The sequence below is a fragment of the Mya arenaria genome, chromosome 4, assembly GCF_026914265.1.
Source record: "Mya arenaria isolate MELC-2E11 chromosome 4, ASM2691426v1".
Lineage (NCBI taxonomy): Eukaryota > Metazoa > Mollusca > Bivalvia > Myida > Myidae > Mya > Mya arenaria.
Window position 1 is genome coordinate 6,911,928 of NC_069125.1, and position 144,179 is coordinate 7,056,106.

The 144,179-nt window shown below is 36.3% G+C and overlaps 9 protein-coding genes and 1 long non-coding RNA gene across 17 annotated transcripts; 2 read left to right on the top strand and 8 right to left on the bottom strand.

The window, feature by feature from the left end:
- Nucleotides 1-733: 733 nt before the first annotated feature.
- LOC128230434 (putative neural-cadherin 2) lies at nt 734-2,606 on the bottom strand. The gene is made up of 5 exons (XM_052942697.1): nt 2,535-2,606; nt 1,984-2,275; nt 1,683-1,871; nt 958-1,087; nt 734-852 (listed from the first exon to the last, which is right to left on the bottom strand). The coding sequence occupies exons 1-4, from the start codon at nt 2,535-2,537 to the stop codon at nt 1,068-1,070; spliced, it is 504 nt and encodes a 167-aa protein (XP_052798657.1). The 5' UTR covers nt 2,538-2,606; the 3' UTR covers nt 734-852; nt 958-1,067.
- Nucleotides 2,607-9,245: 6,639 nt separating this feature from the next.
- LOC128229788 (uncharacterized) lies at nt 9,246-12,005 on the bottom strand. The gene is made up of 3 exons (XR_008260130.1): nt 11,922-12,005; nt 11,511-11,767; nt 9,246-10,549 (listed from the first exon to the last, which is right to left on the bottom strand). It is a non-coding gene; the product is annotated as an uncharacterized LOC128229788 (long non-coding RNA).
- Nucleotides 12,006-12,130: 125 nt separating this feature from the next.
- LOC128229749 (cadherin-7-like) lies at nt 12,131-16,850 on the bottom strand. Its single transcript, XM_052941564.1, has 8 exons — nt 16,759-16,850; nt 16,241-16,558; nt 15,514-15,656; nt 15,148-15,398; nt 14,806-14,945; nt 14,284-14,586; nt 12,279-12,515; nt 12,131-12,138 (listed from the first exon to the last, which is right to left on the bottom strand). Exons 1-8 carry the CDS (start codon nt 16,832-16,834, stop codon nt 12,131-12,133), a joined length of 1,476 nt encoding a protein of 491 aa, XP_052797524.1. The 5' UTR covers nt 16,835-16,850.
- A 100-nt stretch (nt 16,851-16,950) lies between these two features.
- On the bottom strand, nt 16,951-19,238 carry LOC128230309 (protocadherin gamma-B1-like). The gene is made up of 5 exons (XM_052942479.1): nt 19,132-19,238; nt 18,583-18,726; nt 18,126-18,247; nt 17,362-17,527; nt 16,951-17,076 (listed from the first exon to the last, which is right to left on the bottom strand). The coding sequence occupies exons 1-5, from the start codon at nt 19,232-19,234 to the stop codon at nt 17,072-17,074; spliced, it is 540 nt and encodes a 179-aa protein (XP_052798439.1). The 5' UTR covers nt 19,235-19,238; the 3' UTR covers nt 16,951-17,071.
- A 106-nt stretch (nt 19,239-19,344) lies between these two features.
- LOC128229752 (neural-cadherin-like) lies at nt 19,345-23,279 on the bottom strand. The gene is made up of 6 exons (XM_052941566.1): nt 23,165-23,279; nt 22,705-22,895; nt 21,086-21,211; nt 20,217-20,579; nt 19,795-20,004; nt 19,345-19,657 (listed from the first exon to the last, which is right to left on the bottom strand). The coding sequence occupies exons 1-6, from the start codon at nt 23,277-23,279 to the stop codon at nt 19,466-19,468; spliced, it is 1,197 nt and encodes a 398-aa protein (XP_052797526.1). The 3' UTR covers nt 19,345-19,465.
- LOC128229971 (neural-cadherin-like) lies at nt 20,968-29,008 on the bottom strand. The gene is made up of 9 exons (XM_052941911.1): nt 28,608-29,008; nt 27,544-27,729; nt 26,391-26,640; nt 25,935-26,184; nt 25,570-25,681; nt 25,130-25,256; nt 23,135-23,384; nt 22,690-22,966; nt 20,968-21,124 (listed from the first exon to the last, which is right to left on the bottom strand). Exons 1-7 carry the CDS (start codon nt 29,002-29,004, stop codon nt 23,357-23,359), a joined length of 1,350 nt encoding a protein of 449 aa, XP_052797871.1. The 5' UTR covers nt 29,005-29,008; the 3' UTR covers nt 20,968-21,124; nt 22,690-22,966; nt 23,135-23,356.
- Nucleotides 29,009-33,869: 4,861 nt separating this feature from the next.
- LOC128230455 (neural-cadherin-like) lies at nt 33,870-55,175 on the top strand. Of its 5 annotated transcripts, XM_052942724.1 has the most exons (23): nt 33,870-34,311; nt 36,813-36,998; nt 37,180-37,422; nt 37,633-37,882; nt 38,436-38,547; nt 38,684-38,810; nt 41,590-41,840; nt 42,001-42,275; nt 43,211-43,669; nt 44,404-44,766; nt 46,218-46,427; nt 46,584-46,761; nt 47,188-47,331; nt 47,708-47,826; nt 48,429-48,593; nt 48,801-49,119; nt 49,311-49,628; nt 49,809-49,951; nt 50,074-50,324; nt 50,524-50,663; nt 50,886-51,179; nt 51,297-51,396; nt 53,645-53,765. In XM_052942724.1, exons 3-23 carry the CDS (start codon nt 37,370-37,372, stop codon nt 53,649-53,651), a joined length of 4,278 nt encoding a protein of 1,425 aa, XP_052798684.1. In that variant the 5' UTR covers nt 33,870-34,311; nt 36,813-36,998; nt 37,180-37,369; the 3' UTR covers nt 53,652-53,765. The 5 variants fall into 5 exon arrangements, with proteins under 5 accessions (XP_052798684.1, XP_052798682.1, XP_052798683.1 ...); XM_052942722.1 differs by lacking the exon at nt 51,297-51,396 and having other exon boundaries at nt 50,886-51,182; nt 53,645-55,175; XM_052942723.1 differs by lacking the exon at nt 51,297-51,396 and having other exon boundaries at nt 53,645-55,175.
- Nucleotides 55,176-63,757: 8,582 nt separating this feature from the next.
- LOC128232311 (AP-1 complex subunit beta-1-like) lies at nt 63,758-80,015 on the bottom strand. 3 transcript variants are annotated; one of them, XM_052945796.1, is made up of 18 exons: nt 79,930-80,015; nt 78,415-78,472; nt 76,384-76,489; nt 75,583-75,718; nt 75,009-75,254; nt 74,334-74,458; nt 73,671-73,806; nt 73,097-73,251; nt 72,062-72,368; nt 71,201-71,377; nt 70,576-70,689; nt 69,643-69,902; nt 69,132-69,357; nt 68,274-68,512; nt 67,818-67,947; nt 67,096-67,267; nt 66,423-66,577; nt 63,758-64,306 (listed from the first exon to the last, which is right to left on the bottom strand). In XM_052945796.1, exons 2-18 carry the CDS (start codon nt 78,449-78,451, stop codon nt 64,232-64,234), a joined length of 2,796 nt encoding a protein of 931 aa, XP_052801756.1. In that variant the 5' UTR covers nt 78,452-78,472; nt 79,930-80,015; the 3' UTR covers nt 63,758-64,231. The 3 variants fall into 3 exon arrangements, with proteins under 3 accessions (XP_052801756.1, XP_052801757.1, XP_052801758.1); XM_052945797.1 differs by having other exon boundaries at nt 79,893-79,967; XM_052945798.1 differs by lacking the exon at nt 79,930-80,015 and adding an exon at nt 79,833-79,857.
- A 500-nt stretch (nt 80,016-80,515) lies between these two features.
- LOC128229777 (nuclear receptor ROR-beta-like) lies at nt 80,516-93,377 on the top strand. Its single transcript, XM_052941598.1, has 9 exons — nt 80,516-80,572; nt 84,528-84,723; nt 87,750-88,084; nt 88,814-88,955; nt 89,222-89,416; nt 89,561-89,862; nt 90,142-90,376; nt 90,582-90,809; nt 91,701-93,377. The coding sequence occupies exons 1-9, from the start codon at nt 80,516-80,518 to the stop codon at nt 91,955-91,957; spliced, it is 1,947 nt and encodes a 648-aa protein (XP_052797558.1). The 3' UTR covers nt 91,958-93,377.
- Nucleotides 93,378-102,469: 9,092 nt separating this feature from the next.
- LOC128231394 (transcription intermediary factor 1-alpha-like) lies at nt 102,470-132,164 on the bottom strand. 2 transcript variants are annotated; one of them, XM_052944169.1, is made up of 10 exons: nt 131,610-132,164; nt 125,867-127,639; nt 119,031-119,109; nt 117,310-117,457; nt 116,564-116,833; nt 115,757-115,980; nt 110,144-110,276; nt 109,472-109,546; nt 108,397-108,549; nt 102,470-107,699 (listed from the first exon to the last, which is right to left on the bottom strand). In XM_052944169.1, the coding sequence occupies exons 1-10, from the start codon at nt 132,016-132,018 to the stop codon at nt 107,487-107,489; spliced, it is 3,477 nt and encodes a 1,158-aa protein (XP_052800129.1). In that variant the 5' UTR covers nt 132,019-132,164; the 3' UTR covers nt 102,470-107,486. The 2 variants fall into 2 exon arrangements, with proteins under 2 accessions (XP_052800129.1, XP_052800130.1); XM_052944170.1 differs by having other exon boundaries at nt 102,472-107,699; nt 116,564-116,701.
- Nucleotides 132,165-144,179: the final 12,015 nt, after the last annotated feature.

The window sequence follows — 144,179 nt, forward strand, 5'->3', positions numbered from 1 at the left end:
TTCGGGTTTCCGGTCCCTGGCCTTAGGAGTTGTAACAATACCGCCATACCGCTAGGTCTATATCTAAAATAGTGAGATTTTCACTCTATTTCTCACGAAGTTATCCTATAAATGTTGTGTTGACTTAGTATTATTTAAGAATGTCTTCCTAATAACCAACCTTAGTAAATGCTTGATATTTGCATGAGTTAATTGTTATAAAATTTATCGAGTAGTCAAATTGCATTTATTCTGTTTCAAGTACGGTTTTAAATAGTTACCTAATGTAAACAAAGATAACCATGGCGATGGAAGCAAATATGCAGACAATGGAACCGATCACAGCTCCTACTACCGTCCCTATATCGGCAGTTTCTATTTCACCAGCCTTGATGATAGTAAAGTAATTCCATTGTGTTAATTGACATATGTGTAGAATAGCAATTGTAAACTAGCATCTTGCTTGCACACAATAGTACCGACACCTGACGTACAGCCGGGCCCGTTTGTGACGCCCCGACCCACACAAAACGGACAGCGGGTACGTTCAACTTGGCCTTGTTGCAAACTAAAACTGATGTTTTTGTTGTTCATTTTTATTAACACATATTATTGAAAAATAAACATCATTATTATCATATTATAATGCAAAAAATGTATATATAACACTAAACACTTTTGATGTATATTCTTTAACCGCCACTTTACTATTATGTATATATTTTATTATATATACTATACCCCAGTAATTCTTAGCATATCGAAAATGACAACTTCAATAAATACCGATGTTCTACACGTTGCACTGTTCTCGATGTCAAGGTATGGATTGCATTGACAAAGATTTCCATACCATTCACCATAGCAAGCACACTGAAATTAAGATAAGACAACATCAAACAAAGAATTGAAGAATACTATGATATAGCAAATATCAAACTGCTACTTAATAACTGAATTTCAAAGTTTGCTTTTCACCTGAATTATGTCTTCCTCCTTTTCGGCATGCACGTTGGTCGAACATATTCCTCCGAAGCAAAGGCTCCCAGATGAACACTAATCTATTTCTTCACATCCTTGTGCCGTGTTCACATAATGTTCCGGACAGCTATTGAAAGTACACATTAAACCGAGGGAAAAGGAAGCATTTGTGAAAAATAGCGATTTGTTTGGTATACGGGAGCTAGAATTTGAAGAAAAATACAAGATCTAGATAATGTGCACTGGCGTTGAACAACATGAGACAAGAGGGTTGTCCGAACGGAAAGAGGTGTGTCTACTACAACCTGTTCTTGCATCACCTAATGCACAAGTCAATTGTAACCTCCCCCCCTGAAGTCGGGGGGTAAACCGGATATAGCTGGGGAATGGAACGTGTTTCTACCTTTCAGGTGGCCCTAAAGTGCCGAGTGAATGCGGTGGATTTTTTCGCGCCGAAAATAGCGGGGAATGGGCCTTACCTAGAATGAACCCGGGGTTCGGGGGCATTTGGTGGGTATTTTACCAGCAGAGTGTTCCCGCAGGGCGGGGTGTTTACCTGGGATTGGCTGGACCGAAAGTCAAATTAGTTCGGAACCGAAAACATGTACATGTATTACTTTGACTGGACAAATTCTTTCTTTTTTTATCATCTAGGGTACAGATGCGCGTTATAAAAGCGTTATCGCCGTTTAACAATCAACTGGTTTCAGTAGCTTACTCACGAGCATGTGAAGTCTTCCCACTTAGGCACACATATTTTGGTGGTGTACACTGGCCAGGGGGACAGTCATCTCGACTGCACTGTTCCTGTACATTTGCTGAAAACACTAAAACGGCAGCGGGGCTCAATATTGCTTCCTCAAAGGTAAGCGGAAACCAACTGTTGTCAATCCGAACGTCTTTGATACACGCTGAAAAACACAAGGTGTTTGTATTATGAATAAAACACTTATTCTACATCATGCGTTTTATATCATAACACGCTCCCAATCAAGTAAGCTTTTTTTCAAATATAATACATACTGTTCGACAAGTCGTCACCGTAATACACAGGCGATCCAGAGGCATAGCTCACTGACGCTCCAGCGACAATTCTATCTTGGCGTATGCTGAAATCCCTAAGTCCGCTGTCCCGACCTGACGTCTCTGTGTAATAACGCCATTCTCCGCCATCCAATTTTAATATAAACGTGCTGCCGTGACGTTCAAGTGTCACTAAGTGATACTGGCCGTTGTCAACCCTGATTTCCGAAAGGATTAGCGCCACCTCGCCATCACCCATATTGTACACGAGTTGCAAATGTCCACCTGTAAGCTAACGCCAGCAACGGAATCGCATTTGTCAATTTTGATATTTAGGAATAATTTCAACAAAAATAATTATTATACAGTTATCACCGAAACGCCCATGGTAATAAGCCACAGTATGTACTGGTCATTAGTCAGGATTTCGAAATTGTGAAATATATCTAAAAGTTTTTAAAAAAGAATATTTTCAGCTGAGATAGCTTGCCGAATGATTATCTCGTCTAAGACGGGGATATGTGTACTAGAATGCATAGAAGTTATCTCACCATGAATGTTATGAAACTGTTTTCATTTGATTGACCGGAAAGAGACAAAATAAGACCATCTGAATCTCTGGTGCGGACATGAAAACTGACCGTCGTCTAGCGAACGTTTAATGAATTCACAAACGCATCCTTTAAGTGCCATGCTATAAAACTTTCTGCCATTAATGAGCGTTCAGGTACCTCTGGTAAAATAAAGATTCTTCATTTTATAGATCATGCCAATTGTAATTATATCAACTTATTTCACACACATTTAAATTAATTAAATTTGTTACAAGTCAAATTAAGAATATTGCATATTTTACAAATAAGATACCATTTTTGTTTTTCTTTGTGAATAAAGACGAAACAAATGACAAGCACATAACATTGTGTTAAATAATATTTACTCTATCAAAACATACATTTAAAGTATGACAATTTCAATTTTATAAAATATCAAAATATATTTCTGAAAGATGTCAATTTTACAGTTTTTAAATATGTCAATTTCATTTTCTACAATCTAAAAAATGACAACAAACAACCACTTTCTCACTTGTGTCACACTTATCCGAATTTGATTTTCGCCAGCTGTGGTCGCAAACACATGCTGCCTTTAGTTTTCCGGCCACGACATCTGTAACCTGACATTGGCCCCTTCCACAGCTTTCTGAGCCGCAGGCAGCGTTCTCCAGAGGGCAACCGTCCACAGACCCTGGGAACAGACCTCCCGTGCTTAGGTCATAAAGCTGAAAATATAAGCACACACTACTGCAAAACATAATGCAGCATTAAATAATTGCCTGTTTAATTCCGCTACTACAAAAAATCAATATCAGTTTCGGCATAAAAACCATCAGATTACGCTTAAACTTTATCATGGTAACCAACACAAGTGAATTGTTGCGTTTGGGCGGTACATGATCTTGTCTTCGATGCAAATTTCATTTTGAACGTGTGCTGTTTAACTGATTGACAACCACGTATTGGTAAGTAGATGTAACTATATTTTCGTAAGCAGATGATTAGAATAGAAGCAATACATATTAAAATATTAAGATATTTTGGAATATGTTTTCCTTTGCTTACAATCACTGATAAGTTTTCATATCAGAACGGTAATTAGTAGACAGTGCTCTTACCGCACAAGTTAGTTGCTTCACTAATACAACGGTTCTTATTGCACGCTGTTGTTGACACTATGGTCAGTACAAAACAGTTACTACACATTCGGGCTCGTGTATAATTTCAATAACTCAAGTTGTGAGTAAAATAACTATTACCGGTTCCATGTAAACCATGATAAAATAAAACCTAACCTCAGTGTTGTGGATAAGGTTCATCATACAGCCCGAAAACCTTTCTCTAACGACGTTTCCTGGGTACGAAGGCTCACTTATCCGTCCACCGAGCTGAAGCATGGTGGCTACATTCAGATAAATGGCCTCCCCTCGGGTATATCCGGACGCTTCACACCCAGACCTGTCCTCAACTCCGCCGAAAAACACGCTTTCTATACATTGGTCAATTACCATTCGGACATGCTGAATTTAAGACATTGATTACTTTTATTTACAGCCATTCAAACATTAACATGCTTTAGAACGAAATACATTATTGAACTTGTTTTCTTTAAATAGACTGTCTGTCAATTGCAATAAACTAATGGTAATGGTTTACGTTGAAAACTATTTAGGCAAGGTACAAATCATAACCATATGGTCAAATCGAAGGCAAAATCGGTAAATTGGGTTGTTGTGCTGGTGCCATTTCAATACAGCTTAAATATAATATTCATTAAATGTCTCGCAACACATTACTCCTATTGTATAAACGGCGATTTTTAATTTGTGGGGTTATGTTGCTAAATTGTAATAATTGTACTTTTAAATGCATCGTAAATAAGAAAATATGACGGACATGTGTGCATCTTCTTTAATAATTAGATTACAAAGCGGTGCTTGTACGGGTACGAGACGGTTCTTGTACAGATATAAAACGGTGCTTGTACGGGTACCAGACGGTTCTTGTACGAGTACGAGACGTCGCTTGTACAGATATAAAACCGTGCTTGTACGGGTACGAGACGGTTCTTGTACAGATATAAAACGGTGCTTGTACGTGTACGAGACGGTTCTTGTACAAATATAAAACGGTGCTTGTACGGGTACGAAACGGTGCTTGTACGGTTACGAGACGGTGCTTGTACGGGTAAGAGACGGTGCTTGTACGGTTGCGAGACGGTGCTTGCACGGGTACGAGACGGTACTTGTACGGGTACGAGACGGTGCTTGTACGGGTACGAGACGGTGCTTGTACTGGTACGAGACGGTGCTTGTACGGGTACGAGACGGTGCTTGTACGGGTACGAGACGGTGCTTGTACGGGTACGAGACGGTGATTGTACCGATATAAAACGGTGCTTGTACGGGTACGAGACGGTGCTTGTACTGGTACGAGACGGTGCTTTTACGGGTACGAAACGGTGCTTGTACGGGTACGAGACGGTGCTTGTACGGGTACGAGACGGTGATTGTACAGATATAAAACGGTGCTTGTACGGGTACGAGACGGTGCTTGTACGTGTACGAGACGGTGCTTTTACGGGTACGAGACGGTGCTTGTACGGGTACGAGACGGTGCTTGTACGGGTACGAGACGGTGCATGTACTGGTACGAGACGGTGCTTGTACAGATATAAAACGGTGCTTGTACTGGTACGAGACGGTGCTTGTACTGGTACGAGACGGTGCTTGTACTGGTACGAGACGGTGCTTGTACTGGTACGAGACGGTGCTTGTACTGGTACGAGACGGTGCTTGTACGGGTACGAGACGGTGATTGTACAGATATAAAACGGTGCTTGTACGGGTACGAGACGGTGCTTGTACTGGTACGAGACGGTGCTTTTACGGGTACGAAACGGTGCTTGTACGGGTACGAGACGGTGCTTGTACGGGTACGAGACGGTGATTGTACAGATATAAAACGGTGCTTGTACGGGTACGAGACGGTGCTTGTACTGGTACGAGACGGTGCTTTTACGGGTACGAGACGGTGCTTGTACGGGTACGAGACGGTGCTTGTACGGGTACGAGACGGTGCTTGTACTGGTACGAGACGGTGCTTGTACAGATATAAAACGGTGCTTGTACTGGTACGAGACGGTGCTTGTACTGGTACGAGACGGTGCTTGTACTGGTACGAGACGGTGCTTGTACTGGTACGAGACGGTGCTTGTACTGGTACGAGACGGTGCTTGTACGGGTACGAGACGGTGCTTGTACTGGTACGAGACGGTGCTTGTACAGATATAAAACGGTGCTTGTACGGGTACGAGACGGTGCTTGTACGGGTACGAGACGGTGCTTGTACAGATATAAAACGGTGCTTGTACGGGTACGAGACGGTGCTTGATGTACAGATATAAAACGGTGCTTGTACGGGTACGAGACGGTGCTTGTACGGGTACGAGACGGTGCTTGTACAGATATAAAACGGTGCTTGTTTGGATACGAGACGGGGATTATTCGGTGTAATCTAAGTCCTTCAGAAATGAGTCGGCTCATGCAAGGTGATGCCAATGCCGTCCACATACTAGTACCGCGAAATAAACATTTTATACGAGATACTTCGGATTCAAGATGGAAAAAAATGTCGACGAACTTTAAAGCCTAATGCATTTTTTTCTTTTTTCAATTTTAGGAAAAAAAACTTCCCGTTTAAGTACAAGAGATTTTCTTAACTTCTCTAATTATACACACTTTTCTACTTGTGAAAATGTCAATGCTGTGCCACATGCTATCATTTAACTTCCGCCGACCGCTTCCAGTTAATTGGAGAGTAACCTCCCCTGTGCCATGGTTTATACGAAGCTTCGGGTAACCGTCCAAAAGCTCCAACAGAATAAAAGCTATGGAATCAAGGGGTTTCAGTTCATCTATTGGACCATTGTACAATATCAGCTGGGTTGCTTTAGAAGTAAGGATCTCAATGCTGGTTCGTGAGTTATAACATTGTTTGAGTGGAAGATACAGCGCGTATCCAGTTCCGTCAAAACTCTGCCTTAGCTCTTGACATCGTGGTCCTCTATTCCCTTATGGACACGTGCAACTATAATAATATGAGATACCATTCATTTGTGTGTGCAAAAACAGGCTGAAATCGATCAAATATACATGCACGGTAGCTCTAGTTATAACCTAAAATCATATTTTAAGTCAGAACCCGAACGAATAGGCGAGTTCTGGGCCGAATTGAGGAGCATTTGGTATGAAATGAATGAATTAAACCTGAACTATGGACGGAATGATAATTCCGATTGGAACATTGACTGGTATCACATAGATTCCAGACGTAAAACAAAGAGATTTCCGGGCGTAAAATAAATCCAGGCGAATTTTAATATGAAAACATATTCATGAAGCTGATTTTTATTAAGTCTTCTCATTCCATTTATCAAAGACGGAATTTTCAACTTAGAGAAAAGTTCGAACACTTTAAAACTTTAGTGGCATATGCTACAATTGTACAATGGTTCATGTTTGACATTTTGGTCTAAATTTTCCCATTTTAATTGTGAAGACCCGTGTATAAAAGGTGGCAACTCAGGAACAATATAGAGGTGCGGAGCTATCGCTATTTTATATTCGAACATAAATTTATTTATGACAATGTAGATAAACTTATTTAAGTTGACGGTATTTTTTAAGCGTTATGGTTTCATCTAATGGTTACATTATCCATTCATCCAATTATTTAATAGCATTATCACTGCCAATTGTATCGCTCATCAACCATTATGGTAAATTTCAGCGTGGGCCACGCCATTTTATAAACTTTACAAAGTGTTCTGCAATTATTTTCTATTTTATGGTTGCTTGAATGGCATATGTTACTATTGAATATGCTTGACATTTTGGGATGACGACCCAGTTTAATAGTGAAAACTCATAGTGCATAAGAGGTGGCAATTCATGAACTATTTTGAGCTGCGGAGCTATCGCGGGTTTTTATCAGGCCACGAGATACAGTACTGTTAAGACCAAACTTTACACTCTTGTTCACTAGGAGTGCACTAGTAGTGAACAATTTGTGCACTATGGATAAACTAATGTAGTCTGTAGTTTATTAGATAAGCCAGTATTGATTTTCCTGGTGCACTCAGATTGGCCTTACTATGTTGATTTAATATTACTGATAAGATCATTTCCTCTAGAATATCATTGTTTAACTTGTGATAAAACATTTTAGTATACTGCATTTATTGATGACTTTATGATGATCATCATTTAATGGGCCAGTAAGACAAGGGGTTTCTACCCATCATTTACTGGTCATATTTGTCAATTTTTTAATTCTAATGTTGGTGAAATAAGAATAAAACATTTCTTAAATAAATCCAATAAATTTCTTTGAAAGCCAATATTTGAAAATAGGGGTGTTATCAATATAATTTTGCTACTATTGTAACATCCAAACAATTGCTTTGGTAAATCAGACATTCAATTAAAGTCAATTAGTGATTACAAAATAATAATTCTGAATCCTAAGTATATAAGTGAACAGCACTGTTATATATTCAAACAGTAAATGCAAAACCAATGTTTATGATAAAAAAAGGTAATTCTAATTTAAAAGAAGAAAAAAATGCATGCAATGTTGAAAAAAAACAACCTCGCCTTAATTAGATTTAAAAATAGAAGCTCAGGCTATTTCTTCAGAAACAGATTTTTCATATATGCATTACATTATAACTTCATCAAAAAGATTATAAATACTAATCTAGATGATATTGCAATTGTCTGTAACTTTCCTGTATAGATGTTACGTAACTATATTCACGATTAATTTCATTACTTTTCATAAACAAACATCTTAAAAGCCTAGTTTGAGCATTTGATACTGAATGTATCTATTTATCTTTATATATAAAAAGAGCAAAAACGGGAATTATCCTACCAAATGGCCCACTAACCAGGCATTAAATTTTAATTTCAGAAAATGATAAAATGCTTATTCATACTTTTGTAATGAGATTACCCATTGTAACAATGTTAGACCCAATAGGTCGAGGCAATAAACAATACACAGGAAGTATCAGGAACCCTGCTGTGATAACTTAAAAATGGCAAAAAAAGGTAATTATCCTATGCATCCAACCATTAACCAGGCATTACAATAAATATGAGTTATAATAAACTTGCTATTTGATGTTAAAATACATGATATGCATGGTTAATATTAAATATCTCTACTCTTAACAATTTGATTAACAAATGATGAAAAGTGTCCTAAAGAAATAGTATTTTTATTTTATAATGCAGTTGCAAAATATAATTAATATAAACTATTTTCCATCTTTTATAAAAACATTTTTGTTAACATCTCTTCTCTTAAACCAAATTCGTAAAAAATATATTGAGTTGCCTAGTTTTAAGAAGATTGTTATGTTAATTCTCTGCTGTGTATCCCTTGTTTATTGCACTAGTGTCACTGCAGGGGCAATTTCCTGTGTATTTGTTTATTGGCTCGGGGCCATTTGGAGGTGACACCATTTAGAGTAGAAAATAGCATTATCTTATTAATACACAACCAATTCTTGCATAAACAATATATGCATGGCCAATGTATTAATTTGACTGATGAGAAGTAAATAACAAACAAATAAAGTAACATTACATTTATGTTGTATGCTATAAATCATATAATGGGATATTATTAATAATATCTAACATTACTCTTATTCTGACTCTAAAAAGTTATCAAAATGAAACGGTAATATAAACACTGACAGATCTGAGATTAAAGAAGGCTTAGGGTAGCCTTCAATGGATAGTATTTCATTTAATAATGAAGCAGCAGAACCACCTCTTAAATATATGTTTATCTATTATGTGTTTCAAATTAGAAATGCAATTAATAAATCTAGAAACAATTCAGAAAATATACTATAATAATTAATGGTGTACTTATTTGATAATAATTGCTGTTAGGCTATCACCTTAAATTATAATACATTTGTTAATCAAAAATAAACATAAAATTGAAAGTTTTACAATAGATGGAAGAAAATCTTGCAACAATTTCACAGTTTGAGCTTGGAACAATAAGGTGTGAACCTTGATGATTAACTATTTTAAATAACGAACAACTTGTAACTATCACCTTGTGAAACTTATTGTTATAGTTAAAATAAAGGCTTATGAATTCATTTCATCGTTATGTTCAATAAGTGTTTGAAGATGAAACCCTTTAACCCAGAACAAAAGTTATATCATTATACCTATCAATTAATATCAAAATAATGCAATGCATATTAATAAAGAAAACAAAAAAAAAACATTAAATATCTTTGTTTGACAATTTCTTTTTTTATAAAACAACATCAGTTTTTTATTTTAATAAATCTAAATCAGTTACATAAAAGGTCCAAATGGATTATAAGTATTCTCTATCAATTAATTAACATTAAAACATCTGTTTAAACTACACCCATCATTCTAAGTTTCACTGTAAAGATAGCTTTTATTATAGACTGAAGAAGCTTTATCTGGTCAGCCCCTTGTCTGCATTTAGTCTTTCACTGGCCTTCCCCTTGTCTTACCCTAGTGCACTACGAAGTGCACTGATCGTAAACTGATAGTGAACAAGAAGTTCACTTACTGTCAAGTTTGGTCTTAACAGTACTGTCCGGAAGCAAATAAAGATGGCTGCACCCACTACCGTAACAGTTCATCAATTTTAACTGTATATAAGAACATAATCTCGAAACTTGCTTCCACAGAGCTGTTTCCACGCCACGAACCATCATTGTAACAGTCAAATGATGATTTGTTTAATCCAAAATCACACGATGGCTAGGCGGTTATGGTTAGACCTACGTATGATGATCCAGCAGACTGTATCACGGTCGGTGCGTCGGAAACTACAAGTGATGTATAACAGTCTCCCTCACAACCGTCAAACTGGCACATTTCAACAGGAACCATACTTATTTCACCATTTCCAAAATCCGTTAGAATACTCTCAAACTGCAACATATACAAAAGGTGTGTGGTTTGAGAAATAATTGACAACGTACAATAATTAAGAACCGGTCACATTATTGTGTGTGCATTCATGTTGTATAAACGTAGTAGAAACGCGAAAAAATCCTTAGAAGCGCGTTAGCCATCTAAAGATGCGAATTTATATATTTTTAACAGTAATTATTTTGAAGCCAATACATTTTTATTAAAGAATAGCCGATAATTGTAATGTTATATAATAAATAGTAATAAGATATCAGTTAAAATTATTGATTTAGAACACCGGGGCCTACCGAAATCAAGCTGTATATGTTGTTAGACGAGTATAGTCACTGTTGTAGGTCTCGATGTAAGAAAAGCATTTTTTAACCTGAAGTTTCGTTGTTTTTTATCGGAAAGATGTTATTTTGCATATACATGAAGTGAAACCTTTGATTAAATAAGCCATAACTAATGTGCTTATATTTATAAATATGCGTTCATCGGAGGTATTTTAAGGATAATGTTTTTATAAAACATTTGACCTTGATCTTGACCTTGAGCTTCGACATACAAGTTTACCTCAAATGTAACAGAGGTCATCTACTAGTACAGAGCTATTTATTACTGAAGTTTTATGGTCAAAGATAAAACTTTTATCGAGTTATGATATGGAAAACGTTTTCAATTGGCTGTTGACCATGCCGTTACCTTAGACCTTAACTCAAAAACAAAAGGGGTACTCTCCTTTCGGTGAAGGTATAATAAACGATTGTTCAAAAAATGCACACGAATATCAATGATCACATGGACTTTGCCATGTTATTCAACCCGGTCCGTCAAAATAACGCACCATATTTCGTAGGCATTTATAAAGAAAGTCCTTCCAATAAAAATTCAGACGTTCCTCTTGTGTTTAACACTCATAACGCAATACCTAGTTCAAGCAAAAATATACAAAACATGGACAAACATATTGACGTACTTCGTTTTTATGTGCTGTTACAATGCCGTTCATAATACTACTCTGATATTGTGGACGTCCAAGATTTGCTAATCTAATTTCCGTGTAAGAATTGTTTCCGACAACGCTAAACATCTTAATTTTTGGAACAACTGTGGCATTCCTGTGTATTTCCTCTGTTAGCAATTTTTGAAACTGTATGTTCATGGTATCCATGCTTTTTGTCATTTCCTGAGAGGGTATTCGTGGTAAATGTAGAAAGTCAGCCGGACTTATACCTGAAATAATAGAGTTATTAAATTAATTGTCAAAAGGGCGCTTTCTTTCTGGCATCAAACTATGTTACGCACATATCTTTGACTTTAATTACATTATATTCGATTTGATAAATACGTGTACAATATGCGTATCATTTGAAATAAATGAACTCACCAGTGATTCGGACAGATCCTGCGTTAAACACGTCATTTTCTGTTACATAGACTAATGTTATATGGACGTTTGTTACGGTTGCAGCGTTTGTCGACTGGTCTTTAACCAATACCTTGACAGAGAAAGCCATTTCCGGAGTATTTGACCTCAAACATATACACTGTTTCAAACAACTGTTTCAACATTCAGCAATTTAACTTAAACCACAATCATTTGCCTGTACATAACATGGTGCATTGTATTAAAACATGTTGGTCTTTATCTACATGTATACTAGTGTTGTAATACAGTGAAATGTAGAACATTCTTAATCCGAAACTCTAAATAAAATGGTAATTAATTTTGCAGCAAAAATACAAATAAAATGAGCATAAAATGAGTTTACCTTTATAACTGTAACAATAATAAATTGTTCTCCGTCTAGGTTTGTATTGTCATTTGCGTCAGCAATGTCTATTTTTATATATCTGACGCCGCATTGCTGGTCTTGTCTGCTCAACCCGGCAACGTCACATGTCCTTACAGGCAGTATAACGACCTTTTCAAACTCTCGATCGAATGTTCCAGTCACGAGAATGAACCCTACATTAGTTTCTACAAAGTTAAGTGAGCATAAATCACAAGAAGCTACAAGGATATGCCCGTCAGCCGAAAATAAAACGGAATCCGTTAATGGGACATATAGTTCAAAGACAAACAGATCCATCTAAGGTCACACAACATAACAAACCAACAGGCCCATATACCAATATACATTCGTTACATTTTATCACCGTCAAAGTTTGGGTTACCGCCTTAGGAAGATCGGTGAAGCAGGGTTGAAGTGGTTTTAGAGTAATTAATCTCACACTAGCCCCAACATTAATCAAATATAGCAATTATTACCGTGTGTTTTTTATAAACATGATAAAATAAAACTAGGTGATACTAAGAATGCATAGTGGTTTGGGCGATTTCATATTGTTTTATTCGAGCTTACCTTTAGCTTCAAAAGTACCCTAAAAAAATTGGGGGGGGGGGACATTATCCATGCAGTGTTGAATAGTTCCCCCCCACAAGATCTCAAAAATGTTTATCTTTTATCTAATTTCATGTAGTTTATAGTCAAAGTAATTAAATTTTATCAATTCAATATTAATTCAAAACCGAAAAGCCATAAATGGCATACAATTTGAACAGTCACCAAACAATTATCTATTTAAGAAACAAATATTTCGCAAGTCACAGGTCATTTTCCAAGATTACGAGTGTGTTTACAAACAATCGAAACATGTTCAATTAATTTATGTTGATATTAAAGAACATAATGTTGGAAAGTCATAACTGCACCGGCAAAGGTTCAATTCGTTTCTGTTGATATTAAAGAACATAATGTTGGAAAGTCATAACTGCACCGGCAAAGGTTCAATTCGTTTCTGTTGTGAGAGTTATTCAAAACAGAATCAAAATTAAAGTGTCGTTCAATGCTGCACATTTTTAGTATTTGCGAGTTTGGTAAATCTGCATGAATACTTTCTTGCCGAATTTCTTGATCAGTGTCATTATCATGCAGAGTGATGGAACTTTCTGGTCGAGATATTGTTGAGGTTGATTTTGGCAGACTGATTGAGAAGATTCAGCAGCACTGTGTGTGCTTTTCCTCTGACATTTCAGAATAGAAAGGAAGTCCGTTTTCGCGACCGAACTGACTGACCAATGGAATGTAGATAAACATCACGTGGTCAACAATTCTAATAGAGCAAAATTTAAACGGCACCTTGTTATTCGATCGATTTGTATGCAAGTGACAAGATAGTCTGATTTTACGTAAACGCACTTCTAAATCTTGACCCTATGACTTTGAGTTTTAGAACTATGTTACATTTAAGACACTTTTTTTATTTATATCAAATATTGCATAAGTGAAATTTAAAACTGAATATGATAAAATAAAAGTTACAAAGACCTCACATTAAATAGTTTAATTGAAAATAAAAAGGACTATATTTTGTCATATTAAGTAAAAGGACATGGTTGTATTATCCTTTCGGTTTAATTGATAACACCTGACAAAAAGTCCGACAAGTGACCTGAAGGAACTTTGTTATCATTGGCGACATACTAATTGTTCATAAGTTAATAATAATTAGGGTCATTAGGCATCCCAAATTCGCATAATTGTACATTGGATAGCTTCAACATCCATTATTGTTCTAAAATCTATAGAGTCGCGAAACAATAGGACAATGCAAATTTTAGAACATTTTCAAAAGCAATATTGCCTTACGGTTGGGGGAAAGATAAAGGATCGATCAGATAAGCAGCAGAATATCTGTTTTTAGGCCTAACTAGGCCTGAAAAGTGTTCGGTTTATGAAATTTACCTGACAGTGTGTCATATACAAGTTGGAAGAAATTGTTTTTCCCGTCATTTCTGCAGTTTGCTCCAATTCTACAGTCACATTGCGGGGAAGCACCTTTCATATTGCAGTCAAGTTCAACCATGAAAGGAGCTTCATTTCCTGGTCCATCTGCGTCAGTAGCAGAAAACACCATTAGCTGGTCGCCATTATACTTCTTGTTTTCCATCAGAACGGGTGAGAAGGTTTGGGCTAAATCCGGGTAGTTGTCATTGACGTCAATCAATGAGACTGTTAATGTTGTCGTTCCTGTATTCTGAGGGATCGCTGTAAAAGGAAGATTTAAAACACATTTCTATGTGATTAAGCTAAAATTTAGTTTCGTTCAGACAAACAAACCCAAGTACATGTACAGGGAAGTGACCAAGTATAAAGCTACTAATTAGGTATTGAGTCTAACTACGGTAACACTTAAGCGTTGGGACCATGCTACAGACGGGAAAGCAAGATAATGATTATACGTAACAATCAGAAAAATTATCTTACCATTTATATTGTCAATTGCAAGAATGCGCACCATGTGGACTTGTTGTGTTTCAAAGTCCAGTGGACTTCTAATGAAAACATCACCTTCTGTGTTTATCCTGAAACTGTTTGTGCGATCTGATGCAAGGGAAATATAGTACCTAAAGTAAATAAAGCTATATATCAGTACGAAGCGTTTGCATAAAATGCTAAAGAGGATGCAAACCGTTCTTACAATATTTATGAACGACTTCCGCAAAACAACACAATAAAATATCCGCTTTGCAACTTAATTACGTAGTTTTGCTTGTTTAAGAACAATGCATGAACATGGCTGTTTTTATTATTTACAACGCAGCCTACTCAAATTGTGCATAGGCTGGGGTTACATCTCCGTCAAAGGCATGGAACCTAACAAAGGCCGTTCCAATAGCTAAATCCTCCAATATTGTAACAGACGTGTACTGTGGAATAAATGTGGGGACCTCGTCATTGTAGTCGGTCACCTCAATCTCAATTAGAGTTTGTGCCCAGTGGTTTGGATCAGAATCCACAACGTTAGCTGTCAGGTTAAAACTTCGCTGGAGTTTCTGCACGTCATCGTAATCAACAGCCTGTCAAGTGAAAAACATTTTACTTATATAGACTGATTGACATGTACTTTGGTAATGGTATGTATACGTATCAACGTATGTGTACGTTTATTTTAACGTAACGGAGGCAGTCTACCTGGAAGATTGTAAGTACACCCTGGTTTGCCTCTCGGTCCTGCATCATCTTGAAATACTTAAATGAATCCTCATCCAGAGAGTATGTCAACTCTGCATTCACCCCGATATCAGCATCATACTCCTGAATGCGCCCAAATTCTCCTAGAACATATATTTTCAATTCGGTTTCACGGCAGTTACGGCAAGATTTTGGCTTTATATATCCTAGGTACACGTTATTCAACCAAAAATGAACAATATATTTTATTTAAAATTATACAAACGTTCTCTCATCATTGTTTATAGCATTTAGTGTAACGCTGTATACATGTGCATTTGATACTGTACTTGCCAATGAAGGGACACTACTTGTCAATTCTTTAGTGTGCGAGGATGTTTTTTGTACATGTAGAACATGGATTTACTATCACTCCATAAATGTATTAAAGCATCGATATGATTTATCATATTTTATAAGGCGTCAATATTTGTTTATACCTTTAATATTCGATTAATTAGTTAATTCACACGTTTATTATTTAACACATAAACATAATGCATTATGTTCTCAATTCCGAAAAAAAAGAAAATACCATACTTATTGATCTGTGCTTTGGTCTAGATATGATATTATTAATACTAAACAACTATCTTAAACGATTGAAGACATATCTATTATTCATTTTATTTTCTGGATTTGACTTCGAATAGCCAATAAAAACAAAACGAAAAAGAAGCGAACATACCCCGATGATGTTCCGATAACACGAATTTGTATGACTGGTTGAAGTAGGGGGCATTATCGTTGATGTCGGTGACCGTTATTGTCAGTGTTCCAGTTCCCGTCAAGGTGGGGTTTCCCTTATCCACGGCCTGCAGTGAGAGGTAGTACTTGTCCTGTGTCTCCCGGTCCAGCTTCGATATGGCACTCACATCCTGTACCATCAACCCGAAATGAGGGTTTGTGGAGTCCGGGGTCTGACCAAGTAGTGTAAGGTCAAATTTGGAGTTGTTATGGTGAGGGTCATCATAGTCCAGAACTATAATCTTGCCAACCTGAATGACTGAATCAAACATAGCAGTTAACATTTATTAAATGTAACGTGACTGTGTATCATCATGATACATAACAAAAGAAACAGCTAACATATCAGACTTTTCGTTTCAGCTTAATCCCATGTTTAAACAATGTTTAGCTTATTGTCAGTTAGCAACAATACTATGATATTGCAAGACCACATATAAGAACAGTATACTTATTGACCTGGATCATGTTCCTCCTGCACACTAAGCTGCATATACTCGTCCAAGGAAACTGGGGCATTGTCATTCACATCCATGGGTTTCACTGTCACATCTCCATAACCAATTAGTGGCCTCGGAGTTGATGGGGCATCTGATACTTCTACAGTGAACTTGAACTCTGTTAAACCGTCAGGATAGTCCCGATCAATAGCTTTCTTATTTTTAAGTCTTCAGTAACTTGGCCGATTTCAAAGTACTGAGGTCCGATATCATCGGTGAATTTCAGGTTAAAGAAGAAACTATTTACCCCGTTGTTGTCTTTATCAGTAGCATTAACCTGAAAATAGTCAAGAATATATTCACATGTACCTTAGAGAACAATTCCGGTTTGATTTAAAAAAGAATTACATATATTGAATCTGCGCAATCTTACCACATGACGGTTAGTATTAAATGCAAACAATAGTGAATACAATATATTAATTTGAAGGCGTTAATGTGGTCAGCTTAATGATAACTATTGTAATTGTATCTTGCTGAAAACATACGAAAAATTGATAATATGTTTTAAAGTACAACAATCCATTACAAAAAAGAAACTACCAATCTACCATATACCAACCCTGATGAGAGTTTTCCAAAAAAACACTGAGGTCGTTTTCTGTTATGTTGTCAAACGTGTATGACTGAACTACTGGCGGGTTATCATTTATATCCAGGATGTTTACTGTCACATTTGTGCGGCCTGTGAACTTCGAGTCAAACACCTCAATTGCAAAAACAAACGTCTACAAAAGTAAGAAAGGGCATAATCGTCTGAAAGTAAGAAACTACTTCTGAAAGTGAGCGACTTGGGATATTCTAGATCTTGGACAACAATTAAAATAGAAATAAAAATATTAGTAAAACTAGTGGAAGAAATTAAAAATCGGATAAAAATTATAATAGATTATTGCCAATAATCGGAGATTCAATCCGATCAGTCATCGATTACATAACCGAAACTGAATCATGAATAACAAATATAACAGCACATGCAAATATTACAAAGTTGAAACTGACGGATTGAAATGCCTTATGAAAAATGATAGTTCATAAATGACAAATATTACCTTAGTAGGGTCAAGATGCAAAATTTACATGAAAAATGATATATTGACAGTGGTCGTGAGAGAGCTGTTAATTGCAACGTTATTGGATAAAGTGATGAATTTATCTATATATGTATATATTGTAAGCGATAATCGATTTTGAAAACACGAATCAATTATAGCGACTTCAGAGGCAAATAACCAATTTTTTTATAAAATTGATCTTATTTTTATATTACTAGTACTATGTAAAAGTAAACTTTGTAAACACATATCGAATCTTGTTTGGCCTTACCCTTTTTCCTTCGTCGTAATCAAGTTCACCGGCTACAGTTATGTCCCCTGTCTGGGGTATGCCAGAGAACGGTAGCTGCTTGCCAGAGCTCGGGTCCAGGACCCGGTACGTCATCACAGAATCTATAGCATTTGCAATATCTTTAGTAATTTGCATGGAGAATTATGGACATTTATTATGTTGAAGTCTTGGCAATTGTTTGCCACATTTGACAAAGCATTAATAGTTGTTCATTAGCTGAAAGTAACAGTGCGTTTTAAGCCTACTAGTGCAAGAACAGGAATAAGATTCATCTATAGTCTTTTATCACCAGCCTGAGAACATACTGATGCTATGACGATTATTTTCCTTTACTTATGGTTTTGATTTTGACGAAGGTCTAATTTTGAATGGACATGCCAGGCAAATGAAACGCAATGCCAGAACGTTCAATACTTCAAGTGCACTTGCATATTACCTGAGTCTATGTCAATTGCTGATACCCTGGCAACAACTGTTCCAATCTGCAAGTCTTCTTTCACAACAAAGGTGTTCTCTGATTCCTCGAAGTATGGTGCATTGTCGTTTTCATCGCCGATAATCACCTTCACCGTCACCTGACCTACAAATGGAGTTTAAAATTCACTTTGCTCTGCTAATTGGGAGATGTGTTTATAGAGACATGACTTTTACAGTGGTCTAGCCAGCCCTTTGATCCAATTTAGCTAAGTATTTTTTAAATACACAAGCTTCTATTTATATTTGTAGAATTAATTTTGGATATTATATTGTGTTAAATGACAAAACTATCCTTATATATTGACATTTTACACCTCACGTTCCCTTGTTTCTGATTCCTTATTTCAACTACATTTCGTGAATGTATATGAAAATAATTCAGCAAAGACAATTTCATTGAGCAGTTAACTGAAGATTCATTGACAACTGCAGCCCAACAAAAACATTCATGATGAAATAATAACCCCACACACTATTCCAAACAATCAATGGTGCCCCTGATGTTTACCTGTATTGTGTTTTCCGTTTGGCCGGAATGATGAGGGGGCAGCATCAACGGCCTCCACCTGTATTGTGTTTTCCGTTTGGCCGAAATGATGAGGGGGCAGCATCAACAGCCTCCACCTGTATTGTGTTTTCCGTTTGGCCGGAATGATGAGGGGGCAGCATCAACAGCCTCCACCTGTATTGTGTTTTCCGTTTGGCCGGAATGATGAGGGGGCAGCATCAACAGCCTCCACCTGTATTGTGTTTTCCGTTTGGCCGGAATGATGAGGGGGCAGCATCAACGGCCTCCACCTGTATTGTGTTTTCCGTTCGGCCGGAATGATGAGGGGGCAGCATCAACGGCCTCCACCTGTATTGTGTTTTCCGTTTGGCAGGAATGATGAGGGGGCAGCATCAACAGCCTCCACCTGGATCATGTAGAGTTCGGTATGTTCCTTGTCAATGTTTGCTTTAGTAGTCAGTTTCCCCGATGTTGCATCTATCTGGAAGAATCCACTCCCGTCGGAGGTGATGCGATATTCTTGAACCTGGAAATGAAAACTCTAACCGTCACATTTAACAACCTGTTTATTTAAAAGAAATATTTTTAATGATTTGAAGACGATAAAAAAGTCAATGCAGAAGTTTTCTTTAGAGATCTTTTTAATGCTGATATTGTTAAAACCTGATTGTTCGGCGCAGTGCCATCATCATCTACCGCATTTATGGTATCGACCAGTTCCCCATTTTCAAAAGCCTTTGTGTAGTCACCCTCCTGAATACGGAGTTCAAGCAAAGAGTTGTCCGGATTAATTCCAAGGAATCTTGGCTCATTGTCATTTACATCAGTGATGGCCACTGTGCAGATTCTTATGGCCTGCTCGTTTTCCACATCCTTGGGTAAGCAGACAGAAACGGAGTGCATAATTCACGTACATAATTTGTGTTTTTATACTCTGCATCTCAACCACAACAATAATGAAGTGATAATTTTCATATTTTTTATTATTTACGCAATATTTTCACATCATTAAGTATACCTATATAACTATGCACTTGTCATTGTATTGAATACTCAATGAGTATCAGTAAATGTTTTGTACTCACAGTAGCCCTCAGCCTGACAGTATACTGAGTAATTTTCTCGTGATCAAAGTCGTACAGATGACGTAGTGATCCTGCCTGGATGCGGCCGTTTGATGATAGAGCAAATGTGTAGAAGAGATTATCAAAGCTGTCTGTAACTCCAAAACTAAGGGTTGGCATTGCGGAGCTGGAATTTGCAGTAGAATTGACCAGAGCTTTAGCCTTATCATGGTTTTCTGGTACGCTCACTTGGAAGTTGCTCTCGTTCCCAAGCCATTTCGGGGGCTGGTTATCGGCATATGTTATCAGATTGATCACGACTGATGCTGACGAATATAAAGCAGGGTTTCCTTGATCTCGACCGATTACTTTCAATAACAGTTGCTGACAAAGAAAGAAACAGTTATTTTCTGTTTATTTACTTGTAGAAATTGATCCTCAAAGAGACATTATTGGTCTGAAAATAGGATGGGATACTACGATTTCTTCAAGAGACGAAGTCGTAGCTTCAATGACTCTGTTATAGCCTACTGAAACTTTTTGGAAGGCAATACATTGCCATGGGTAACCGATTGTTTTTAAGGACCTTGAATTACCAACATATCAGAACCGACATTCAATTAACCAAGCTTTTATAACCGAATTGAGTTATAGAAATGGATAATGACGAAATATGGACGGAAAAATTTATTTTTGAATTTTTCATACAAATCTCATTCCTGTAGATATATTTGTTTAATCAGTCCACCACCGTCTGTCCCAATAATATTCAGAGCTATTTTAGTACTCCCGAGGGTTTCTCTGTCGATTGCTATTCTCGTGTATAAATCCCCAGATGCGCTGTTAATCCTAAATGGGGAGTCCGTGCCTTCGCGCAAAGAATATGTCACCTCTCCATTAGTGCCGAAGTCTGGATCTCCTGCAGTCACCTTAAGTGTCACCAGGGACATGCATGTAATGAGTGTGCATCCTATTTGCATAGGTTTCTGACCCATTAAAGCAGCTTTTATGGAATACTGGTAATGCAGCAAAATACTATATAATACTGATATACATTAATTGTCTCTGTCGATATTTGGGAAAACCGGTGTCTCGCAAACATAAACAGTTATATAGAGAAGAAAATAGTCCCCACACGAATCAGTCAATCAACCTTTCGTGTGACATCTACATATATGTAAGTTAAACACATCGGATCTATTTGCTTCCAATGGCTTACCATGCATAATTTCTTCTCATTTTCTACATTGGATGTCAAATAATGTTGATGTGTTTTTTAAAGTGAATATTGGTCCTATTGGAACATTTAAGTAAAAAAAACACTATCGCTTTGAAAAGTAACATTCCTGTGTATTGTGGAAGTGTGCATTATGTGTCTTGTGGCCCCTCTCGCTGTGCTATATGTTGTTGTAATTTATGTTAATATTTATGCAAAAAGCTACAGAAACATGCTCAGTAGCAAAAAGTTTAAACATAAACCCGGTTTAGTGGCAATGGGCAAACGCCAAAGACATAGAATTTGAAGTTTGAATTTATGTTGTTCGTCGTCAAATGATAAAACGGGAAAGTCTTTAACATGTAAATTGTTTGTCAAGTAGTTCATACACTACCCAGTTGTTGCAGAACATTGTTTTACCCAAAATGTATGCGTTTAACAAATTAGTTTACGACACAAAGAGTAATGTTCTGACAAAACCCATATAAACAACCGTTTTTTCCAACACAATCAACTTACATAAACTTACTCTTAATGTTCATACCAAACATGGTCTGCTTTTAAAGCAAAAGCATTAGTATTGCCGTAAAAGAACATGCTTAATTAACGGAAGCCATAGTATTACTTATGTGAAAACTACAGAAACAAGCTCAGTAGCAACACAATTAAACATTAAACCGGCTTAATAGCACTGAGTAAACGCCAAAGACATAGAACACCAAAAAATAATCACAAACAAGAAACAATGCTTTATTTTGCCGAGGGTAGATGTCATGCCAGCGGCGTGTGCTTTCCAACTTAGGAAAACTTCTATATAGACCCTTTGCCAACTGAGAATTCCGAGGTACTGAGAGACTGAGTACATGGAACCATGTTTGGAAGTTTATATCCATCGGGAAACCCCCAAAAATATTTATTTTATTTCTTCCACGATGATCTACATATTCGGTATCTTAAGACAAATGGATAGTAAGCCTATGGAAAGCCATTGTATGCCCTTTAATGGAAGGAAAACGAGTATCGCAAGCAGATGTAAGTTTTCGGTTGGTCTAGTGGCATAACTTGACAAATATTTAACGAGTTATGAGGATAACTGCACGTGCGCAAAAGTGCAAAAAGGTTTATGTCAATCGAACATAGTCTTTTAAGCTTTGGCGACATAGGCCATCGATGCCTGACGAGTGACATCGATGAAAGGGACATCGATGCTCTGAGTGACCAAAACACTGTTTAACGTTTTTTTCATTGATCAACAATGTAACTTAGACATATACATACTTTAATTATAAATACATCTGCCTGCTCTTCTTTGACGTGCGGTGTCAAACTCTGACAGTCAGGGAACAGAGGCCGGTTCTCGTTATCGGTGAGGATGTTGACGGTGAGTGTACCGGTGCTGGTCCGTGTGGTGATACCACCGCAACATGAGCCATCGTCTACGGCGATCACCTTGAGCAGGTACTCAAACTGCGTGATTAAACTCTCTGGGTGGAAGCAATTGTCTCATGCAGTGTCACACTTCCAGTGCTTGTATTAAGGTTGAATTTCTGGTAAGCTAAACAAAAAAAATATGTTTAACTATACATAGTAGATTTTTTTATATTGCTCGTTATGTTTTATAGTACTTCCGACGTTAAGTGCAATCTTTTACAATTCTATTAAGCAACATTGGTTTGGAATAAAATGTTATAAAATTAGGTCTGATTCATTTTTGTAGACATACTTTCCAAAAAGAGGTAGGTGATTATATTACCATCAGCATCAGTGGCCTTGGCCAGGTAGACATCGGACCCCACTGCCGCGTCATACCGCAGGCCAGACTGCATGTCATTGGGAAACTCCGGAGACTCATCGTTTACGTTTGTCATAAATATCTGAACGATAGCGCTTCCTGACTTATGAATGTCTCCATCATCAGTGGCAACTAGGTCAAATTCGTACAGCTTCACCGGCAGCCGTCATAATCAAGTGCTCTGTAAAATTGGACCATGTAAGGCTACAATAGATCCGTCTTTCTTAAAATAGTATGATGAAAGCTCGTTTGCGTTTACAATTGTGACATGTACATATGTGACAGTATTGTATGTTTATAAGAAATGGTGTACTACTAGCATGAACTATTTTAAAACAAGATACCCGGAGTAGATGTGTTGTCATAGATACCGGAACTGTAAATGTTACGTTTGATAAAATACATCAACTTCATATCATCAATGAGGATTGCATTGATCTTTATTCGTACCAATTTACAAGCTTGTTCAACTGCATTTGGTGCATTTATGCTAACAATCCACTACCTTTGTCCCAGCAACAACCGTATAATGATGGATAAGTCAAATGCTATTTTCCATATTGTTTACATACATGATATACTTACTCAATAACTATGTTGTTCTAGATATTTGGATTTAAGTGGGTACTGAAATTATACTTGTGTATATCGAGGGGGTTATTTTTAAAATTCAGGTGCTTACCTAACTGATCTTTTTTTTACTTTCCGTAATCAATGAATGGAAACGAATGAAATGCAGTCATAACAACTCGGCCATATCAGACCAGCTTGGAAAAAATCAGTTCTTGTTACGTGGAAAGATCGGATTGTGGGTCACGATTCACATATTATTTACGAACTAATTCCTTTTTTGCTAGTGCTACGCATGGGGAAAGGAGTTTCTTTAGACTATAAATTACTGAAACTACTATTGATAGAAATCATTTCAATCGCTGGAGCTAAAACTTACACCTATTTTATATGTTTTTATTAGTAAGATATGATTTAATGTCCTAAACTGGACAACATTTAGTGTTTATAACTACAAAGTAAATTATGTTATGGTACTACGTAACTAACCCATTTAGTGCCTCCCCACCTAAAATGTTAATTGTAAACCAATGGAATCGTTTTTTCTCCCGCCTCAGATAAGTAGATCCAAATATTTAATCATGCTAGAAATTCTTATCTTGCCTACGGGCAAAGATAAAACTAGTACCCGTATGGAACTCCTTTTTAATGGTCATCACATTGTTATTACCTCCCATGTCGAAGACTGTCGTATGTAGCATCATGGAGACCTTGTCTTGTGGCAATATTTAGAAACCTAATCAACCATTCCTCGCTTCCAATGGCAGCATAAAAAAGTGTTCACGCTCCATTCAAGAAATAATGCTCCAATCTACTAAGAACTATTTAAAGACCGATTTCTCTATAAACATAATCTGAATCGCTGCGCGAATATCCATGACAACCACGAATTATGACATATCCATACGCATTTAATTTCACTATGCACAAAATAGTTCCAGCAAAAATACATTTTTACTGAATTTTGTTTAATTGAAGTGGGAGAAAAAGCATCTAAGATAGGTTAATCCCTACCCTCTCGCAGAGTGTTTTGTGGAAAGTCGGTAATCGTCGTTTCCGCTAAACACCCTATGCTCGGGTCGAAATGAAACCTATCACTCTCGGCCATGGAAGATACTTTTAATCTTGTGTTTATTTAACATCTTATAATATTGAATATAAAATGTTGAAGTGATATGTTGTCTTAAACGAAAAACATATTTTACTAAGATTATACTGTGTTATCATGTTGTTAAAAGTTTCTGTAAGTATATTGGATACTGTGAATGGTATCCTGTTTAACAAAAGCATTAACATTGGTCTAAATGACTTTGGTTTATGTACCAGTTAAACTAATATTGTACAATTGATACCTACTTGTTAACAACAATGTTGGCAATATATGGACTAGTTTTGCTTTCTGGATTGAGCGGTACAACTCTAAAGTGGTCGTTGTTCACAGAGAATGACATCTTGGTGTTGAGATCGGCATCTCTTGCAGTAACTGAAATAATGGCGTTATTGATTATTGATCTTTCTTCATAATCAGATGAAAACGAACAGGACATAACCTGTTGTTACCGATGGAAAAATGTTTTATACAACTCGCAAATTGTACCATTTATTTTAGTCATGTTAGAAACATTGGGTTTCAGAAAAAGCTAAAAACCTTCGAAAAATAACTCTACAAATGACAGTGTACCAGTTAGTAGAATGCTGCCAGTTGGTATATATTCTCTGACACTTTCTTTCTCTAACATTGGGTTTCAGAAAAAGCTAAAAACCTTCGAAAAATAACTCTACAAATGACAGTGTACCAGTTAGTAGAATACTGCCAGTTGGTATATCTTCTCTGACACTTTCATTCTTAAACATTGACGTGGTAAAACTTGGGTCAAACTCATTCTTGTCTGTGACATAAACTTCAAGCTGAAAATAGGATAATTATGTTCTGCATTTAAAAATCAGCTCAATAATTGTATATGTTTCTTATTAAATGCAGTTTTATTTTTTTACATATCGAAAGATAATTATTTAGATTTGTAAAGCAAAAAATTAAAACATCGGAAAACAAAACGTGAATTTTAATTGGTCTCGATCCAATTTGTCCCCTTTCCTTAAATGCAGGAAACTTTTTGGACATCAAAATAATATCTCTTTGAGTAGTTTGTATTCTACTGACTGTGGTGGTGCTGGTGAGGCCAGTTCTGCCTTCAGTTGCCTGGATGGCGAAGCTGTATATCCGCGGGTCCCTCTCATAGTCGACCACACGCTTCACGTACAGGTCTGCATCGTACACTCCCACTACAGACGAGCCCGACACCAGCGTCTCGAAAAGATGGAAGGGCAGGCTTAACTCGTCAAGGACCGCCAGAGATATGCTGTTTGACTGGAAACTCTTCACCCTCATTCTGTTCTGAAGTATGGTTATCCTAAATATACAAAGAGATATTGAAATAAAAGTTGATTCAATACGATTGTAGCCGGATTCATGATTATTATCTATATGCATATTTACACCGTAAATAACTGTACAGAAGACGTAAATAGCCACAATATACTCATATATTTATTGTAATAGTATTTATACCATATCAAATAAAAGTTAATCTTATTCTGGTTTTAGATCGTCACTTACTTCTGGTTTATTTCATTTTCCTCCTGGAACTGTAAGGTGTATCCATTCTGCATGTTGAATTGCGGGCGCCGGGTGCCGGCCTTGACCTCCACGACACCGCTCGTCACCTGGGAGCTGGCCCCGGCGGTATCTGTGGCCTTGATTGTGATGCGCAGGAATTGGTCAGGCGTAAACGGCTGCTGTCCTTTCCGTTTTATTTCCGCCACGGCACTGTTATACGTCACGTCGAAAAACAAACCAGCATTGCCCACTGTAAACAACAACATAACTTGTGAACGCCAACCATATATAGGAATTATTGTTCGCTTGAATTCAAAGTAATGTATTATTATTAAACGTTAACTTCTGTTTACGACTTTCGTAGATATTACACAAAACTGCATTGTTACCATTGTTTTAATTTTAAACGAGTATCTTCTTTGAAGCCCCAGTTTAAGAATTGTCTTTCTTGTTCATCCACCACTTGAACGGCCTCTTTTTTGGCACTTCTGCCACAGCATTTTGCAAAATGTCCATTTCTTTATTTTTAGGCTCATTGCCATACAGGACTTTGTTCAATTAAGTGGATTAACATTGTTTATGCTTTTAATGACCAATATTCGTTGATCTGAAATCTGTTCTCTGTCTTGCTTGTTAATCCTCCACCTGCGCGGCCTCTTTTTTGGCACTGATGCCACAGCACGGTGCAAAATGTCCTGTCCATATTTATAAGCTCTTTGCCTTAGGAATTTGTTCAAAGGAGAGGGGCTAAACATCGTTTATGATTTTTCGTTGATCTCAAATCTGTTCGACGAGAACAGACACTGCAGGGCAATATGGATTAGGATTAATAAACAATCGTTTGTAATACTCCAGATTTAGGAGGGTCAGTTATAGAAGGGGTAAACCATGCCTTTATGGAAGTAACGGATCACTGATTTATTGCAATACAATGTTCCTATATCAAGGGATTAAAGGGAATAGACAACATATATCACAATAACGCTTACGACATATTTATAGTTTAAATCATTTTTACCATTCATGTAAATGTAGTACAGCCACATACAAGCTCAAGTAGACAACTATAGTCTTGTTTTGGAAAAAAAACTATATTTGCCGACTTGGGGACTATCTGGAGTCTAGTCCTTTTGATACACAGTGTCATACGTACCAAACTTATGTGAGAGCGAGATGATAGCGCCTCTGTCGGGGTCTGTAGCGGTGAGGGAGTAGACCTGGCTGTTTGCGGCGGCGCTGAGCAACACGACCGCGTAATACGGGTAAAACTCGTTCGTGAACACTGGGGACTCGTCGTTGACGTCCATCAGTATCACGGGCTGCAGGAGCGTCTTCATAACTGAAATATCGACAAATAACATACAATTTCAGCTTACCCTGTACAAAAGACACAATCAAACTGACTAAACAATGATGAATTAAGAACATCTATCCACGAATAAACTACAATGCAGTTCTCTGATTGATTGAAAGAGAACTATATTCAAATGAATTGTAGAAGTGAAAATACATATAATTATACCTACACTTTTTCCTCAAAACAAGACTTGTAGTGTCCATAGGAGCTTGTATGTGGCCGATAAAACATAAATTTACATGATTTAAATAATTACCGCAGCAATCTTGTCGACCCTAACGAAGTCTCATATTGTATCACAAAATGTGAAGGTGTGCCCGTTCAAGACAATGTTTGTATCATTTGAAAGGTATTTGCTTGCTGATGACTGATATGGGACATAATATATCAAAAGAACATTATACATTGCCTTTGTGTAACGGCACTTAGCCAGTCAAACAAAACGCCTGTATTGAGTATTTATAACTTTGAAAACAAAGAATAAACAATCTAAAATTATGTGCAAAACAAGTAGAATGGTAGTTAAAGGCATAGTTAAAGCCTTCATGATTCCTTTACTTTGTAATGCGGTTATGTACAGTAATAATGTAGTGCATAGTCAAGGTACAATTTAAAAATTGAATGTATAGTTAAAATGTAAATATGAATATTAATACAGTGATTATTTAAAATACATTAATGAAACGACGTACTGCAATGTACAATAACAATGTGAATAATAATAATTGACAATAGTAATATATTGCATGCGTCTACCTTACAAACAGAAAACATTAATATTTTATAATTTTAAGCTTTGCTCAAGGTAAACGATGCGCCTTCAAGAGTTAAAACATAATATCACCTAATAGCAGACGTACCGTTATCACTACTGTGTTCGGTCATTGAATTGTCAGAGACTATGATAGTCAAATTGATCATTTCAGAACCGTTGTTAGCCGGAATAAAGGCTTCATAATCCAACGTAAAGCCTGCCGCGACGGGAACATCACCGCTTACAATGTCTACCCTAAACGCGTTCGCATATGTAGAACTGTTCAAGATGTAACGATAGTTGAGCGAATCCAATGAATCTTTAACACTAAATAAAACGCCGGTTGCCGTTTCTTGGACAGCTTTATCCGGTAAGACAATATCAACGTAACTCTGACGTCGCTTCCTTATACCCAGCACTTGATTATACTGGTAGGCATCCATTTCAATGATATTTGTTAAAATCAAGATTACTATCAAACCCCTAAATCCTTTATGTTTCATTGCAAACAATTTTGAGGGATTAAGATATTTGCGTTTAAACTACGAACTAGCATTTAAATCGTTATTTCACGCACCCACTTCGAGGTTGAGCGCTCAATTCTTCCTGATTGTGCATTTTACAATAGATTATGGTATTAAGGTTATTCGATATGTGTGAGCTATGGTGGCTGATATCTGCCATTTCGTACGTTCGTATAAACGCTGCGTAAATACGAAAGGTGTTTGTTTCAGTTGTTTTTATTTACTTATAGTAGTCATTCGGTTATAATGAATTGTATATTGAATTCTGTACACGATCTATGGAATATTGCATTTGGTCTTAATCGTATACTCACACAGTTGAATTCTCAATACAGGATGTGAACTTCTACATACGGCTTTTGTCTTACATATAGGATTTTGAGCCTTGTATTTCAAATTATACATGCAAAATATGCATTTTTTTGTAAACGACATTATGACAATAGTGACTAGTTTTGCTTATCGTAGATTCTCATTTTGGAGGTTATTTTTATAACTACATAAGCAGAGGAACGAAACAAGGAAAACTATAAAATTGACCTCTTGGTATAAGGATATATATTTCTCTGTTTGAAATTAAGTGTAAGTATAGGTACAATAGAAGTATAATTTATCTCTGGTATTTTGGGGCATAACAGGTTAAAGACTGTGACAGGATATTGCTTTTAATCGATTAAACGCATTTGTTTAAGAAAAGTAAAGTACATGCATTTTACCCTTACACCACTTTTTAATTATTGACATTTTATAAATTTCACACAAATAGCAAGTTTAGTGTACAATTCAAAATCAAACTTTTAAAAACATGATTTTATTTAAGATCAACGAACCGTTGGGAGAAAACTGATAGCACTTGTATTATATCGTGTAAGTTATCGTTTGTTGCCTACCTTTTCTGCATTTGAACCAGATAAATTTTCTCAGATTACACCATTGTTTAACGCCATGGTAGACGAAAGGATATTGCAATTACCATTATGCTAACTGGAAACAAACATTATTCTAACGGAAGCTTGTCATTGATAAGTTTGTTCAAAGAAAAACATTGTTCATGTTGGGGATTCAATTGCTTGCTCATTTGTAAGCAGAGTAAGACAACATTTAGAAATAACTAAGAAACATGAACAAAACTGAGGTTTAAAAAATGATTACATAAATTTAGAATAAATAAATCAGGCCTGCTTCTTCATGCAGTAAAATAAACAACTGTGTCACAATAAAACCAATACCATTGGATCATGTGTATAGATTGACGGTTAAGTATTAAAGGCCTATTTTTAGCCTTCTATAAGCGACCCCCCCCCAAAAAAAAAAAAAAAAACAACAACAACAAAAAACAAACAAAACAAACAACAACAACAACAACAACAACAACAACACAACAACAACAAAAAAAACGTGTATTTATACACAATCTCTGTTAATTGATCTTAATCTCATTGCCTACTTGTCTTATCAGATCTCCTATCTAAGTATCCTGCTGTGCAATTTGGGATGTTTTATTAAAAAAATGGACCCTAAAAGGCCCTGAGCCAATAAACGAATACACAGGAAATTGGCCCCTACTGTGACACCAGTGCAATTAGAAGGAGATGCACAGCAGGGGATTATCATGCCAAACATTCATTAAACTGGGCCTTTAAAGGGGCTGTACTCCGTATGATGAAATAGCGAAAAAAAATTAACGAAAACTGACATAAACTTGGTATCGATGTGTACAATGCATGGAAACTTACTAACTGAAGTTCCACATAGTTTACAATTAATTTACTTTGCGCAGTTTTTTTTTCGTATTTTTCCATTAAAAAGGATTACTAGGTATGTCTACCTAATAGAATTCGTTCCTCGCGTGATTGGCTAGTTGATGTTATCACATGATATTATGGCCAAATTATTTATAACACCAAATAATTGTTTGCGTCTAAGCGCTGACTTTATCCATGGAATCCTGCAATGACTTAAGGGATTATAATTAACATTAAAGTAAGTACGCATATGAGTTTAATTGTATTTACTTATACGGTAGCTTTGAATTAAGATGTAACTGTAAATGTGTTTTCTAACATTTGTATCTTCTGGATTCATGAATATACTGGGAGATTATAACCTTTTAGTAACATTGTGATTTTGATGAAAATGTCAAAACTTTGTTCAAAATAACGGTCATGTATATGGTGGTCAAATGCAAAGACTAATGTTACAATGAAATTTGATTGTTTTGGTATATTTTTAATAGGATATGCTTAAGCTTCGAAAATGCTTGGGATATAGCCAGGCCTCCATACCTATAGAAACCATTTGGTGGCTTTAGACCATAGACCATAGAAATGCTTTTTATCGTATGTGAATCGGAAGCTGATTAGACTTCATATCCTATTTGTATGTGGTTATTGGAAGAATCTGTGGTAACTATGTCTCTTGTATGATCTCCTAAAGTTTATTTACCCTTAAACATCACAACAAATGAATGAATAGAAGTAACTCCTCCTTCCACCAGTTCAAAACATTTACATACATACGAGTTTGTTTGATACTTGTACGAGGTTCTGCCTGGGTTAAAAAGACTTTTCTCCGTGATTTATTTTCATTACGACACACATTCAAAAGAGCATTGTTTAATCATGTTTATTCTAAAGTGTTAGTAGTAGCAGTAGTAGTAGTAGTAGTAGTAGTAGTAGTAGTAGTAGCAGTAGTAGTAGTAGTAGTAGTAGTAGTAGTAGTAGTAGTAGCAGTAGTAGTAGTAGTAGTAGTAGTAGTAGTGGTAGTGGTAGTGGTAGTGGCAGTGGCAGTGGTAGTGGTAGTAGTAGTAGTAGTAGTAGTAGTAGTAGTAGTGGCAGGTCCATTATTATGATGAATGAGGAGTAATGCTTACGGTCGCCAGCAAAAAAAAATGTTTAATTTTGCAACGTAATAATTTAAAATATAGCTGGATATGTTTCCACGAGTATCAGTGTGTTTACGAACATGACCTCGGTAGGGACAAGATAAAGTCTGGTAATTAGAAGAAGGCATTGTTGTTACACTGTTCTGGGGACGAAGTGTTTGATATTTACAAAACTTTAAATATAATTGACAGAGATGTCAAAGGATGAAACAAAAATTCGGATAATCATGAGTTGCATTATAACGAAGGTGCGTTCAAAAATGTCTTGCAGAAGAAAACCTTTTTTTACAATAAGATACAATATATTTACATTTATATCAAACATTGTTGTAGCTCCGAAGTCCAATGATCAGAATAAAATTCGTGTGTGCGTGGACATGCGAAAAGCCATCAAAAAAGAAGAAATGAAACCTTTGAACATGAACGTTACATCATTCCAATAGTGAATGAAATATTACTGGAACTGATTGCATTTACAGTTTTCAGTCTACTGGACTCATCAGTTGTAACCATCACCTGAACTATGAAAAATGACCATATTCGCCAAACATCAGCATCGAAATGATTCTGAACGAAATCAGAGAGCCCTTAAATGCACTTAAAGGTGCAATGAATATTAGTGATGATATAATTAAACATGGAACAACAGAAAAAAGCATAACGAAAATGTGAAAAATGCTCACAAGGCTACATGAAAAGAAGTTCGCATTAAACAGAGACAAATTTTTAGTTGAACAAACAAGAATAACATTCTATGAAAACAAATTTTCAAAAGTTCGGATTGAAGATTTTTAGTTTATCTAGTAACGAGTTTAAAAAAGCGAGTTTCGAGTTAAAAAAAGGTGAGTTTAACTAATGGAAAATGAGATTCAGGTAAGAAAAAAAATGAAATTCGAATAAAAAAAGTTTGTTTCGAGTTAGAAAAGTTGAGTTTTCGGTCACAATGTGTGAGTTAACAAAAACTGAGCTTGCAACCTCCAAAAGATTGTAGGGGCCTGTAGCAATGTGGCCAGAAGGCACGATGATACGGAGACCTATATACGGGTATAAAAATGGTGAATTCGTACGATTCATAAATATGGATACAAATAATAATAATAATATAAATACGAATATGTTACCTAGGAATTAAACACCATTTAGGCACAAACTACTAGTGTGTCACCTGGAGCGCCAAGGAAAGCTATATATATATATATATATATATATATATATATATATATATATATATATATATATATATATATATATATATATATATATATATATATATATATATATATCCCACACAAAATAAGAAGATACAAATATTAAGCCATGCTGGAAATCTTAACTTATCTTGAAAGAAGTAAAATTAAAATACAATATTTTTCATATTTTGTTTAACTGGGGTGGGAGAAGAACAATATACCATGGCCACTCGTGTAAGTTTATAAGTATATTATCAGGCCGAGAGTGTAAGGTATGTTCATCCCAACCCGTCTGTAGGGTGTCTTGCGGAAATGAGGTTTACCGAGTTCCCGCAGAACACCCTGTGCGAGGGATGGGATAAACCTATTGTACACCTACGACCATGGAATATACTTTTTCTCCCACCTCAGTTAAACAAAATATAGTAAAAATGTATTTCAATTTATTTTTTACATACAAATACATTTCATCATTGCCCTTGGGCAAGGAAAGGATTTCCAGCATGGCCATATATTTGAATCTACTTATCTAGGGCGGTAGAAAGGTTGACCTTATAATATTAGTCGTCAAATCGTGAATGATTTCTACCTTATCATCAAATTCATTTACAAAAGTGCGTCAAAATTAGAGGCCAAATTACGTAAATACGCAATGTTGCTGGGCGAATACGAATTGCAGGTTTCAGCCACCATAGATAACATAATATCGAATTGCTGAATTATATATACCAAACCAGGAAGAATTCAGGGTTCTCAACATCGAAGCGAGTCCATGTAATACCGTTTCAGTTGTTCGTTGATATAACATATCTAGCGATGAAATATAGGGGTTTAAGAGGTTGGATAATAACCTTGTTTTTAACAAAACTTCTTGGAATAGATGCCTACATAAATGATCAAGTGTTGGGTATAAGGAAGCGACGTAGAATAACGCTGATATGACCTTACCGGATAAAGCTGTCCAAGAAACGGCAACCGGCGTTCTTTTTAGCGTTAAAGATGCCTTGGATTCTTCCAACTACCGTTACACGTTGAACAGTTCTACATATGCGAACGCGTTTATGGTAGACATCGTTAGTGGTGATGTTTCGGTCGCAGCAGGCTTTACGTTGGATTATGAAGCCTTTGTTCCAGCTAACAACGGTTCTGAAAGGATCGAATTAACTATCATAGTTCATGACAGTTTTATGGCCGAAGACAGCAGTGAGAATGGTATGTTACTTATTTAGTTTACTAATTAACTTGCTTATTATAAGTTTACAGTTAAAGGCGAATCATTTGTATTGAGTAAAGCCTTGAATCAAAGAGGCTTGCATTATATCATTTCTCTACATGACATAATTACTTTTGATTACGATTTAATACATCAAATTAAAGGACAGGCATTTTTGAAGAAAGAAATAGTTACGAATGTGTCGATTATGCCAACTTCAAACACTAGCTTGCATATTGTGAACACCCGGAGATAACCCACTTGTCCGGCATGGTGACCACAAACAAAACTTACCTACACCCAGGCCGGGTGAAGCGAGTTGCTAGCCAATACGTTTACCGGACATATTATAATCATTTGACCTAAATGAAAAACCCACACAATCATCATGTAAAACAATGAATTTACAATACAATGGTATGTGACCACTGTTAGAATCGTGCAAGGCGTTCATCATGATTATCAGGCCATTTTATTTGATTTTAAGGAACGAAATAGAATAAGGTTGGCGTTCAAAAATATTTCATTGCATAAAGGTATATTGAAACAAATATTTAGGCAAGAATCCGTCGTTATGTTCATGCGTATTACAGATTAATTGAAATTGTGTTAAACAACGCTAGCAACCGGGTAAACCCCTCAAATCTTCCTTTTATTGGGTGCAGTTTGTGAATTAATGAAACTGCCATTCTCATTTACATGAATAATAAATAAACAAATAAAACTCAATATGTTAACAGATACGATGAATGGCGAACTGAGTCGATTTTAAATGGCTTGTATCATGAAGTTCTTTGCTGAATTGGAAAGTTTCAATGGGTAAACGAAGATAAATCAGCCAAGCAGGAAGATTTGTTACTCGCCAACTTATTATAAAATTACAATCAAAGCGCTCCTTGCTAATGGCATAACACATTTTGGCCCTGTTTCAAGATATCTTAGTCGTTAGAGAGTGCTCTGATTCATCCGTAAAGCTACGGGCAGAATCTATGCGATAGATACGAAGTTTTAGTCAAAAACAGCTGGTTTACGACCATACACCTTAACGATCTATTTTTATTGAAACGGGGTGACATGTAAACATATTTCTTATAAACTATATTATCGAGTCGCACGAACACATTTTCAATTTGGTTAATCTATGTTGTAATTGTTTATTCTGAAACAGATAGTTTAACAGAACACGTAGTTCACAGAGCTAGGTTGAATGGGGATTTAACACAAAGGAATGCATCAGTAATACTTTGACAGATCAATATTTATTGACTTGATATCTGGTCGATTATTTTTCATTCATTTCATTATTATTAAATATCATTACTAGTATTTTATTTTATTTTTTAATTATTATGTTTCGGGGTTTGTTGTATTGTTTTAGTTGGGGCACATACAAAAGGTTTTTAATTAGGCACTTAACTACTGCTATACATACTTTGCATACTTTTTGCTTGCATTTATATATACTGAGTGAAGTCCTTTTCTTTGTCCGGCTCAAGTGGCAACAACAATACAAAGACGATGTATAATACTTAAAGTTTAGTCCTAAAGTTAGCTCTTTGAATCATTTGTAGCGTTAATCTTTAACTATTTATGTGAAATATTGGGTCATGTTAAATCCAAGAAGATCGAACGCATACATTTGAAGTATAGTAAACGCATTTTAGGTGTTAAATTATCATGTAGCAATGCCGCTAACTATTGAGAACTGCAACGATATCCATTGTATATAAACATATTTTCAAGAATTATAAATTATTGGTTTGAAGTTGTTAAGAGTAAAAAATGTGTTATAAATGCTATATATAACTCTTAAAAGACTATACCAATGGTAAATCAAACAATGATCGACAATTTTATACATGAATTGCATAGGGAATTAGAAAATAACATAGCCTTATCCTTAATATATAAGCATATGAAAACGACCCTTGAAGTACGAACAATATGTGTAATTAGAAGTGCAAAAAAGAGACTCGAGTCGTTCAGATGAGAACTTTTACACATAGGATAATAATGGTGTCCCTACCTCTATGGACAAGGTCACACGTAGTGTTTGTTTACTATGGAATGCTTGCATTTAATGACATAATGTATAGGTGGTCTTGCCTCGGCTGTATCTTTCGCTTGTATAGACATATTTTAAACTAACTTGCCAAATGTGTTCGACAAACCAAGACGAGGCGTAGCGTGCACGACCAATATTCCTACCTCGAGCTCTAAGGTCAAGGTAACTCTTTGTGTTTGTTAAATATGGACTGCTGCATATAAGGACATGGAGTATAGGTGATCCTGTCCGGGCTGTAACTTTCTCTTGTACGGCCAATTTCTAAAACTTTCCACATGTGTTCTATATATCAAGACGATGTGTCGCATTACTTTCTTTATCCACACATTCTTTTGATTTGTTTTCTCTTTCTAAATGACCTTTGAACACACTTAAGTACTACTTTGAGGTCATTCGTCACTTGCAACGCCAGATCTTGTTCTGTCGATATTTCAGTTGTGAAAACGCTCCTGCAGCACGTGATACTGTCGGACGTCAACGACGAGTCCCCGGTGTTCATAAACGAGTTCTACCCGTATTACGCGGTCGTGTCGCTCAACGCCGCCGCTTACAGCCACGTGTACTCCCTCAGCGCTAGCGACCCAGATAGGGACGCCCATGTCTCGCTATCACATGAGTTTGGTACGAATCACATTTACTTTTGATTGATCAGATCGCAGATATATGAAAACTGAGCGTCCAAAGCATAACCTTTGTACAGCACCTATTCTTTCTTATGCGATTAAGTTTAATACTCTTAGAGTTTTATTTGAAATGATTTGTAACGCTTTGATACATTCACAATTTATACTGTTGTGTTAAGAAGGCAATGCCGGTGATTTCTTCGACGTGACCTTTAGCAATGCCGTGGCGCACATCAAACGTAAAGGACAGCAACGGAGGACCAAGTGCTGCGGATCACGATCAAGGCCACGGACACCGCCGGGGCTAGCTCCCAGGTGACAAGCGGGGTTGTGGAAGTCAAGGTCGGCACCCGTCGCCCGCAGTTCAACATGGAGAACGGATACACCTTCAAGTTCCAGGAGGACAATGTCATTAACCAGAAGTAAGTGGTGATTTCAACCCGGAACAAGATAGTAAAGGGAAAAAATACTAAAGTTTATATACTATCACAACGAAACATGAGTATCGTATGGCTGCTTGTGTCTTCAATACGGCCATTGACAACGTATGCTTCACGCAGATACTACAAATGGATCGGGTTACATTCACAATACATCATAATTTATTACAATATCTTTGTTTGTGCTTTAAGGATAACCACATCTCAGAACAGAATGAAGGTGAAGAGTTTCCAGCCAAGCAACATATTTCTAGTGGTTCTAGATGAGTTCAGCCAGCCGTCCGAGCTGTTCGAGGCAAGGGTTTCGGGCTCGTCTGTAGGGTGTGTGTTCGATGCGGACCTGCATGTGAGGCGTGTGGTAGACTTTGAGAGGGACCCGCATATATACAGTCTTACTTTGCGGGCAACAGAGAGCAACACTGTCCTCACCAGCACCACCAGAGTCAGTAATATCACATTATTCAAAGAGATAATGTTCTAATGTCCTAAGTGTGTACAATGTATTGAGCAGATTTCTAAATACAGAACAGTCTTGTCTTTTAGTACAATGATGCTTTTTATTATGAAACTCTATGATCACACAGTTTTTAAACCTTTTATTTTATAAAGCAGACTGTGTGTGATGTTTTTTGGTTTCTAATGATGACTGCATCGTATCTTTGAAAAGTATTTGCATTAGGTGCTCTGAATTGTTTCCCTCCGTCTGCAGATAGAGTTGGGATCTCTAATCATTGAAGTACTTGGGGTTTACCTTTTCGTTTTTTATTATTATTTGTTTTATTTATAAGTTTCCTCAAGTTAATGCATACTTTGATAAGATTTACCTTTTGCGTTTTATCTTTATTAAGAATTGTTGGGATAAGAGTGATTTTTCTTGTTTGTGAATTTGTGTTCTATGACGTGGCGTTTGCCCATTGCCACTAAACCGCGTTTATGTTTAAACTTTTTGCTACTGAGCATGTTTCTGTAGCTTTTTGCATATATATTCTTTACAGCTTGAAGTTTATGTCACAGACAAGAATGAATTTGACCCAGCTTTTTCCGTCTCAGGATACAAGAAAGATAATGTCAGAGAAGATATTTCCACTGGCAGTGTTCTACTTACTGGTACACTTTTAATTTTGAACGTTATTATGGACCCAACTGTTTCTAACATTTCTACAACAATTGCAATTATTGGTGATTTTTATGTTTTCAGCCAGATAGAACATAAAGCCCAATTACTCATAATGCTTTATTTCAGTTACTGCAAGAGATGCCGACCTAAATACAAAGATGTCATTCTCTGTTAACAACGACCACTTCAGAATTGTGCCGCTAAATCCAGTGAGCAATACTAGTCCATATACCGCCAACATTGTTGTTAACAAGTGAGTAATATTTGTACAATTACTTGATTATAAACCATAATGATTTTCCAGATAAATGCAAGTTTTATTTAACAAAAGAGTTCTGAACGCAAAATTAGATATTTTCGGCGTAGCTGCATTAAAATGGTATTTTACCTAGATTTACCTAGATTGAAATTAAAAGCTGAATAAAATTATGAAGATAAATAGGGGATATTATGATAGTACGTTTTTCTAGTGACCTGTATCCAGTCGAGTTCGGTGTGTAAACACGTATCCGCCAAGACCGCAGGTATTATTTACCTGCATATTTAATTATTCCTTTTTATTTTTCGGTTTCAATTTGATTTAAATTTACCGCCATCTGTCAAATGCGCGTATGAATTCGAATGAGTTACGAAGTTTGTATAATGAAGTCAAGGGAGGCTACTACAGCGAAACGAAGTCAGAAGTTACAGAATTAACTTTATTGAGCAAAATAGCTAATACGAAAACAATTATTAAATATCAAAGCACAAAAAAGTTACTTATTTTACGAGTAGACACTAATTGTCATTTCCTGTAGAAGTAACGCGGCCATTTCTAACAAAGTAAATATTCGTGGGATTTTTTGACGATCATAATATGCAGAAGTTCGTGAGTCAATCGCTATTTCTATAGATGACGCGAATTCGCCTCTTGTTTGTATTGGCGAGCTGCAAGTATGAACTTTGAAATGGCAAACAACTAGTTCACTGAAGTAGCTGTCTAGATAGATTGGAAGTGTTCTCTGCTTCGTGCTTATCCTCATGGTTCTTTGAAGAACATGAGAACCATGTTCCTGAATATTTACATGCTACTGGAGCGTGAGTAAAGTTGGATAATTTAATGTATTTGAAAGGTTTTACCAGTTTTTTTGTCACGCTATTTTTAGCAACGCGAAAGTAGTTCTGTGATTACACACGGTACTCGCATGATACGGAATCAGAACACGACACAATCATGATACGGATTTTTCTATACGGCATGCTGTATTTACAGTGTTGGATATGGAAAAGGAATTTGATAAGCATATAATAAATATGGAGACGGTGTTTAAATATACATGGAATGAAAAGTTTCCGTTCGTTTACAATTTAAACGCAGAAGCACCATGTGGGTGACACGGAATGCTCTTTAGAGGAATATATCATATCCAATTAATAGAAACATGAAATAAATAATTTGTAAGTTTTTGCACCAACGATTGAAATGTACTCCGTCAATGTCGTCGTTTTCAGTAAGTTCACGTCAAAAGATACTCCTTACCCCGTTTCGAGCGTTAAGCTATACGGTATCCCGTTCCAATCTGATAAGAGCATAGTGATCAACAATCGGATCGCAGTCGGCTTCTCCCGCGTACTAGAACTTTATTGTTTAAGCTTGTCGGAGATGGCCGAGTTGTCATGATTGCATTTTGTTCGTGTTCATTCATTGATTAAGATATAGATCAATTAGAGCAGCAATTAGATATTGTTCTAAAACTAGCCCTACCAAAATATTCTACAATACACACTATAATCCACATTAGTAGGAAAAATGTACAACAATATTGAAAAATAACAGTATTTAAAATTAAATATCTTTTATATCGAATACAAATTCTGTTTTCATATTATAGTGCATTTTAACTTATTCAAAATAGTTGAAAATTGCACATTTGTTGTTCGGTAAGTTCTTCGGAATTCTATCATAAACACACCAAATTTTGTTGAAAATATTTGAAAACTGATACAAACATTGACCAATGTAGTCCATTTGATAATAGAAAAATGATGTATTTTATCAAACGCAACATTTACAATTCACGTATCTATAGCAACACATGAACGCCGCTTTTTCTCTTCTTGTTTAATAATGTTTGTTAGTAGTATAAACATGTATATATGTTACATTACTATCATATATAAACATTTGTAAACACAAGTAATGTTGTGTTGTGCCGATAGTCGATTATAATCGACAATTGATCGGAAAGGCCTACGTCGGCGACAATCGATAGTGAAATTTGAACAATCAATTATAGAAAAAAGGGCCGTACGCGACCGACTACCAGTAAAATGTTGTCATGAAAATATGTTTTGTTTCTGGTTAATGCTAGTTAATGATGAAATGTTAAGGTGTTATTATGTTATCTAGTCATATTCTTATCAAGTAAGTATGTCACCACAGTACCTTATTATATTTTTTCTTTGTAATTGAACTGCTAATGGATTGGTTCTCAACTTCTCATATTTGTGGTTTAAACGAGATTTTTAAAACATGTTACAGTTTACTTCTTACCTTGTAAGAATTTAGTTTTCTCAGTTTTCTGAAAGAAAATGTTATTGTAAAACATTGAATTTTCAATTGCTTTTTGTGCTTGTTACTGACTGATTATGAAAAAGAAATTGATATATTTCTTTGTGTTTATTTTACACATGTATACAATACTAAATGTAAGACAAAAATTAGAGACTGTGGTCTCATGTTCTGTAATAGTAACCTGTAAACACTAAAGGATAGTTGCGTTCTGAATAGATAATGTAATTTATACAAAAAAAAATGTACAAACAATAGAGTAAGGGAACATTGGTGCTTAAAACTGATGCATGTACTCTATCTGTATGCCTTAAAACTGATGACCAAAGATAATCAAATAATGATTAAATCGCTAAATAATCGATAATTGATCGGTTTCATAAACCGATTATCGATAGTATTTTTCTGTCCGATTCCCAACACTAATGTTTAAGGTTAGGAATGCGGTTCTATTGTGGCCGAACTTGTTCAAATTTTACAGAGCACTTGATTATGACCGGTTGCCGATGAAGCTGTACGGTTTTGACATATTTGCCACTGATGATGGGGACATTCCTAGGTCTGGAAGCGCTACCTTTCAGATATTTATGACAAACGTAAACGATGAGTCTCCTGAGTTCCCCATTGACATGCAGTCTGGCCTGCGGTATGACGCGGCAGTGGCGTCCGATGTCTACCTGGCCAAGGCCACTGATGCTGATGACGATAGAATAACCTACAGCTTTTTGGAAAGTATGTTTGCAAACATGAGTCGGGCATAATTGTATGTCAATTTAAAACAAATGTTTTTACATAACTTTAAAACCTTACACTAAACGTCTGAAATACCATACACAACGAACCTTATATTAGTTTTCAACTATGTGATTTAAAACATAATAAATTCATTTAGCTTACCAGAAATTCAGCCTGGATACAAGCACAGGAAGTGTGACCCTGCGAGAGACAATTGCTCCCACCCAGAGTTCAATCACGCAGTTTGAGTACCAGCTCAAGGTGATCGCCGTAGACGATGGCTCATGTTGCGGTAGTATCACCACATGGAGCAGCACCGGTACACTCACCGTCAAAATCCTCACCGATAACGAGAACCGGCCTCGGTTCCCTGACTGTCAGAGTTTGACACCTCATGTTAAGGAAGAGCAAGCTGATGCATCCATAGTTAAGGTATGTATATGCTTGAAATTTTACTGATGAACAGACAAAGTGTTTGAATTTTTTTTATTTGTTCAACGGATCTTTACATTACATCCAAGGAGTATTCTATTAAACCTGGTAATATCAACTGGTCAAATAAACCAATAAAAGCACTTGGGATATATTTTGGTCTCAATCCAAAAGAATGCGCATCTTTAAATTGGGATAATAAAGTAGAAAAATGCAAAGAGATAGTTCAAAACTGGTCAGAAAAGAAAATTAGCGTTTTTTTGGAAAATTAAAAATTATAAAAACGCTACATATTCCAAAATCCACGTATGCCTTTCATGCATTGGTAGTTCCGAATCATGTGATAAAACTATGAATCAAAATCCTATTTAGCTTTTTGTGGGATAACAAATATGAAAATAATAAAATGAAGGACCCTTATTGCTGCGAAATTAAAAGGTGGTTTAAACATCATAGGTTTAGAATCGTTTATCAATCTTTAATATCAGATGATAAAGCACATTAGAAAATTATACCTAAATATATGATGCAAAAGTTTGATAAGGAATTTCTAGTTTTTTTTCTGTGAATTTAGAAAATAATTGCAACAAATCATTTATCTGCCTTTTATCGATATTTAATCACTCTTTTGATAAGGCTAAAAAATATAGTAAAAAATATTGTAAACAAACGCTTTGAAACACATTTACCTGAATCACTTTAGCAAAATAAAATTAAGATATTTTACATTTTCAAAAAAATAAAATTGGTTAACATAAATTTGATGTGGCCTGCGAAATATAATTTAGATAAATCGAAAAGTTGATCGTTTGTATACAGTATTTCCTACATTACCAGTATTCTCAATTAATAGGTAACAGCACTATTCAGATAAGATGAATAATTATAAATCCATGTTAAGAATTCAATAACACATGTATCTGGTTATATTTAAGGTGACTGCACAAGATTCAGATTACGGCACTAATGGAGATGTGACATATTCTCTGCGTGAAGGCACTGACTCCCCATTTAGGATTAACAGCGCATCGGGGAATTTATACACAAGGATAGCCATCGACAGAGAAACGCTAAGGAGTACGAAAATAGCTGTGAACATAATTGGGACAGACGGGGGTGGACTGAATGGAACCTGCCCACTGTTGATTCAGGTGGATGATATTAACGACAATCCACCCACATTTACAGAATCTGAGTTTGTTTTTCCGGTGTTGAAGACGGCCCTTTCTGGAACCGTTGCTGGGCTTGTTGAAGCCAAGGATATTGATATTGGAGTCAATGGACAGATTGTGTATTCGTTTACGGATAATCCTGGGGGTTACTTTCGTTTTGATGACTCTGGGCAATACATAGGCAGCTTCAAAGTCAACCAAAGTCTCCCTCTAGATACAGCTGTAAGTTATTCACTTTTTTACATTATTTATGAGAAGTATCTTGTACTTATTGTTTTTATAGATTCGTAAAACTAACCTTTATGTCTTTTGTCGTGTATCGTAAATGGATAATGATGTTCACATTCACCTGTTAAAATAATCTGATATCTAAGAAAGAAAATAGTTTTATTTTGGGCTGAAATATATATCACACTATGGTCAAAAAGTCAATTTTAATACCTTTGAACAATCAAACAGCTCTGTCGTGTGGCTTATCCTACAAGTATCTTATTCGGAATGATGTGGTCACGTTAAATGACAAACAACTAAGAAAATTCATAGGAAAACTCATCATCTTTATGTCTCAATTTCAGACACGCTCTTTGTCAAATTTATTGGAAAGTATCGTTGTTGTTTTTTTCCTTCAAAATTTATTTCGTGTCACCCAAGTACCTATTATATTCTTAAATAGTAGGTTTAAACAACTGTTAGCTAATAGGTTCAAATAGGTGTCCAAAACAACCAAATTGTTGCATGTGCTAGCATATAGGTTTTCAAAGGGCAGTAACAATGTATAGCTTGTCATTAATCAAAGTTTCAGAATAAAAAAGAGTGGTGAAAGCCACAAGTTCTTATCCGGAAAACCCCGTAGTTACACGCAGCATAATATTAAACCCATATTTTTTTTTATTTTTTTTACTCTTTACTCTTAACCAGTGCATCAGCAGAAAACAACTGTTTTTGCTAACATTCAGCGACTGGTACTGAAAGTTATGGGTCGCGATCAAGGCAACCCTGCTCTGTCTTCATCAGCAACAGTTGTTATCAACCTGATAACAGATGCCGATGCCCAGCCCCCAAAATGGCTAGGGGCCGAGAGCAGCTTTCAAGTGAGCGTACCAGAAAACCATGATAAGGTCATTGCTCTGATTGACTTTACTGCAAATTCTACCTCTGCAATGCCAACCCTTAGTTTTGGAGTAACAGACAGCTTTGATAAACTCTTCTACACGTATGCTCAAACATCGAATGGTCGTATCCAGGCAGGATCACTACGACATCTGTACGACTTTGACTACGAGAAAGTTACTCAGTATATTGTCAGACTTAGGGCGACTGTGAGTAAAATGCATTTACTTAAAACCATTGAATAATCAGTACAATGATAGTTATATAGCTATATGTAATGATGCTTCAGGCGCGTAGGAAGGAAATTGATATTGGGGCCGCGGAAGGGGTGGGCTCGGGAGGGGTGTCCCCTACCATTGAGATTTTTTTTCAATTTTAAGCATTGAATGACTCGATTTCCAGTGAGTTCAGGTTTAATTTTCATGTTTTTATCTAAATCTTTCCGGTTAAAACAGTTGATAGATATAAAACTATTATCGTTTAATAGCATTTATTCATATTTGAGCAGTCCCACAATTTATCAAATGTGTGTATACCACGTGATAAATTACGTCATAATGCTACGTCGGAAGGCAAAAATTTGCTTAAAATGAAGACTTAAATCAAAGATAACTTTTCATTTACAACACCTTTTTTAATGAAACATCGCATTTTTTTATTACCGAAATTTGATGAGGTCATTAGTTTCATCAAACACTTGCAAACCTGTTTCCAAAATAATGTTTGGCAGTGCTCCGTCAGACGGCCGTATTGTGAAAACGTTTTTCGAAGTGTTTAAAAAAACTTAACTATCAATCAAATTCTGGAAAAAGACCGAAGGTGTGGCTCCGTAAGCGGCGTAGACTGCGCCAAGTTTCATTTAAAATGGTGAAGAAAGTTATCTTTGTTTAAAGTCTTTTTTCAAATCAAAATATTGCCTTCCGACGTAGCATTTATGACGCAATTTATCACGTGGTATAGTACACTGTTTACGTCAAATAACAAATTATCGCAGTTTACCTTTTCATAGTGAAGCCACGAGTGACTTTGGAACCATTGCGAGTTGAATGCCATGTGTTCAGGTTTTTTAGTGCCAAAAGATCTCTTCGGAAAACGTTTAGGCTGATTTGGAACGTCCATTTTAAAGTCAAATTTTAATGTGACGAGTTTGAAATAATACGTATTGGTGGCTATTTAATGACAATTCTATTTTAACGAGAAATCGCAATTATTACAATGAACTACAGTTTTTTTTAATATTGCCTCTTCTTTCACTTACCCGTCTTTAATAATCCGCCGACTGTTTTCACGCCATTCACACGCCAATTAGCTAGATGGTCACATGTTTAATTATGACATGGTGACCTGTTTATTCAATATCGTGTCAGACTGGTATTGATCTATATGCTCGTAACTTTATTTAAAATACGATCATTAAGAAAATCAGTATCAAATATTCGCGGCCCCATTGCCGTTACTAGCCAGAATATTGGGGCCGCGGTCGCGGCCCCTGCGGCCCCAGCTCCTACGCGCCTGTGCTTTATATGATGTTATGTTGATATTGAAAGGGAACATATTTTATAACTTTCCATTGTTGTTTATGTTGAGATCCAGTGTAATAATCATACAAACACGCACTATGAACGTCTTTAGTTCAAGCAGTTTCTGATTTTTACTCCAGGATGTGGACAACCAGCAGGCCATCAAAATCAGCACAGTGACCATTACTGATGTAAACGATAATCAGCCAAGATTTCTCGGAATTAATCCAGACAACTCTTTCCTGGACGTGCATATCCAGGAGGGTGACTACACAAATGCTCATCAAAGTGGGGAGTTGGTCGACACTATTAATGCGGTAGATGATGATGGTACCGCTCCAAACAATCAGGTATTAACAATATCAGCATAAGAAATATCTTAAAAGGGACTTGTTATATTTTTGTATTTATCTCTTTGTGCACCGGGGTTTTTCATTAAAAATAATTACTTTTTAAAAATATACAAGTTGTTAAATGTGACGAGAAGTGTGTCTTTTCCTTTACAGATTCAAGAATATCGCATCACCTCCGATGGGAGTGGAATCTTCCAGATAGATGCAACATCGGGAAGACTGACTACTAAAGCAAATATTGACAGGGAGCAGAATGAAGCGTACACAATCCAGGTGGAGGCCGTTGATGCTGCCCCCTCATCCTTCCGGCCTAACGGACAGCATAATACAGGTAAACATCAGGGACATCATTGATTGTGGCGAATAATGTGTGGGCCATTCATAAATTATAAATTCTTTTGTTGAGCTGCAGTTGTCAATAAATCACCAGGTGATTGCTCGAACTTAAACTATCTTTAGTGATTGCGTTCATATACATTAAATCAATGCAATTTGAATAATGAATAAGCTACATTAACCAAAGAGTATTAATTAAATAAGGAAGTTTGAGATGTTCAATGTCAAAATGGAAGGACAGTAATATTGATGTACGACATAATATCCTAAATTAATTCTACAAACATGCATGCAAGTGTTTTTTAAAATGTTTTACCTAAATTGAATGGGCTAGAAAAACTGGAAAAACCATGTCTTTATGGTAACATCTCCCTACAAGCACAGAACATTGAGCAAGGTCAATTAAAAACTCCGTTTGCAGGTCTGGTGACGGTAAAGGTGATAATCGGCGATGAAAACGACAATGCACCATACTTTGAGGAATCAGAGTACACCTTTGATGTGAAAGAAGACTTGCAGATTGGAACAGTTGTTGCCAGGGCATCAGCAAAGGACCTAGACTCCGGTATATGGCATGTGTACTTGAAATACTAAGCGCTAAGGCATTTAATCTTCATTTGCATTGCAAATCAATTCAAAATAATTTATTTGTATATTATCAAAAGTAAAGAAAAACGAAATTCCTAACACCCGTGTATTCTCTGAACGATGAACATGACTAAAAGATATCATCCCTGTGCAGGCATACAATTTTATTTCGCAATGTTTCATTCAACCTATTACTACCATTCTATGAATTTTGAATCAGCTTAATCATTTCCAGTCTCTAAACAGTCTGTCAAATATAAATTTTGTGGAAAGTGGCACACGATGGCATAGGCTTCTGGATAAGTGTGAAAGCAATAACTTTCATACAATTTACTATTTTGTAAATGGTACAGCTTCTGTGATGACGTACCGTATCCTGGACCCGAATTCTGGCCAGCCGCTACCGTTCTTCGTCCTCCAGACAGGGGAAATAACTGTGGCTGGTAACCTTGACTATGACGAAGGAACAAGGGTAAGGTCGTACAAGTGTACATAAGTAAATTTGTTCTATTAAGTAGTTGGATAAAACAATGATCAAATATTGTCGATGTCTGGTTGTTAGCCTCTGAAGTTTCAGGTTAATGCCTCTCTATTCTGGTTTTCAAAGTTCGATTATCGCTTGTTTGAATATATAATATACATGCGTATATCTCACAAGGATAATGTTGACATAGGGACAGTCACTAACATGTGTTTAACCCATAACATCATAACATTGCAATTGTCAAATCATTCTTGACCAATGTCATTCGTGTTTAATCATTTTGTATAATGCATTAACATCCGTCAGTAAGAACCAGGTTTAGAACATATGGAATAATGCATACTCGTTTCTATTGTTTCTTAATTATTCAGTTTCGATACTGAAATCGATGATTGGTCGAAATGGAATCGCAGATTATGGCAATAATTTATTATGGTTGTGTCCGATTTTCAATCCCAAGCACTAGAATTTAAATAAATTTTCGTTTTTGCTGCTGTTGTTTTCATTGTTGTCCAAGATCTATAACTTCGAAGTGATCACTCACTTTATGTGGCCTTTTCCTTTTTTCTTAGATTTTTTTTCTTTTACAGAGACATGGTTTTGCAATTGAGGTGTTTGACCTGAAGTTCACCGGACGTACCAATGTGACAATAAACATCATGGATGTTAATGATAACCCGCCAGTAGTGCAGTCATACACGTTTGATAACATCACAGAAAATGACCTCAGTATAGTTGGAAAAACTCTTGTGAAGGTTGGTAGATTGGTAGATTAATGGCTTGTTCAGAAAGCTGTTCTCATGAACTCCATACAAAGTAACACAATTGTATTCACTATTGATTGCAACTGATACTACTTATATTTGTCATCGTCACTTACAATGATTAAATATACATACTTTCATTCTTAACCAAACTAGAACTGTTCCGGACCTTTATGACACATTGTTAATCATTTACAGGTTCATGCAGCTGATAAAGACAACAACGGGATAAATAGTTTCATTTTCGATCTGAAATTTACCGATAATATTGGACCTCAGTACTTTGAGATCGGCCCAGTTACTGGAGATTTAAAGATAAAGAAAGCTCTCGATCGAGACTTTCCTAATGGGTTAGCAGAGTTCAAGCTCACTGTAGAAGTATCAGATGCCCCATCAAATCAGAGGTCACTGATTGGTTATGGAGATGTGACAGTGAAACCCATTGATGTGAATGACAATGCCCCAGTTTTCTTGGACGAGTATTTGCAGCTGAGTGTGCAGGAGGAACAAGATCCAGGTGCATAATTCTAGTGCTCTAGTAGTCTTGACATATTATAAAATTGATTTTCTCTGGAATCGAGTTAAGAAATTCACATGTTATGTCATTTTAGCTGTTTCTTTTATTTTTATGGGCCATGGTGATTCGCAGTTACGTTATATTCATTTTAACTACATGTACATTCTTTAACACAATTATGTATGTTTCAGTTGTTCAGGTTGGCAAAGTTTCAGTATTGGACTATGATGATCCTAAACATGACAACAGCAAGTTTGATCTTGCACTTCTGGGTCAGACCTCGGATTCCACAAACCCTCACTTCCAGTTGACGGTACAGGACGTGAGTGCCATATCGAGGCTGGACCGGGAGACCCAGGACAAGTACTACCTCTCACTACAGGCCGTGGATAAGGGAAACCCCACATTGACGGGAACTGGAACATTGACAATAACAGTCACCGACATCAACGATAATGCCCCGTACTTCAACCAGTCATACAAGTTTGTCTTCTCAGAGAATCAGAGAGGTATCATCGTTTTCTTATGTAATTCAACTTCATTATTGCAGTCAAATCATTACTTTGTTTAATTGCAAAAAATGTTGTTGTTTTTTAAAAAAAATACTGTTAAATCATTATATTCCTGCACTATGGTTACTTTTGACACTTAACCTGGCTTTTCTTAAACATAATGTTTGTAATTTCCAGGTGAGTTTGGACGCATCCAGGCGTATGATGCTGATATTGGGGTGAATGCAGAGTTGAACTACTCTCTGGATGAGGATTCATTCAAGTATTTCAAGATGATGCAAGACCGAGAGGAAAACCAGGGTGTCTTAACAATAATTCAGGTAGACTGCCTTCTTTTAGATTTCTGTATATGAACAATGATACTAATACATGCCTTTTACAGAAAAGACAAGAAGATTAGAGTTTATTAGTTATAATCGTGTCAATTGAAATTCCATGACAGGCTGTTGATTACGATGACCGTGTGAACATCCAGCGAAGTTTTAACCTGACAGCTTACGTTGTGGACAGTAATCCTGACCATCGGGCCCAGACTTACATTGAGATTGAGGTGACCGATTACAACGACGAGGTCCCTACGTTTACGGAACCGCAAAAGTCTGTAACACTAAAAGAGGATGTAGCTGTTGGAATGTACATTGCTAAGTTTACGGCCACCGACAGTGATGTTAACATAGAATATTCGCATTTTGAGTAGGTTGCATTACACAGTACAAACTCATGTATTTTCTTTCAGTAAGACAACCTATTTGATAAATTAGCAAGATGTTTCATGTGTTGTGTTTTGCATAAATATTTAATCTACATATTTAGAATTGGTGGCATCCTAAATGACAATTACTATATGGCATTGTATTTTAATGTTGGTACATTTACCTTTCGTCGCAAATAGGTACTATATTTCCCTGGCATCAGATCGCACAACCAGATTCAGGATAAACCAGGCAGGTGAAGTGTTCATAAGCAATCCACTGGACTTTGAAACACATCAAGTCCACACATTGCACATCCTTGCCATTGACAATATAAATGGTAAGAAAACGTTCTCTGGATGTTCGGTGTAGTCATTCCCTTGCTGCCACTTCCCCGTTTGTTACATATTGTTGTCATCGCTGTATTGCTGCCGTAATATGTCAACAAATTACGAGTCCAGTGGCTTGACACCGAGTTATTTCTCTATAATTTAGATTGGCTGTCTGTACCTGAAAGTCAAGGATACTCATATAAAATGTGTTTTAAATCTTCCATTTACAGCCTTACCCAAGAATACAGGAACGGCAACATTGACAGTCATACTGACGGACATCAATGACAACTGCCCTGATTTCGCCCAAAATTACACACCCTCTCTAATGGAAAACAAGGCGTATACTGGCGACCAACTGCTGGTGTTTTCTGCTACAGACACAGATGGACCAGGAAATAAAGACCCTTTCATGGTTGAACTTGACTGTAATGAGAAACGTGCTTCTGCGCAGTGCGACTGCAGAGCAATAACGAACTGCAGAAATGAAGGACAGAACAATTACTTCCAGCTTACTGAAACAGGTAGTTGTTATAGTTATACACGAGAAACCTATTTAAGTTTAAGATAAATATGCTTCTGCTGGTACGACCGATGGTATATTTGATCCCTTACCATAAGTTAACACCAAAATGTTGTAGGTGGCATACAGTCCTTCTGTGAGTACGTCCGACCTTATGTGTGTCCCGAATCATCGTGTGTCCAACTCCTACACCATTTACGGCTGCAAACTTCAACAAAGTATAAGTCACTTTGTACAGTTGACTAAAATGAATAAGTTCGTCCTGCGTCAATTAATTCCAATCGGAATTATGGTCTAAGCGAATCAATGGTATATGTCACACTAGTCATGAACCTTTTGGGTAATTTGTTTCAAACTTTCGCATATGATTAGACATCATATGCAGATGACTGTAAAAGAAATATATTTCTTTGTTCGACTAGAATTACTGCCTTGTTTACGTTTTACTGATTTAAAGTAAAGTGTAAACATGTGTGAAACTCCTCGTACACTTTTAAAGGATTTTCTTCCAACTTACTGAGATGACAGGACAACCTGAGCATTTAACTGTTAGGAAATAATGCTAGAATATATTGTTAGGAAATATTGTTTTTGTAATAGCAAACAGTCGGTTTTTGTTCAACGGCTCATTCACTTTCCTTTGCTTGTGCAAACTTGTGCTTACTTCCAAAGCGGAACTCATATGATAATATATGTTTGTCGGGACATCAGTGCCATTTTAACACAATTTATATGGCACGCAAGACACTAGTCGGAGGTCGTTTGTCAGAGGTGGTCAAAGCTATCTATCTAAATATACATGTGCTGTTATTCTTAAAAAGAAAAAAAAATCACAAAAAGATATAAATCTTCATAAAAAAGAGTCTCTGATTCTGAAATAATAAATTATGAAATAATATTCCCTTCATTGGTCATGTTTGAATTTAAACTTCTTGTTTATTCACAACTAATTATTTCAGGCCTTGGGAACTATAATTCTAAATATATTTGCTATTGAATTTTATCTTTGCAATGTTGATATAAAATATTTTGTTTTACATAGTTCCAAAACTAATAACTTGACGTCAAAGTTTTAGACGTGCATTTATATTCAAATAAGGTCATTTCCTGTGTTTTTAATCAAGTGATCAGATCTGTTGATTTCACAGAACTATCATGTTAATGATAATGCATTTAAAAGTGTTTGTTATTGTACTTGAAAGAGCTATTACTATAAACTTGGTCTCAGGATAGCCGTTTCAATAGACCACACTGATCGCGTCACTTTTATAATGCCAAGTGGATCTCCTATAATTTTTGCCGAGTTGTGTTAGGCTATTAATAAAAAAAACATATAAAAACATATACATACAATTTTGCCCTAATTGCTAACTGTCGGAAGAATTTCGAGATTGATTACTCGTTAAATGGTTCAACAACCAATGCTCTCCTGTTTCGCAGACCGTGCAAAGGTGATAACCAAACCTTTGCAAGTAATGTAAACGAATGTACAATATATAATTATTATACCCCACTTTTGTCTACAATGGTAAAATCCACTTACCCAAAAAAGAGATATTTTGAATTTCAAAAAAACATGTTCAACCTTTTTGACACGTGACCAAGCGAAAATTCACTTTCAGGTCATGTGACCGGAATGACATTTTGGATGCCATATAAGGGCAAATAACTGCTTCTTTAAATTAGCTTAATCATGACGTGATTGCTTCCTTTATACAAATACAGCAGTGACGCCACTCTTCATTGTGTACACAAAAACATCAGACGACAGGAACGGTCAGTTTTTGAAGAAATTTTAGCATAATTAACTGTGGAATTTTGTTCTAGATTCTTTTTTTATTATGTTATATTTTGTTTACCCTTTTAAACTTGTTTAATTAAATGAATTAAAAACATTTTAAAACTTTTTATCTACTTAATTTTGTTCGGTATAATAGGTAATGCTAACGCCCGAGGCGTAAGCCGAGGGTGACATTCTGTTTCAAGGGTTGACAATATCAATGTCACACATGCTGCCATATGATATTTATTTTATCATACCGAACATAATTAAGAACGTATTTATGTTTTAAAATGTTTTTAATTCATTTAATTGAACAGGTTTAACCAGGTGAACAAAATATAACATAATAAAATAATTAGATAATGATTTAGCTAAAATATTGAAGGAGTTATTTGCCCTTATATGACATTCAAAATATCATTACATTTTTTGCTTGGTCACGTGTCAAAAAGGTTGAAAATGTTTCTAATATAGTCAAACTGTCTCCTTTTTGGGTAATAGGATTTTACCATTGTAGACAAAAGTGAAGTATAATTATGGTATATGTGTTTGCTTAAGTGTTATTTTAATTGCCTCTCATTGTGTCTTCGAAGCGAATGTCCCCTTAAAACGTTCCTTGTTTCTTTCAGCTGACGGGGTTGTCCCTGTTTCAATTGTATTTATAAGTTAAACCCTAATTTGAGGCACTAACATGTGGACCCTTTTCGTCATTGGAACATTCGATCGAGAGAATGAAAAGGTCGTGTTACTGCCCATCAGGATGTGTGACGTTGCCGGTTTGAACAGGCAAGACCAACAATGCGGCGTCAGATTCATGGAAATAGAGATTGCTGAGAATAAAAGCTCAGATGGAAATCAATTAAATACTCTTTATAGTTATATTTATCTATATGTATCTATAATGTGTTGCTCGCATTTCATTAACTATGTTTTTGGTTAAGATAATTACTATTCTGTTTTAGAGTATTCAGATATAGAATGTCCAAATGTTCGATGAGTTTCAACACAACTTTTTTCGTAACCATTAAACGTTAACAATAATTTTATATTTCTTACATATTTATATTTTACTTATAAAATATTGTCATGAGTGTTTACTAACCACAATAATCCGCGTATAAGGATTTTTTTTAACATTTGGATATTCATTTTGTTCCCTAAACGCCACAAGTCAACTGAGCAGTACCAATGTTAAATATATTCATCAACTATTACTCCACAATATTTAATACTTCACTGTTAAATTAAACTACAAAAGTTACACTTTAATTATTTTAGCCCATACCTTTTAGTTATTACACTTAATTGTTTTATGAAACACAAATAATGAGTCTAATTTAGATCCACTTCTGTCAATAAAGCATCGCCATTTTGAAACCATATAGCAGGTGCTCGTTATCTTTCCGCTCAATATACTTAGCGCTGGGACCTGTCATTCTTGGCTAGGTAAACAACAAGTTGGTTATGGACGCGTAGAGTCGCCAAATCAAAAACAGTCAAAGACTCTGAAGCGGCTGTTTGGACTAGAGTGTTTATGTGCACTGGCAATTTTCTAACGTAATATTCTAATTATCCCCCGCCGAATCGAAGATTTCGGGTTGGTCAAATCTTAGAAAAACCTTTGGAACGTACTAGAGGCATAATACATGGTCAAATATTCATGAAACTTATTCAGAATATTTTCCTTGATGGACTCTTGGTCGTAAATAAAACTGGGTCACATATGGTCGTAATTTTGGTCACTAGGTCAAATCTTTCAAAAAATCTCGTCCGAAACTATTTTATGTAGGTGATTGGTCGGATTATGTTCAAACATGGTCAGAATGTTCATCTGGGTTAAATTTCGACTGCATTTTAAAAGTGGGTCATATGGGCTAGGTCACTAGGTCATATCTTACAGAAATCGTTGGAACACTCTAGAGGCAATATATCTGCTCTAATTTCCATGAAATTAATCAGAATGCAACGATGAAATCTTGGAATAGTTTGAAACAAGTAGGTCATATGGGGTCAAAAATGAGGTCACTGGGTCAAATCTTAAGAACAAAACTTGTGGACACTCTCTATTTTTGGCAACATATCTGGACCAATCTTCATGAAACTTGATCAGAATGTTTGCTTTGATGAAATCTTAGATTAGTTTTGAACTGGGTAACATGGAGTCATAAACTAGGTTTCTTGGTCAATTCTAATTGTTACATTATATACAATATTTTTTTTATTTCAAACAGTCAAACTCAAACTCATATACATATATAAATATATTTCATCAACAATTGATTTCCATTCCTTGTTAAACTTTGACCCGAATAAACTAAAAGTCTACATGTAGTTACATGACACTGATCTATGTTAGGTACATGAACATTTAGTATTAGTACTGTGGTTGATATGGTGATAAAGATATGTAGATATGTTTTCTGTTCCCTCATTGAATACGTCCTTATGACTCTTTGGGCGTCTTTGGGCGCTTCGTTCTTCTTGTTCTTCTGTGTCCGATCCCAGATACATTCGCCCTAACGACACGAACAAGGTCCAAGAACATTGTTCTCGGGTCAAAATTCCACACTACCTACAAACCGGGAGGACCGAGAACTACACGAGAACAAAATGGCGGAAAGTAAAGTTAAGAACGATGTGTGCATGATTTACAGCGAACAACTCAACTCTACTACCGGTTCCCGGTGTTAGGGCGTTTTGCGCGAGTTACACGTTCCGAATCGACTCGATTCTATCCTGGAAACAAGCGCCCAAAGACGCCCTTTGAGATAGTATGCCACTTCATCCGGCGCTAGGGGGCGTTAGTAGTGTTGTACATATCATTAGATATGTTTTAATTACTCGTTGAAGCAGAGTACATCTTAAGATTTCGTTATGCACATTTTTGGCTGACTCGGAGTGTTTTGGCATGTGACTTCATTTTCTTCAAATATTTTACATTTTCAACTCATTTGGAAGGAAAGATTAGCGAATACATGTCGCTTTTATTTTTAATAATGTTTTTCTTATTTGTTCCGAGTTTTAGTACAAGGATGCTTTTTATTGTGAAACTCTGTGATCACCTAGTTTTAAACCTTTTATTTTATAAGGCAGACTGTGTGGGATGTTTATAGTTTCTAACAATGACTGCATCGTAGTTTTGAAAAGTTTTTGCATTTGGTGCTCTGAATTGTTTCTCTCCGTCTGCAGAATCTCTAATCATAGAAGTACTTGGGGTTTAACTATACGTCTATTAGTATTTGTTTTATTGATAAGTTCCCTCAAGTTAATGCATACTTTGATAAGATTTACCTTTTGCGATTCATCCTTATTAAGGATTGTTGGGATAAGCGCGATATTTGTGCACATAAACTGGTTTAAACCCCCAGTAAATTTACATTTTACTGACCGTTCCAAGGCGGTACCTAACAATTCTTTATAAACATGCCTGTTTTTTTATATATATATAGTATGTATGCACCGTGCTGTTTGTGGAGTTTTGTGGTGTTCTGATGTTTCTTGTTTGTGTTCTATATCTTTGGCGCTTGCCCAGTGCCACTAAACCGGGTTAATGTTTAAACATTTTGCTACTGAGCTTGTTTCTGTAGCTTTTTGCATAAATATGGGGGTTATAACTGTTTCACTTTAGTTTCATTGGTTTTAATGATCTGCTTTAATTAAACCAGAACTGATATTTTCAAAATTTTGCTTTTTTATTTTTTCGTCTCGGATTAAACCAATTTTGCGTAAATATCAGCAAACCAGTGATATGTAATTGCTGACAAAAAATCAAATCACAGATTCCATATTTCCGTTCGAAAATTAATGTTTTATGGCTAAAAGATTAACTAATGGTTTAGAAAAATGCATAAAACATCATTTTTGAACTTAAATATGAAAATCTGAAAACTGAATTTTTGTCGGCAGACTGGTTTCAATTTTCGCATAAATTGGCTTATTCAAAGACAAAAAAACGTTCAAACTGTGAGAGTGCAGTTTAATGAAGTGCATGCTCCGGAATAATCTTTCTTTCTTTGAGATTGTATGTAAATTTTCATTGTTTTATTTTCTTATAAACGTTGTGTTCCGGGTAGGTATATCCGTTGATAAGTACCGTGGATGATTTTGACCTAAATGACAGTTCTACTGACAAGCTAATCTCCCTGCAAGGAAGACATATCTGAAAAGTTTGTTATGTAAACTGAACCATCATGAAAATGAAATGACGATGTTGTATATGCCTTAAAGCAGTGTGGCGTATGCCATTACTATAGTGGATAAAGTTATAGTGCATGTTTGCATTATGCACCAGTCAATTGTAACTACGACCCCCAGGTCCGGGAAATAATGGGGACTTAAACTTTCGGTCCAGCCAACCCCGGGTAAAATCCCCGTCCTGCGGGGACGAACTGGTGGTAAAATCCCCGCCAAATGACCCCGCACCCAGGGGCCCTAGGTAAGGCCCATTCCCCGCTACATTTTGCGCAAAGACAAAACCACCGCACTCATCCGGCACTGCAGGCCCACATGAAAGGTAAAAACACGGCCCATTTACCCGGCCATCCCCGGTATACCCCCGGACCTGGGGGGACCGTGGTTACAATTGACTGGTGCATTATATAAACAGTAGTGAATTGAAATAAATATATATAAACTCATCTCAACGTTGACACTTATCAGGGTTCCAAATTGTAAATGCAGAAATGCTTTATTAAGTTCCTTTTTAAATTAAGTTAAATTAAACTTCAAGAATACGGACGTAACATCGTCTAAACCGGAAAAAAACGTCTATTGATATATAAACTGAACTGTGCAAGAACAGCATAAACCAGTGCCAAAACCGCGTGAACAAATATTGTGATATAATTTTTACTATTAATCTTATTTGGCCCCAATGGGGATCTAGTTATTAAAGTCCAGACCAAGTCCTTTCCTAGTTCTTTCCCTGACAAATACTTGATGCAATAACACAGTATGTGCAGTCCAAATATTAACATCAAATATATTGTAAAACAGCGATAACGCTAAAGTTTGCTGGATTGTGGTAAAACCACCTTCGCGCTCAGGCAAATTTCAAGTGTCAGTAAAAACATTTTTAATATCAGCTCCGTTATAATGTGCGGTCATGCATTATATTTTAATTAATAGAAAAACCATAAATACCTCGGAAAAGAACTGCTTAAGAAGTGCAGGAACTGCATAAACTAGTAAACTATCGCAGAAACTAGTGCAAGAACCGCGCACACAAGGTAAGAACCGCACATACAAGGCAAGAACCGCATACACAAGGTAGGAACCGCACACACTAGTGCAAGCACCTCGTACACAAGGTAGGAACCGCACACACTAGTGCAAGAACCGCATACCCAAGGTAGGAACCTCACACACTAGTGCAAGCACCTTGCACACAAGGTAGAAACCGCACACACTAGTGCAAGCACCTCGTACACAAGGTAGAAACCGCACACACTAGTGCAAGCACCTCGTACACAAGGTAGAAACCGCACACACTAGTGCAAGAACCTCGTACACAAGGTAGAAACCGCACATACTAATTCAAGAACCGCATACCCAAGGTAGGAACCGCACACACTAGTGCAAGAACCGCAAACCCAAGGTAGGAACCGCACACACTAGTGCAAGAACCGCATACACAAGGTAGGAACCGCACACATTAGTGCAAGCACCTCGTACACAACGTAGGAATCGCACAAACTAGTGCAAGAACCGCATACCCAAGGTAGGAATCGCACACACTAGTGCAAGAACCGCACACACAAGGTAGGAGCCGCACAAACTAGTACCAGAACCGCATACACAAGGTAGGGACCGCACACACTAGTGCAAGAACCGCGTCCCCAAGGTAGGAACCGCGCATACTAGTGCAAGAACCGCGTCCCCAAGGTAGGAACCGCACAAACTAGTGCAAGAACCGCGTACCCAAGGAGGGAACCGCACAAACTAGTGCAAGATCCGCAAACCCAAGGTAGGAACCGCACAAACTAGTGCAAGACCCGCGTATCCAAGGTAGGAATCGCACAAGCTAGTGCAAGAACCGCGTCCCCAAGGTAGGAACCGCACAAACTAGTGCAAGAACCGCGTACCCAAGGTAGGAACCGCACAAACTAGTGCAAGAACCGCGTACCCAAGTTAGGAACCGCACAAACTAGTGCAAGAACCGCGTACCCAAGGTAGGAGCCGCACAAACTAGTGCAAGAACCGCGTACCCAAGGTAGAAACCGCACAAACTAGTGCAAGAACCGCGTACCCAAGGTAGGAACCGCACAAACTAGTGCAAGAACCGCGTACCCAAGGTAGGAACCGCACACACTAGTGCAAGATCCGCATAAACACGTGCAAGAACCTCATCCATAAGTGCACGAAATCAAACATTAGTTTAAGAACCGTATAAACAAGCATTAATTAGTACAGAAACCGCAAAAAAACATCGCAAGAACCGTATTAACTATTGAAATCACCATACCACAGTGTACGAACAGCACCAAAAACAGCAGAAACCTCATAAAAACGTGCAAGAAACGTATAAACTAGTTCAATAACAGCATAAACCAGTGCATAAACCGCATTATCTAATACAAGAACCGCATAAGTAAGTGCAGGAAACGTTAACACTTTGACAGGAACCTCATTTATTAGTGTAAAAACCGTAAAGACAAGCAAAAACTAGTGCAGAAACAAGCATAAACATCGCAAAACCGTTAGAACTAGTGAAAGAACCACACAAACTAGTGTAAGAACAGCATAAACAAATGCAGAAACCGCATGCACTTAGTGCAAGAACAGCATAAACAAGTGCAAAATCCGCATGCACTTAGTTCAAGAACAGCATAAACAAATGCAGAAACCGCATAAACAAATGCAGAAACCGCATAAACTAGAGAAAGAACCGTAAACTCTAGAGCAAGAACAGCATAAACACATGCAGAAACCGCATATACTAGAGAAAGAACCGTAAACACTAGAGCAAGAACAGCATAAACACATGCAAAAACCGCATGCACTAGAGAAAGAACCGTATACACTAGAGCAAGAACAGCATAACCACATGCAGAAACCGCATAAACTAGAGAAAGAACCGTATACACTAGAGCAAGAACAGCATAAACTCATGCAGAAACCGCATAAACTAAAGAAATGACCGTATACACTAGAGCAAGAACCGCATGAACTAGTGCAGGAACCGCACAAACTAGTGCAGGAACAGCACAAACTAGTGCAGGAACCGCACAAACTAGTGCAGGAACCGCACAAACTAGTGCAGGAACCGCACAAACCAGTGCAAGAACCGCACAAACTAGTGCAGGAACCGCACAAACCAGTGCAATAACCGCACAAACTAGTGCAAGAACCGCACAAACCAGTGCAAGAACTGCACAAACTAGTGCAGGAACCGCACAAACTAGTGCAAGAAGAGCACAAACTAGTGCAGGAACCGCACAAACTAGTGCAAGAACAGCACAAACTAGTGCAGGAACCGCACAAACTAGTGCAGGAACCGCACAAACTAGTGCAGGAACCGCACAAACTAGTGCAAGAACAGCACAAACTAGTGCAGGAACCGCACAAACTAGTGCAGGAACCGCACAAACTAGTACAGGAACTGCAGGAACCGCACAAACTAGTGCAGGAACCGCACAAACTAGTGCAAGAACCGCACAAACTAGTGCAGGAACCGCACAAACTAGTGCAGGAACCGCACAAATTAGTGCAAGAACCGCACAAACTAGTGCAGGAACCGCACAAACTAGTGCAGGAACCGCACAAACTAGTGCAAGAACCGCACAAACTAGTACAGGAACTGCAGGAACCGCACAAACTAGTGCAGGAACCGCACAAACTAGTGCAAGAACCGCGCAAACTAGTGCAGGAACCGCACAAACTAGTGCAAGAACCGCACAAACTAGTGCAAGAACCGCACAAACTAGTGCAGGAACCGCACAAACTAGTGCAAGAACCGCACAAACTAGTGCAAGAACCGCATTAACAAACGTCAGTAGTTTCTGGGTTATTACATAAAGATGACGATCGATGTATTGAACATTACTTACCACATTAACTTTAAGAATGCTGCCGAAAATCCTACACAAACGATCGGTACTGTGGCCAATTTAATATCAATCACTGATGCTCCGGGGGCACGTCAATTGTAAATGACAGACGCGTTACGGGCTGTGAGAAATGCCTGCAAAAAGTTGTGTAACTCTAATCAAACGAATAGCTTAAGTTATAAAGGTGTACGGATAAAATATCATGTCAGTATATTGCAATCATGATTTAAGGCATTAATATCTACGCTGCCCATTTTTTAATCTTAATTAACGTCCAGTTCAAAATTGGTGTTATGCGGCTCAGGTGCCTAAACGTGGTTAAACTGTTATCAGCACACATTTAGGTGATTAAACCAAAACAAATTGACCATGAAAGGTTTTATACAGCAAAGAAAGCGTCAGGAAATTAAAATACAACATTTAGATAATGCTGAAGAAGAAACCATAGCGAAAAAGTGTATATCTTGAGCTAAATTGCCCATTAAAGTTTCAAAATCGTACTGCCCACATTAGTAAACATCAGAATTGTGGACGTTTTCCTTCAATAACTTTTTTCCGTGAGCTAATAACTTGAAATCAAAAGCCGAGAGAAACACGGAGATTGTTGAGCCGAGTGTGCTTCATGATTTTTTTAAATAAAGCATTTATATTACTTACCAGGCAAAAACAGGTTCCAAAAATCCTTCTTTTTAAGGTTTCGCCGCCACCTTGCAGCTTAGCAACTTTAAATTCTCACTTAAACCTTTGCAGATTCGGAATACGCGTACCTCCCCTCCCCCGGTCACCGGAGAGCCGCCGATCTATTACGGTACCCTACCAGTGCCCTGTTGGCATTAAGAAAGCCATACCGGAGTACTGCCGTTATTCTGACGTTGTAGGCCTGATGCTAGCTTGTTAAAAAAACTATACTGTCGCCTGCCGTGGCTAATTTTTCGCCCATGGTCTAATGATATTCTGACGATGTACTACCGTTTTCAGCGTTATGTTACCGGTGCCAACCGTACTAGTTCCGATACCCGAAAATCGCCAAATATGTGCTCCGACGAGCAAAATCGGCTAGGTATGACGGGCCAATAACATATAGTAAACAAACTAAATACATTGAAGGTAGTAACCACTCTTCTGTTTCATTCCGTAACATTGATCATAATTTATTGTTTCTGTATATAACTATAAATGTATGAATATATAATGCGGTTCTTTCAAATGCATATATATGAATACATCGATCTGTGCTACGATAACAAATAAAAACTATTTGACTATATTCGTTTTATAGTCTTGCCCCCAAGCACATTGTAAACATTTATTTATGGCCGTAACTCCCTAAATACTTGATAGATCTTTGAGAATTTTCATATCAGGTTATTTTTCACAGTCCAAAATGACTTGTTTGGTGTTTAAAGATGCACTCTTACTCCCAAATAAGATTGACACCAATTAATACTATTGTTTTATTATTCCAAAAAGAATGAATAAATGTCAAAAACAATGGTTCTTAGGAAGGATATCGAGTTTAATTTGAAAGAAATGAGCATAAAACAAAGTAGTTCTACCTTATAAGACTATAGTCGACTACAGTAAATCTTTTAGCATTCACCAATCATTTAATATTTTTGCGCTTTCTGCTTTTAAATTCACGGTTATAATTTATAAATCAGTATATGTTTTCCATAAATGCATTAATTATTAAGTAGTTTAAGGTTAATCAGTCAAAATTTGTTATAAATGTGTATGTATTGATTTTGAATAAAAGTGTCACTTTAAGGTGTTTGTCTCTTGTTTGTTTGGCCTTGATCCATGTGCCTGTAAACAAGCTCTTGGTCAAAGTTTAGGCTGCTGTGTTTTTCCTGTAGTTGCTATTGGTTTAATTATGCGTACATTGTAGTTTCATTTTGAAAGTCACGGAGATTCAGAAAATTAGTACTGCCAAAAATCGTGAGATCCATCAATCCAGAAAGCAAAAACAATGATGTTTTGGTCCTTTGGCAAAACGTCGGACATTTCGGCTCCTTACTATTTCAGCAAAACTTGTGGACATTCCGGCCTCTCTTTGGAAAGACATTTCGGTCCCTTCTTTTTAAAGTATATTGTTGTTTATGTTGCTGTCGTTCACCGTTCCGTTTTACTCTTGACACAGATACAATGCTCTTCCGTGCAATTGCAATACATACTAACAGTTGAACGACGGACGCACGGAACCGCCATCGTGACAAGCATGTCTCGCTCACCGCGAGCGGACTCCACAAAAATGATATCGTGTGGCACAAAGTCACTGTTTTGTGTAATTATTTTCTTTGAACACATTAACATTTTGTTTTAATTCATTAAACAACAGGGGCCGAAATATCTCGATGAAATTTAATAAAGGGGCCGAGATCTAGGCATGAAATTGTGAGGCCGAAATATTCAGGGTCCGAGATGTTAAAAGAAATATTGTTCGAGTCCTTGATAAGTAATGATCTAGATCGTAGTGACACGAAGTCGTTAACATCCCCCCACTCCAGACGGAAAATATTTACATGAGTTATGTCTGAAGCGCACATCTTGTGTTTTCGATGTTATATATCCAAACACATACGTCAAAACAAATTTCAATTACTGCTAGCATAAAAAATGATCCCCACAGTCAGTTAATACTGTGTGTTTCCTGTGTGTGTGATTAAAATGATTATTGTATGTTCTATCATCAATCAAAATACATTTTATTTTTTCTTGTCTTATAAGTCTAGGCACAAAAACACAGTGTGATTTTTTGTTTAAATTGTATTTCTGGGTCAGGTACAACAATACATTCTATAAATATGCTAACATGTTACCATGACAATAGACATTACATGTACATAATTCCACAGAACTTCCAATAATGTCCACTAGGAATATCAAACAAACACACTGCAAGAATAAAGCAACATAATCTTCCTTGGAATGTTTAATTTAATTTTTGAAATATGGAAATTATTCTATTTAATCTTTAAAAAAAACAATTCTAGCAGAGAAATTTGTTACACAATCATTTTTTCATTCATTTTTTTGTATCATTTTGAAGATTGAAATTGTTCATTTAATGCACAGCAACACTTAAAATACGTAAGTTCCTCTGTTTATGCGCACAGGAGTTGCATTAAACATCATGCCCACAATAGTTACATTAAAGGTCAATTTAAGAGTACACATTTCACCAGAGTACATCCTCCAGATATGGAGAATATTCACATCCTGTTAATTGTGGAGTATATTTTCATACACCTGTTTCACAGCTTCATACACATCCACAGCTCTGGCCTTCAGGGACAACTGTAATATAAAGAAATTATTGTTAAAATTTCAATCCACAATAACTAACTGAATACTTTTTTCAACAAATTTCTACAATTGTGTTTGCTGTTAAAACAACAAAACACACACATTTGTAGCCTGTCAGGAGCACTCATACCTGTACTTTTTCTAGTAAATGTTGACTGACCCACAGAGCCAAAATAAATAGTGGTCATCCACTGACCAAGACCATGTACATACAAGGTTTGAAGAGGTGTAGGCAATACAAGAGGTTATGGCCATATATTTACACCTCAACTTCCATTCCTTAAATGAACTGCCTTTCGGCAATTGCGTTCATCATGTTCGGATATGTTCGGATCGCAATTCGCATAACAATATACATGAAAACTATTGATCGTGTTATTGTTTGTAATGTAACAGCAGGTCCCGTAATATATAAATCAACATTTTAAAAAGTGTTAATTTATTATATTTAAAACGTATTGTTGCCAAAAGTGTTTCAATTTTACGTTTAAAAGTGATTTAAAGTGGTTGACCTTTTCCCGCGTTATTGTGACGTCATTTGAAAAAAAATGTTTCCGATTACAGTCTGGTCGTTCTATTTACATAATGGGTAAGAAAGGATTACTGAAAGGTTATCCTAAACGAAATGAAGTATTTTTTAACAATACTTGAATGAGATAATGAACCATTGGTGTAAATATAAGGAATGAATTGCGTGGTTGATGTCATTATCGGGGATATGAACGTACTTTGACCAGCCCAATTGCGTTCATGCCCCGATAATGACATCAAGCCAGCAATTCATTCCTTAAATAAACTAGTTGAAGCCCCCAATAGACTCATGTTCCAGTAAACTCGTGTTACACTGACCGTTCCAAGGCAGTTATCCCATCATGTATTAATAATCCAATCATTTATCGGTAAACGTACTTTGATGAGCATGCAGTTTTTCTGATGTGTTTGTGTTTGTATATGTGGTGTTAATGCATTTGTATCTCAAGTCAAGTCAAGTCAAGTTTCCTTGATTTCACTCATTCCGATACAAACATGGATAAATGAGGTAATATCAAATGATAAATGTCACAGAGGCAAACGAGTGAAATGGGTACATTTAAAGGTTTGTTTTCTTATATTACAAACGTTTGACAATGATTATTATATTTAGTAAATTACCAGTGTAATCAATCTGGTTAATTTATTGTCACATACATTAAGTGGATAAATAAATAAATGGAGAGTCAATAAAATATCGTAGCAATTAGAAGGAAAATGGCTCAAATTCTGTATATGTCAACAGGCATGTCCTACAACTATAATGATTTCAATAAAATTGCTTTAACAAACAGTATAAAGTTAAACATCTATATTTTATTCTGGATATTCATAAGTTTCTCTAGTTCAAAAATATTCGGGTGTCTGTAAAAGTAGGGTTCAAATATTTCTTCCGTTCTTCATCAAAAATATTACATTCGAAAAGATAATGAAATTCATCGTCTAATTTATCGCAATTTGTACACACTCTTTCATCTAGTTCTCTAGTTCAGCGTTGTTTGGGGCCTTGCCTTGTGCCACTAACAGGGTTTATTTTTTAACTGCCCACTACTTGGTTACCCCTGTAGTTTTTATTGTATTATTGTTCAATAGTTATTGACCCGAAACAACATCAAATAAAGTAGTTCCTTTGTGTCAGCCATGCTTTGCAAGCAACAGAAAAACTATGTCTGTTCATCTGTCTGTCTCTGTTTGTTTGCCACCTTTTCAAAGAAGTGTTATTTTTACATAAATTTGTCACTTATTCAACACTATTAATTGACTTAACTGACTATCCACCTATTGAAGATCTAAATAAATTGTTAAGGAATAAAAAAAGGTTTGCAATAAAGTTGAAAAAAAAATATGCATCAAGAGATTAAACAGATCGTTAGTGCTATATAGTGCACTTAAGAATATACAAAATTACGGAACACATTTGCTTCCGACTACCCCCTCCTCTCTTTCAAAAAAATCAAAAAGCAAACAAACCACAATTGAAAGGCTACAGAACTTGATTTATATATTCAACAGAATGATTTTAGTACACTTGTAAGTTACAATAAACTATTATGAAAAAAAAAAAAAATGAACATACTACAAATGAAGGGTTTGAGGGCTGGATTTTGAGTTCCGCCAGGATCCATATGCCATTGGTTAGTTTGAGAGACTGGTAGAGCATGTCCTGGCCTTCTACGTTCCTCTTGGCGATTGTAAACACATTGTTATTCCGTAGTTTAGAAGATACTGTGTCTGTAATGCAAAGTTAATTAATGAATTACAGGTATAATGTGAAAGACATAAACAGCCGATATAATGTTATGTACATATGCACTTTAGTGGTCAGAGTATACAGTATAAGAAGCTGATTCATGGTTTGTCTTAGAAGTACCAAATGATTTTGAATACCCTTATTATATTCTTTAAATTTAAAAAAAATACATTTACTGTAATAGAATATCTTTTTATTTCAGCTCAAATGAGATTTGCAACAAATCCAGTAATATGCACAAACTATGTCATATAGCACAAGCAATGACATGGAAATGCATCCCTGAAAGGTCATGTTTAAGCCAGACAAAAGCAGCAAATAAAGACAAAGCAGACAGATTTTTTGGTATTAAATGACAGTGATAGTTTTTTCTCGACACAGCAGACGGCATCAATGCTTAAAGAGTACATCATCAGTTTATTTCTTTCTTCAGAAAACTGACCAACTAAATATATAAATGAATACAATAAAATAAATGATCCTACTAACAGTGACTAACCTGCATTGTGCGGGACATTATTGATTGTGTACTGGACCTCGTTCGGAGAGGGAATGTCCTTCCACGTGGCGAGGAAAATCTTCTTGTCCATCTCTCCGTCTTCCATGAAGAGCACGTGCAACGGGACATGCGTCGACATGTAAAACACATCGATGTTGTTCTTTATGGCAACCTGCAAGCAAATACAGTAAATGTTTGGCAATTAGAAACATTCAATTTTTGTGGTCAGTCTGCATTTTTTAAGGATAACTTAAGGTATTTGATGTTCAACTATGTGATTTATTAATGCCTTGTTCACCAATGACCTAAGTCTGAGTTATAGACTCAGAAAATCGAATTTTAAAATGTCATGAATTATCTTCAATACAACTCATTTTGACAGAAAATGTGTAAATAACTGTTACACATGGTACATTTTATTTGCTTAACTTAGACCAGTTGACCCTTATTGCTCTTCAACAATTGTACAGTAAAATGAAGACCTGCCATTTAGGGTCTTGAGTCTCAAACTGATTCAAGACAGAAGGGAAGGAATATGTTAAAAATATACTTACAAATATAACAAACACTAATTCTAATTAATGCTAAATTTTCATAACAAATCCGTGCTTTGCCTGTGCTGACAGTATGATAATAAGTACATAAATATTGGATACAAAAACATATCTGAATATTCCTTAAAATCATAAAAAAATCACTGAAAATAATATAATTCTACTTGCCTGAAGGATTGTAAGAGGTTCCATTTTCTGTATGGGCCCCTGCGTGTTAAGGGGTAGCGAAGTGCTTGCACTCTGGTTCGGGGGCAGGGGTGTACGAATATTGATCACCTGGGCTGGCATCAAGCCAAAACTGTAACAAAACATTACTGATCATGTGACTTCAAGAATAATGTATTAATCTGAAGAATAATTTATCATTCTTTTTCTAGCAATACGTTGACTGGTATCTGCCATATATTCCTATTTCCACGACATAAATACCCTTACAAACTTCCCTATGGCAATGGCTAAACTACTATTATACAGAATTATCGACTGTTTTGAGTCTATCTAAGTTTAAAATTGAGTGGAGATAAGGTTACCCCTAGAGATAGCTGTTATTATCACATACTAACATAAAATCACCTCTATTATAAACATTTTATATCATTTTAAAATGATTATTATTTTCTCTACCTGTTTTTGTTAAACTGTACAGCGAATCCCGACATGGGCTGCATGGCCTTGTTAGTGAAGGTCAGCTCCATATTAATCTGGTTATTCTTCCTTGCAAACGTTCCCGTAATCTCGAGTCCCTTCCCCTTCGAGGCTGGAAGCCACACCTCCTGTGGTGGGACGTATGACTGGGTCTGGGGCATCCCAAATATGTCACCAAGACCCCCTAGCATGTCACCCCCGGTAGAGCCTCCACCAAGCTAAAACAGATTAATTAGAAGGGCGTTTCACATTTTTTCATTAAAATTTCAATTTTTTATCCCAATATATCATTTAAATTAAAGCACCTGATTATGTCTCTGAGACTTCCTTGCATAGCACCACCTGTGAGCCTCTGCCAAGCTAGAACAAATACAGAGGGATGTTTCAAAAGTGTTTACTCTTTCGAGAATGTTAGTCATACCTTACAAAAGCTGAAAGACAACAGATTTTGAAAAAAAAAATCCTGGCACAATGCTATTATCTGGTGTATAAGATATAAAACATGTGATCTCAAACTGAGCTTAAATAAAGCTGTATGATATGAAAAACAATGCGTTAGTCACATTTTGTTTTGACCAATACACTTTCATGCACTATTGTCATATGTTCTGGGGTATCACAAAACATAACCTAGGCAACATTATAAATCACTAAAAGTAACTCCATACAGCTAGAAATAATGTCTTCTGAGACCTCTATGAAGTCCTTTCTATTTCCCTGTACACATGTGTTACCAACGGTTGGTGGCACAACCACAATTAAACACAATTCATTTGTCACTGGAACCAACAAATTTTACCTAAAAGAATAGTTGAAAAAATGCCTAAATTCACTTACCAGATTATCCAGTCCCTCTCCGAAAATGTCCATCCCCCCTGACCCCCCGGCGGGGGTTGGGGCAGCAGGCTGGGCCGGGTACATCTGCTGCTGCATCATTGACGGCCCTGACCCCATGTCCATATCAAGCAGGTCCCCTATTAAGGAGTCGGCTCCAGGGATCACGGTCGGCTGTGGGGGTGCAGCTGTAGGCTCCTGGGCCCCGAGCTCCTCTACTAAGCCCTCCCTGTAACAGTTTTAGTTGGCATAAGTTGTAAAAATTGATAATTAGTCAGTTCAAAAATTGTACAAAAGTTACTTGAATACAATGTAGATATATGTTGTCAAGCCAATTTAAATGAAACACAAATAAACAACATTTACTTCATAATGTAATGAATACAGTTTATCCATAGAACATAAAATCAATTGATGTGGCACAGGGACAAACCAGAGACCTGTAATTTTACAACCTGGTTTTGGATCAAAGTACTTAAGTAAATCAACATCCATTTATCCATCATAAACTTACGCCTGTTCTGACTTAGGCGGCAGGACCTTTCTCAGTCCACCCCGTCCCTCGACAAACGCATTAGGGGGCTTATGGTAGACCGAGGCCAGGCTGGAGATATGGCATATCAGCTCATCTAGCAGCGTCGGCTCAATCAGGTCCGTCTCCTCAGAGATGAGTGGTTTCTCGGCAAGAACAACCTCCTTGGCGGCGGCCGGGTCGGTGGAGAGGAGACGCCAGTATATGTATCCTCTGTCTCGCAGATCTGGGTTGTCACTGTCCTATGGGGGTAGACAGGGAGGTTATTATTGTACATTAAATGGGGTTTTGCCATAACTAAGATTGAGGCTTAACCACTTAAGTTTGTAATGGTCTCTGACATATGATAGGACTGTTTGGAGATGAGTAATGCAAGCCGATTCTCTTCAGCCAAACCTTTACATTCCCAGGTGTGTTTCAATTTTTGAAGGACGATATACACGTACCACAGGTAGGCTTTAATTTTCTTTTTTCTGAGTTTAGGGTAGCTGATTAGGGTATGGACAAAAAATATTAATATTTAAGTCCAGTCAAAACAGCAAAGCATGTCTTTAATGCTTACCATGACATTCCAGTAGTTTGTGTTTTAAATAATAATTATTTTTATTTTAAATTATAATTAACACAAATGGATTTCATGGTTAACAGCAACTAAAAATAAACAATCTAATAAAAATTATTTTACCTAGAGTCTTAAAAATCTCTCGGGTCAAGGGGTTTTGCTACTAACGTCGGTTCCCTAACCTAAACACAGGTAATTTTTAAGGCCCCACATGTGTCAGTGTAGAGAGGCTGAGAACTGGTCGTATTACTTCTTGTCAATGTGTCATAAAAGGCCGAAACTTGATAAGTAAAAAACATAAATACATTAGAACACCCAAATCTTAAATCTACAACACAAAACACCATAGTTACCTGTGTCGACAGGCTAAGGACTTGCTGTACAAGCTCCTGGGTATCAGTAGGCCTCTTCAAGAAAAGCTTCACTATGGCAGTCAGCAGCTGCAGCTGTACCTGGGTGTTCTCATCCTGAAAACAGAATTATACTTATAGTTGAACCAAGGATATAATCTGAATCATTCACATCTCACACCATGTCATTTATGAACCATACTGCATGCTTTGCAAGGGACCTACCAGCACATGCATTGAATTTGTTTTGTTAGGATTTAGACTGTTGGGTTTTTTTAAATCAGAAAATGATTTGCTATGAATGTGTATTTACATTTCTTAGAAAAAAGTTTATAAATTAAACATAGTTTTGCCATTTGACCATAAAATTTAAATTTTAAATAAAAAAAATTAAACCATAAATAAAGGGCAAGAACTCTAAAAATACCATAATTAATGTTTCTTTTGTACCACACCTCTACTTCCACAGTGAATATGTGAATATGAAGTTTGAAATTTATACCTAAAAAAAAATAGGAAATTATGGAGAAAAGAAGACTTGTCCCGAACAGCGACCTTACAGACAGGACCTACTGGACTAGTTGATTTCTATAAACCACCCAACTGGTGGGGTATAAAGATAGATTACCTGGAAGCCTTCAAGGAAGCTCTCGAGGAGTTCATCCGCGTTGTCGATACGCTCAGCATACTCCCCAATGATCCAGATCATGGAGGCGCGCGCTTCTGGTTCATCCAGAGTATCCAGGTTCTCGCACAGGGTCGCAATGATGCTTTCATACTTGTTCGGGTACTTCCGGAAAATATCCTATAAAAAGGCAGAATAATTTTTACCTCAAGTATTTTACCAGTTTGAAAGCAGAATCCCTTTTGTTGCTAATGGTGAAAAAGCTCAGAGCAATTTAAATTTGTATAGCAGAGTTTGCCACTGCTATTTAAAAGCCAAAGCTTTCATCAAAGAAAGTTTGGCAGTATTCAAGTCCCTAAAAATTGGGCTAAATCTTTACAAAAATTGAATCCTTGGAAGAAAAAATAAACTTCACTTGGAGCAATTTCAAAATATCAAAACCAGTTGGTCAATGTTAGTTATAAAGTTAATAAGACTTGAAGTAATTTGAATATAACTTTGTGGAGTCATAGTTGGATATTATTTGATTATGAATATGATAGTTGAACAATAGTGGCACAATTCTTTGTTTTCATGGCACGTAAACTTTAACTAACGTAAACTACAGATCAGAACAAATAACTTCAAAAATTGAAGGCAAGGAAGTTCATACAACCAGTTCCAAATTTATAATGGAAGTCCTATTTTCAAGTTGTATACAAGTTATACATTAACATGCTGTGCACCAGTTCCATTTATTACTACAAAGTCAACAAATTGAAACAGTTAACATACTTGCAATACTACTATCACAGTCACACGTGATCGGAAATATACAGAGCTTATATTACAAGTACCTAAAAATAAAAACTGAATAATTTTTACCTTAATAACCACAATAGCCTCCTGCACCACGTAGTTGACCTTGGTCTGAATCAGGTCCAGCAGCGTGCTCACACATCTCTCCGCAGCCGGCTCAACCTTGATCGCGCAGCGCCCGATGGCCCGGACAGATTTACGAACAAAGTCCACATCCACCTCTGTGGCGTATTCCTTCAGTTCGGCGAGAACTTGGGCAATGTTGGACTGGCTCGTAAGGCGAATCATGATGTCCAGCTTCTCCAACTTCACGTAGATTGGGTCATTGTACTTCACAAAGAACACTTTCATCTCATTCTTCAAGATCTCAGACCTGTAGGGAAGAAAAATAACAAAATAACTCTTTGACTTAAAAATATGACATATTTTAATTGCAGTACACTAAGATTGGTATAAAACTGTCAATAATTGAATGGTCAACCATAGGGCAATAAAATAAAATATTAAATTAACAAGCAAAACAAGAACACCATCTCACTTTTCATATCTTTCCTACCTGTTAGTCATACTTCCAGATGCAATGTATGAAAATATAATATTGATCAGCACAAAGAGGTAAGGCTCAGTCACACAATTAGTTCAGTTCAGGGACACATTCAAATTAAGATTTTAGGCATAAATTTAAATTTATCTACTGTCATATTTACAATATTTGGTTAAACATTTGAGTAAAACATTTTTTTGCTAGTATTAAAGCACAGATTGACAGTTTTGACATTTTAAAAGAATTATGTCTCAGAATCTGCTTATTTTGGTATCAATGCCTTCAACTTTGTCATGCAAGAAGACTCACAGTATAACAGATCTCAATTGTTTTGCTTTTTTTTTAAAGCGTTCTAACGCTTTTAGCAAAAAAACATCAAATTTCTAACATTTATACGAAATCTGTGATCTGATATTTTGTCAGCAGTCTAATATACAGTGCGAATAAGTGATGTTAACTACATGCATACAGATATAAAAACCAACGACCCAACAGCTCATCAAGATTAATCTTTAAGGCACTTTGTCTAAAAGTCCACTTCTATGTTTACTACCCACCTCTTCTGCACAATCAAGTTGATGTTTCGCAGGGCGACATACTGGATCTCGGGCTCAGCAGACAGAAGGGTGACAAGGGGTGGGGCTAGTTTCTTCACCAGGGAGGTCACATAGTCACCGCCCGTGTCCAACATTTCCATCAGTTTCATAACAACCTGAAGTTTATTTAAACATCAAGAAATTAACAACAAATTCTTAAAAAGAAATATTACAAGATTGCTGATTGAATATCAGCAAGCAGATCTATCAGTATTTCTATATTTCTTTCCTTTCATGGCTGCGTTACTTAATTTACGCATCTTATATATCCTCTTATAAAAGTATATTTTTAGTATTACATTGACAGTGAAGCAGTGCCAGCTGAGCTGTAACTCTCTCACAGATACTTTTGTCTCATAGTGATTCACTCAATCTTATCAAAACATAAGGCCTTTTCACTGTGTTACCTTGTCAGCTGACGGAAGAAAACCAGCATTGGCATGAGCAAGACTGGATGTTACTCTCTCACAGACAACACTGAATTCATTAACACATCAAATTGATAATCTGCATTTAGCCATTGACTCTGCCTTACCTTGACAGCAGACAGCACAACAGCGGCGTTGGCATGGGCCAGGCGGGGCGTTACTCTCTCACAGATGCTCTGGGCCTCTCTCTCATCCTTGGGCGTGTAGTTGGAAATTGAGTCCAGAATAAACACCTGACCCCACCTGAAGAAGAAAATAAATCCAAGATAGTCAGATTTTCCAAATCTGTTTTACTGGATTACCAAGTAATTATGTAAAGAACTGACTGGCAAGATATTGTCAGAGCAACATTATATTGGTATTAAAGGGGCACAAACATAGGTTTACACTTCATAGATGCAAACATTTCTTTTATAATACGTTATTTTGTTTTTAGACTCACTTGACTTAAATGTTCAACACAAGAAAGCATATGATTTGTGTATAGATAAAAAATAATAGCCTTTATAAATAAAGTTTTAATTCATAGCTATGTGGCCACAAAATCAAAGTGCTCAATCTGTACACAAGTCCTATGGGTTTTGTTAATTCATAAACTTCTGATGTGATGGTGAAGTACTTTTGTCATGCTCAGTCAAACTCTATATTTTCGATATTTTAAACTCAATAGTAACCCTGGATAAGTAACTTTAAATCAAAACAAATGAATGTAAGGGATTGATAAAGTTTGATTTAAGCTTTGTAGACAATTTCCCTTAATGATTACTTACTCAGTGCACTCATTGAGGGCAGTAAGAAGTTTGTTGATGGTGCCAGAGTTCATTTCCAGGACACTGGCAGCATTAGGGGAGGCATCCATGATCTCTGATATAGCAGCCACTGCATTGGCAACAACCTAAACAACGAATAATTAACATTAGAATTTGATCATTCATACAGATGAATATTTATTATATACCTTTTCTTTTTTTTATGCATGCATTCAAACACAATTTATTGATGGACTTCACTGCATGATCAGTTGGCAGTAGCCCAGGCTAGTTTCAAACCAATAAGTCCTGTATTAAAGCCACAGCACAACCCATTCGTTTATAAAATATTTATACTGTTAAAGTGCAGGCCCCAATTTCTCAAAAATACATAAGCAAACCTCACATAAGTATCTTATTTAATTAGGAAAATTACATACTTATACAAATGTATATCAGTTTATCAATTAAAAAGTAGTTTATCTTATTTATCTCTAAAATTTTCATTTAAAATTTTCAAGACACTTTAAAAAAAATTTCAAGACACTTTAAAAAGAGAACATTACACAATTTATACTAAATCAAAAATAAAGTGCCGAGTTTGATTCTGTTGTAAGGAAGTAAGGGACTTAAGATTTTTCAGGAAATTAGGCCCAGAACTATTTAAACCATTCAGCAAAGAATTTCTTCTTTTACCATGGGGTTTGAGTCAGACAGCAAATCCCTCAGCAGGTCAAGAAAGCCCTGGTCTTCCACAAGTTGAGCGTTGATATCATGGAGCTTGGCCACGCATACTGCTGCTGTCTTACGTACGTATGGGTCCTCGTCTTTCAGGCATTTCCTCAGGGGCTCGCACAAATACTCCGTGATCTTGTCCACACGGATACAGCCCATGGTTCGTACAGCGAGGGCTCGGATCAGGGGGTTGGAGTCTTCACAGTCCTAGAATACGAGATAACTATTTAAGTGATGTTGAGTGATACAGAAGTTATGTGCCAAATACATTTTTACATGCAGTTTTCATTCTTGTGGTTACAAGTTCAATGTGAAACCGTAAAATATCTTAATACATTTTGATAGCAAACTGTACACACTCATCTAAGAGATCTTTTGTGTATTTTTATCAAGAATAGATTAAAAGAAAAAAAAATAACATAAATTCTTTTTCAAAATTTAAGTTTATCTCATTGGTAAGTAACAAGTTAATTTTTATGTAAAGCATAATAGCAAAACTGAAAGACAAAACTTAGAATAAGGAAAAGCATGAAACCTTCACAAAGGTGTTGACAGCCATAATAGCCATGTCAGGCTGGCTCTTGGCATAATTCATTAGATAAAGGTAGACTAGCTTCTTCAGCTCCAGGTTGTCAGTCTGCATGCAGTTCACCACGTCCGGGAACAGGGCACTTTAAAGGGGAAAGTTAAACAGTCAAATTATATAATAAAGTGCAACTCTTATACTAAAGTAGTAATAAAAAGTAGTAGTAATAAGTAGTAATCTTAATTATAAAATATTTTTGACATGTTTAAACTAATTATGTCACGATTATTGAGCAGAATAAAAAAGATCTTAACAATTTCATTTCAGTGACGATTGATGTTTTAGGATTAGAATGAATATCGCTACTGTACTTTTATACCTAAATAGAGTATTTAAATAAAAAAAGTTAATTTAAAAGAATATGCAAAATGATGACATGCATTATTTGCGTTGAATATTGATTTTAATTGGGGGGGTTTACGTCTTGACTTGTTCATACCTGTAAATGTCACATTAACCCCCAAAAATCTGAATATGTTTTTACAACATAAAATATAATATTAATTATGGTTGAATCAACACATATTATATAAAAATATCAATGGCGTGGAAGACTTTACAATGTAATCACCAACAACAATTGGAAACTGTTTACTAAGAGTATTGCTTCACAAGCATTTTGGCTCTAAACATTACACATTTTAATTTTACTTAAGTTGTTATTTTAACTTGTTACCTATTTTATGACTTCACACTTTATGATTGCAAAGCAACAAGCTAGAAAATCCTGTAACCATAAACCCTGTTTACCTGACATCTTTTCCAACAGTCATGCTAGCAATGACCTTCTTAACAGCTTCCTTTTTCTTCTCTTTCTTGTCACTGTTGAGCTCTGCCTTCAGCTCAAATATTTCACCTGAAATATGAAGCTAGTCATTGAACTATTTAGTTTGCAACAAATATTAATCACTCAAATTGGCACGATGTTGCGCGAGAGTGTGGTCTGTTTGGTTCCCACTTATGCTTATATTTTACAAAAACATTTTGAACTAATTGTATGGTTATGTCCTCAGTCATATCATAGCTTTTGTATTGATTTTATTGCAAGGGTTATTTAGCAATTTAGTTCTTTCTTCACAATTTTTTTTAGTTTAAAGCTCATGGCGATGACTGAATGGTTAGCATATCACAGCTACAGATAACCTTTTACTTTAATTATATTGTACGCAGGGTTCTCAAAATGTTTGAGTTGAATAGGCCAAATTGAATTTATAACAGGCTTTCTAGGGGGGCCCGAGGGCATGCCCCCCCCCGACTTTTTTTATAACAAGAATGCAATTTCCTGCATTCTGAGCCATTTAGGGTACTGTTTTTCTAGGAGTTCTGAAGTGAAAAAATAAATTTAAAAAACACTTATAATTCGGACATACATACATATTTTGCGAATCCTATAGGTTCAATCATATTTGCAGTAAATTCAAACATTTCGGCCGTGATTTGAAGTTTCTCACACGACGATTATTGACTATAATTTTTCCGATAATCTTACAATCTAGACGCAAACGCGGTAAACATGGTAGATGGTTAACTAGCCTAGAGAAAAATGGGATCATACGGTATTCGACTGAGCGATTTAAATACAATACATTGCCACGCGACTTTAATCTCAAGTTTAACTTACCGGTATTAAAACATGTATTGAAATGTGTCGTACATGTCAGCTGCATATTAAACGCAAAAATGTGGTGTGCTCGTGCTCTGACATCAGAAAGTGTATCGTTTGATCTGCAGCCGACATACACGACACATTGCAATACAAGTGTTATTTAGTTATCCTTTCGCAGGTGTTTGTGATGGGATGGGACTTACATTAGGCGAAATAAATAATTAATTATTGCAGATTAATTATTGTAATGATTAATGAAATGTGTTTTAAAACCTGCCATTTAGCCGGTGTATACGCAAAGCCTAATCATTACTATATTAGTAAAAAGTCAGTTTCATTTCAGACGAGGAAAAAAAATAACTCGGCGAACAATATCTGAAATATTTGCATCATACAGTCAGCAAAATGTGTCTCCTGTGATCTACCAAGTGTTTGGACCGATTACACCAATCTGCAATAACGGCCAATTAGAAGATATCGAGTGTTCATCGTAGCGAAACATCTTTTTTTTGCAGATGGTTGGCTAAATCTGATGGTTGTAGTTTTGCCACTTTTATTAGGGTGTCTATGTTCTTTTTTTGACAGCGACAATGTTTTCTTCTAACAGGTAACCGTAACAGCGCATGCGCGAATTACGGAGAATTCTTACCAATACAATTTCGAATCTGAAGACTCTTACATACGCCGAAGTAAGAATAAATAATCAGTATTAAAATAGGTCAAAAAAGAATGTGACCTTATGGTTTCTACAACAATTCTTACCGGCCGATTTCTGGTTTTAACCGGTCAAATAGGCCGGCGACCGGTTCATTTTGAGAAACCTGTGTACGCCCTTATGTAATTTTGAGAAATTAGTGTACAGATAGGATTTCATTCAATCAAATGTAATGATGGTTGTTAAAGTTTACTGGAACATTGTGTAGATTATATTATGTAATTTGCTTAATTTAAAGCGTATTTTCACAAATTACGACCCTTACATGTAGCTCTGGCATATAGATCAGGAGGTCACATGTGCAATCCCAACACTTCCTTAATGACAAGTGCAGTAACTGGTTATGACCATGAATGTTTTTTGAAGCTCCCTTCATTACCAACAAAACTGCTTAGAAAAGCAACAATATAAACTTATATTTATACCTGAAAAACAAGAGTTTAATGAAAAGAATATTTACCTTTCTTGGTGGTGGTGAAATATTTTGAGTCAGTCATCTTTGATGTTTATCGAGGTTTCTGAAATGGACAAAAATATTAAATGCTATAATCACTTTGTCCATGAATATCGTCCTAGTCCCTAAAATCGCGACCAACCTTGATTCACGGCCATCTTTGTTTTTACCTGGTTATCATGTGAAATGCACGTATCTGCAAAGCTATGACGTCATTTTTACTACGAACTATTTACAAGAGTAGATGCTTTCCAACTCGCGCAAAAATATCTTTAAAACAGATAAATTCACTTGAAACAATGGTTAACACTGCAAACAACGTAGTTTTACTAATCCCAAATTAATTGCCATAGAAACCGATCATATTTGCCACATAACATCCTTAAAAATTCGCTGGTTATTTCGTCTGCTTTGTATACATTTTATCAATGACGGTCACGTGACCTAAATTCTTGTAGGAAGGCAAAACAAACTTATAATATGTGTTTTCATGACCCTATAGTCTTAGTGTCAAAATAAAGAAATTAGTGAGTGTTAATTTCTGTTTTAGGTGCATCCCTAAGCAGTGATATAGCAGTACATAATTTATTTCCAACTGCCCTTAAACATGCTTATGTACAAAATGATCAGAGAGGAAGGCACTTATGTCCTTAAGTCATCTAGAATGTTCAGTGTTCCTGAAAATACACTTAAAGAGACAGTTTTGTCTTTGGGTTAAATTACACTTTCCCCCACTACGAGTAATTTGACATGATTTAATGTTTTATGTTTACAAAATACTGTAAATCTTTTATTACAAGTTGAAATTTTGGAATTAACATTTTTAAAGATATGTTTGACTGTTTTTCTCAAAAAACAATTGATCAAAATAGTGTTGGCCTAATTAAAACGTGCTGACCTAGATTACGTCAGAGCTCGCGAATCAAGGTACTAGAATCAAGATGGCGGCCTAGTTTCAGTGTCTGTACTCTGTTGACATTATTTACGTGAAATTTTGACCGTTTGTTCTTAAATACTTGTGGAAATATGGATAAATAAATGGCATGTCTGACAAAAGTAGTTAAATTATTTCATTGTTTTGCTCAACTTTATTAATTTTTATTTATTCCTTACATCCGCGAATCATGGTGAGTCGAGGATACTAAATGTATGTAGCCAATCGGCAACCAAAGTTACATGTTTTTCGTTCGTAAGCCTATGTGAGTTGTACTTTGTGTCCTCCAAATACTTTTTTTGCAAAGGTGCCATTTTCATGTGAACCTTTGTTTCTCATAAATAAACATGCTATTTGCAAAAATTTTAATTCACAAATATTTTACAATTTGATGATACACCCCCAAAAAATAAACAAAATCATTTCCGGTTGAATGTCAACATTTGCAAGCGTAAAACAACATGTCAACGTTGCTTTAAGATAACTTTACTTGTGGGAGTTATGTTGCTTCTTCCCAATCAAAACTGCATACGGAGTTTAAATCACCTACCACAAACAGAAATTGTTGAGATTTTAGAAACTGTTACCCGAGTTAATTTATCAGAAACGCCACTTCCGCCTTTTGGTGTGCTTGGTCATTCTTTTTAACACTTGTATGTTAAACCGGTTTAACGGCGAAAGTAGTCGATTAAGATAACACAGGAAGATGAAGACAGGGTGAAACCACAGGAATTTGACTCAGTGTTTGGTCTTGATAGTATAAGTGACCAGGTCTTTGTCCGAAATTGTTGGTTTTTGTCAGTTTTTGGTCATATAATGACTTAATATATCATTTTAGACCAAACACTGAGTCAAATTCCTGTGGGTGAAACGCGCTGAAAGTGCCTCTACATTATACGATTTTCATTTATCACTTATATTTGTTTCATATAAATACCCATTCATGTATACTTATATTATGTATTCGATTTTCAAGACAACACAACGTCATCATCGATCTCGATATGAACAAGTTTGTTATGTATATATATGCATACAGCTCCGAGTACCACTAACGGATTTAAGTTTGCCGGAGAGGGGGAGGGTGCAAAAATAGGGGTGGGGTAAGACCTCAAAGCACCATGCATATACTTAACACCATTTTAGCCTTATGATTTTTGGTCCTGTGCGACGATGTACACGTCCAATGTAGCGCGACAAAGATGTGCCCCTCTCAACTTAAGTGATCCCGTGAGTGCCTCGTCACACTGATTCGTGACATGTACACTGGGACTAATCAGTAAAAACTAGTCCCTCAATATGAGGCTTAAGTTTCCGGGAATTTTCAGCGTAGACGTTGTTTTAAAAGACCATTTTTATTAAGTTATTAAATAAGGTGGCGTGTCCTTTGTCTAAAGAATTATCAATTGGTATGCACCATAGAAACCACAACCTCCCGAAATTGAAAGTTAACAAAGATTACCTTAACAACTTTGTTTACTTAAACAAAATTCTGAACAATCGGTCCGTTGTTGCGAACAATCGGCCCAATAATACTTATTTCAACTCGACAAGCTCGCGTTATTAAAGCAATGATAAACGCCGTCATTCTTTTCCCCAATACGCCGATTTCAAACGTTCCCCTCTAAGTGTATCTAAATATTTTCTGGCGCTAATATTGAACAAGAAGACATTGAAGAAAAACAAAGTAAAAAAAGAAAAGGACTGAAATTCATTTCGGGAAAATCATGATCTGGAAATTTAGCGCACTTCATTCATGCCAGGGACCTAACATTTTGAGTCCGAGTGTGAGTGCGAGTTACGGCTATATGCTTACAAACAGCCTCAATATTGAGTTCAGACTGTGCTTTATTGAAGAACATACTATGTATAATGCACCAGTCAATTGTAACCACCCCCACCCCCAGGCCCGGGGAATAGTGGGGACTTTCGGTCCAGCAAAGCCCGGGTAAAATCCGCACTCTACCGGGGGGGGGGGGGGGGGGGGACTGCTGATAAATCTCCCGCGAAATACCCCGGCACCCCATGCATTGACAGCAAATCTTTCCTCCTATCTGAAAATCTTCTTTAATCTCTTTTGCCTTCATAAGTGTGACGGTTTCAGACACAGACTCAAGATGTAAGTGCATATGGGTTAAGGACAAATACCTGACAGAGTCCGTATTCATGCACATCATGGGTCAAATGATAAAGTGTTTATTTAAAAACATGATTAAGGATGATATTATACTGACTGCATGATCTCACAGAAGGATTGTGATGACGGTCCAGACGTGACGTCACGGAACTTGTACTTGTACTACTTCAACCATTACCGCAACATAAAAATTATATTTTACTGCTAGATGCACAGCTGCTGCTACTGTTAAGACTACAACAACAACAACAACAACAACAACAACAACAACAACAGCAGACACATCAACAACTACTGCTATTGCTTCTACTACTACTACTACTACTACTACTTCTACGACTACTACCACTACTATATACTTTTTCTACTACTACTACGACTTCTACTACTACTATTCTTCTACTGCTGCTATTGCTCCTACCTCTTAACACCTGCTACAACAACAACATAAAGACCTGGGAGGCGGTCATTATAACAGGGGGTGGGTGTGAGAGTGGTACTTTACCATTCATTTCAAAGATGACCTAGTAAAAATACATCTTGACCCAATAATACTTCAAGGCCAAATATCACGTGTTTGTTGTCAATTTAACTCGTACTCGACTAAAAATCAATGTTTGAATAGATAAACCGAGAAAATAAAAAAAGAATCCTAATGGTGTTGTTATTTCATTAAAGCTGTTCGTCATATACAAATATAGTTATGGAGACCTCCCGCAAAACGTGCGTGAGATCAAAAGCTATGTCGTTTACTATCAATAGATTTTCCCCGTTGCGAACCTCGGTCCTAGAATACATAGTGTATTGCGAAATGTTAAACTTCTTTCTCAGCGACACGGTACACGATGATGATCGATCAATATAAGAGGAAAATAATTTCACGTGACAAGTATTGAACAATACTATTGATTTATACACAAGCATTTGAATTCATGGATACAAAACGTAGTTGCACATATAAGTTATGTTCCTGAATTGTATGACACAAAATGGAAAATGTTGACAACATCATTCAGAAACCAATTCAGACACTGTCCGTTAGAGTTATAAAAAAAAACACACCACAAGGCGACATTTAACCAGATCTTTTCATCATTTATTTTCACTAACAAATTCAAAATTTTTTTTTCATATCTACAGATACAATTGTCTGATAAAGCAATCATAAAATGGGGTTTGAAAGTAAAAATCATGTACAAACACGTTCAAATTGGACACAGATGCGGACTGCGTGCTCATGGAATAGTGATATAAGGCCGTACCAAATGTATATTAATATTTGAATACGTCAATTTCCATTCAAAACCTGCCTATTGTGAACACAATAAACTATTGTCGTGACGAACGAAATAAGATCGAAGGAATCTGATTACATAATTTTATAAGATATCTGATGAAAAGACCGCCTTAGTTCAATGTTATTGTTTCAGAGTTTAAAAAGAGTCTGCCCGCGCCCAGTGACGGATCCATGCTCTAGTGGTAACACACATGACAGTCAATCAAGGGGTCAAGGGGTCGCAGGTTCGATTCTATGACGCACCACTTAAAATACTAATCATCTTCCGGGAAGAAGGTTAAATTGGGGTCCCGTGTGACAGTGCTATGCACTGCTGCAGCTAAATAACCAGGGTAGCTCTAACCAGGGTTACCTTCCGTCTAGCCACAATGCTCCGAGGCAAGGCCCGAGTGCGAGTATAAATGTGCTTACACACCAGTGGCGGAATTATGGTTTGACTCCGTAGCAATATGGCCAAATTACTATGTGACTGCAATTTCCAGTCATCAATTACCATTATTCGGTTTTTCATTTAGTAATAGTTCCACTGGAACTCAGATTTAACTCAAATTGTGGTCCTTTTCTGATCTAATGATTTTAATTTCTTTGTCTATGGCTAAACATGTGTTAAAAACTATTACATGCAAAAAATAATCTTTATGTCGTTTTTTTCAATTCAGCCTCGACAATTCTATGTTGAATTGAACAGGGCGTGTGAACATGTAAAGATTTATATTGTACATTTTCCAATACAGGATATGTTGTGATTACGAGTCTCGAACTTGTTACCGATAAGAACTCAACACTTTGTTGAAACTTACCTCGAATTATGATGCCATGTTCATTGCCAGAGAGTGTGTTCACATAAAATGTATCATCTTCGGTGACCAGGTTATTTATTTTGTAGTGTAATCGAAATCATATAGTCTGGGTTCCCACAATGTGTAAACCAATTATTCTGCAGTTTTACTACTACGTGTAACATGTTTTGTCTTCTGCTTGTTATAATCACATGGCAGTAAATCAAAACATGTTTATACCATATCTGACCATTGGTGCATTTCCATCATTGTAGGGTTTGAAGCTGAATGGTTTACAAGTGATTAAAAATAACTTGCTTCACTTGGCTGGATCTACTTGATCTACATCTTCTCCGTATTTGTTGTTGTCATCGGCAGGAACGCGTAACATTATCGAATATATAGTGATTACATTTAACCATTTTTTTCTGATAAAACACATTATTTGTACAGAAGTACATTTCGCGTGCAAATCGGTCATTCCACTAGACTGTATAGGAAATTTAACGTCGTCAAAACAAACATTTCGCAATACACTATGAAAGGTAGAACACAATGTAGCTATTAATAGCCGAACTTTCGATAAGTTTACTGAATCTTTTCAATGACATTCCTTGTTTTATGAAAGTGCAATACTTCAGTTTTTGTCCGCTCACTATTTCGAAAATATTATAATAAACAATTGTATCCATTTAGTTTACCCAATTGTAGTGTATAAGACTCATTTTTTTGTGTCATTTTGTGCCACTAACTGATTTGCATTAATTCAAAGCGAATACAGTACTGTTTTTCTGCATACTACAGTATAGCGAGTTGGCTGGCGGAAGAAAATTATTTTCTACAAACATCTATATAATGCAATACGTTTACATTATTGCATGTGCGGCGTTACTTAACCATAACAAAGTACATTTCTTGTCTGAACGAGAAGCAGACAGTCAAATCACGAGGTTTGCTTTTCATTGATCATAGAGCGTCCCAGCTTTGAGCTATTTTGAGTACAACCCGTCGGAGGCCCCCCATGTCCTGTTTTATAACTTCTTTCATTTACTATACAACTTATTTCACGGTGAGCGAGTAGAGAAAAATGCTTGGTGGTCAGTTTGTATTGGGAAAATATTGCTAATAATTAACTTGGAAACTTTGGAACTGAAAGCACGACTTACAGGTAAAATATTATTTTTACAAGTATTGATAACTTTGCTTTATAATAAGTAACCTGTTTTATTTACATAAGATGCGACAATTACGTAATTCAGAAAAAAAATAATACAAATAAAATAGATTTGATAACATAATTAATAATATCAAATAATACGATAAAATGCATTAAAACACCTGTAACTTTAATGAAATAAGCTAGGTGCCATGCATTCATGCATTGATTGCAATAATAGTAATAATTATAGTAATAAAAGGATTTAATTAATAGAATAAACACCACTTTGAAGCAATACCGCTGGAGTCTACATATCATTAGTGATCATCGTGACCCGGTCACATTATCAGGCTGGCAAAGTGGTCTGTTTATATCAGCATAAAGGTTATGTAACTTAATTTAATCGGTGTAGGTTGATTTGATAAATGAAGCGAGTTTGTTGAAGTGGTGGTTCTAATTGCACAATTGTTGTTGTTGGTGATGAACTTTGGCGGATGTCTGATGCTGCTGCTAATGTTATGTGTTGGTGGTGATGATGATAATGATGATGGTGGTGTTGATGAAGATGATGATATTGGTGGTGTTGGTGGTGGTGATGATGATAATAATGATAATGATGGTGGTGGTGGTGGTGATGATGATGATGTACCGACATGGTCATTACTAAATTAAATAAAGCGACATCATCATCACAATATGATTTACAGCGACTTCATCATCACGAAATCGAATATACCGATATCACCATCAACATGAAATATAGCGACATCATCACAACAAAACGAACTCACGATAGCGTCAAAATCATTTCAAAATGATAAATAGCGACATAACCATCACAAAATGAAATAAAACGACATCATCATCACAATATGATTTACAGCGACTCAGCACCGAACGAAATACAGCGACACAACCATTTTAAGATGAAACATAGTGACATAGCCATCACAAAATTAAATATAGCGATATCACAATCATAAAATGAAACATAGCGACATAACCATCACAAAATGAAATATAGCGACATAACCATCCCAAAATGAAATATAGCGATATAACCATCACAAAATGAAATATAGCGACATAACCATCACAAAATGAGATGTAGCGACATAACCATCATAACATTTAATATAGCGACATCATCATCACAAAATAAGATATAGCGACATAACCATCATAAAATGAAATATAGCGACATAACCATCACAAAATGATAAATAGGGACATTATCATCACAAAATGAAATATAGCGACATAACCATCATAAAATGATAACTAGCGACATTATCATCACAAAATGAAATATAGCGACTTAACCATCATAAAATGATAAATAGCGACATTATCATCACAAAATGAAATATAGCGACTTAACCATCACAAAATGATAAATAGGGACATTATCATCACAAAATGAAATATAGCGACTTAACCATCACAAAATGATAACTAGCGACATTATCATCACAAAATGAAATATAGCGACATAACCATCACAAAATGATAAATAGGGACATTATCATCACAAAATGATATATAACGACTTAACCATCATAAAATGATAAATAGCGACATGATCACCACAAAATGAAATATACCGATATAATCATCACAAAATGATAAATAGCGACATTATCATCACAAAATGAAATATAGCGACTTAACCATCACAAAATGATAACTAGCGACATTATCATCACAAAATGAAATATAGCGACTTAACCATCACAAAATGATAACTAGCGACATGACCATCACAAAATGAAATGTAGCGACATCATCATCACAAAATGAAATATAGCGACATAACTATCACAAAATGAAATGTAGCGACATCATCATCACAAAATGAAATATAGCGACATAACTATCACATAATGAATTATAGGGACATAATCATCACAAAATAAAATATAGGGACATAATCATCACAAAATGAAATATAGCGACATAACCATCACAAAATGAAATATAGCGACATAACCATCACAACATGAAATATAGCGACATAACCATCACAAAATGAAATAAAGCGACATCATCATCTCCAGGTGATATACAGCGTTATCTGAGTGATACCGCATACTGTATATCTATTAATTTTATCATCGAATACATCTGCCTGGGTCAGTGACTTTAAAACCAAAACACCCGACTGTAGCATGTGGTTGACCTTTCTGTAAGAGTATATGTGGCCCATATACACGCACTGAATTCCGCTTCCCACATTATCATATCATTCTAACTCGGTCATGAATATTGTCGTAAAATCACACAATTTTGAAATGCGAGCTGATAAAGAAAAGAAAGTTAGCATATTTAAATCAAATGGCATAACTCGTATCTAAAAGGCCAAGAATGTTTTAAATCTGTGCTTCTGGTAAGCTCATTTTCTTTGTTCATTTCATTGTGTATTCTTGCTTATTTGTGTGTTCCATTTAAGTTAAACTAGCGTATAAAGGCATTCAATCGGACTTAATAGAAGTATAGTTAATGATTGAATCTGTGCTTCATTTTAAAACAAAATAATATAATTATTATATATTCTAGACAGATTTTCTTACGATTGGCCGCGGCCAAAGTTTGATGAACAAATGCCCGTTCTTCACGGCGTCAAGTTTGTTATGGAATTTAAGCTGAAACTAACATTACTTTCTTTGGCCTAATCGTATAAGTTCATGTGACCCACACGGCCTCGTGTCTCATCTTGTGATGAAAACAACCAGATATGATATTATAGTACCATGATAATCATAAAGTTTACTCATTCTTTGTCTTGGTGAGTCGTCCGTCAGTAATAGACATGACCACTGAAGCTTTGGTTAACAACAGTGTTGAAATGCAGAAGGTGTCTGAAAGCAAAAACAATGACTCTTTAGATACGCCAAGCGTTAGCTTTGAAGGTTTATTCACGGGCATTGTGAAGTTGGAAAATGAGTATGATGGTTACATGTATGACAGCGTTGTCACGTCGGATACTAAGCATGGTTACTCGTACTCGGATAATTACGTCCAATCTTTATATTCAGACAGAGAAGTCAACAACCCTTACTGGCAAAACCGACATAGCAATTTCACCTGGGATCAGCTATCACGTGACTGGAAGTTATCAACCCAAGACGCAATAGAATTACGGAAAAAACGCGCAGTGGACGCAAAGATGTTTGATCAAACGATGGAAGAGTATGTTCCAAATATAGGAGAGGAGGTTGAAATGACGACGACGAGCAAGAAGCGGAAACGGAGCACGCGAGGCGGAGGCGGAAACTCCCCTTACACGACGATACCACTTCCGCCGTGCAAAGTTTGCGGAGGGACGGCTACTGGTTACCATTTCGGAGTGATCACATGTGAGGCGTGCAAGGTAAAGATAACTTTGAAGCAGTCTAAATTGTTACAAACTGCAATTCGTCCGCTAGTAATTACTGTAATAACTAAAAAAATATAATTTCAGACGACTTTATTTTTCTTGAATGGTTTGATAAACTACATGCAATAAATTTTGGGCAAAGCGAAGATTCACAAGTTTTAGCAGTCGGCAAAACAAGTCATCTGGAACCTTAAACACTAAGAATTCAGGATGAATGTGTATTATAATGGTTATTGAAATTTGACGCTGATGATAGTAGAAAAAATATCATAGATTTCGGAGGGGTTCATCCATTTTGTGCTAGCAATTAACACATTTGTCAACATTAAGTCGCACATTATACTTAAATGTACATTCTGTACGTCATGGTAAAATTGTCCACTCTAAATGGTCCAATAACAGATAGAAAAAGCTGGGACTCTAGTTATATGATCCAAAATCAGATATGAAAACCGCTTCCTCAGACATGAATTAATGATTTGAAAGAACGCGTACTCTAATGTACCAGTTACCCGCTGCCGATAAATGCAGACTATATACGTAATTGTAGAATGACAACTTCTTCCCTTGAAATACAATACGTCAATCGTGACATTCTGTTGAATAGTCCTATTATTGTTATTGAATCAGTCTGAAAGGGTAAATATTTGATTACTCGATAGAAATGTCCAGAATATAATTATAATGAGACTGTAATTGGTTCAACAACCTTACTTTTTTCAGGCGTTTTTCCGACGGGCCTTAATTCACCAGCACGATTACAAATGTCTCAAGGACGACAACTGTGTGATTACCGACAAAAAGCTCGGCAACTGTTCGGCCTGCAGACTGCGAAAATGTTTTCACCTCGGCATGTCCAAAGGAGGTTAGATATTGACTGTGATTTTGCACCATTTTCATCGATTATTTTTTTCTGTTTTAAACAATTCAAAGTCAAACCCGAAAACTCCCTTCCATTTTCAAGTGATCCAGACATAAAATACATTGATTTTTATCTACATATGAAATCTTGATTTAATATCGATAGGATACAATGTTTTCAAGATGAAAAAAGTTTCAAGATGAAAAAGGAAAATGTCGTCATTAATTCTTTACTTTGATAGCTTATGTTGTAAACAACTCCATTTTCAGGCGTGAGAAGAGGCCGATATTCAATTGCTATACGGACACAAGCCATCATGGAAGCCAAGGCACGCGAGTCCAGTGACGTCATGGAAACTGAATTGAAGCGTCAGCGTCTTGACGACACAACTGTCGAGGAAGTGTCGTCCCTTGAAGGTGGTGGATTCACTTTTGACGTATTTGATGGGCTGTTGGACATTTCTCGTAAGATTTGAAATTTAGTGTTACTTTATACTTTACCGATATAATACCAAACGTCCTTACGAATCGCGAGGATTGTTTAAAAGAATACTATTTTGTTTTATTGTTTCAGCATATGTCTTTCAACTACCAACTGTATGTTTTCAGAGTTAAGCGACTCAGCCGCATTTCCTATGTCCGAATCACCAACCAATACCAGCTATTTTGACGAAACATCCGCCATTTCCCCAGAATATGTTTCACGAGACGATACACTCTCCATGTCGTCATCATCGAATGGTTCCCCGCTTATTTCACCAACAATCTACGTAGAAGAATCACCATCGTACACAGAGAACCAAGAACTGGAACTCTTGATTGACGCCATAATGTCATGCCAAGAGGCGGTGTACCCAACCTTGAAGAGGCAATACACAACAGCCATGCAGCAGGAGCAGATGAAAATATATGTGAGTAAACATATTAATCATCTTAGAATATACAGGACAATACCCAAAAGGCAGTTGTGGTATCTTCGTTTTACTTACATTACGCGACTGTAGGTTTGGGGATAGTCAAGACGATTCATTGGAGCACTTAAAACGGATACTAGCATTTGGAAAAAGTGAAAATGTCAACTGAATGTTTGAACTACCTGAAGATAATAATGATCATGTAAATGAAGCTAATTCGAATATGTTTGCAAAGTATTTCTACATACTTCATTGACACGTCTTTATTTGTTTCAGATGGAATTCAATGAGAAAAACGCGATGTTCGGAGACCTTCTTAATGGCACGGTATCAACCGAGGAGTTCCAACAAATCTTTGCCGAGACAGGCCTGGACCTTGATGACAGACTTTCCATGTTTAACAAGAAAGGGAATTCTATGGAAGACACCATTGCCCAATATGTCAATTTTGCCAAACTCGTGCCTGGCTTCAAGACAATTAACCCAAAAGATGTCGCGAAATTATTGAAATGTAAGTTAGATTTACGTATGTGAGATATAGAAAATATATGCAAATGATTTTGTATTTAAAGGAGCTTTACTACCCTTTATAACTCTTCCAAAAAATGACAAATCAGGCTTTATTATAGAAACATAAGAAATATTGGTGATATGCTCTTTACTTTGGTTTGTAATTATTTCAATGAGTTTAACATTGCTATTTTCTTCCTTTCCAGCGGCACACTTTGAGTTCTGGATGGTCGGAAACTACATGCTCTTTAACAGCAAACTCGGCGTTACCACGAGCTGGGACGGTTCTCACAAAGCGAACAAAGAAGACTGCATGAAGTTCTTCGAAAAAGACATCATAGATGCCCAGTTTGAGCTTGCTGACAAACTAAAGACCTTGAACTTATCTCTGGAAGAAATTGCTCTAATACGTCTCATAATCCTGACATATACAGGTGCGTTATATTTTAATAATAGCTTGACCTGAATTGTTCCAAATCCAGCTTGGGGTAGTTTAAATATTTGCTAATTTTTAGCACTTAAAAACGGGAATATTCTTTTATGATTGATAATCTGTTGTTCAAACAGGCATGATATTGAAGTAGGGCATGTAATTATAAATCATTCATAACTACTTGTGTGTGGAGCTACTTACAGGCAGTCAAACACAAATGCTTCAAAAAGCCTAAACACACACTTATTGTACTGTACATAAGATAGTTATTCAGTGCTATAAGTTGAAAGAAAATTCCAAATAAAGCGACAAGAACATGTTTTGACTCCATACGAAATGCAAAGTTCTAATCTTGCTATAAATAGACAATTTATCTAAATTTAAAAGTAACATGCTTCTCAGATTAGAATCAAATAATCAATTTACAGCGTTCTAATAACCCGTCATTGTTTGTCCTGAAAATTGAACCCTTTGCGGATTATTTTGCAGTTTTTTGCAAGCTAGGCTAATCTCCAATAATTGTGTGTGGCACTATTTACTTTGTCCGGATAGTTGAACTTCTGAAATAGTTATTTTTCTGGGACGCGGCCTGCAATGTAACACAATAAACTTATATACGCATTGACGAATCTGAAAGACTTTCATTGTATTATATTATTGACATGAGACTATCTTAAGCTGGCATTATTTTCATTCATGCTACTCTTTCGTTAATTGTCATGATTAAGTTCGTGATTTCTAAGTATGTTTTTGTTGAATAAGTAGGTACAGTATACGTATAAATAGGGTAAATGTTATTTGCATGCCACGTGGGGGTATTTAAATAGCACGTTTTGTTGCTATGGGTGAATTACTTGTTATTTATAATATAAAACAATTATTCTTTTTACAGACCGTTGCCCACTCGTGGATGCCGGCAAGATCTCCGCACTGCAGGAAAAGTTTGTGGAATGCCTTCAGTATCAGCTATCCAAGACCCAAACCAACCCTGGGCGCCGAATGTTCCGAATATTCGATCACCTGCTCGCCATGCGTGACGTCACATACCTGAACATTAAAGCCAATCAGAAATTCTTGAAGGAATGGGACTTTGTCATGCATGATTACCCACTGTGGCGGGAAATGTTGTCATATGACGGAGAATCGTGAATTTTCATTGGTTGATTTCAGTAATACTGTGATAAACATTTGGCGCACAAGAGTTAGCTTATATTCAAATTTTGCACCCATTTTGTTTGAAGCAGGTTATTCAAACCACCGGTTTAATGAAAGGCGCTTCTGGTATTTTGTGTTAGATAGTAAGTGTATCATATATTTCATTGATCTTTGCCACAAAATAACGATTTAAGCACATATTTACCATTCAGTGAGCCGGCTTCTGGAAAAATGGTTGACATTGATTGTTCTGTAATACCTGGTATACTTAGTCAAGACTCGCTATGCCATAGTCGTTTGGACCTCGAAAACACTTCGAGATAACGAGCATTTGATATACCGAACTGAAAAAAAATGTCTTATTGAACACAAAATAGTCGAAATAAGTTCATCCTAACAGGAACATCGAGATAACAGAGTTCGACATAGCGAGTTTCGACTGTACATGTATAAGCTTATCATTAAAGCAAATTCTTAACCTTTGTATTCTAATCCTAGGTGAAAAGTAATATGGAAAGCGAGGTCATAATTTTGTAAATTTTATGTATATATTCTTAATGGTAAATATTTTTCGTAGACATGAGTTTTGTTTTGATTTTGAAAGTTGTTAAACGTATTTAATGTATTTGGTGTTGTATACACTGAGTGAAACAAGTGGCATTACGAAATACCACTGGCACTGGATTTTCAAACTCAATCACTTTTTTTAAAAAAAATCAAAAAAATCTTATAATTCCAAACTAAAAATAATTATACCGAAAATGTGAAATAATATTGAAAAATATTTTTTTATCAATATGCACTTTATAATAATACAGTATAATATTATACAGTACAAAGTGCATATTTATAAGAAAACACCATATTTTTCAATATTATTTTCACATTTTCGGTATTATAATTTTGAGCTTGGAATTAAAAGGTTTTTTTTGGAAATATTCAGTGAAAATGCGGTGCCAGTGCGAAATACTGCCTTTGCCTTGGTCATTCAATTATGGCATTGTAGCATTACTGGAATATGCATTATACATGATCTATCGAATTCAATTAATAGTTTTAGTATGGTGTATACTCAAAGTAGGAACTTAAATTATACAATTTTATGCAGAATGTTTTATTTGTGGTAACTTTATGTAGTTTAGCCTTCATTATATGCAGCAGCGGTGTTAAGTTCCAAAAAAGATCAGCTTTTAATGATATATGTGAATATAGGGCATGGAGACTTAATATCTATTGTTGTATGTATCTTTTATTATATACTATCAAATTATGCATTGGGATTTGTTATTACACATGTTGGCGAACAATCTGTTCCAAATGTTCAGTCTGTGCTTGATGCACGTTTCTGTTATTTTGTATTTTTTTCATAATTGACTGATATGTAAATGCATATTAGAATAAAAATACAAAAATACGTTATTTTTGGAATTATTAGACCTACTACATGTAGTTCGAAATTATGTCACACACTTTTCGTTTTCTGGTCGCCTGAAATTGTTATTTGAAGGATTTGCACGACCCGGCCAAAGACTACGTCGCAGATAACACTGGGGCCAAATTCACTTACGACCTGGGTCTGAGTGTGAGACTCCGGCTCAGACAACTGAATTCTTAAAAATTTTCAAATTATATATTATATAACTATTTTTGACAAAAGATGTATGCTTAATTGTGGAACAGATCATTTTTAACAGATACAGAATTTAAGATACATATTTGCTCATGTAATAGCCTTTTTTCTACAAAATAAAAACCTCACTCGGACTCCGGAAGTAAGTGAATGCGGGCCTATGGCACACTGGTGTGGTCAGTGCTACGGAATACACTGATCTTTCCTTTGAAAAACGAACGAGCGTCGGGGTACAGCATTGTTGGTTGAAGGAGTAGTGTTGCGTGAAAGAGTGCCATATGAAAAGGAGGTAAATGGTGGTGTAGGGTCTGCTGCAAGGAGTGCTTGGAGGACAAATATCCTCTGCGATGGAACGTATACTCTCAGAACAATGGGCGTCATTGGGACTTACTTGAAATTGCGTTCGAAACAAAAAACAGTCAAAACTCGGTATGGCGAAGTCGTTGGGACTTCGGGGGAAAAGTTCGAGATAACGAACATTCGACACAATCAAAATACAAAACATGTCCAATTGAATCCAATATATTCGAAAGAAGTTCGACATTAGAGGAACATCGAGATAAAAGAGTTCGACAAAGCGAGTTTCGATTGTATTAGTAATTAACGAACGATAAGATACATGTAACTTAATTAAGTATTCATTTCAATAAAATATTCCCCTGATTAGCCATGTATATAAATAACATGTCACTTGAGCAAAGGTCAGTTCATATAAGTACTTTTCAAGTATGGAAATGTCACCCATTATTCACGCTATACTCATTCAGTATTGAAACTCGAGGGCTTGAACTTGGTCCTTGGCCTATGTGGTCGTGTTGTATTGTAGTGGTTATTTAAATTCCCGCTTCTACTCAACAAACAATTCATAATGGAGATGGGGGATCTTGACGATGACACATTCAACGGGGAACTTTTGTCACAGAAACACTAGAATGATTTCATATTATATTAGCTGAGAAAACAATTCAATAACAAGCACTTACGAACTACACAATGAAGAATCAAAACCTGGTTTTGACTGGCTTTCAATAGCTGCTGTTACTATAAACACTGAAACAGTGACGATGTCCAGTTTCATCATTCGGAGCCCCTCAGTCATTTTTCTCGAAACCAACCTCGGATGTATACCGGTACATCAGTAGAAGTAGTTCGTAAATTTTTAAATAATATCAAATGTAGAGTTTTAGCTTGTATTTGTAGATCTAAGTTTAAATTGATTGCCAGTGAAGTGTATTATAGCAAACATAATTAAGATTCCCAAAAGTTAATTAAGTCATTTAGTCTAACTGCCTAAATTAAATTACTTCGCGATCTACTTGCAGCGGACTTAAACATACCGATTTCTGAGTATGTAAATCGTCCATATACATCCGAGGTTGTTTTCGATAAAAATGGCCGAGGTGCTCCGAGTGCCGGTGGACCTGCAAAAATGCAATGTATTTGAGGAGCAGAGCACAAGACTAGTAGTGAAGCAAGATGCGTGGTTAAAACTTAAAAGTCTTACAGAAACGCCAATGTAAAAAAACACACATATGTTTGTGCCCCAACTTGCCGTTTCGTATTATGTACCTGCATACAATTAAAAAAAGTAAGATGTATTTGAGCAGTAATAACATCAACTAGTTTTCCCGGCTGTACGACCATTCCACACGCGCACGGTGCCTCTAGTTGAAATACCACTGTCAAATGATTATTTCCTCCCAGAGTGTAAATAAAGGATAATCGTATACATTTAATACAGCAAAATTGTAAATAGCATTATGTATATGGGAATTAACACTCCCCTAAAATAGTCCAAGTTAACTTTTTATGTCAATATCGAGTAATAAAAGTAATAAAATACGATCAAAATGCACCATTTCGGACAAGAAATTGTTTAAAAAATGTTGTTGTTGTTGTTTTGTTTTTTTGTTTTTTTTCTTCTTTTTTGTTTGTTTTTTTAGGGGTGGGGGTGGGGGGGGGGCACCCCAAAAACCCCTGCAAACATTTTAAACAAATTACATCTGTATCTGTGGGAGAGGCGAAAGTCAAAATATTATGCCCTTATGTAACATTAATATATTACGTCAAATCCTGGACCCGCCCCTGATTAGAGCATGGTACTGTGTGAAGTTGGTAAAACTGTTATAATTATTTTAGCTTGCTCGAAAAAAAATCGCTAAGAGGAGGTACTTATTTTATCATGTAATTTAAACATTACTAGATTTTATAAATATTATCAGAAACAGTACCGTAACATTGTTGCTCTTATGATTGGGTCAGTTAATTCCTAACTACAGGTCACCTTTCAAATATCTGTGCCTAGTCACCGTCCTTTGGAACTTTTATTTCAATATCATACCCAAACAATGAGTAAGCCGTAAAAGAGGGATATCTGATGTAACTTGAGCAATATTTCTCAATACTGAACATGGTTAGGATAATATGCTCAGACATGAAGTAATATTAATTTAATCACGATAAAATATTTGACACTTCAGTCTAAAAAGATAATACAGTAAAAACTCGCTATGTCGAGGTCGTCGGGACCTCGAGATAACGAGAATTCAATATGACCGACATACAAAACATGTGTCACTAAACTCAACATATTCGAAATAAAAATCAACAAAACCAGGGCATTGAGATTCCATACTTCGAGCTACGACTGAAAACTAACTAAAGGTACGTAACTCTGGCGTTACTGGGTCGATTTATCTAACGCACGAGCTCCGACTCTGTGGCTCAGCTTCGTTATGATTGGGAAATAAATACTCCAGTTATTGTCTGCACACAGGATATACACCCACTTACAATTTTGTGTGTATAAAAGGAGCATTACTTTAACGTTACTAAGCGATTTATGCCACAGTCGAACTTGATCAACACATATGGCCCATTCACACTAAATCACAAAGTTTCATCATGATTGGATGATATATACTACGATAGTTCACGGGTTTTTTCTAACACCAACCCCGCCGCCGACGAAGGAAAAATCTATATACACAGATTTCACTTGGGTGTGTTATAATTTATCAAAGGGAGGCAACACGCTCATACTTTTGAGAATATAGTTTGACAGAGTTGTTAATGCTTTTTTCAGTAGAATATATTAATGTATACACTTTTCACCAGTCGTGAACAGCTTGAAGACCAAATTGCTAACTATCATACTTGTAAAGTCATTCTCAGGCATTTGCTGCAATGTTAACAATTCTGCTGGCAGTCTTACAGTGCAGATTGTTTCTTTTCTTGCATAATTTAAAGACTTTACAACTTTCGGTTGTAATTTTATACGGACAGTAAATTATAAAGAATTTAGATGGGCTGATAGAAGTTTCATAAATAATCTAACATCACTAGCGGATCTATTGGATGGGTAGGGCGGGTGCTCACCCCCCCCCCCCCCCACCCCCAAACAAAATCGTCCAAATTCCTTTTTATTTCAAAATATGAGAAAAAAAGTAACAAAATACGCTCTTAATGTATCGTTTCGAACTAAAAAATGTTATAATTTACTTCAGTGCGTACCCCCCCCCCCAAACCCCATGCCAACATTTTATAACAAATAAATTTTGGTTCTGAGGGAGGGGCGACAGTCAAAAGGTTACGCCACAAAGTTATGCCACCTCTAACGTCAAATCCCAGAGCCACCCCTGACATGCAACCAATGACTGACTACGACCTTTAATTTAATAGAGTTTCATTATGGTTACTGGCACGTGTGGATTGGACTTTCGAAGTATAGTAGTCGATCGCTTAGGCATCTGATATTATCCATCGCAGATTAGGACTTCGTCCCAGGTCAACCGCTAAAGGTTAAATGCTGTGCTGTCCAGACATGACTTCTATTGTTTCTAAACTTTTAGTCAAACGGGTTGGGCATAGCTCAGTTTTACGTCACTGAAACTCGACAATTCCCTTTTTAGACGCAGTAAAATCTCCTCATAATTGTCATGCGAGGTTCAAGTATCGCACGATGTCATTAAACTATTGTATATGTGTTCCTAACTTGTTACGCATATACTATATATTTTGATAACAGGAATACAACAATAAACAAAACCTAATACTTGAAATTTCTGTTCAGCTAAATGACTTCATTCAAAAATTGAAACAAGAGCCCTGCGCTAGGAGCCATTCTCGTACAATTGAGAAGGATGATCATGTGATTTTGAATGGTCAACTGCAATTTGAGGTCAAATCGGAAGTATATAACGGATATCTGGAGCTTGATATAGGCAATGTTTATACGGCATTGTGATAGGCAATTCTTATTTCTCGTTTTATAGGCATGTTAAAAAGGCGTTTTTATATTACGCATCTTAAGAGACGTTTTCTATGCAATGCTAACATGGCGTTTTGATAGGCAGTGCTTATATGACATTGTGATAGGCAATGCTTACATTGCGTTTAAAGGCGTGGTTACATGGCGTTTTGATAGGCAATGCTTACATTGCGTTTGAAAGGCATCCTTGATATGGCGTTTTATAGGGAATGCTTACATGGTGTTTTAAAGGCATGCTTACATGGCGTTCAGATAGGGAATGCTTACATGGTGTTTTAAAGGCATGCTTACATGGCGTTTTGATAGGCAGTGCTTACATGGCGTTTTAATGGGCAGTGCTTACATGGCGTTTTGATAGGCAGTGCTTACATGGCGTTTTGATAGGCAGTGCTTACATGGCGTTTTGATAGGCAGTGCTTACATGGCGTTTTGATAGGCAGTGCTTACATGGCGTTTTGATAGGTATGCTTACATGGCGTATTGATAGGTAATGCTTGCAATGCTTACATGGCGATTTGATAGGCAATGCTTACATGGTGTTGTGATAGGCAATGCTTACATGGCGTTTTTATAGGCATTGCTTACATGGCGTTTTGATAGGTAATGCTTACATGGTGTTTTGATAGGCAATTTCGACATGGCGTTTTGATAGGCAATGCTTACATGGCGTTTTGATAGGCAATGCTTACATGGCGTTTTGATAGGTAATGCTTACATGGTGTTTTGATAGGCAATTCTGACATGGTGTTTTGATAGGCAATGCTTACATGGTGTTGTGATAGGCAGTGCTTACATGGCGTTTTTATAGGCATTGCTTACATGGCGTTTTGATAGGTAATGCTTACATGGTGTTTTGATAGGCAATTCTGACATGGCGTTTTGATAGGCACTGCTTACATGGCGTTTTGATAGGATATGCTTACATGGCGTTTTGATAGGTAATGCTTACATGGTGTTTTGATAGGCAATTCTGACATGGTGTTTTGATAGGCAATGCTTACATGGTTATGTGATAGGCAATGCTTATATGGCGATTTGATAGGCAATGCTTACATGGCGAATTGATAGGTAATGCTTACATGGCGATTTGATAGGTAATGCTTACATGGCGTTTTGATAGGCAATGCTTACATGGCGTTTTGATAGGCAATGCTTATATGGTGTTTTGATAGGCATTGCTTACATGGTGTTGTGATAGGTAATGCTTACATGGCGTTGTGATAGGTATTGCTTACATGGCGATTTGATAGGCAATGCTTACATGGTGTTTTGATAGGCAATGCTTACATGGCGTTTTGATAGGCAATGCTTACATGGTGTTGTGATAGGTAATGCTTACATGGCGTTTTGATAGGTAATGCTTACATGGTGTTTTGATAGGCAATGCTTACATGGTGTTGTGATATAGGCAGTGCTTACATGGTGTTTTGATAGGTAATGCTTACATGGCGATTTGATCGGTAATGCTTATATGGCGTTGTGATAGGCAATGCTTACATGGCGATTTGATAGGTAATGCTTACATGGCTTTGTGATAGGCAATGCTTACATGGCGATTTGAAAGGTAATGCTTACATGGCGTTGTGATAGGCAATGCTTACATGGCGATTTGATAGGCAATGCTTACATGGCGATTTGATAGGTAATGCTTATATGGCGTTGTGATAGGCAATGCTTACATGGCGATTTGATAGGTAATGCTTACATGGTGTTTTGATAGGCAATGCTTACATGGCGATTTGATAGGTAATGCTTACATGGCGTTTTGATAGGTAATGCTTACATGGCGATTTGATAGGCAATGCTTACATGGCGATTTGATAGGTAATGCTTACATGGCGATTTGATAGGTAATGCTTACATGGCGATTTGATAGGTAATGCTTACATGGCGATTTGATAGGTAATGCTTACATGGCGTTTTGATAGGCAATGCTTACATGGCGTTTTGATAGGCAATGCTTATACTGCAAAAGTGATGGTCTTATTTCCGAAACTCTTATCTTACTTCAGATAATAGTATCTTACTTCAGATAATAGTATCTTACTTCGGAAAATCATATCCTATTTCACATAATATTTGCTCATATAAGATTATCTTATCTTATTTCAGATACATGATATCTTAATTGGCCAGTTGATCAGCTGTTTCTTATCATATCTTGGTTTATAATACATATATGTTCAATAGCTAAAGGTCACATGAGATTAAGTATAATCATTCTTAATCCTACAGATTCGGAAAGTTGAGCAACCGACCATAAGAAAAACAATACTGAGATTTGTTTTTCTTCTATTGGTCATCAGTGTGTGTATACCACGTGATAAATTACGTCATATATGCTACGTCGGAAAGCAACATTTTGCTTAAAATAAAGACTAAATCAAAGATAACTTTTCTTTTACTACACCATTTTAAATAAAACAAAGGGCATTCTTTGCCGTTTAAAGAGCCCCACCTTCGTTTTATTACCGAAGTTTGATAAGGTGATTAGTTTCATCAAACACTTCGACAAACCTGTTTCAAAATTAATGTTTTGACAGTGCTCCGTCAGACGGTCGTATTGTGAAAAGGTTTGTCGAAGTGTTTTAAGAAACTGAACTCTAAATCAAACTCTGGTAAAAGACCGAAGGTGGGGCTCCGTAAGAGGCTTAGACTGCGCTATGTTTCATTTAAAATGGTGAATAAATAGCGAATTTATCTTTGTTTAAAGTCTTCATTCGAAGCAAAATGTTGCCTTCCGACGTAGCATTTATGACACTATTTATCACGTGGTATACAGACGCTGTTGATGCACACGTCCATCATCTTATTTGTGGCACACTTTGTGAGGACCCACCTAATGGTGACGTTTGTCAAACGAAAACCAAAATAAATCTGGACAATTTAAAACAAGTCATAGGGCCTCAAACTGTTTCTTTCTTCTGAAGTTCCATGGTTGTGTCACATTTTGGTGCGGCTCAAACTTCAATAAAATCAAACTATTGATTTCATTTATCAACTAGAGCTGTCACAGGAGTGACGAATACCCCCAAATGCCGCCTGGACACAGGAATGGCAAACCATTCCTTTGAAAAGAAGCCATAACTCCAAGGTTACTGCACACTGCATCTTCTTTTATCATGCATGTATTGTTTTATTTGAATCTGTTGAGTAATTTAGAAGTTACACTGCTGACAAGAAAAACTAGCCTTTCATGAGTTATCGTCCGGAAACCGTTTTTCTATTTTTAGTAACAGTGGCCTTGACCGTGGCCCCACCAGCCCCAATATCGAACTTGACCTGTATCTTCTGATGTTACACCTGTGTACCAAAAATTGTTCAAATCTGTCTAGCCTTTCATGAGTTATCGTCCGGAAACCATTTTTCTATTTTAAGTAACAGTGACCTTGACCTTGGCCCCACCAGCCCCAATATCGAACTTGACCTGTATCTTCTGATGTTACACCTGTGTACCAAAAATTGTTCAAATCTGTCTAGCCTTTCATGAGTTATCGTCCGGAAACCGTTTTTCTATTTTTAGTAACAGTGACCTTGACTTTGGCCCCACCAGCCCCAATATCGAACTTGACCTGTATCTTCTGATGTTACACCTGTGTACCAAAAATTGTTCAAATGTGTCAAGCCTTTCATGAGTTATCGTCCGGAAACCGTTTTTCTTTTTTTAGTAACAGTGACCTTGACCTTGGCCCCACCAGCCCCAATATCGAACTTGGCCTATATCTTCTGATGTTACACCTGTGTACCAAACTGTATCTTCTGATGTTACACCTGTGTACCAAAAATTGTTCAAATCTGTCTAGCCTTTCATGAGTTATCGTCCGGAAACCGTTTTTTCTATTTTTAGTAACAGTGACCTTGACCATGTCCCCACCAGCCCCAATATCGAACTTGACCTGTATATTCTGAGGTTACACCTGTGTACCAAAAATTGTTCAAATCTGTCAAGCCTTTCATGATTTATCGTCTGGAAACTGTTTTTCTATTTTTAGTAACAGTGACCTTGACTTTGGCCCCACCAGCCCCAATATCGAACTTGACCTGTATCTTCTGATGTTACACCTGTGTACCAAAAATTGTTCAAATCTGTCAAGCCTTTCATGAGTTATCGTCCGGAAACCGTTTTTCTTTTTTAGTAACAGTGACCATGACCTTGGCCCCAACAGCCCCAATATCGAACTTGGCCTATATCTTCTAATGTTACACCTGTGCACCAAACTGTATCTTCTGATGTTACACCTGTGTACCAAAAATTGTTCAAATCTGTCTAGCCTTTCATGAGTTATCGTCCGGAAACCGTTTTTCTATTTTTAGTAACAGTGACCTTGACCTTGTCCCAACCAGCCCCAATAGCGAACTTGACCTGTATCTTCTAATGTTACACCTGTGTACCAAAAATTGTTCAAATCTGTCAAGCCTTTCATGAGTTATCGTCCGGAAACCTTTTTTCTATTTTTAGTAACAGTGACCTTGACCCCACCAGCCCCAATATCGAACTTGACCTGTATCTTCTGATGTTACACCTGTGTACCAAAAATTGTTCAAATCTGTCTAGCCTTTCATGAGTTATCGTCTGGAAACCGTTTTTCTATTTTAAGTAACAGTGACCTTGACCTTGGCCCCACCAGCCCCAATATCGAACTTGACCTGTATCTTCTGATGCTACATCTGTGTACCAAAATTTTTTCAAATCTGTCTAGCCTTTCATGAGTTATCGTCCGGAAACCATGAAAACCGACAGACCGACCGACAAGCTCACTCCTATATACCCCCTCAAACTTCGTTTGTGTGGGTATAATAAAAAACTAAATGGAAAATATCGGGACAAAGCAACTCGTAGGGCCACCAATTGGTTGTTCTTCTATCGATGCAGAAGTTCCATGTTCATAATTGTGTCACATTTCGTCAGGCGCCAATACATTTTCTTTATTGCAATCTTATTTTAAAATCAAACTAATAGTAACGTGTATATATAAAATAAAATGAATCTGGACAACACAACTCATAATGGCCTCAACATCGAGTCAGATCGAAAACAACAGCTAATTCACAAGGACGTCCCAGTCCAGATATTTATACATGGACGGATATTTTTACGTATTTTTTGCATGGCGAATCCTTCGCGTTGTTAGGAATTTGAAGAATCCTGTATAGAAAGTATATTATTTTAGACTTGAGGACACACTATTCCTTGAAGCAAATTTGCAGTTTGTCTTTAAGCCATAGAGAAAGAGAAAACCACGACTATATTGGTTTAGGTGTATGGATTTGTTTATGTACAGGGTTGACATCAAATTCATGAAACATTATGAACACACATGGTAATATTTTTGTAACATTAGTCATAAAATGTAAAATAAATTAAACATACACTGGAAAACAAAAATTTTATCAGGTAACTAATAAATACATGGTTTGACAAATCTAAAATTTATTTTTTCTTAAGGTTAGATAAAAATTCATAGGTAATATTTAGAAAAATGTGGTATTATATATCAAAGAACACACAACTAACAGCATACACATTACACGAGTTATAACGTTAAACAAGACATCATTTATTATTAAATATCAATGGTTACAATTGTTCAACAATTCTTGCAAAAGAATACATGAATATTACAACTACAAAAACTAGTTACAGAGACAAAACATGATTACACTAACCGAGCACTTAACTTACATTTTAGCACATAAATTGATACCATGCAAAAAAATATTTTTTGCATTTTACACAAATTTGAGGTAATATTTGTCATACATCAATACATTAACAATAAATAATATATTCATGAAACATTTTACATAAATGAGTTGTGTGCCAAAGATTTGGTTTGACTCTTTTATGATGCCACACCAAGGTGATTCTTTAAGCTGCACTCTCACAGATGAAACGTTTTGACAACTTTTTTTTTATCTTGGAACAAGCCAATTTATGCAAAAATGCATGTAAACCAGTCATATAAGACTGCTGACAAAAAATAAGATCGCAATTTTTATGTCCAAGTTCAAAAATTGGCAAGATAATCCTTCAGTAATTTATCAACTAACAAACGTCATTAGTTTTGTTATCAAGTTTTTACACTGCCTTGCCTTTCTCACAACATTCATTTTATACATGTTTAAATGAGGTTGTTATTAAGATATGTTAACATGATTAATTTTCTTTTTGAAATATTTATGATTTTTCGACCTCCTGTATTTAAGATTTTTCAACCTCCTGGCAAAAATGTTGTTGCTAAATAAAAAATCAATTTGGTGTGGCCTTATTATGGAGGAATAAAATGCATTTATCTATGCATACAAAAATGATTGCATATGTAACTGCACCCACAACCCAAGTTATTGAAATTTTACTGGCGTTCTTCAGCGTGCCAGTGTATACCTTCAATAACAAGGGAAGTGAGAGACACAACTGTTATGTACCAGGTTGTCAAGGACAACGTTCAATAAATAGCATGCGATATAAGTGCAATTTATCAACACGATTGTTATTGAATGATTAAGCTCGGCCCATTTGATATTGTTCCAAAATGGGATTTAATGAATAGATTAAAGCGAAGGAAACACTCTTAAAAGTGTATCATACATGAACCTGTAGTTCAAGTACTGTTTATTTCTTTCATTATTTTGATTATAATTTATCAACACTACTCCATATTTTCTTGCAATAGATATGCTACAAGCACATGGCAGCTTACTCCATACATTTATAAATTCAATGCTTAATAACATCCGCATGGCACAAACATAGTAATTCACAGCAAAGTCAAGAACTCTATATGACACAGATAAAAACTAGAAATGTGTCCATAGGACACGGATGCCCCCACTTCGATTTTTTGTCACAGAAAATAAGCCATAATGATTATTCAGGATAATCTGAGGGCCCTAACTCCTAAATGATTAAGGCGATTTCCATGGCTATCGAACTTGATCAAGATATTATGGTCACAAACATGTGTTAAAAGTTTGGTGAGGATTGGACAAACAGTTTTCAAGAATTAGATCGGAAACAATCTTCGGGACGTATTTTTCAAGTCTTTTTTTGCAAATAAAGGGCCGTAACTCCTAAATGACAAAAGCGATTTCCATGGCTATCGAACTTGATCAAGATATTATGGTCACAATCATGTATGTAAAGTTTGGTGAGGATTGGACACATACTTTTCAAGAATTAGATTGGAAACATATATTTTTGAAGTATTTTTGGCAAAAAAGGGCCGTAACTCCTAAATGACTAAATCGATTTCCATGACTATCGAACTTGATCAAGATATTATGGTCACAAACATGTGTTTAAAGTTTGGTGAGGATTGGACAAACGGTTTTCAAGAATTAGATCGGAAACAATCTTCGGGAATTTTTGGCAAAAAAGGGCCGTTACTCCTAAATGACTAAAGCGATTTCCATGACTATCGAACTTGATCAAGACATTATGGTCACAAACATGTGTTTAAAGTTTGGTGAGGATTGGACAAACGGTTTTCAAGAATTAGATCGGAAACAATCTTCGGGACGTACGTACGTACGTACGTACGTACGTACGTACGTACGTACGGACAAGGGCAACCCTATATGCCGCCACTTTGTGGGGGCATAAAAAACAGTCCAGGGAATCAGCCAGATTACAAAGGATTCAGGCTCCAAGCAGGGCTGAGAGCTTAGACCCCTGGGGAAACTGAACAAAAAGCAACTTATATCAATTTTCAAGGTATTTCTGACCTATTTATAGTGCAAAATCCAGCCTTACAATGATATGAAATTGAAAGCTCTGAATTCCGATTTCAGGATCAATCCTGAATTTCATCATCCCTGAATTTCTGTGAGTAGAGTTCACACAGTTTGATTACATTTAGGAATTACAGATCATTAAAACTGGACTCATTGCATCGCATTAACAAGGTAGGGGACATACAAATGTTGACAACAAACCTACAAATACAGGAGGATAGGATGAATGACATTTACATGTGCATTTATCAATGGAATAATAATTACAAAGCATCTTTAGGGGTCAAACAGAAGATATCATATCTGCTTCCTTATTCACTTCAGAACAGTCTGTCACTTAGTCACTTAAGAACAGTTTGTCACTTAAGTAATAAGAACAGTTACTCACTTAAGAACAGTTAGTCACTTAAGAACAGTTTGTCACTTAAGTGATAAGAACAGTTACTCACTTAAGACCAGTTTGTCACTTAAGAACAGTTTGTCACTGTCACTTAAGAACAGTTTGTCACTTAAGAACAGTTTGTCACTTAAGAACAGTTAGTCACTTAAGAGCAGTTTGTCACTTGAGACCAGTTTGTCACTTAAGAACAGTTTGTCACTGTCACTTAAGAACAGTTTGTCACTTAAGCAATACGAACAGCTTTGCTTTCCCTTCTTGATCCTTGTAAATTCAAGTCTTACATTGGATGGAAAGAGATAAAGAGAATAAACAAACGCACCACGGTACATCATACTTCACCAATGAATACTGAATTGACCCTCATAAATCTTCATACAATGGAAGTCTTTATATATAATGCTTCCTGAAATGCTTATCTTCATATATAAAGGGGAAATGCCAATACAGTGCTAATTTACTACATAATAAATATTTCAATGTGATCTTCAGAAAGATAATTTCCTTTAAAAGTTTAACTTCACCTTGCCGTTCCCTTTGTTTGACAGAGTCATTTTTTTCAAAAATGAGACTACAGTAAAAATAATAAATACATACTTAGTTTTGACACTAAAGACAGTAAAGATAAAACTTAAGGTATTCATAACAATCCTTAAGTATTGAAAGTACTTACACCTACACAATAAGAATAGAACATTGACCTTTGCAAGTGCCCAATTAAGGCTTAGTCAATGCACATCTAAAGTGCCTTTTCTGACCTAGCATCCTGCCCTTTTTCAAATCCTGGCTGGAGCTCTGTCATTTTATATCAACATGTACATCACTACCATAGTATTTTAAATTTCTGTAACAACCATAACTGATTTGGAAGATAATTCTACACAAATTCACTATTAATATGGAAAAACTCTCTAGGAATGTTAACAGACTATGAACTCTTTTAAACGGCAACAAAATTTAGGCCGACTATGAGTAGATTAAGATAACCTACGAAACATAACAACATAGACTTTATATACACAATACTTGTATTAAAGAAATCAAGTACTAATGGCAAACTGACCTGGCTAAACATTGCTAAAAAAGAAAACACCACTCAGTAAAACGTCGTGAAACTTGGGTAAAAAACATCAATACACCTCACACTAGAAAAATACACACATCCTTGTAGAAATCTCTCTTCTTGGTTTGTTCAAGGTTTGGTTGAAAATATTGTATACATTTTCCAATTATGAAAACTTTTCAATAGAAGAAGTTTTTGGTAGGCAAAATACACGTTTACCTTACTGCAAACCTCTACAGATTTCACGATGGGTGGAAGCAGTCTCATAGTTTTTAAATAAATCTGAATATGGCCAGTCTTTGAAATTAATATCTTTTTAACATATCCAATATGTTTGACAAAGCTAAGGCTAGATTTTGGCTCGAGTGCTTGCACACTGTACTTCTTTAATCAAGTCCTAGAAAACAGCAAAATGCAATATAATCATGGTCATATCGGAGGTGTACTGCTATCACGCGTGGAATCTGGCGCAGGGCTGCGGCGTTTCTTGATCCTGCTCGGCCCGTCCATGCCGGGGTCAGACATCTGGTCAGGGGACACACTGCGTGTAAGACAGTGGAGATAACATGGCAGGAAGTGGGCCACTAGCGTCTCGAAGAATGAATTCATCTGGATGCCGATTCCGTACACATCAGATATTGGCTGGAAGTGAAATCAACATTTTTACATTATATTTTGATAAATTTGCAATATTCTTGTAACAAATTATACAGTAACTTATGAAAAATATTCTGAATTGTGATAGAGCTCTACATTTCTTCTATTCGGAATATTTTGAATAATGATGAAAATTCATAAATCATTTGTCCTTTCAAAACAAATTATTTCATACAAATTATGTAAGGATTTACAGTGTCCTCTACATTAAGAAATATCGAAGACTCTATTCTGACATAACACATATGTACATTTCTTTTAATTTATCACATATTAAAATTGCTTCACAGGAATGCCTAAGTTTGTCTCCATTTTTTTAAGTTGAACAAGGGCCAGGGCTTGGGTTGACCCTAACACTTAATAATCATTAAAGCTAGAGTTATGTGGCTTACTATACATGTGAACATTCTATCTGGTAAGATATGCACGGAATTTCATTTGAATATCTTGAATGGTTGAAGAATTATGGCCGAGGTTAATAATTTGACACATTGCCAACACTGACCCCAATGCAATTGAAACTAGAAGCATTCTTTAGATATTGAGCGGAAACGAAGTGTGACGTACATACTGACTGGCTAACTGACTGACGGACGGACAGGGCTAAAACAATATATCTCTCCCATTCATAACATCCAGACAAACTAAAGGGCATTCAATCTTTTATGATACTTGTACTTACATCATTAAACTTCATACAGTTCCTAAAGACCAGCTTCACATCTCTGATGTATTCCTCAATAGAGTTGTAGTGAGCGAAATGCCCGCGTCGCAGCTTACACTTGATCGTACCAAAGTCCATCGGGTGAGTTATGATCTTGTAATAATTTGGGATCTGAAATTGGAAAAATAAACATGTTTTATAGGGGGTTTCTAGGGCACTTCAAGCAGGACAACATTTAACTCCGACGAAAAAACATTTCACTTATTGCAGTGTGATCAGCCCTAAAGTTTATGTCATATCGGAAAACGGTCCACCTTGATCAAAATGCTATTGTTTGCAAATAAACTCAGCATTTGACGGTTTTGTAACATTGAATGATCTTTGCTTTGCCACCTAGTGAATTCGGAAGAAAATGCATGCAGCATATCTATAGTCTGTCAATCCATTTCACACATTGAAGAAAGCTGACTGCCACCCTCAGCTGTTAAGCATATTCGGTTATGTATCAATGTGGAATTAACTACTGAAGAGACGGGCTCATACTCTCGCAATGGACCCATACATGTACTGGTTTTCAATCAACTTGCCATCAATAAGGCTCTTGTTAAGTGCTCAAAACTTACTCTCCAAAGTCATTTTGGGGCGGTACGAATTCCCTTCATTGCAAAAAGGCATTATAATTGTTAATTTAATAGCTGATTTACGCTTGCACTTAGATAAAACAGAAGTATAAGGATTCTTTATTAAATAGAAACAAACAATTTACATGATCAACTCAGCCAAACACTTGCCTATAACTTCATAATTGCCTTCTGTTTCAATGTAACTTGATATAAAAGGAGAATATAAGAATCTTTTATGTTTCGGGGACTTCACTTTTTTGCTTAGAAATGAACAAGAATGCTTTAAAAAATAAAACAAAATAAAAGAATGCAAAAAAGTTTGTTTCTCTAAGAATAATAAGATTTTTCGATAAAAAAGTGGCTTCAGATCCAATTAGGTATTTTATTTTCAAATCAGGAAAAAAAGTTTAAGTTTACTGCATTTCAACCCTAAACTAGTCAGAAAAAACAACAACTGCCCATTTACTTACAGATTTGGACACTGGTTCATGGAAGACCGTGCTGACCTCCTTGCAGAATAACTCCAGTAGAATTCGCTCACAAACCTGGGAAAATAAGTTAAGAAAAATTGAAACAAATTGTTTAAGATGTAAAATGAGGTATGTAAAGATTGTACACAATAGGTCAATAATTGGCAATTGTTTAGAACTTTGTTAAGTTCACAACATTCTTAATATCATCATTGTTAACTTTTAAAACATTACTGCTCTGAAATTTTCATGAATATTGATACAATGATATTGTCCCATCATACGAATTATGTTTGTTTTGGATGTGGTCATATATAACATTGTGTCTCTTGTTGTCCTTGCCTTTCTTCCATCCTTGTACCAGTCATCGAAATTAGTCCTTCTGATGAACAGGCCCAAATTCATATACTACTGATTGGCATTACCTTTTTGAACAAGCCCTGCTGTATAATACCCAAAATTTGAGCAAGCCCTGCTGTATAATACCCAGAATTTGAGCAAGCCCTGAAACCATTTTACCAGTGCAGGGCTTGCGGGCTTTTGCTAATTTCGACCCCTGTTGTACATGTACCATTACACAAGCTCACACTAATATTAGGGCTGCTTGGGCTGGTCCAGTAGCTTCAAATATATTACTAGCTTTATCTTAACAAATCATGAACCATATCTTACCCTTATTTCTCTATCTACAAGACCATTAGGTGCCTTCCTCTTGCCTGTGCTTGTCAACTCAAACTCCCGGGGGATCGGCTCTCTGATGATCAGTTCCTCATCAGGAGTACACATTGTACACGTCCAGGTCTCGCTAGAAATAGGGAGTATTAATCAAGTCATACATCATTTACAAATTTTGTACTGTACAGTCATCAAAATTAAAACTTTTGGATGAACAACCATAAATTCTTATGCAATTGTGTTGCATCAAATTTTTAAACAAGCCCTGCTATAAAAAAAAAAATGTGAATTTGAGCAAGCCCGGAAGACATTTTACCGGAGCAGGGTTTGCGGGTTTATAAATGATAAGTTCAACCACTGCCTGTATCAAACCTCAACCCCTTGGGCCCCATTTATCTAACAATACAAATGAAAGAAATAATGAATGCTCCTATACAATGTTAAGCTTTTATTTACAGGTAAATAAAACAGCTCCATTTAATTTGGACAATCACTCCAAAGATTTTTGTCGAAAAATTAAAAGCCAGGAATACAATTTCATTCCCTTACCGGGTATGTTTATTCACAAATAATTTAATATTAGAAACTCACTCAACAATAACATTGAATTGCTTTATCATAAGACACAAACAAGAGTGCTTAAAAGCGGAGACAAACGCTCGTCTGTTTAATTACTTTCAGTTAGATAAGGGGCATAAACCAGGCCATTATTAAAGACAGTTGAAGGCCTTTATACCCTTATGAATATTGTCTCTGGCATCATGCGTACCAAGCTTGAACAGTTTTGATTTACAGCCAATGTAAAAGATATTGAAAAACGTCGCCGACAGAAGACACCAAAGCTATCACAAAATTCCGAAAATTGTTTCCTCAAATGACAGACAAGCTAAAAATGTTAACTAATAAATACTTTCTAAGAGAAAATATACCACATCTATATACGGGAAAGTAAATTACAACACATATTTTACTCAAACCATGCATACGATGTTATTGTCCATATACCTATTATTTACCACCATTGCGATACATTAGTTAACACAAGCAATTTGGTGTTACTAAATGAGATCTGATGGATTTTATCCTGTTAAACTGGTACAACTTGGGCTGTTCAAAGGAATGTCCGGTTGGGTTATATCTATTTCTTTAAGCTTGATTGAAATGAAAGCTGAGTTTTTAGATTCATGCCTGAGTCTGTATTACTGATTTCTGAAAAATCTAACAGCAACAGTCGAAAATGCTTGCAGGCGCTGTTAACTATTCCAACTACATTCACTTTTATGCCAGAATACTCAGAACAGGTTCTGGATACGGGTCTGTTATTTTGATTGTAATTCTATTGTGGGCAAGATGTTCTTCACTGTGAACAAGAGCTGTCGTAGGACTGGGCACTCGACTATACCACGCTTTGTCTTCTTCTTAACCTAAGTTCCCAAGTCAATCAGGGGCCATAATTTTATAGTGTGATGGTCAGGAACAACTGTACAAAGTATTAAGTGAATCGAATGAAGGGCTATGTGGAGTTATAAGTGAAAACGCTAATCTGCCCCAGACGCCAGAACCAATGCTGGGGAGAGTAGTAAAGCCCCCTCATTCTTCGAATAGTCAAGCTTATAAATCAGACCCAAGAATATCCAATATGGCATAGATATGATATGAACAGATTACCAAAAAGATATGAGCTAGCTAAGGAGAACACTACAGTTTCATACATGCCAGATTTCATGCAAGGAATAATTTCCCAGTATGGTGCTTAATTAATTCATTATGTTCAGTCACATTTCTTTTAGGTTCTTTCCCAAATACTCTAAGGAACAAATTCCGAGTGCAGTCAGAGTTAATTTCTCAGAAACTTAAATACACAGTAATGCCTACAAAATGAGTTTGTCTTCGATATTTTTTTTTAGATAGGTAAAATTTTAAGGTCAACCTGATTTTAAACTCGACGATGGAAAATCGTGTAAATTGTTTTATTTTACAAGCATACATGAAAAAATTTGCAACCATATTTCACAGACTGGCAACGTGCTTCATACAGGGTGACAGCTGGCATGTATGTATTTTGTGATGAATAGATACCATATTGCCTCAGCTAGTGGATGCAATAGAGCATATGTGTATGTTCTCTGTTTGATACCCCGCCTTGACGATGCATGAAAATGAAATGGTCATAATTACACACCCGTCCTGTTATCAAGTTCACAAAAAATGAACACCTCAATTCTACATTTCTTTTCTTTTGTGAGGCCTAAAAATCATTGGTTTGTTTCAGGTTACATCTGGAAAAAAATACCTCGTAAGTAAGGTTTTTTCAGTTTAATATTGTTTTGGTTGGTAAACAGTACGTTAGATAATACTAATTCTTCCCATTTCAGGTCAGATTAACATAAATATTTTATTTCCAGAATTATTTCAACATAAAAATCATGGTCGGTCTGGTAACCCAAAACAAACCTAGTTCAGATCTCAGCTGTTAGAAAAACCTTAACCATACAGTATGCATTAATCATGTAAAAATGACAAGAAATGTGAAGAAATGTAATGTTTCAGAGAAGTAAAGAAAACTGAAAAAGATATCATGGTTAGTTGGTATAAAAGAACCTACAGTACTCATTTTGTTGACACTTCCATTGTACCATGGGATAATTGACTACTGAAGTTTCGTTAAAGCTGCACTCTCACAGATTAAACGTCTTGACAACTTTTTTAACTTTTTGTCTTGGAATGAGCCAACTTATTTTTTAACTTTTTGTCTTGGAATGAGCCAACTTATGCGAAAATACATGAAGACCAGTTATACTAGTATAAGACTGCTGACAAAAACTAGATTGCAGTTTTTTTTATTTTTTGCTGTTTTTTTTTATTTTGAAGTGCAAAAATTGATGTTTAATGCATTTTTCTTAACAGTTAGTAATGGTTCAAGACGTAAACATTAATTTTCAAACGGAAATATGAAAATCTATGATATGAGTTTTTGTCAGCAATCTTATATCATTGGTTTGCAGATACTTACGCAAAAATTTGCCCTTTCCAAGACAAAAAATAAAGAAGTTGTAAAAAATGGTAAATCTGTGAGAGTGCAGCTTTAAGATTCATGACTAATTTAAGTAAATGAAATTGAAGTATGTAGCTTTGGCAAGGCTTCACCTGGGTGTGAAACATTCTTTGCAGACAATAGTCAAAACTACTACTGAGCTATCGAGGTTTACATAAATCAATTCTAATTTTTTGATACTAAATGCTTGTCGAGAAACTAGATTTTACCAGTCAGTTTGTCCCAAGGTATATGATGAAGTGCACAGCGTAATTGAATACCGAGGATATATTGATGATTGTTGTCAAGAAGAGAAGTAATTAACTGCAATAAACATACTTCATTTGTATAATGTTGCCTCCCTAGACACATAAGAAGAATACAGATCAAAAATCAACAATGAATACATATTTCCATAGCAAAATTTAATATAGATGTGGTATATTTTAAATATTTAATGTAGCAATTAAAGGCAGCCAAGCGCAAATCTTTCTTAAACAAGAGATGTTTGTCAAACATTATGCCCCCCCTGAGCGCCATGTCGTCAGGATTATATGGACAATTGAATGAAATATGCTTGGACCGAAATGACAGCTGATTTGTTACTGACATTGGATGCCGTTGAGGCAGTTTTAAGATTATGACCATTCAAAGTGTGAGGATAGAGTGTGTCATGACCATGACCTTTGACCTCAAAATCCATATGAGTCATCAGATGGTCACCAAAAACCTGAATGTCAAAATTTGAAACTTGAAACTTGTTTATTTGCTTAAACGTCTATTTCTACATATAAATACATATTCAATGGCGTTGTACAATAATGAATTATAAGAAAATAAAAGCAATACAGCAATACAGACACAAGAATAAAACAATCAGAAAACCTTTTTTCAGCTTACAGTCACACTGACCTTGACCTTTGACCCACTGACCTCAAAATCAATAGGGTTCATCTGCTGGTCATGACCAATAAGCCTACCTAGTATGAGGTCCCTGGGTCAAAGCGTTCTCAAGTTATTGATCGGAAACCGTTTTTCATGTTAAGGTCACACTGACCTTGACCTTTGACCCACTGACCTCAAAATCAATAGGGTTCATCTGCTGGTCATGACCAATACACCTACCAAGTATGAGGTTCCTGGGTCAAAGCGTTCTCAAGTTATTGATCGGAAACCGTTTTTCATGTAAAGGTCACACTGACCTTGACCTTTGACCCACTGACCTCAAAATCAATAGGGTTCATCTGCTGGTGATGACCAATACACATACCAAGTATGAGGTCCCTCGGTCAAAGCGTTCTCAAGTTATTGATCGGAAACCATTTGGTATTCCGACCGACCGACAGACAGACCGACCGACATGTGCAAAACAATATACCCCACTTTTTTCAAAAGGGGGCATAAATATGGACAATCAGAAAACCTTTTTTCAGCTTACAGTCACACTGACCTTGACCTTTGACCCACTGACCTCAAAATCAATAGGGTTCATCTGCTGGTCATGACCAATAAGCCTACCTAGTATGAGGTCCCTGGGTCAAAGCGTTCTCAAGTTATTGATCGGAAACCGTTTTTCATGTTAAGGTCACACTGACCTTGACCTTTGACCCACTGACCTCAAAATCAATAGGGTTCATCTGCTGGTCATGACCAATACACCTACCAAGTATGAGGTTCCTGGGTCAAAGCGTTCTCAAGTTATTGATCGGAAACCGTTTTTCATGTAAAGGTCACACTGACCTTGACCTTTGACCCACTGACCTCAAAATCAATAGGGTTCATCTGCTGGTGATGACCAATACACATACCAAGTATGAGGTCCCTCGGTCAAAGCGTTCTCAAGTTATTGATCGGAAACCATTTGGTATTCCGACCGACCGACAGACAGACAGACAGACAGACCGACCGACATGTGCAAAACAATATACCCCACTTTTTTCAAAAGGGGGCATAAAAAATCAAATCAGAACATTTGATTTATAACACAATTAGTGCTCAAGTTTAAAGAAAATTGCAAAATAAAGCAATTAAATGTAACACATTTTGAAAAGATCAACTTCATACAAAATTCCCAGTTCTATTTATAGAATGGAAATACTACTAGAACAGTATGCACTAGTACCAAATATATCTAAAAATAGTTCATTTCAATCTAAGCCAGAACTGACAACCAATACTTGTTGTACGAGTTGAATTTGGCCAATTTAAAATTTGATTTATGTGATAAGAAGATGCTAATGCTTTTCAAATGTCAGTCACCAATCGGTGGTCTTTTTCCTCCTTTATTGTGGCCAAACATGAGCCCAATTCACAGCTCCTAAAAAAGTTTCTAAACTCATGCATTTTGTCACTAGCAACATTTTAAAATCTTAAATGGTTCCTGATTTAAAGTCAACACTTGACTAGTTTAAAACTTGGCGCAACTTTGACAATGACAACAAGACCATGACAATATCTTTCAAATCTATTTGCAACAACAAAATAGCTTCCAAATTAACAGCAAATTTGATATGCATATTCAATTATCTAATACATAAAAATACAGTTAAGCCTATCATTTCTAGCCGTATACTTACCTCGGAGACAAGTTGCTGCTGATCACTGGACAGTGACAGTTCAAGTGGAACACCTTGGGGCATCGGTCACAGCACAGTAAATCGCCGCCATTGTGACACACCCCGCAGTAGTCCTCTGAGGGATCATTGGGGTCGTGACGGGGCATCAGGTTGTATGGGCTGATGATGTGACCATTGGGGTGCATCAGGCCGGTCATTGCCATGCTTCTATCAGAGTCCATGATCTGTGGTGGTGGATAACAAATTCATTAGTCCATTTTACAGAATTAAGCCAAACGCCATGCCTTTTTTTCTTCTTGGTTTACTTTGCTGGTATAATGGGTAAAAGGCAGGAGTACCTGGATAACCTTTAAATGGAGAATGGAGGAAGAGTAGGTGTTTATGGGTAGAAAAGGCTGCCTAGTAAGTTCAGTCTGTAGTGCGCAAAGCTAGTGTTTGACAGTTGTTGATTCAAGCCCAACACTTGGCACACTTTCCTTCCAGGGTTGTACTGGATGCAGCAATTCAAACATACACTAATTGTCAAACAATCAGTTAACCAATAATAGGATTAAATTTAATGGTTGCAATATCCAATGGCTTAACTGCAAAATCTTGCTAAAGTTGCAGTAATTGCTTTGGCGACTGGTCAATAACAGCCCTACAACCAGAGGGGCCAAAGCAACTGCATTACTCTTTTGACCAAAGGGCATACCGAAACTCAACAAATAATAAGAGGTTTCGGCATGTATGCTATGACAATACCTAAACACATTTTTTAAATGTTAACTTACAGTTCTAGCAAACAGAGTTTCTGGTACTACTTACATTAATATCGGGCAGCACAGCAGGTGATGCAGTGGATCTATTTCCCATGTGTCCGCCATCTATATGTCCAGGGCTGGGGGTATGGGCAGGAGATCGCAGTGTGGAACTTGGGGAAGAGGATGTAGATGATGGCACAGCCTGAAACACGGGAGACATCATTAAGGTATTTATATCGCTCCTGTTCCCTCTGTCTATAAGCCCCAGGCTGGGGGAAAGGGCGGGGAATTGTAGTGTAGAACTTGGGAAGGCAGATGTAGGTGAAAGAACCGCCTGAAACACAGGAGACATCATTAAGGTATTTATATCGCCCATGTTTCCTCCATGTATAAGCCCAGGGCTGGTGGTATGGGCCAGCGATTGCAGTGAGGAATTTGGGGAGGAGGAACGCCTGAAACATTGGCTATGCTCCATTCACATAATACGCTAAGGGTTAGGTGTATGGCCCCAAACTCTCACCATTATTTTAATAGAACTTGCACCATTCTGATTTGAAAAATGCATCAATTTGTGATGCCAAATGTGTCTACAAATAACCTAATTTTAGTAATAATAGAAGAAAACAGTAATAAGAGAAAAAAACACTTCCAAGTATTAAAACCCTCCTTATTCTTAGAACAATTGAGCTAAAAAACCTAAACAAAAATATGAACCAAGTGTGATTGTTGAAATAGGTCAACTTCAAAAACTTGCATTAGTTCATGTGATATTATTAACATGACATAATATTAAAAAGTTTAAATCCTTACTGGTGCCTGAGGCTGACCATGATTGGAAGGTTGTGGGCTCTGCTGCGTGGCCTTGCCGCTGAACTGACACGAGGGGTTGTCCCTGGGCTCCTGTTTTACTCGTGTGGGCTCCCCGGAACCGCCCCTCAAGTTTAAGGGGTCAATGAAACTGAAAAAAAGGTGTTAAATATGAAATAAAGACTGTTAATTTCCAGGCATAATCTTGTTTTTTTGTGTGTATACATGTAACCGAGTTTTAATAAAAATATTGTAAGGACATTTATCGCATACAGGCCTTTTTCTATAGTCCCCAGATGTCCGACAATCGAACCCATTCCCCTAGCAAAATATATGATTTTTTTGCCCAATCTGGAGAAAAAAAAATCCCAATCAAAAGTATTTTATATTTATTTATCATTTTTATGAAAGTATTTTTACCTGTTATGCTTCATTTAACAAGAGGCCCAAAAGGGCCTATGCTCTACTGGCATGGCTTTTGTGGTCATATCAATCCAGAGCATGTATGTATGGGTAAAAGGCAACAGACATATACTTTGTTTTGTGTTTGGGTTACCTGAAAACGTAGCACGTTCAACATCTGAGCCCAGAAAGTATTGTAAGCAGATTAGTTGCATGAACTATTTTAATATATGTGCCAAGTAAAAGTCATCTGACAAAAAAAAATGCTTTCAAAACTGTACTCATAGTAAAAATTTCTGTAGTTTTAAAAGTTAAAAAAAGTTGGTCAAAAGGTCAAAGTCAAGGGCATCCTAGCACAACATTGATCAATATGAACAAACATTCACAATCAATTGTGCTGAGATGGATGCACGAACACACAAAAAGATTTTCAAACCTTTCCAGATTTATGTTTACCAAACCTGTGAACCCTGGGTGTGGCCAGTAATGACACCAGGTGTATAACTTAAACATTTACAACCAATTTTGTTAAGATGAATGCGCAAACTACAGAACTTAAAGCTAAAAAATGGCCTTTGGGCTTTCAACAAGAACAAGGCAGAGTAATTCACAAAATCAACTGCAGAAGCAAAAAGCAAATTGTCTCTCAAAATCCTAGACTTGCAAATTGTCTCCCTTAACTCTAGACTTGAATTTACAAGCAATTGTTTACAGACGCACGAACGCACGACCACACGGATGCACATACTACGTACACATTACCATCGCAAAAGCTCTTCTGGCCTTTGGCCAGTAGAGCTAAAAATCACATATTAACTGTCATGATTTATTGCAATAGATATTTATACCCCAAAGATTGATATTTCAGCCATTTTTCAGGTCTTATGAAAGGGAAAAGAAACTAATATTTTAATTATTTCCTCATTAGCAGGAGACAAAAAAGCTTGTTGTTTTCACTGTGAAATTTCCCTATTTTTGATGTAATGCGATGATTTCTGCTCAAAATCGCATAATTCTGTACGCAAATTTTCCCAAAATGTCTAGGGTCTTTTCCCAAAATGGACAGAAAAGGCCAGGCATAGATTCTGCTACGTCCCCAAGCACTCTTAGGCAGTGTTAGATTTACAACTTAGAAATTTTACTGAAATGGGCCATTTTTTTGCTGCCAAGTTTCATGTTCAATGTGAATTTCTTCTTTACAAACAATTTGACAATGAACTAAAAAAAAGCCAGAATTTAATTACTTAAATTTAAAGAGATTTAGTTAAAAAACTATTAATTGCCAAATTGAAGTTATGTGAAAATCCGCAAATTATACTTACTCATACTTTCCTGTCGAGGGAAGCTGATTGGCTGGGATGACCTTGGAGTTTGTGTTCATAGGCATGCTGGCCGGGGCACCTGGGAAAACAAAGAAAAAGTTTTGTGAATATTTAAACATCAATATATCCTGAAACTATCCTTACAGCAGAGAAATTATTATAAAGCATGCAATGTTCTCAATAAGTCTCTGTTGAACCATCTCAAATAGTAAAGTAATCGACCAGCGACAACTTGTTCTACTTTAAACTCTTATTATTTTCAAAATTTGAACTGCCCAAATTGCCATTTGAACCATCTATTTTGTTTTGGACGGCAGCTGGTTCTTTTTGAGAACACTGACCATGGGCAGTATTAATTGTTAGATAGATTCTATGTGGCTAGATCAGTGTGTGTATACCACGTGATAAATTGTGCCATAAATGCTACGTCGGAAGGCAATATTTTGATTTTAAAAAGATTTTAAAACAAAAATATCTTCACTATTTCTTCACCATTTTAAATGAAACAAAGCGCAGTCTACACAGCTTACGGATCCCTGCCTTCGGTCTTTTACCAAAGTTTGATTGAGAGTTTAGTTTCTTTAAACACCTCGATAAACCTTTTCACAGTATGGCCGTCTGACGGAGCACTGTCAAAACATGATTTTGGAAACAGGTTTGTCGAAGTGTTTGATGAAACTAAAGACTTTATCAAATTTCAGTAATTAAACAAATGCAGAGCTCTTTATTAAGCAACATAGACTGCCCTTTGTTTCATTTAAAATGGTGTAGTAAAAGAAAAGTTATCTTTGATAACTTTTCTTCATTTTAAGCAATATGTTGCCTTCCGACGTAGCATATATGACGTCATTTATCACGTGGTATACACACACTGTAGATACATTGATTTTACACGACTGAGAGAACCCTGTCAAAGTTCTTAAAGAAATTGCATGTTTGAACAATGCTAAGCTTATAAAAGAGTTAACATGAAGTTAACTGTATAGATATTGATAGAAAACAAGTACGAATCCAGAAAAGGTCAAAAGACAAGAGGTATCGTTATTTAAATACCAACATAAATTGGAGCCTGGTTTAGGGTCTAGACTTACAAGTCTGACATGTATCATACTTTAATATTTTGTGAGTAAAAGGAAAAGTAGAACTAAAACTATTTCAAGTTCTCTGCCTGTCAGTGAAGCATTCAGTTGAAACGACCTGAACAATCAAATACTACATACTTGTCTGTTTAAGTTTTGAAAATTTCTTAAAGTGACAATACCATGGCATGTCATAGAGCATTTCAAAGCCATGGTAGTGCATCAAATTTCCAAGCAAAAGCGTGTACGGTATTTCTTTAAGTTTGAATAATAGCATTAAGAAGAGTCATATTGGGAAATTATCTGAGAGCACAAATTTGTGCTTAATCATTCCTGGCAGAGAAAACCAGAAAGGAGCTAATATGAATAGAAGCTAGATAAAGTGTTTCAATCTAAGGTAATGCATTCAAATCATATTAATTTTATGCCAAAATAACTGTTAGTAGCCATTATACAGTAAAAGAATCAAAGTGCATGCAACGTAATGATTATAATCATTTTTTTCAATCTAGATTATAATACATGAGGCTAAAAATTCTCATCATTAGCACATATCTCTGAACATTATTAAGTATGGAGCCTTCAAAACATGCACATCAAAATAAGCTTATAGTCTACTTCTTGGCAATAGAAAAATATCCGACTATCGGACCCATTCCCAAAGCAAAATATAAGATATTTTTCCCAATCTCCAGAAAAAAATCCCAATCAATTTTTTTTTTTTTTTTTTTTTTTTTTAGAAAGTTTTTTTTACCTGTACTGGTTCATTTACAACATCCTAATAAATTATGTGATGTTAAGTTTTTTTTTGATAATTGACCTCTGAAATAATTGATTTTCATCACATTCAGAGATCAATATGAAATATGATCTGTCATGGTTTATTGCAAAACATATTTACACCCCAAGGATTGATATTTTTTGGGTCTTTAAGGGGAAAAAACTAATATTAAATCATTTCCTAAATCGCAGGAGACTAGACAGCTTTTTTTTATAATTGTACAATTTCCCAATATCGGCATTTTCACGACGCAAAATTTCCCAAAATGTCTAGGGTCTTTTTCCCAAAATGGGCAGAAAAAGCCCGGAGTATTTTTTGTTGCAATACATGTTTTTTATGATTTAAATAATAAATTATGAGACAAGACAAAGCTATCATATTCATGTCAGCATCCACAATTGCTCAGCAATTTTCTTACAGCTGCTGTAATCTGGTCCTTTATCTTCACAAAATAGCAGATAGATCTTGAATACCTGCAGTCTTTAAACAAGACCAAACACATATAATCTATATTGCACTTATTTTGTTCTTTGTCTGTTAACATTTTTTTTACTTTCCATAAACATCACATTTATTACCAGACACCATTGACAGGTGGTTCAGACAGGGTTTACAAACTCTGAATAACATGAGAAATTGACAATGAAAGGCGTTTGATGGACTTGGCAGAATGTCCTTAAACCTGTCAATCTATTTAGGATTCCTGTCCAGGGTGCAGTTAGAAGGTGTGATCCATATCAGCTCAGAGTTGTGACATGTTGCAATTTTATAGAAACCAGAAACAGAGGGCTTCCATTAAAGGAAGTTTGGAAGTATATTACTCCCGAGAAATGGGTTAAAACTTCCAACATTGATTCCTTGGAAGTACAAAAACTTCCATAATTTTAAATAAAACTTTCAAAGTAGAAAGCTTGGAAGTTCAAAATATCAAAACTATAATGTGTGAACATTGATTTTATGGTCACAATTCTAATCAGTCGAAGTAAAATGAATTATTATAATATAAGGCTTTAAATTTGGCAAGTTAAAAATTACTTGATTTTTAACAAATAAGTTGAAAAATAGTGGAAAAATATTGTATTTGGGACAATTTGACTTCCACATTTCAGTGAAAAACTTGTTGGACGGGAAGTTCAAACTTCCAGTTTCAAATTCTAAATTGAAGCCCTCAGAAGCATTAATGAGTGAAGCTGACATGTCCTTATCATTCAAGTTCTGCCAAGTCACCCCAGCAACTTGCCCAGCAGGACAATGTCTGACATCCAGTCATCAGCCTACATTTATCAAGGAAACAGACACTCCAGGTGTGTATACAACTACTTGAAGTCATCACATCATCTCAATGATAATGAAGCCATCTGACCTCAATAAACAAGTTGTTGTCAAATAATCAGGCAGTATTTGTATAATAACTTAATACCAAGTTTGAGATAGAGACCTAGTGACCAGTGTGACTTTGTTGGGCTAATCTTACACAAGCAAAAGGCACAGACAACAAAATGTTGACAAACTAGATGACAGCAGAACTTATTAAACTGATCAACTCATTATTCTCCAGGCGCGTAGCTGCCAGTACGCAAAAAAAATCAGCCAAACTTGCAGCATGTGTATTTGACCACATGATCCTAAAACTCCATTTTTCAGTACTGAGCACCTCAATATTGAGCACCTCAGACCGCTCAGATTGCAAAATTGTTTTCAACATTTTCCGAGAGGGCATGCCCCTGACCCCCCTTCCCCTAACTCAATTATGAATCCACATGAATAGAAGGCTAGCTACGCCCCTGTTTTACAAGCTATAATTATACACATGTCACAGGCATCGACAAGCAGCAAGGTACACAAACCTACCTTGCCGCAGCACATTACGAGGGCCAGGCATGGGTTGCCCGCCCATTCTGGGGCCTTCATCATGCTCCCCCATGCCTGACCCCATCTGCTGGCCTTGGCGTGTGCTTGAAACCAAGAAACAAGCGCCCTCTCCTAAATTTTAGTACATACATTTAACTATTATCGTTAATACAGGTCTTCTTTAAAGGAAGTTTAGTGGGCTAAATTTTTTAAATTGAGTCCTTCATTTGAATTTAATTCGATAAAGTTGGCAAGTTATACAAATTAATGTAGCTTCAAATTATTACTTTATCAAAATAATAGTTGCACAAAAGAGAAACATTCCATAATGTTTGGGAGACTTAATTTCAATAAATGATGGGAAGGAAGTTCCCGATTCAAGTTTCAAATTCTTTGCGGAAGCCTTCCCTGCGACAGACAGGAATATCCACCAATAGCATCAAACTATGCCATGGTATCTACATGGGTAGGCCTAAAAAAAATATGGTTTTAATAGTTTTTATTTTCATTTTATTTTTTTTTTGGTGGTGGGGGGGTGGGGGTGGGTCTTTTTTATAAGAATGTGTTATTTACATCATAGGAGAATGGTGTTATTGTAATCTTCTGTATAAAGCATTGAAGGTTTTAAAATACATATTGGAAAGCATTAAATTATTATTTTTTAGTCCCGAACCATATGTAATTATTTTTAGGCTCTACCAAAATCTTCCTATAAATATCATATAAATTTTGTAACAGGTAACCAAGTTTCGTCTTCTCAATTGCAATTCAAACTTTAAATTGCTATTCAGCATTATATTTTGCAACCAAGAAGCATGCTTTGTTTTTTAAATTGTCTGCTTCGCTTTTTCAATTGCCTTTTTTAAAATATATATATCTTCCTTAATTACACCATTCTCGTCTCCAGTTTAACATGCTTCACTGAACAAACATCATACAAATAATGTGTTCTTGCAGGAGATGGGGTAAAATTGCTATACATGTACAACTACATTTGGGAGTACCTTGAGGTAACAAAAGACTAAGGAAGATAAAGACAAACAAGAGATTCCAAAGAGAGGAAGTTAATAGACCAATGTTCATGTCAACAGTGTAATATCTTCCCGATCACCTTCTTAACCTACATATCCAAATCAACAGTGCAAATCAACATTACAACCAATAACAGTTTTAACTAAAGTAAGATAATTTATAGGTACTTGACAATCAAGAGCACTGAACAAAGCTATCCCCAAAATATTTTTTTTGACTGTAGACAAAGCCCTTTCCCTCTCACATGCCTCTTTAAAAGCTATCTTTTATGTTGTCTCTGAACAGAAATATTGTTAAATGTATTAGTAAAATGAAATCTTATACAATATAATTATATACACGTTATATACATGTAGTAAATAACCATCGAAAAGTAAAATTTATAATAGTGGGCCATTTTGTCCATCTCTGCAAAAAAGGATACGGGGCATTTTGTAAATCCCTGCAAAAGATGGTAGGGAGGGTTGTTTTTTTCAGTCACTGCAAAAATTGATAGGGAAGGAGATTTTGTAGTCACTGCCAAAATTGGTAAGCAAGCGGTTTTGGGTGTAAGTGGGTAATTTCCGCTGAAACTACTGAGAATTGCAATCAAATGTTTACAATTGTAATTAAGATAACTACAGTACTTCCCCTGATGAATACAATTTGAAACCCATTATCTCAGAATATAATTTGATTAAGATTGCTATTTAAGCTTTTATCAGAATTACCTTGAATAAACAAAGGCAATAGGCATTATAGCATCACAGACATCATGGATCTTTAATATCCATTTTCTATCTATGCATCTTTTTCTGAATTGTGCCATTTGGGGTCACACTTTTTGCAGGTCAGATTTAAGACAAACTCAAGCTAGCTTGATCAACATTGACATTAATTCACTCAATAGCATCCTCTCTTGCTTTACTCCAGTGACCCGTGGATGACCTCTAACAAAATCAATCACAGTTTCAGATGTTACAGATGTATAGCCTATTAGAAAGAAAGTGACATCAATGACAAGCTGAGTGCTTTGGAATGAACCATTTTCTGTAAAGGATTTAACTTATCCAGAGTTCTCAGGAATTTGTCAGTATTTTTTTTATTTAATTTCACCACATAAACTTTCCAAATTAAAGATTTTCATGACTGGGAAAATACAAATTCATGCAAATTTTGCTGAAATAACAGCAAATATATGTAAATATCTTGTGTTGTTTTTTTTTCAAAAAATATATTGCTTTTTAATTCATCCAAGGTTAATGTGTCAAGTAAGTGGGCAAAATGTTATGATTTTTTGAAGGAAATGGACACTTGGAATCAGCCTTCAGAAGGCTGTAAAACACACGAAGAAAAATCACTGAAGGCAAATAAATCGAAGAAACCCAATTATTATCTTGTTAATACAGTACATAGGAGTTTGGAAAAGGTGCGGTATCCGGTCCTTTTTTGATAACGCCCGTCTGCCCTTATGGAGCATCCTTCTGCTTGAGTTCAGATAAAGAGTTATGTAAGGGTGCTGCACCGGCCACCCATGTCATTTTCTGATACAGATAGCATGATAGGGTTTGGCAAAATAATTAATGAAGGGTGTTGCAAGTTATTCTCTTTTGGTACTACAACATATTATAATTAGGCCTGTTGAAACCTAATACTACTTCAGTCATATTTTATGTCAAATTCAAAGCCTGATACACTGCACTTTCACCCTGTTGTGTTGTCCCTTATCTGTGGCACTGGCTGCCCTTTTTAAAACCTTGCTAAAACTGTATATAAGCTAATAATGCTATTCATGTAAATAGTTACTAAAGATTTCATCCATGACAGTGAATATTTACCCTCAACAAAAAAACTAGTCTTGTAGTTATAGATGATATATATATATCATTATATCCAAAAAAACATTCTTAAAAACATTTTTAGGGGCATACTTTAAATCATTAAAAATATCAATGTATAGATCTGCAACAGATAGCGGATAGTTTAAGAGGAAAGTTAAACTAAACTATCATGTTCAAAACATAATCAAACATGATGTATCAGTTCACTTGTATGAAAGCAACATTTATTAATCAATCATTCAATCTGATCATAATTAGAAAAAAGTAACTGACCTCTCCAGCTTTGGAAGTTTGAATTTGACTGTGGCTGCCCAAACGGACTCGTTAGGAAGGGGGCATTAGTATTCTGATTCAGTTGCTGTTGCCGTATCTGCTGTTGCATCATCATTCTCTGTCTTGCCAACTGTTGTTGTTGCTGCTGTTGTCGCAACTGCTGTTGTTGTAATTGCTGTTGCTGAATTTGTTGTTGTCGTTGGAAAGGGTTTTGGTTCATGAATCCAGCCTGGGGTGGTGCTGGCATCCTCTGTGTTTGCCGGTACAACTCTTGCAACGCCCCACTATCCGATGAAAATGCTTGTTGTCTTTGAGGCGGACCAGATACACCTAGAGGATTAAACCCTTGCTGTTGTTGCTGTTGGACAGGTTGGTTGGATGGTGCCGGTTGCTGCTGCTGTTGCTGCTGCTGTAGATGAAGCTGTTTGTGTGACTGAAGCAGATTTTCCAAAAATTGTCTCTTTTTCTCCGGAGGTAGTGCTCTGTATTTTTCTCTAGTTGCAAGAGGCTCTCGACTCAGCAACTCAATGATGTGTTGCTGAAAGTTGTCTTTGCTGATGGTATTTAAGAGTTCAGCATTTGTCATACTTTGAACAGGGTTTGTAACTGTCTGACCTTCAGTACTAACAGGTTGCGGTAGACTTGGAATCTTTGCTTTCACTAATTCTCTGCTGGCAAGTGACTGTGCGGTCTTGCTTTCTTCCTGATGAGGGTAGGATTTTCCGTTCACATTTATGAAACCCATTTTGCTCACATTTTTTGTAAGAAAGACAGCGTCATTTTCATACTGAATGTTCAAGTCAAGCAAGGTTTTTGAGAAGTTAATTTCTTGGTCATTTAGTTGTGAAATGTTTTTGGACATAATACTCTTGGTATACAACAGAGCTAGGTCATCCCCTGAGGAAAGAGCTGATTCAACAAACTCTATTATATGTTTTGCTTTTGTTCCGTATGTGTCAATTTCTTTTTTCTTAAATGTGAGGTCTTTAATTCGTCCATGGCACACACCTTGTAAGAAGTTTAACAACTTTTTACACCAGCTGATTAATTCATTTGTTATCAAATCAGCGACTCGTCTAACTTCATTAAACACTTCAACCTGTTGTCGCTTAATGTCTTTTTCCTTGCTTAGAATTTGTTCAGCCATTTCCTGGTGTTTCTGTAATTTTTCTTTTAGATTATCAATGCCATCAATCAGGATTTTCTTTTGACCATCAACAGTTTTTTCAATATACTGATAATTATGATCTTTATGGTCTTCAAGCTGACAGTCTCTGCATGTCAATTTTTCGCAAGTCAAACAAAACAGTTTTAACGTTTCCAGCTGATGAACCTCGCAATACATTTGTTTAGGCTTTGTATCAATGACCATTTTTTCTTTCACATCATTCATTTCAGACCGGATGGTTACAGTATGGTCTTTCGTAAGTTTCACCCGTTTATGGGCACCTACACAAGGGTCACATAACCATTCCTCACATTGCACACAGAATGACGTGGCCACTTCGTTTTCATCACAAGACGTGCAGATGTCCTTTTTGTCCTCAGTCGGGGCACCATCTTCAATTTTAGGTTCAAATTTTTTAACTACGGACACAAATGGGTTCTGTAAAATCTTATCCTCTGTGTATTCCAGTTGACATTCTGGACAGCGCAACTTTCCATCAAAAGTACTATTTCCATCATCAACTGTACTCTTGCCATCATCAAATGCACTCTTCCCATCAAATGAACTCTTCCCATCAGTGCCATCAAATGTGCTCGAGGAGGATACTGAAAAGATACAGATTTGACTATTATTCAAGTATTGTATTACATGTGTATATAATATTATTTACTATATAAGAGACAGATATCATGTTACACAGTCTCATAAATGTTTTCTAGGGAACTATTTATTAACTGCTAGATTTTCACCCCCCACCTCTCTTTTTCCTACTGCTCCTTAAACTTTATTCACTGACTCAATACCATCATGAAAGCCTAGCAATTAATTTATATCAGCTTAAGATAAATATATATCAAGCCATCCTACAAATGAATTAACATCTCATAATTATTTTTTTTTGAAAATTATAATCCAACTCACAGTATAAACATGCTGGAACAAATTCAGTATCATATGCACTATAACTACCATACTGTTACAGTAAAAAACATATCAATTCCAGTCCTGTTATGAAATAGTGTACATTTACAAGTATTCTTCAATTGCAACATATTGTCACACAATCGCACATCAATTAAAAGAAGATAACAAGTATGTTCTGTAAAAAGATGATCGAGTTTGCTTCAGAACTGTTAAAACAAGGTTATCAAAGGACATGATCCCCCCCCCCCCCCGACAGTGTAGAAATCAAAACAGAACACACAAAATGAAAAAGAAATAATCTTTTTAAAATTTGTATGTGTTAATGGAGGATTGAATTTTTATATTGTCATGTTTCGTTGAATACAAACAGCTTAGAAATTCATACACCAGATTGGAATGGACCTATATCACATTATATATAATTTATAAGGGCCATAACTCTGTAAACACCAATGCACCAGAAATTGCAGATAATGAATGCAATTCCTCTTGCAAAGCAAAGCATCCCATGAAGTTTCATTGAAATCAAGCTTTAAGTTGCTAAAAAAATAGGAAGGACTTTAATATCAGGACTGATTGATCATCATATAGAAATAAAAAAGGGCCATAACTGACATAAATGTTAAAAAAGTTCCCTATACACACATTATTGTGGAAGGGTTTCTGCCAGCCCTTTATGGCTTGTCGGGCCCGACGTGCCTTCCGCTGGCAGTTTTGACAATACACGATTTTGTTGCGATTGCAACGGTTGCAACGGATGACTGACAGCCAGAAGGCGTGTCGGGACTATTACGACATTTGTATCAGCCATTCAGGATCGATGACAGCATGAAGGCGTGTCGGTGAGATTCGACAGTGCCAATTAACCAAACTCCTCCTATTCTTTATCAGAATGGGAATGTGTGAAAAACACCACTGTCGTAATTACGACCTTCATCCCTATAATCATCTATGAACGCAAAGTAAACAATAAGTGTTAACTGATTTCGGTAACAGTGGCTACAGGACATTAAGGACCATGGACTTGTGTACCAGACATAACAGACCACATTTGGGGATATTATGAACCATATTTTTAGGGACATTACATTGATTTATAATTGCACCTATAGTTTGTCTGAACTTGAAAGCGTTCCCTGTTTCAGGACTTTACCGCCCAGTCTTAATTATATGTTTAATGTGTTCTTTGTTGTTGTATATTTAAATTGACCGCTTCACATTTCATTCATCAAGGACATAATTATTTCACATAATATTTCATAAGATAGAAATTCAATTCTAAAACCTATTTATTATCGACTTATTTACTGAAGGTGTACACTGGTCTGTAACGCATAATGGAATTTCACAGGAATTTATAATGGTCACACTTTAAACATCGACTGTTTGGAATTTGACGGGATTTTTTCACAAATCTATACTGAAGTTGGATGTCATTCGGCAGGTTAAATATTGAAATGAGCATTTATTTACAAGTCTATTTACTTATTAAAATACAATGTCTGTTGTGAAATTAAAGTTAAATGAACATCAACAATCATTATGCCCGTAACGTGATTAAACATTTCTGAAAACACTGCATACTTAGGAACTATTTCGCAGGAGGATTAAGCGACAATTCGGCCATTTGCCGTACAGTGGCGGAGATGGCCGAACATTACCGAATATTGCCAATTGTTTGGCTCTTGATACATATGCACGGGAGTGATTCCATGTGCTTTTCGTGTAAATTGACTAAACATAATTTAACATTTACTGATACCAAACACTGAAAAATGAAATTTAACCACTAACAGCTTCAATGGCGAGCTCCAAATACTGCATTACGTGGGAATTATTTCGCGCGCGGATCTCAGAATTTCCGGCATCGCATTCGGAGGGGGAAAATTCGGTCACCGTCATCCTGCATACGTATGTCAGAAAGTGCATCATTACTATAGCTTATGAGCGCTACAGCGCTTAACGCAAAAATGTAAATTAAATTATAAATCCATTATGTTTCTCTAGACGGTTCGTAATGTCCCCAAATGTGTTTCATTATGTTTGATCTGTAATGTCCCTGATCCGTAAAGTCCGTAATTCCATGTAGATTGGCTTATGCCTGTAATGTAGTCTAAAATAATAGTCGTGTTATACGGGATTCTTCCAATCCCTAACATCTAAACGGGAAATGTGCAAAAAATGGGGGTGTTTTAAAAATATTGAAATTGTTTTAAGTGAAGTATTTTATTGTTGAAATTGAACATAAAGAGTAATATTCATATTTTACCATGTAAGTGAGAAGTTATTTTGCACTAAACAAGCATTTAATGCATAAAACAAGTTGTTTACCTTTCCAATAAAACGAAAGTTGACTGACACAAACGACAATTATGCGAAGGGGAACAACTCGATACAATCGTAAGAACTCGGCCTCCTCCGACAAAGTTTCGAGATAGACCTCATTATACAATCGTAACAACTTGGCCATGGCCGAAATGTTCCGAGCAATTTAAAACTGTGCCCTGAAGCCTTGCAGGTGCCCTTCATGTATATATCGTTATATTTTGACAGAATGAAATGAAGAAAAGCCGTTAAACTCATAATTAGAAGTTGGATATTTATTTTTTGTTTACGGAACTAAATATAAAATAACATTATCTGGAAATATTTCTTGTTTTTATGATATTTTATAGACGCTACTGGTTGAGAAGCAGTTTCCGACAGTTTTTACAAGTTTTTATTGATTTATTCATACATGTTAAAATTCCTACTAAAATTGTTTACATTTTAGATAACTACAGCTCAAGCTGCTATTGTCGATATATTTTTCACATGTGTGAAATCACATATAGTGTATCTAATGGGGGCGCCAAGAGGGTACTTACACTGTTCTGATTAGCTGTTGACGAGAAGCAGTTTCCGACAAATCAAATACGCGGCAGATTTTTGGTGCCTACTGTGTGTTTTTTTATCCATTTATTTAATATACTAAATAGAAGACTACAGTAGGAGAACCATTATTTAATTTTTCAGCATTTACCAAAAATTAAACCTAAAAACTTACGCCAGTCAATCATCATTCTTGAAATCAGGCAGACACTAAATATCAATGATATTTTGTTTCATTTCTAATAAGAACTTGTGTTTGTAATCATTTTAGTGAATGTGGGTGTGAAACTAGCATGACAACAGTGTTTGCAAATATGTACACAATGATCATCCTTTGTATAAGTCAATTAAGGACAACCTTGTAGCTATTCATAGATATGCAAATTAGGTTCACATGCATGCGCAATGCGCTGTGGGTGACGATTCCCCACGTGCAAGTTTGTGTACAGATTGAAAAATAAACATTAAACATTAAATAATAATAAAAGTTATTTACGTGTCTCGGTAAAAACTTTAACTTTTGATTGCCTAGTAACCATATAATTAAATTACAATACCTTCTTTATGAAGATCAAAAGAAAGTACGCCAAAAAGCTATTTGTCGGAAACTGCTTTCCGTCGGAAACTGCTTTCTGTCGGAAACTGCTTCTCAACCAGTATATTTGGACTAATGGACTACTCAACAAGGAACATGAAATGCCACTATAAAACACACAAAGAACCCATAAAAATATATTTATTTTATATTAGTATCATACAAATGTACAAATGTTGACAAACCTTCTCCAGGTTGACCCTCTTGTAAATCTTTTGGCTCAATATTGTTTTCCAGGATTAGTGGCCTTTCAGTTTCAGTTTGACATGGTTCATTTGCATCTTTCTCGGTTAATTCATCACCGACTAAAAAGGACAAAGAGGAACTTTCGGAGGTGCCAGGTTGCATGTCATTTTTCTCCGTTGGTGCCTCACTTTTCTCTTCTTCTGTATTCTCATCTTTTTTCTCTTCGAGTAAGTTTGGCTGCTGATCGTTCTGTTTCAAACACGGTTCGCAGAATGAATGTAAGCAAGGAAGTAATTTTGCAGGCTTTTCCCAGGAAAATTCGTCCTTGCACTTTCCACAGGTTAAAGCTGGTGTACATGACGTTTCTTCCAGTGCATTCTGGAGGTCATTTAAAAACTCTTCAGCCATAATTTATTAAATTTTGTCGATTACCCTAAAACCGGAAATCAATTTTGTACACTCGCCGCCATATCTGCGCAGAAGTCCTACGGCGCAGGATCTTAATCGAGTATTTCGTCTGCTTAACCGAACATCTCTGTTCTCAATAACGACTGAGCGACGACTGTAAACTGCAGTGGTTGGATAAAAATTTATCGATAAAATCCAGCGCACGCCGCACAAATCCGGTTTAAACTGGATCTTGCTAGTTCTTTTGTTCGACTTGGTAAATTTCCATAGTACTTTTAAGTGCGCCCAAGGCCAGTAAACATATAATTTCCCGGTGTCGGTAAATTTCCATGCGTTATGAATTTCACTTGTGACGCCATTGTAGGGCATTCTTTACTTGCGTGCTGTTGTTTGTGGGGTCATTTTTTCGACTTTTATCTCGGGAATTAAATACACGTGATTTCACGTTAACACGTGACTTCACGTGCAACAACATTCACTTTGATTAATGACGTCACACTTGACTAACTATAAATAAAGCATTGTGAACGGTTCATTTACTACGTCATTAAAGGTTAAAAGAGCGACACCAACTGTGTCCTATTCGTATATTGCTCAGAAAACAAGATTGTATGTATACATCATGAAGTACGTCATGTGCAGCCTAATTAACTATCATTGACGTCACGCACCAATCGAAAAGAAGTGAACGATGTGCACGCATGGATGGATACGACGCCCCCGATAATTACCTACTTTTTATTCAGGGTTGCTAGGCGTCAATTGACCTGGCACTAACAAAGTATTAAGGCGAAAAAACTAGGAATCTGTTTAACAAATGAATTTATTTTGATAAATCCAGATGGTGCAATCTTCATACAATCTGATATATATAATTATACATGATTGTTGCACACATGTATATTGATTTCTACAACTTATGTGTGCTTTATTTTAATATATTCGGGATTTTATCTTAATACAAATTCATTATTAACACGCTTATTAAAAACAAACCCGCTTCATTGTGTTTGTGACGTCATATTATGTGTCGTAAAGTAAACAAGTAAGAGAAAATGTATATCGCTTTGACAGGAAACCCAGCAGTAACACTTATGTTATCGAGTTGCGTTGTGCTCTGTGTTCCTCTGTGAGTAAGTTGAGACGAGTTTTATGATGTACGCAACATGTTTAATGAAGGGGTTAATAGGGGTTTCATAGAAAAACGATTAACGAGATGAGCGGGCCTTATGAACATTGTCATGAACATTTTTTGAAGGTCCAAAATGTGATTACCCACCCCCTTTATATGGTATATACCTCTTTCCTTAGATGATAAAATAAATAAAGGGATATTATTAAACTCCTTAAATGTGAGAAAAAGCGGAAATATGTCATGTATAATTGTCGGGCAATCACTTTTTCATAAATTATGTAGCAGACATGTAGAATAAACTTAAATCATCCTGATGTGCTGCTAATTCAAGCAGCAACGTTATACATTATCCGCGATGTGTGTGCTTATATTGTTACCATTGCATTTGACAGACATTTTTGTTCGCTTTGTTTAACCCACCCACACACTTGTCTAACAATTAAATGCAACAATAACGCAGGGAAAATCTAACGTTATGACAACGTTGTGTCAAGGTTGTAGTTAACGCTAAAGTTGTCTTAACGTTATGTGAATTCGTAATGGCATAGTAATGTGTTTGTTGGTTGCTTTACAAGATCTCGAGTAATTGGGTTGTATGCATAGTGTAGTAAGTTTTTCACTGAGAGAAAAATATGCGAAATATTTAATCCCCCGATTGTTGGGTGTTCCTTGACGCTCGACAAGCATTTGATAGCGTGTGGCACGGTGGTCTCTTTTATAAATTACTGAAATTGAATGAAGGCGCATATATGCTTAAAAACCGACCTTCGATGTAAATACTATTTTAGGCCTAAGCAACATGTGCTATGGTGCTTCAGTTAATTAGTGTGAGGTTCCAAGGACTGCACTCTGAGGAACTTCAGGTTCTTTAGGGGACCCTTCAGGGAGGCAATAGGTCATGAATCCTCTACCTTATTTACACCGATGGCTCAATTGATGTACTTTCACCTGAAGAACATGCTAGTAGTGGAACGGACATATACACGTAAAACAGAAATATACTCCGACGATATGGTGCTTGTGTCGTGCTCGGAAATATAATTTGACAATATGTTGAGATGTGCTTGGTTTACCAACGAAAGGCGGCGATTACAGTATGATTCAAATACACTTGTTTCTGTGTTTCATAGACCATGTTATCAGATGCTCTACAAAACTGAAAGCTAATTTATTTAGATTCGAACATTTTCATCCTTACAAATAATTCTAACTCAAGATCAATTTTAAATCAGTACCTTTAAATATGCACTCTTACGCCCAAATAGGATTTACCACAAAATAATACAATTGTTTTGATATACTAAAAAGGATGAATAAATGTCGAAACCAGAGGTTTTTATAAAGAATACCAAGTTCAATTCAAAAGAAAGGTGCAGAAAAAAACCACAGTATTTCTACCTTGTGAGATGACAGTAGATCGCAGTTAAACTTTTAGCACTCACCAATAATTTAATATTTTTGCGTTTTCAGATATAACATACAAGGTTACCATCTTGTTATCAGTTATTTATATTTTCCATAAATGCATTATTTAGAGAGTATTTAAAGGTTTATCACTCAAAATCTTTGTTTGTTATACATGTGCATGTATGGATTTGGAATAATAGTGTCACAAAAATAAATGTACAAAGATGTTTTAACACGAATGTTTTCTTTGAGGAGAACAGCTCTACCAATTGCCATTGGGTATCTCGTATAATAGAGATTACTGTCACGTTTTCTAATAACCTTCTAACAGTAACATTGTTTAAACGTAATGAAATCGTCTTCAATGTCACGTATGATATAAACTCATATCAAGCAATTTGTTCACAGTTGCAGTTCGTCATAGGACAAGATCCCCTTGCTGTAAAATATGCAATGAAGAAACGATGTCAGTTCAGGAATCTATTCTAGACGCATGCATGACACTGCGTGGGGTTACATGATTATATGCAGCAAATGCATCAAGCCAGACACTACCGATGCAAAAAATGTGAACCGTGTATCAGTCATCTGTCTGTTTTAAAGGCCTAGTTTAAGGATTGTTTGGCATTTCCTGCTAATTGCACTGGTGTCACAGTAGGGGTCAATTTCCTGTGCATTCGTTTATTGGCTCAGGGTTATTTAGGGTCCATTTTTATAATGAAACATCCAAAACTGCACTGCATGATACTCAGATTGGAGATCTGGTAAGACAATTAGGCGATATAATTAAGATCAATTAACAGAGGTTGCGTAAAAATACACGTTTTTGTTGTTGTTGTTTTTGTTTTTTTGTTTGTGTGTGTGTGTGTGTGTGGGGGGGGGGGTTCACTTATAGAAGGATTAAACTAGGGCTTTAACGAAAACGTTTACCGATTGCTACAGACATACAACTTGTAGTGGCCTCTTTACGCAATATACTGATTAACAGTTCGTTTCCATCCAAGTCCACATGGGGAATTATTTGAGATGCACCGTAATCATGGCCATAAAGTGTATAAGTAACTAAGAAATTGAAAACGGAGCCATTAAAACATAGACATGTTCTAATACCTGTTCACCATTATGGAGACCGAAATAACACAGAGCTTGTAAATCATTCTGAATGTATTATAACTGTTGGTGTTTTGCCCGTGTTTTGTAAATCCTACCACTTCATGACCGACAACATTATCACCCATTTGTTACTGTTTTATCGTGGGAAAGGTAATTATCTTTAACCTTTTACTGCACGTACATATAGTGGTCGTGAAATATTTAAGTAGATAACGACAATGACTTGCCCTGACCAATGCTTAATGAGAGGTTTTGCGCTCTATTAGATATTTGACATTTGCTGTGCTTAAAATGCTGCGAAGAATGTAATATTCAGTTTTGTAGATTAGTTATATTTGTCATTTGAAATGATTGTATAGATTGATGCATTTTTTTAAAAAATATTAAAAAAAACATATTGACACTTATTGTCGCGAGAGTGACATTGACTAGATGCATAACTGTTCTACTTGTTTAATCTATTTTATTTGCCATATACATGCAAATTTTCTTAATGTTAGTATTGTTAAAGATTGTGTATGTAACTCGTACAGAGGTTTACTCGCATCGTAATCATGTACTATATTTTCACATATAAATATTTACTATACGTCATTCACCGCTAAAGTTCACATTATGGATTAGCACCGCCGGTGTGTTTTAACGGTGCCTTTGCACCGCCGGTGTCTGTTCTGTTGAAACGGGAATCGTGTAACTCGGAATTCTCGTGCATTTCAAGCTCTAATACTTAGTATACTAGTATAAAGCCGTGCGATTTATCTGCGCCAGAGATAAAAATAACGTTGGATCTCTCCGGACTCACATTATATCAGTTTATTTTGGAGATAACATTTGAGAACCATCTTTATTTAATACTAAACGAAATTGGATTATTGCTAACTATCTGGATTTGTGAATAAATAAAAATCATACGTTTGTGGTAACTTTGTGTTAATTAAAGAATTACATAAAAGCTTGAAGAAAATTATGTCTCTGTACCTCTCAACTCCAGTGTGGCAAGTTTGGGGCCAAATGAATAAGTTAAAATTTTAAATTTATAAAGGTTAATATCATCTGTGCACAAATCATTTGCTTTTTTGATTAAGTTAATATGAGTTGAACATGACAATGCATTTGAAAACATTTTATCATCAGCCTATATTTTGCCCCTTTTATTTATCACTTTATTATGCTAGTTATGATTATCTCATTATCATGATCGGTATAAGTAAGTAAGTAGGTAAGTAAGTAGGTAGGTAGGTAAGTAGGTAAGTAAGTAAGTAAGTAAGTAAGTAGGTAAGTAAGTAAGTAAGTAAGTAGGTAAGTAGGTAGGTAGGTAATTAGGTAGGTAGGTAGGTAGGTAGGTAGGTAGGTAGGTAGGTAGGTAGGTAGGTAGGTAGGTAGGTAAGTAGGTAGGTAAGTAGGTAGGTAGGTAAGTAGGTAGGTAGGTAAGTAGGTAGGTAAGTAGGTAGGTAAGTAGGTAGGTAAGTAGGTAGGTAAGTAGGTAAGTAGGTAGGTAGGTAAGTAGGTAGGTAAGTAGGTAGGTAAGTAGGTAGGTAAGTAGGTAGGTAAGTAGGTAGGTAAGTAGGTAAGTAGGTAAGTAGGTAGGTAGGTAAGTAGGTAGGTAGGTAGGTAGGTAGGTAGGTAGGTAGGTAGGTAGGTAGGTAGGTAGGTAGGTAGGTAAGTAGGTAGGTAGGTAGGTAGGTAGGTAGGTAGGTAGGTAGGTAGGTAAGTAGGTAAGTAGGTAAGTAGGTAGGTAGGTAGGTAGGTAGGTAGGTAGGTAGGTAGGTAGGTAGGTAGGTAGGTAGGTAGGTAGGTAGGTAGGTAAGTAGGTAGGTAGGTAGGTAGGTAGGTAAGTAGGTAGGTAAGTAGGTAGGTAAGTAGGTAGGTAAGTAGGTAGGTAAGTAGGTAAGTAGGTAGGTAGGTAAGTAGGTAGGTAAGTAGGTAAGTAGGTAAGTAGGTAGGTAGGTAAGTAGGGAGGTAAGTAGGTAGGTAGGTAAGTAGGTAGGTAAGTAGGTAAGTAGGTAGGTAAGTAGGTAGGTAAGTAGGTAAGTAGGTAGGTAAGTAGGTAGGTAGGTAGGTAGGTAGGTAGGTAGGTAGGTAGGTAGGTAAGTAGGTAAGTAGGTAAGTAGGTAGGTAGGTAAGTAGGTAGGTAAGTAGGTAAGTAGGTAAGTAGGTAGGTAGGTAGGTAGGTAGGTAGGTAGGTAGGTAGGTAGGTAGGTAGGTAGGTAGGTAGGTAGGTAGGTAGGTAGGTAGGTAAGTAGGTAAGTAGGTAAGTAGGTAGGTAAGTAGGTAGGTAGGTAGGTAGGTAGGTAGGTAGGTAGGTAGGTAGGTAAGTAGGTAGGTAGGTAGGTAAGTAGGTAGGTAGGTAGGTAGGTAGGTAGGTAGGTAGGTAGGTAGGTAAGTAGGTAAGTAGGTAGGTAGGTAGGTAGGTAGGTAGGTAGGTAGGTAAGTAGGTAGGTAGGTAGGTAGGTAGGTAGGTAGGTAGGTAGGTAGGTAGGTAGGTAGGTAAGTAGGTAAGTAGGTAAGTAGGTTGGTAGGTAGGTAGGTAGGTAGGTAGGTAGGTAGGTAGGTAGGTAGGTAGGTAGGTAGGTAGGTAGGTAGGTAGGTAGGTAGGTAGGTAAGTAGGTTAGTAGGTAAGTAGGTAGGTAGGTAGGTAGGTAGGTAGGTAGGTAGGTAGGTAGGTAGGTAGGTAGGTAGGTAGGTAGGTAGGTAGGTAGGTAGGTAGGTAGGTTAGTAGGTAAGTAGGTACGTAGGTAGGTAGGTAGGTAGGTAGGTAGGTAGGTAGGTAGGTAGGTAGGTAGGTAAGTAGGTAAGTAGGTAGGTAGGTAGGTAGGTAGGTAGGTAGGTAGGTAGGTAAGTAGGTAAGTAGGTTAGTAGGTAAGTAGGTAAGTAGGTAGGTAGGTAGGTAGGTAAGTAGGTAAGTAGGTTAGTAGGTAAGTAGGTAGTTAGGTAGGTAGGTAAGTAGGTAGGTAGGTAGGTAGGTAGGTAGGTAGGTAGGTAGGTAGGTAGGTAGGTAGGTAGGTAGGTAGGTAAGTAGGTAAGTAGGTTAGTAGGTAGGTAGGTAGGTAGGTAGGTAGGTAGGTAGGTAGGTAGGTAGGTAGGTAGGTTAGTAGGTAGGTAGGTAGGTAGGTAGGTAGGTAGGTAGGTAGGTAGGTAGGTAGGTAGGTAGGTAGGTAGGTAGGTAGGTAGGTAGGTAGGTAGGTAGGTAGGTAGGTAGGTAGGTAGGTAGGTAGGTAGGTAGGTAGGTAGGTAGGTAGGTAGGTAGGTAGGTAGGTAGGTAGGTAGGTAGGTAGGTAGGTAGGTAGGTAGGTAGGTAGGTAGGTAGGTAGGTAGGTAGGTAGGTAGGTAGGTAGGTAGGTAGGTAGGTTAGTAGGTAGGTAGGTAGGTAGGTAGGTAGGTAGGTAGGTAGGTAGGTAGGTAAGCAGGTAAGCAGGTAGGTAGGTAGGTAGGTAGATAGATAGATACAGATAGGTAGGTAGGTAGGTAGGTAGATAGGTAGGTAGGTAGGTAAGTTACGTTTTATAAATAGAAATAGAAGCTTTTGGATGATGATTGGTTAATGATAATTGAAGTGATATATAAAATGTTAAATGTTTGTACGTAGTACGTGTTCTAAAGCATTCAATCAAAGCACTGAACGAAATCAATTTTAGGGCATTTTGATTTTGAAATTTAAGAAAAGAAAAATAGAATGAAGGATAAAATAAATAACTGGGTTTAATAGTGTCAAATATATACCAAGTTTATAAAATTTCGGACCCGAAAAAAACTCTCCAAGGATCTTGCTTTCAATTTTCTATGTCCAACTTGATCCATATTCCACTTACCTAGTATTGTTGTTATTTTTAAATAACTTTATATAAAAAACATATGAAGACCACAGGAAATTAAACCCATGCAGTAGCCACACATATGAATAACAAGGGGGTTCAGTTGGGCGCGGGATGGGCGATGCGGGGTGTAATCTGAATGTCCAAACGATTGACAGCAAAATGGTTTTTGTACCAAATATCGGCTGCAAAGAGATCTGGCAAATATGCAGAACCGACGGCACATGGGATAACACTGCGTCAACGTGCGATAGGAGTTCTGTATATTAAAGTGCAATGGGGTTTCCCATCAAAATCGCGTGCTTTTGTTCGATACTGCTGCCCACAGAACACGATTTACTTATAGACATCACGAACTTCCGCGCTAGACAAACCAAACCAATACCCATTATTGAAACAAGTTGCGTATTGATATAAAGTGGGGTAAACCTCAATTAAACACTAATGATTTCACTGGGAGCTTTACTAGTTTATGAGTACCTTACCTCACACTTGGCCCAATATACGCATAAAAAACAACAGAAAAAGAAAGCTTAAGAAACCAGACAAGAATCTAACAATAACCAACTCGAAGACAACGAAGTGACAAAACAACGGATCATATTACACATTAACTTCAACTTCTAGTACTCAACGAGTGACCAGATCATACATCACCTGCAAACGAATGAATCAAGCCGGTGCAACAGTTCTGACCCTCCAAGGTATAATACAGACATAGCTCATTTATGCAAACTCAGGTTTTAATCTTTGTATTCATAAAGTCTAATAATGCTTGTATGGTTGTTAAACGAAGGATGTCAGTGATAGTATATGTTTACAAAAGACGAATCCAAATAATTATGCTTATGTTTAAAACTATGTATTCTGTCTAGTAATGCTTGTTGAGATGTACAACCCAAGATAGTTAATATTTGCAAAAGATAGCCCCAAATCATCCTGCTGTCTGGCATATTGATGCCGCTGTTACAAATAAGTACGCTGGGTTCAGCTTCCCGGTAAAAGTGCATGGCCACTTATTTTTTTATTTATACACTGTATAGCTAAATCAATACTATAATCCGCAAAGATACACCGAATACTCAAATATTGTATATTAATTTTTGTATCGCGATAGAAACACAATATCATGAATAGTCACGAATCTGATGATGTTACTTAAGACTTATTTCAAGAGATCATGTATGGAGCTCTGTTACTTCCTTCCAATACATCTTAATGTAATAATATCTCTGAAGGACAAAGCATGCTGAATAAGAATAGTTTGATTGTTTACTTATTGTGTCGTCTAATCCACTAACACGAATGATTTAAAGGTGCATCTACAAGTTGATGTACAATTGCTTATCAATACCTTATCAATACCAGCTTCTAATACGCAGTGATTCCTGCATCACCTGTAAATAAATGGACACAGCCGGAGCAACCATGAACATCAGCAAGCTCGCTTTTAAGTTAAGGTTTATTAATACAGTAAAGATTACATTATCAATAGTGTCAATGATCGATTCACTGTACACGACAAGAAAAACAACCCACAAATAAATAAAAAAACGGTTGATCTAATATATGATATCACAGGTCACTCGGGATGCCCTCACAAATTGCATAATGAAAGGAAATGAGCACAAATCACTAGCGAATATCATATAATAAAAAATATATTTCACCTGACACACTTGACATTCTTGATAACTATAGTTACTTTTTATATTTCATTTGAGTGTCATCTGAAAAAAGTTCTATACATATATGTTATGTCTGAAAAAGGTTGTCGAGTGTGTCACCGTCCCCTGTCCCCTCAGAATCCGGAATAAAGGTTAATATTTGGACCGGAATGCGGAATACCGCTTGATTTTAAACTTGAACCTGAAATACCATTTAGTTTAAATAGCTAATTAAACGCCTCATTTTCCCATGTAATGCTGCAATAAAGAGGTGTTTTTTTAAAATTAATTTTCGACTTCTTGGCTTGACCCTGGGGTTTTTTGTATTACGAGTAATTGGTGAAATGGACACCAGGTTATTTAGCTTGTCATTATTTTTCTTAAGAAGTATTCAAATGTCTTTCATTATTTGGACCGAATGTTTGACAACACATCCCATGGACAAAACATCTCATGATATGATTATCAGGGTGGAAAAATCACCCAACATCATTATGACTCGGCCAACAAAACATCCTATTCTGGATCCCAACCACTGATTATCGTAAGATGGAAATTTCTTCAAAATCAAAAAAAAAAATCTCATTTTTTAAAAGTATACTTTTAAATCACCATACAAATGCATTATTTTTTTTGTTATATTTTGTTTGATTGTTTTTGTCATAATCTTTGTCTGTTTTTTTTCTTCTGTGTGAACACCAATTTAATTTGATGATATTTCCCTCAACCCAAGCACTCAAATTCCATTAACCGTTAGTTACAATTAGAAACGCACATGATATTAAAGCATAAAAGACACCTTTGTTTAAGGTGTAGTTTGTTGTGGTGATAAATATTTGTCCAGGTTGACAAACGTTTGTGAGATGTTTTGTTCACTATGTCAAAATGATGTAGGATGTTTTGTTCACCATGTCAAACGATGTGGGATGTTTTGTTCACCATGTCAAATTATGTGGAATATTTTGTTCACCTAATCAAAATGGTATGGCTGTTTTGTGTGGCTCCCATTTGGACATTTTCTTGCTTGTTTTCATACTTCTGGTGTAAAAAATAAAAACATTTCATTAAATTCAACAAAGAACAAACCAGTATTCAATAAGTTGAAAATGTTCACTAAGATGCTGTATGAATACGCCCCAAAAGTCAAACGCCTTACGATGACCCTGTTTTAAGGCACTTTGTCAAAGTCCAAAACACACTTATAGTGAAACGTAGGAAAACAACACAGACAAACCATCAAGCCCGAATATCATAAAAAACTCGACATATTTGCAAAACAAAACTGGTTTGTATAAAAGACCATTCAAAGGTCAATTGACAAGATAATATATATTTGCCATGTGAAAAGTCCATTGATATGAACGTTTGACAATAGTATATGTGTCACGTGAAAAGGCCATTTATATGTCATTTTTTAAGACAGTATGTCATGTGCGATGTTTTAACAGCATGATGTTAGGACAAATCAGTAGCAAATTGAAAATATTGCGGCATGGTTTCAAGGAAAACAAAATTTCATTTTTAAAAACAAGAACTGAGTGAAATATCGATGAACACGACTATACAAGTAGTGGACATGGGGGTTTTGGTAAGTCAATACGACTTGAAATTGCGCAACACCAGACAGATATGGTGTCACATGAGCTTTAAAGGGGCACGCTATTGGTGTCCACTTGATATGTGCATTTTTTTAAACTTTTAATGCATTATTATGTGAAACTCGTTTGGCATGATAAGCATATGATTTGTGAATAGTTAAAAAACAATGTATTTTTTTATTTTACATCTACCTAAGAGAAAATCTATATGGTGCCCCTTTAAGAAAAATGGATATGTGTATGGAGCGACAAATCAAAATAAACAAAAATATTTTAAGACCTCTTCAAATATTTATAGACGTCATAAAATCAATAAAGGAGGGCTCAAATCTAAATAATGATAGCACTAATTGAAATAGAGACCTCTCCAAATCATTTTGAGAGCTCTTCACTTCATTTAAAGATATCTCCAAATCAAATTAATTGAATTAAAGACCACTGTAATTGAATTGAAGAGCTCTGCAAATCAATTAGAGACATCTCTAATTGAATTGGAGATAGCTCCAAATCATAATTGTATATTGTTCTGTTTCAAATTTAGCCGAAATAATTCTCTCAACAATTGAATTATAGGTCTCAATAAAAGAATAAGAGATATCTTCAAAATAATTATGGATGATTATGGAGTTGTTTGAAATAACTCAATTAGTGAGATCAACAATTGAATTTTTGCTAACAATAGATATATATGACAGCATCATATAATTAGAAACCTCTTCAAAACAATTTAAGTGGTATTTAATTGATTTGAAGACGTCTCTAATTATTTGAAGAGGTCTCTAATTTTTTGAAGAGCTCTTTAATTATTTGAGATAATTTAGATTTGTCGTATCATACATTTCGAAAGGCGAACGCAAAATGATTAAAGGTGGCATACAAATCTTAAAATCAATTAAAGAGGGCTCAAATCTAAGTAATGATAGCACCTTTCTTGTCAACTGACATTTAAATGAGTCTTTTATACAACCAGTTTGGTCTTGCAAGTCCTTTTGGCGATCGATAGGTAGAATGAGTCTTTTGAACTTTCTGAGACGACTATAAGTTGCTACAGAAATACAACTTAGTGGCCTATTTACGCAATATACTGATAACAGTTCGTTTCCATCTAAGTCCGCATCGGGTAACATGTGAAATGCAGCGTAACCATGGCCATAAAATGTATTAGTAACTAAGAAAATTAAATCGGAGCCATTGAAACATAGAGATGTTGTAATACCTGTTCACCGCTATGCAAAACGAAATAATACCGAGTTGATAAATACTTCTGAATGAATAAGAACTGTTGGTGTTTTGCCCATTCATTTAAATTTGTAAATCTTGCGACTTCATGACCGACAACATTATCACCAATTTGATACTGTTTTATCGTGGGAAAGGTAATTATCTTCAACCTTTTACTGCACGTACATAGTGGTCGTGAAATATTTCA

Coding starts and splice junctions, on each gene's coding strand:
- LOC128230434 (XM_052942697.1), bottom strand. Junction 1,872..1,983: donor CGGTGACGACTTGTCGAACA/GTATGTATTATA, acceptor TGTGTTTTTCAG/CGTGTATCAAAGACGTTCGG. Junction 1,088..1,682: donor TGGGAAGACTTCACATGCTC/GTGAGTAAGCTA, acceptor TACTTTCAATAG/CTGTCCGGAACATTATGTGA.
- LOC128229749 (XM_052941564.1), bottom strand. CDS start 16,834: ATGGATGTGAATGACAATGCCCCAGTTTCCTTGGACGAGTATATGCAG. Junction 16,559..16,758: donor GCAGGAGGAACATGATCCAG/GTCAATAAGTAT, acceptor TGTTTGATTCAG/TCATTCAGGTTGGCAAGATT. Junction 14,946..15,147: donor CCAGCCTATGCACAATTTGA/GTAGGCTGCGTT, acceptor TATTTACTTTAG/GTACTATATTTCCCTTGCAT.
- LOC128230309 (XM_052942479.1), bottom strand. CDS start 19,234: ATGCTGCCCCCTCATCATTTCGGCCAAACGGAAAACACAATACAGGTG. Junction 18,727..19,131: donor AAACGGAAAACACAATACAG/GTAAACATCAGG, acceptor CTCCATTTGTAG/GTCAGGTGACGGTGAAGGTG. Junction 18,248..18,582: donor AGCAATTGACATAGACTCAG/GTAATATGCAAG, acceptor CAAATGCTATAG/ATTCTGTGATGACGTACCGG.
- LOC128229752 (XM_052941566.1), bottom strand. CDS start 23,279: ATGACAAACGTAAACGATGAGTCTCCGGAGTTTCCCAATGACATGCAG. Junction 22,896..23,164: donor CAAGGCCACTGATGCTGATG/GTAATATAATCA, acceptor GCTTCCACCCAG/AGAGTTTAATCACGCAGTTT. Junction 20,005..20,216: donor CTGTCAGGCTGAGGGCTACT/GTGAGTACAAAA, acceptor TGCTTACCCAAG/GATGTGGAAAACGAGCAGGC.
- LOC128229971 (XM_052941911.1), bottom strand. CDS start 29,004: ATGAAACATAAAGGATTTAGGGGTTTGATAGTAATCTTGATTTTAACA. Junction 27,730..28,607: donor CGAACACAGTAGTGATAACG/GTACGTCTGCTA, acceptor TCGATATTTCAG/TTATGAAGACGCTCCTGCAG. Junction 26,185..26,390: donor GAAAATGAAATAAACCAGAA/GTAAGTGACGAT, acceptor TTGTATATTTAG/GATAACCATACTTCAGAACA.
- LOC128230455 (XM_052942722.1), top strand. CDS start 37,370: ATGGAGAACGGATACACCTTCAAGTTCCAGGAGGACAATGTCATTAAC. Junction 38,548..38,683: donor TGGCAGTGTTCTACTTACTG/GTACACTTTTAA, acceptor GCTTTATTTCAG/TTACTGCAAGAGATGCCGAC. Junction 49,120..49,310: donor GCAGGAGGAACAAGATCCAG/GTGCATAATTCT, acceptor TGTATGTTTCAG/TTGTTCAGGTTGGCAAAGTT.
- LOC128232311 (XM_052945796.1), bottom strand. CDS start 78,451: ATGACTGACTCAAAATATTTCACCACCACCAAGAAAG. Junction 74,459..75,008: donor TGTCTGACTCAAACCCCATG/GTAAAAGAAGAA, acceptor TTCGTTGTTTAG/GTTGTTGCCAATGCAGTGGC. Junction 72,369..73,096: donor AACTTGATTGTGCAGAAGAG/GTGGGTAGTAAA, acceptor TCTTCCCTACAG/GTCTGAGATCTTGAAGAATG.
- LOC128229777 (XM_052941598.1), top strand. CDS start 80,516: ATGTACACGTCCAATGTAGCGCGACAAAGATGTGCCCCTCTCAACTTA. Junction 80,573..84,527: donor CTCTCAACTTAAGTGATCCC/GTGAGTGCCTCG, acceptor CATTGATCATAG/AGCGTCCCAGCTTTGAGCTA. Junction 89,863..90,141: donor AGGAGCAGATGAAAATATAT/GTGAGTAAACAT, acceptor TATTTGTTTCAG/ATGGAATTCAATGAGAAAAA.
- LOC128231394 (XM_052944169.1), bottom strand. CDS start 132,018: ATGGCTGAAGAGTTTTTAAATGACCTCCAGAATGCACTGGAAGAAACG. Junction 117,458..119,030: donor CCCTCGACAGGAAAGTATGA/GTAAGTATAATT, acceptor CCTTTTTTTCAG/TTTCATTGACCCCTTAAACT. Junction 107,700..108,396: donor ACTGTATGAAGTTTAATGAT/GTAAGTACAAGT, acceptor TTTCACTTCCAG/CCAATATCTGATGTGTACGG.